We start from the raw sequence: 140473 nt of genomic DNA, 5'->3' as shown, positions 1-140473 counted from the left end.
CGTCATTTCTGAAACGACCGACCCTGTTCTCCAAATTGGCGGCGCATCTGACGGCTTCCGGAAGCTGGATGGATAAAGAGTCCATTCTGGCGGGCCGCCGGTGATACCGAGTTCACTGTCCGTTCCGGCCTGTGTCCGATTCCGGCCGCCATGACGGAGTCATAGGCTGCGGAACGGGGAGGGCACCGGGGCACCGTGCCCCCTTTGATTTTGGCATTTTAACATTAGCCGTATGGACGTTGCATGGAAAGAATGGGACCAAAAGTCGGCAGTGCCCCCCCCCCCCCCCCCACCTCCTTAATTGAAGGTGTTCCGCCGCTGCCCGCTACTGGACGGAGTCCACTGTTCATCCCGGGAGCGTCCGCATTAGGTACGGAGTTCACTGTCCACTCTGGTCCGTAGTAAGTAGCTCGCTGTCCGTCAAATGTGTGTAGTGAAAGTACTACGCATTACGGAGTCCGCTGTTCATTCTGGTCCGTATTACGGAGTCTGTTGTCTGTCCCATGTGCGTCCGCAGGCATCATCCGCTGTTAAAGGGACACTCCCACCTTAACATTAGTTTTGAGTTGAGATAGCCAAATTGGTGGCCATGGCCTGCAAATACCGGTTTGGGCACTCACAACATCGACAAATGCTTTAATTCGGAGATATGGAATTTCAAACTTGCAGTTTTCGGATTCTAAGGGGCTAGTGCATTGGTATGCCCCCTTAGAATTTGTGACGTCAGCGGAGATCTAACGATTTTAAATCTTTTACTAAAACGTTTGGTAGCACGCGGTGGTATATGCTGCTTTGCGCGCAACAAAGCGCCGCACTTTCAAATAAAGTCGCTAGGAACAGCGGAGATCCCAAAAAGTAAACAAAAGTAAAAGTCTAATATCTTGAAAACCGGTGAATATTTTTCGATGAAATTTGGTAGATATTCGTTTTACGCTCTTTCTAAACCGAGCGACATCACTTTCATGCCAATTCATTAACTTTTTGAAGGTGGGAGGGTCCCTTTAAGCCCGGCTGTGGTGTGGCCGCTGTCAGTGTTTAGCCCGGCTGTGGTGTGGCCGCTGTCAGTGTTCAGACCAGCTGTGGTGTGGCCGCTGTCAGTGTTCAGACCAGCTGTGGTGTGGCCGTTGTCAGTGTTAAGCCCGGCTGTGGTGTGGCCGCTGTCAGTGTTCAGACCAGCTGTGGTGTGGCCGCTGTCAGTGTTCAGACCAGCTGTGGTGTGGCCGCTGTCAGTGTTTAGCCCGGCTGTGGTGTGGCCGCTGTCAGTGTTCAGACCAGCTGTGGTGTGGCTGCCTGTCGATGTTTAGCCCGGCTGTGATGTTGCCGCTGTCAGTGAGTGCCCGATGGGATGTCCGACAGAGGCAACAATCGCCCCAGGGGTGGGAACGGCCGGTGGCAGAGAGGAAGGGAGGGAGAGGGGCGGTGGCAGGAGGCCGGTAGGGGAGAGGGAAGGTGGCAGGGAGGACGGGAGGGGAGCCGGCCGGTGGCAGGGAGGACGGGAGGGAGAGGGGCGGTGGAGGGGAGAACGGGAGGGAGAGGGGTGGTGGCAGGGAGGACTGGAGGGAGAGGGGCGGTGGCAGGGAGGCCGGGAGGGGGAGGGGGCGGGAAATCACCATGACACGCCGAGTAAGAATGTCCGTGAGCACAGGGCAGCCAAGCGAAAACACATCAAAATGCCAACAGAAGATGCATTCCGACATTGTTACGTTAACCCTCGCCCATGTAGGGGGGGGGGGGTTGGTGCAACCCCCCCCCCCCCCTGAGGCTTTTCGGAAATAGTGCAAAAACGGCGGCGCGCAGCGCCGCCAAATTTTGGGTACCTTATGGGGCAAACCTTGCGCATCTTTTGATAAAAAGATTTGACCGGGTCATGTCAGGTCACGGAGTTATGACGTCACAAAGGGAACAGCCTCCGGCCGGATTTTCACAAACTGAGTGCCAACGCCCGAGGTTTCCTGCCGGTGGTACGGACATCGGTTGATGGATCGTGATGAAACTTCCCAGGCATGTTGGGGCAAGTATTGGCTATCATATGGTATAAGAAACTTGACCGGGTCAGGTCAGGTCACGGAGCTATGACGTCACAAGAGGAACAGCGTCCGGTACTATTTTTGAAAAGCGCCCGAACCACTATTTTGCTAATTCTTGTCACCTCAATGGGAATATGCAGCAATATTAGCTTCTATAGGGAGCAAATGGACCTCCCAAATCCAAAAATACAATCAGATTTCAAAAATTTAAATTTTGATTTTTCGAATTTCTGCCGCCGACTGTGACCTTGCCGACTTCCGGCGCTCCCAACGCGCCATTTTTAGAGCTAGGGAAACGAAATACATACCAAACGATAGAGAATTGATCAAGGAACACGATAGTGAAGGTTTCAAGTCGATATCTCCCACCGTTTTGCCGCAATCGCCGCGGAAAGTTGAAAAAGTCTATTTTTTTCCGAAAATTTGACCTTTGACCGGTCAAAAGTAGGTCAAATGGTATCATCGGGTATCACCCACAGCGGTTAAGCCGCTTAAATACGTACGAAAAAGGGTCCCGAACGCCAAAAAAAAAAAATGCAGCATCAGCGCTGCAACATCTTTATCAGGATCACAGATCGTTCAGCGATTCTGACTTGCCCGTCCGTGGCCGGAACAAAGGAGGTCATCAAGACAGTCTTTGAGCTCGTGTCGCAGAAACATGTCACAGATGTCACGCAAGTGACGGCAGAGCTCACTGATTCAGACGTTGAAGACGGTAGAGTGGAGCTATCCCAGTCAGTGACTCTGCTCTCAAAGCGACTTTCGAGCAAATTCTGAGAGACATTAATGATGAAAGCGTAACCGGAAGGAGGTAAAGTGACCAAGCGACGTTTTGAAAACATTGTGAAATAGGGAGCTGCCAAAGTTGGCGTACACTGGTTGCGAGTTTTTAAGTAGACAGACCTACCAGCATGGCAATGGCTTAAAACTGTCGCGCTAACTACGAGTAGCGTAGAGGAAGAGTGAGTGAGGCGTGGATGTGCTGGAACCCGTCTAGTAAACGTACTGGTCGACGCACAGTTTTATGAAGACCAATTGGGAATAAATGGTAATGCTAATCAAATCGAAACGTTTTATTCGCAAATTCAATCGTTTTTAATGCAAATGACATAGTCTAAGGATGGCTTTTGGTTGCCTCTTTGTTTGTGGTAAGCTAAAAGACGCAAAATATGTCAGTAGGAAATCACTCTTACGACATTTAGTGACAAGACCGGGATCCCGGGATCCCGGGATCCCGAAATAAAAGCTTTCGGGATCCCGGGATTGGTAAAACGTTCCGGGATTGCAATCTCTAGTGGCAGATCGCCGTTTACGGGCGAGGGTTAATTAGATACGTTATTTTATTGGTCACCAATGCTGGCAAAAGCGTGCATGTAAGAGTTGGAGGACAGTATTACATGACCGTGTTTATTTATCCCAGTAATTACCTGTAGCTCAAAATATTGGAAAAATTGTTTTGTTGAAATTTCTAAACAATAATCTTAGAGGGGCGATCATTATACGTCACGGAAACCGTTATTTTATTGTGGTGTTTCGCGTATTTCCACGGACTTTGTGGCAAACAGCAGCTGAATCATTCCAAGGCAGCCAAAGATATTATGTTTACTTTTTTATTGTATGTCTTCTTTTATCCTAACATGTTTTTGTATCCATTATATGGTGCTAATGTCAGCCCTGGCTTTGTAGCCGTTGAGTGTGCAATTTGGGATACCTAAGGGCTTATTACTTCGGGATAATGCTGCTCATCATCGGTAGTCACTCCAGTCTTTCCCATCATGGTCCTACGTGACATAAAAATTTAGAAAGCAAACATGCGTAGGCTTACATATGTTACAGTGTGTCCGCGAAATCCGTGAGTTCGCAAATTCACTGGTCGATCCTAGGGACTCCGCGGAGTCACGTAAACTCTCGTGAATCCGCGGAATCACTGCCGTGGCTTCGCGGATTTACTAGAGTTTTCAGTGCATCCGTGAAGTCACTGAAGAGTCGCAGGGATCTGCGAACTTCCTAGTTAGTCCGCGGACTAGCGATTCTTTTTCAGTGAATCCGCGAAATACCGATTCTTTTCAGTCATATACGAATTAACATGATTGGAGCGGACTTTAGCCGTCTATAATACTATTCAAGAAGGCTGCGTCTGTCCGTTACCGAGGTCCCGATGCGGTGAATATACAGTATACACAAGGCATATACCTCATGTCGGATGGACTACCATGGGTTTTCGCTAATTTCTCGCGAAAAAAGCAGCTGATCACGACGAAACTTTCGATACCCTCGAGTTCATCAATTTTTCACCTAGCCTAAAATTTTCATGACCCTGACCCAACTGACCTTTTGTCCTGTGACCTATTTCTTGAGACAATGTTTGGGCAGAATCGCGAATCGGCGTACGTCAGCTTACATTATCCGCAGTTTTAAGTCTTTTTGTGGCTTTAAACGTTCAAACATGTGTAATGATGTCGATGCAATGCATTATGGTGGACGACAGGGTCACGTTGAGGTCAGTTCAAGGTAAATGACCATTGATGACCTTGGTTCACTTTTTGAGTTTTATTTGTTTCTAGAGTGGTTTTTGGAGCTGATTTCGAATTTAACAGCTATTTGAAAATTTACGAAGTAGTTTTGGTGCCTTCGTAACATTCTTCAAAGCTGTCAATGGTACTCGACACTTACTATGAATAGCAAGCAGAACGCCTATTGGTTGACATGACCTAACCTAACCCGTCCTGGCATATCTGCATGAAGCGATCGTCTGTGATAAAAACTAACATGAAATTCGTGATCAGCACCCCGAAATACCCTGTAACATCCTCACTTTACGAAATTGGAAGGAAATTGGAAAGCAACAAATTTCCACACATCATTTTAGCAAAATCAATATTTTCTTCAGCCACCAGGTTTTGCACAAAACTATAGTAAACTTTATGATCTAGTTTATACAAAACCAAAGCCCCGATTTTAACAAATGTAGAATAAATTTTAACAATTTTAAAAATGTATCGTGGAGAAAATGAAAAGTGTAGATTTGTAAAGCCGGGATATTTCACGGATTAGGCACTTAAAGAAATATCTTCACCTTTCTTTGAGCCACCAGCCTTCACCCAAGTTTTACACGAATGTAGTGAACCAGACAATGTGGCAACTCAAAATTGTGATGGATTGAGATAATTATAACGGTAAAAGAAAAAGCAACACAAGGTTCCTTACCCTCGCTTTTTTCACTAGTCCAGATGAGGCTTCAACTGTTGCCGACCTGAGGAGCTATAGGGACTTGAGCTTTCCAAAACTCAATTTCTAAGGGCACTGAGCAGTGTTTGGGTTTCACACGTATGCGATCGTAAGTTATATTAAGTTGACAAAGCAAGCAAAGCAAAGCATGATGCCCCGCGCGTCCACCCGCGACCACGTCCCGCGTCCGACTCCCGACCGCCGCGTGACCCGAGGCTCCCGGCGGTCACGTGACCTACCGGCCGGGACTGCAAACGGCCTTCAACACCATTCTTGTATGACGTCATATCCTACTGAGGTGCTGATTGGTTATTTCCGCCGTAGTTATTTTTGTTTCATTGTTTTGCGTGTTTTTCTTATATGAAATGTAATTAAAAAATTTGCCATATTTTAATCACCATTAAAACATAAATGAATAGGTATAAAAGAGAACTCGATAAATACTTTCATTGTTTTTAAGCATTCCGGAATTAGATACCCGAGGGAGCAAAGAGGGAGCAAGTTGCCACGCTGATTTGATACCTCATAGTCGAAAGGTGGACTACTAGAACCGAAAATTGCTGTGTTTGTAAATAAATAAGTGATTTGAGGGCAAAGAATGCCCGGATTTAAACTTCTAAAATTATTTTGAACATAAAATATTTCAGTTTGAGGGATGTTAAGGCCTCAAAGAGTAGGTACTTTTCAGGTATCAAATAGGTTCCTCTGCGAAAGTTCCGTTGTGAAAACGGCTAATGTAGCATAAAACGTACCTACCAAACGTCCCGACATTTTTATTCCGATAGACTGATTGTAAGTACCTAAATGACATGCCGGCCAAAGCACAACACGGCCACCATATCGGCAACATGATTCGGTTCCATATTCCAATTGTCTTTGAGCCTCTACGAATAATCGACATTAGCTCTAAATAACGTTTTTTGGACATTCTCTGAAAAAAAGAATCGGTATTCCGCGGATTCACTGAAAAAGAATCGCTATTCCGCGGATTACCTAGGAAGTTCGCAGATCCCCGCGACTCTTCAGTGACTTCACGAACGCACTGGAAACTCTAGTAAATCCGCGGAGCCACGGCAGTGATTCCGCGGATTCACGAGAGTTTATGTGAGTTCGCGGAGTCCCTAGGGATTTCGCGGATAAACTAGTTACTTCGCAAACTCACGAATTTCGCGGACGCACTGTAACACATATACTAAGTGTATCACCTGGTCCCAGTCCTATAGATATAAAATGTCGCACTAACCCATTCACGACATTTAACAGCGCCATCCTTCACTAAACAGCGCAGCACTGCCACTGGGTCCCTGTCACCCCTGTTGCGGCTGTGCTGGCGCTGTGGTCTTTCCAGTGCCGCGGCTGCTAACACGGCCGAGTGGACTCGGGCAGCTACAAGTGGGAATGGCACTAACTAACTAGGTAATCAGCCTGCATCCTGCGGTCCATTTCCATTGTAGGGAAGGTGGCGCCCATGAGGAGTGATTCGGTTGGCCGCCACGTTCAGGGTCCGCCTCGGGGTGCCGCGTCGGGTATTTACAATGACGAGTCAGATGTAAGAGCGGTGCAGTGGGCTCTCAGGGCCGCTCCCATCAGCTCAGCCCTGTCAGGCCGCAGACTGACCCCGCACGCTGGGTGGAGATCACGCGCCGGGCTCTGCCCAGAGAGATGCTGGTCGGGAATGGAACCAGTTCAGTGACCATCATTTACCAGCTGGCTGTGTCCCAGTTACATCCATATTAGATGCAACTGGGAGCAACAAATGCAGCTTAGATGCAACAAATGTGCAACTCCGTAGTACATTTGTGCAAAAGGTCTCTGACAACACCGCTAATTATGTATGCCGTCAGTATCAAATGATAATTTATGCATACGGATATGGGCCGCCAAGTGAACGAAATTTTCGACTTCGGACCAACAATCGATGTTGAACTGGCTCATGAGTGTGAATCGCTCTGGTGTGTGTTTGTGTTCCGCCATGTGTCACCGCCAGTGAATCGTTCTGCTGGTGTGTACGAGACACGAGTATATGGGTGTCTGTGTTCGGTCGTGTACCACTCTCGCAATAGAGTGTCGGCGCGCGGCGCAGCTGTGCCGACCACTGTCCGCCGGGACTGGTCGGTACTCGGTCGACCGGTCCCACTGTCCGCCGAGACTGGTCGGTCGGCCCATCCGCCCACCGGGGCTGGTCGGTCGGCCCATCCGCCCACCGGGGCTGGTCGGTCGGTTCTCTGGCCCGCCGGGGCTGGTCGGTCGACTCCTCCGTCCCGCCGAGGCTGGTCGGTCGGTTCTCCGTCCCGCCGGGGTTGGTCGGTCGACCAGCCACTCCGCGCCCATGGGAGGACAGTCGGCTGCTCCGCGCCCGTGGGAGAAAGAGCGGGTAATTGGGACGAGAGGAGTCGCCGGATGGAGCCTAATGGCGGCCGGGGTAGCGGCTGCAGCTGCAGACCAACTGACTGGGCCAACTGACCAACTGACCGGGCCCAGCGACTGCAGCTCACCAGCTGACTGGACCCCGACTTCACCAACGGACCGCCCCCAGCTCACCAAATGGCTGCGGGTATCAGCTCACCAACGGACCAGGCCCAGCTCACCAACTGCGCGCCCAGCTCACCAGCTGACCGCCCTCAGCTCACCAGCTGACTGGACCTTACTCGCAAACTGACCGGACCCAGCGCAGCGCCACGACTGGAGGAGAGAGAACTGGACAGACAAAAACGCACACTAATGCAGACATAGCTGGAATGAATCATGCGTATAGCTTTTCAAAGCTGGGACAGGCCGGCAAAGTAGACGAGGGATTGACTTCGTTGACCGGGACGGTTTTCCCAATTCCCATATCAGAGAATAGCTGTCCCCGCACACCATAACAGGTCAAAGATTCGAGATAAGAGTTCATGCGTATTTGCCCCCTCCCCCACCCCTCATATCACAATCAATCATTACGAAAGATGATCGGCTTTGAATGTAGGTAGGTATGCATTGTCCATGGGCTGCAAGTACTTCCATGAGCCATGCATACGAATGGGAAAACTGGAAAGGATGTTGGAGGTCGAAGAGCACAGCGGCTGGATTGATGAGCACCCGGTCTCTCCAACTGCGCTAGGCTAACTGGAGGAGAGCCCCCATGAGTCGTATGGGGCCCGGAGCGCTCACCGTGTGCGCGGGGTCCGTGTGTGCGTGTCTGTGTGTGTATGTGTGGAGGGTGGGGCAGCCTGGGATGGGGTAGGGGTGTGTGTGCGGTGGACCGACGGGCAGAAGGGCGTCCGCCGGAGCCGGTGGGAGGAGCGGGTGGAGTGGCTGGTAATATATCTGCTGCCGTGGCCGTGACGTGGAGAGGACGGCAGCTGTGTGAACGTGATGGAGGGCAGAGAGAGAGAGAGAGAGAGAGAGAGAGAGAGAGAGAGAGAGAGAGATATATATATATGGAGAGATAGAGGGGGAGGGAGAGAGAGAGGGAGAGAGAGATGGAGGGAATGAGAGCTACAGAGTGTATAGGAAGGGAGGAAGGGAGAGCGACAGACAACAGCTAGGGGCAGCGGTGGAGCTGAGTAATGAAGACGGTATAGCTGAGGTGACCATTATCTGCTAGGTCACCACCGCTGGTGATTATGCCGCGATCATACCGCCACCTTGATGAGTTGCCCGTACTGCGTGTTGCCCGTATCGGTGATCATATCGCCGGGGTCGGTGACGGTAGCACCACCGCTGGTGACAATACCTAACACCACCGCTGGTGATTACACAATCACCGCCGCCCCGCCGCGGCCACCGCCGCCGCCCCGATGAGCCACAGGTGGTGATGGCGTGCCGGGTCGCTGTTTATCCAGCTGGGCCCGCTCGTCAGTCGGTTAGAGCGGAACATCGGACACAGCCGCCGCGTCCTCCGACCCGGCAGGAGCTCCCCTGGCCCGTCCTGGAGCAGTTACAGACGGTCCACCAACTCCTCAGGAGCTCCCCTGGCCCGTCCTGGAGCAATTGCAGACAGTCCTCCGATCCTTCAGAAGCTCCCCCGCTCCGTGCTGGAGTCACCACAGCCCTGCATAAGACAGAAATCACTCGCGCCCTGACTTGGTACTGCATGTGCATCGCAAAGTAGGAAAATGGAAACAAGTCCTGTTTGTGGAATTAATGGCAGGTGCCCTAAAATGGTGTAAAAGGTAGTATGCAAAAGTGACGTTTAGTTACAGGCCTTGCTGAAAGATGCACATGCCTCTGTATGTCAATGCCAAGAAGGTACGGCCGAGGACCGCCTACACGCTTCTAAGTATGTTTGGTAACCACCAGTCGCCCGTTCTGCTGTAAACAGCCGTAAAAAGCACAGGCTGAGAGCGTTGACTGAGAGCTGAGGAGTAATTATGTATCGCATCAATCACCATATAGTGTGTCTGACGATGGCACTCCAGCTATTCTGTGAGTCCTGTGAGCCGCAGGCGGGCGGAGCGACTGGCCCGGACGCGACCTGTTGGTGGTGCAAACACTCGACACACACACACGGACATCAGATAGGGACGCGGTGTCGGCAGTGACACTGGGACGGCACCCACAGCCGTCAGAACAGTCAGCTGCCCAAACACAGTGGTGATAGGTCGTACCGCACAGTGCACATTCACGCGTAGCAATTCAGCATGATTTGAGCAGGCCTGCGTTCTTGAGTGCGCGTAATAGCAATTGCATGTGCCACAGACTTCTCTATAGATAGAAAAGTATCTATCCCTAATATCTCCATATATAGATAGGTACCTCTATTCTATATATAGAAAAGTCTGTGTATGTGCACATGCGGTTGTTTGCCAAAAACTGAAATATGTTGTACGGGTCAGGGTATGGATGCCATTTTTGTAGCCATAGCCGAAAAGTGAAGATTTCAAAATGTCGCATTTTATTTGTAGGAGACTGAACTCGGCGTACTGCGACGTCTAGTCGCGACGTCAAGTTTAACTGGCCATGACGTGCAGCCCAGTGAATTCTGAGACAGCACAGCTCCAAGAAATACAACATCCGAGCTCGTTGTCCAAACTCCGGAAACTGACCATGAAATGCACATTACCGCTTTGACAGGGACTTATTACCCTTCAAGATTCAATCCTGCTTGCGTCAGAAGTTTAGCATAGCGTAGATTTGGAAACTATCTATTTCAAAACGATGGTTTTGGGTTAATTTCATTGAATATACTTGTACATACTAAATCAGATTAATAAACCAGTAAACTGCAAAACACCTTTTGGGGTGACAAACGAGCGAGCGAGAGAGTGAGCCCTGAGCGCATGCGGAAGTGTGAGGGTCTTCCAACCAACTGACTTGTGCATAACACACTAATAACCGGTCTAAGGCGGTGTGCCAAATTTGAGCGCAATCGGCGCAGCCGTTCTTGAGATGTGGAAGAGGCACCCTACACGCCAGTCCCCAAACTCGCCAGTGTACCTATGTGTTGGGAGACTGACACCTCCTCATTTTGCACGTGACACGTGCACTAGAGGTCACTCTGACCAAAATGCATAGGAAATAGTAATAAACGGGTCAAGGGGTGAAGCTATCTCACAAAAAGACCGCAAGTGTATCGGTCCAGTGGTTTCTGAGACATAATTTATCATATCTCAGACTCGCAGAAACGTGACCAGTGACCACGCACTCACTCATACTCAGAAATGTTTGCTATTCTATGAGACTTTGCCTCGCTCTCTCACTCGGAACGAGACAAAATTACGAGGCAAAACTTTGACATTCTTCCGCATAGTGGCACTAGAAGTAACAAATGAATGCAGGGAGATTAAACTTATATTATTCACTTGCATCAATTATCGTACAGGAGAGGGTGGTGAATTTAACCCATTCTACTCTACATTGAGCAGCTCTACATAAAACACTTCCAATGATAAGAGGCCTTTGCTTATCGTCTGTAGTGTCTCCAGGGAAGTTCATCATTGACCAGTTCAAAAGCGTATATGATATCAAGGGCTGATTAAGCATTTAAAGTGATTAAGTAACCCAAATCGTGTTCGAGATTCTTAAATGAACTTCAGGAATACCATGACTCCTCTGGCAAAGTTAATTTCTTTATGACTGGACAGTGTGGTCTGGAAGGCAGCGGTAGCAGCTGGGGCATTCCACGTCAAATCAAACACCGAAATCCGTCATCCCCTTCGATTTTTCTGAAAATTTGTAGGCAGACTGGGCATGGTTCAAAACTGAGTTACGTATAATAGGTATTTTCGAAATTTGATAAAGTATTGCTGAGATATAGGTAATCGAATATAGCCAAAAATGCCACACATCAAGTTTTCTAAATGTCTATGACTCTGGTTCCTTTTCTGGTATCAAAATGATATTTACAGGGTCTTGTAGGCAATTGATAAGGCTTTGATTTTTAATTATAAAATTAAATTGAAGTGACCTTGAAATGCATTTGACCTCGAATTAAAACAGAAAAACTTAAATAGCAAAAAACACGTCACCTTCAATTCGGGTAATTTTTACATATTATGTCCGTCACAATGTTCCTAACCATCTGTGAAAAAAATCGGAGTGGGCCATTCATAACTCTCGCGGCAAACGCCGTTTTCATGCATCAACATCACGCAACCGCGCGTGACCTTGAAAGACAGAGTCAAGACATGCTTGTTTGTGTACACTTTCTGAAATGAATGATTGCTGATTAGTGATGTCCCAAACTCTGCGAGAATGGAAATACTATCGTAGTCAAGCATTCAAGTTCCATAGTAAAAGTGTCTCAGGCAAACGGTATTTTGCGGTGAATTTTGAGCCGTGTGGAAATGCATCATGAAGCCAAAAGTTCAACGAAAACATTATCACGCAACGATATCTTCACGTCTTTTTATCTTCACTATACGAAAGAATATACATTTTTGAGTATGTATGGGGAATTTCTAGTTAATCCAATAATAAATATGGCAGTTAGAGACCTGCTAAGAGTAACATGTCGCCGGCTGAGGCGGGATCGGCCGACGCGGGAAACGCAGCAATCACAATTTTGTGTTTACACGTTCATATTTCAATTGTTTACCAACCGATTTTCAAAATTTTTACACCATAAGATTGCCTGTACATTTCTTAGTCTTCTATCAAAATTTGACGCGAATCGAACGTAATCAGCGGTAAGGAGCGCGATGTAAAGACGGAACCGTTCCGTTCCGTCCCGGCACAGTCTACAATTCAGGCGGCGGCTAGCGGTCGGCGCCGGCTGCTCGCCGCGGCGACAGGATGTTCACTTTACACCGCTATCACTAGACCAGTTGTGAACCGATTTTCTTCTTGCTTGCACGATGAGATGTGCAATTCAATTTCATACAGGTTCCTTTAATTAATTTCGCTTTAATACTATGAGATATTGGCGAAAAACAGGAGGGGTGGGGCGAAATTCACTCTTCCCCCTCCACTGCGCGTGCTAACATACGTTTGCATATGTGCCATTTTCTTCAAAACTTATGAATGGCCCACTCTAATTTTTTCACAGGTTGTTAAGAATATGGTAGGCAATAAAATATATGAAAATTAGCCGAATCGAAGGTGACGTGTTTTTTGCTATTTCAATTTTTGTGCTTAAGAACAGAGTTAAGCAAATTTCAAGGTCATGTATTTAAGTAAGTGCAATTCTAAACAAATGCCTAATTACCTAAACAGTAAGGTTTATTTCATTCAAATCAAACAAGTACAACCAAAGTTATGGTCGTTCAAAAATATAAAGATGCAACATTTTGTAAAAATTCGATGCCCTATACATATTTAGAAGACCTGTGGTCAGAATGTGCAAAAAACATCAATGTAATGTTCGGGGCGACACAGGAACTCGCTCACATATTTATAATGAAATCGCTGATGGTAAGGTGCAAAACAGCCGATTTTTGTTCGATTTGACGTGGAATGCCCCAGCTAGGTGCACACTTTTAACCACTCACTCAGTTCCGATTATCGCTGTCATGTGACCCATTGAATGCGCGTCCGACCCACCTTGCGTGAGTTTCGTCATGTAGTCCGTGTGTAATGTGTTCTGTAATTCTTGTGCATCTGCAGTAGCTGTGCCCCGTTCCCCGGTTAGGCGAGCTGCAGCGGACGGTCGGCTGCGGTGGTAAGAGAGTGGCCCGTATCCGCCGCCCGGCCCGTATCCGGTTCATGGCGCCGCCCGGGGCGCCGGCGGGCCTTTGATCCGGGTACTGCCGCGGCGTAGTGGCTCGTGATAAGCCCCCGGAGCCGCCCGGAGCCGACGGGCCGTCCGCGCCGATATATTTCAGCAACTCGGCCGGTATTGGGGCGAGATGAACGGCCAACAGGTAACAGCACAGTGGACAGCAAACGAGCAGCGGATAGGTAACAACCAACAAAATGGAGGATAGAAAACGAGACAGTGAACAGGAAACGAGGCAGCGGATAGGTAACAAAATAAGGGGTAGGAAACCAGACAGCTGATTGGTAAGAAAATGAAGGACAGGAAACAAAATGGCCGACAAGAAACGACGCACCGAAAAGGCAAAAAAATTGAGAACAGGCAACCAGCACAGCGGACAAGAAACGACACGGCAGACGCGTAACGAAATAGAGACCACATATGAGTTTAGGGCAGCCTTCGGGTCCGGCGGCCGACACTTCGTCACCAGCAGTTGCCCAGATGCGGGGTCCGGACTCCGGAGCGGACCGAATGGCAGCTGGTCCCGGTGTGTCGCCCGGTTAGAGAATAGATATCGGCAGACGGCGGTGGTGCCTGCGTGGTTGCACCGTTCTATGCCGACACAGCTTCCACTGGTGGCTCCGACACAGCTTTCATCCACCGACACAGCTTTCATAGGTGGTGCCACCAATCTGCTGACGCAGCTTCCACTGCCTGGTGGTTCTACCAGTCTGACCTGACTTCCCCTGGTGGTTCCACCCATCCACTGACACAGTTTCCAGTGGTGATTCTTCTTATCCACTGACACAGATTCCCATGGTGGTTCTATCAATCTACTGACACAGATCCGGCTGGTGGTTCCATCAACCAACTGACAGTTTCCAGTGGCGATTCTACCAATCCACTGACACGGCTGGTACGGCCGCGACATTGATCTGTTGTGCGGCAGTCAGAGATCGGCGACGCTCCGTGAAGCGCGGACCGTACCCGTTCGTCCTCTCCGGCCCCGGCGGCCGGCCCGGCTCTCTCCCAGATCGATTGGCATGCGTGGCTGCCGGCGCGGCGCGCCGGCCGCTGCAGAAAGCCTGCAGGCAGACCGCCGCGCCGCGCCGGCAGACGGGCCAGCCGGCAGTCCGGGCGGCGGCGCCTCTGAGCCAGCAGCTCTGAGCCAGCAGCTCAGAAACAGCAGCTCTGAACCAGCAGCTCAGCTCTGAGCGCCAGCAGCACTGGCTAGACCAGCAGTTCTGAACCAGCAGCTCAGCTCTGACCAAGCAGCTCTAGACCAGCAGCTCTGAGCCAGCAGCTCAGAAACAGCAGCTCTGAACCAGCAGCTCAGCTCCGAGCGCCAGCAGTCCTAGACCAGCAGTTCTGAGCACCAGCAGAAGCTCTGAACAAGCAGCTCTAAATTAGCAGCTCTGAACTAGCAGCTCTGCATCAGTAGTTCTGCACCAACAGGTCATCTCTGAACAGCAGCTCTGAGCAGCAGCTCTGAAACAGCAATTCTGAAACAGCGGCTCTGCGACAGCAGTTCTGCAACATCAATTGAATATAAACTCTGAACAGGAGCTAGGAAACAGTATATCTGAAATAGCAGCTCTGATTTCTGAAACAGTAGCTCTGAACCAGCAGCTCCAGTCTGAGCCACCAGCTCTGCACCAGCTGCTCTAAACCATGTCCAGATCTGATCCAGCCGGCCCACGGCCGCGGGGCCCCGCGCCCCACAATCTCGCTAACGGCGAATTTATGCAGAGTTTATAGCAACCGGTGCGCTGAACGATAAGCAGCAGATAACCCGAAATTGAAGCGGCCCGGTAGACCAAAACCTGCCCGATCGATTCCGGGCAGCTATTTTAATGCAAGCTAAAAAAAAAATCCCAGCCTCAATGACCAAAGTAATATTGTTAGAAAATACTAATGCAATGCAACGTATTGGTAATAATTAGACTGAGCCAGAAAGAAGACGGTAAATTACATCTGGTAACTACCCTACTCGGCAATGTGTTATCGACAAAGCAAGCCTATCAAAATCAAATATCAAATAAAATATCAATAAAGACCACCAAACCAATATCAAATATCAAATTCATATTAAACGCTTGCTCGGCTATACACGTCTCGGTCAATTTAATTGAATGACGCCATCCATGTGGAATTGTAGGTTTTATAAAATAATTGAAACTGCTTTCATCCCCGCCGCGTTCCTAATACCTCTGCTGGCCGCCGGTGTTGAACAGTACCCTATTGGTACATTCTCTGCACTCCCACGCTGGTACCCTTTCACAAGGCCCTGCAACTCAATAAATCAGGGCTGGGATGGAGGTATCGGCAGGTGACGGCTGTGGACACATATGCACAGGGTCTGAGGCCTCGCTCCCGGCGCTCTGCATGATGTGGTCGAGGTAAGGGTCCCTCCCGGGAGAGATAAACTCGGTACTCATCCGGCGAACGGCGCACGGGACCGGCCGCAGCCGCCGCTCAGTTCAGCTTTATTACTTCGACTCGGAGGTTTGAAGCACCGAGACCGATGGTCCCCGGGAGCCTCTTTCGTTTATGTATGGAAAGAGGCTGATGTTATCGGCTTTTATCAAACAGTAATATTGGAATGTTGGCACAGAACGGCCGACAGGGGAGGCCGTGGGTAAGGCTAGGGGAGACCGAGGGAGGGGGGATGGCGTGGGCAGGGGAGGTTCGCCGTGTCCGCCCGTCGCCCGCCGGCCGGGCCGCGCGGCCAGCTGCCGGGATTTGTGGCAGTCAGAGGCCGGCCCGCTATCCGGAGCGACCTTGGCCCGAACTACCACTGCAGGAGGCCGCGGTGGAGGCGCCAATGCAGCCGGAGTTCGATGTGCCGACGAACTAGAGCGTCTCTCGCTATGAATAACGCCGTATGACGTGCGAAGCCTTTCGACTGAGACGTGCTTTTTGAAGCCTGAATATATTCTCATCTGAGGCTTCTCTCCCGTGACGGAGACATTCCTAAAAAGTCCTGAAGACACTACGTAGAGTGGACTTGAAGCGAGCTGAGAGCAAACTTGGGCGAATAATGTTCGCATGCACGACGCTCGTGTGTATAAAAGTCTAAACTTGTTATTGAACTTGCTGTTATGTCTGCTGGAGTCTCCAGCCTAGTTTCGCTCATGACTCGAGTTGGCGCAAACGGCCTGGAGACGAGCGGGTCCGGCAGACAGGGAAGTCCCAATGGAGAGCAGCTTTGAAGGCATATAGAGCAACCCTTTGGTAACATCCTCAGTGTCCGATAATTCAGGCTTGTCTTCAACAGGAAGAAAACACGATTCTATCGAACAACGTTTTTCAGCTATGGTACATATATCCTCGGTTGCAAATAAGTGGCTCATTCATTAAGAAAGTAGGCATGCAAGACAATACCTAAAATTGTGGATGAGACCTCCTTCTTTCGCGATAATAAACGCGATCACTAATGTCCCATGCATCAAACTTCTGAAGTGGGCATAACTTCATAGAAGCCCCGCCCCAGAAGTGAGTTTTACTTTGTCAGTAGACATTAGCCGTTTTCACGACGGTAAGCTGGTACACATTTGGCTCACTTCTGGAGCAGATTTGGTGCAGATTTGGTGAAATTAAACTCATTGTTTTTCTCATAGTTAAAACTTTGGGTTGCAGAGTCGCTTATATACTTGATTTTTGAAGTTATCAGACACTATTTTCGATTAAAATGCTGTAAAAAAATACGACACAAATTAAGATATTTGTTGAACAAAAGATTAGGTGCAGACTTGGTCAAGTTTGGTGCAATCGCCAGATAACCCGTCGTGAAAACGGCTATCATAGTTGTTAAGCCACCTCTGTGGCAGAGCTGTTTGCAGCTTTCATAGCAATTAAAACTCAACCATCGTTTAAGTTCATCAATTATCATTCCTTTTACATAGTGACTGCGCGTATGCTGTGAATATGAGTAGGTACACACTAGACAAAGACATTCCCTTCTAATGTTTTGATCCCGGTTTACCTTCAATGACTGAGGAGGCGTCGCACCTCTGCCTGTTTATGTGACCAATCCGTGCCGCGCGGTGGGTCGCCGGGTGCCGGTATCGACAACACCATCACTGAATCGGTGAACAATGCGACCGGGCGGGGGCGGGGGCGGGGGCGGGGGCGGCGCCGTGCCGGGCTCACATTGTCCCGCAGCGGCCCTCGGCCCGCCCCCCGCGGTGCGAGCCGGCGGCCCATCGGCCGTGGGCGCGACACCATCCATCGGCGGCGACCGGGCACCGACAGAGCGTCGCGACACAATTGGGCCGGCTAATCAGCGGCCCACTCCCGGTCCCGGCGGGCCGGCGCCAGGACGGCCGGGGGCGCCGGGACGAGCGGGGGCGCCGGGACGAGCGGGGGCGCCGGGACGGCCGGAGGCGCCGGGACACTCACCTTTTGGAAGACAGAGGAGCGTGAGGAGGAGGAGGGTGCCGATGTGCGCCGGCGGCAGGGCTGCGTCCATGGCGGCCACTAGCTCGACATGCCGACGCAGGAGCCGGGCGGCGACTGGGCCCGGCCGGCCGCGCCGCGATCAATGGCACCGCCGTGCCGCCGGCAGCGCAGGCGCCCGTGCCGTGACCGTGACCGTGCCGTGCCGTGCCGTGCCGTGCGCGCAGTGCGCTGGTCCGCCCCCGCCCGAATATGACTGCCATGCGCCGCTCCTTGGCGGGCCGGTCCGGTCCTCCCCTTCCCGGCCAGTGAGGTACCGGGCCGCTTCTACCCCTCCCGGCGAACAGAGAACCGGGCCGCAGCGCGCCGCCGGAGCTGGCAGCCACCCTCAGCTTCTCCCCTGAACAGAATTACAAGCAGCCGCTCCCCAGCGGCGGCTCTGAAAGCACCGTCAGTCGCCACACAACAGCAGCCGCAGCGCACCGAGGCGGTCCTCTGGGCCACACATATCTCGCGTCTCCTCTCGCGCTGAGCAAAGGATGGTGCGAGATTTCGGCTTAATAGCACATCTCTGCCGCAGAAAAATAGAAAACAAAGCGTCGTCGTGATGCACGGCAGTTGTTGAACTTCTTGGGATGTGAACAAAATACGCTCAAACCAACATGCTTTAATTTTGAGACACTTTAAGCTAGCTTATAGTTAGTTCCCCAGCCAGCCTTCCCAAATGGGGCCCATATGAGCCCCAAGTGGGCAGCAAACTGGGGCCCATCTGGGCTGCCCACTTGGGGCCCAGATGTGTTTGTCATGGGCGTCCAACTGGGTCCCATATGGGCAGCCCAGATGGCCCCATATGGGGCCCAGCCGGGGCACATATGGGTCCCACATGGGCTTTCCCAGCCGGGACCCACATGGGTATAATTGAAGAATCCCACATGGGGCCCATGTGGGTTCGAAATGAGACCCATATGGGGCCCAGCCGGGGCACATATGGGTCCCACATGGGCTTTCCCAGCCGGGACCCACATGGGTATAATTGAAAAATCCCACACGGGGCCCATGTGGGTTCGAAATGGGACCCATATGGGGCCCAGCCGGGGCACATATGGGTCCCACATGGGCTTTCCCAGCCGGGACCCACATGGGTATAAGCGAAAAATCCCACATGGGGCTCATGTGGGTTCGAAATGGGACCCATATGGGGCCCAGCCGGGGCACATATGGGTCCCACATGGGCTTTCCCAGCCGGGACCCACATGGATATAAGCGAAAAATCCCACATGGGGCCCATGTGGGTTCGAAATGGGACCCAAATGGGGCCCAGCCGGGGCACATATGGGTCCCACATGGGCTTTCCCAGCCGGGACCCACATGGGTATAAGCGAAAAATCCCACATGGGGCCATGTGCGTTCGACATGGGACCCATATGGGGCCCAGCCGGGTCCCATATGGGCTTTCCCAGCCGGGACCCAAATGGGTATAAGCGAAAAATCCCACCTGGAGCCCATGTGGGCTCGAAATGGGACCCAGCTGGGACCCATACCCAGCCAACATTATTACCTTGGCCCCACATGGGGCCCAGGTGGGCCACTTGGTGGGACCCATGTGGGCAGCCCATGTGGGGCCCACATAAATTTGTCCCTGGGTAAATGGTGGGGCCCACCTGGGCTGGCCCACGTGGGCTCAAGGTGGGTACCATATGGGGCCCACCTGGGCTGGCCCACATGGGCTCAAGATGGGCACCATATGTGGCCCACCTGGGCTGGCCCACATGGGCTCAAGGTGGGTACCATATGGGGTCCACGTGGGCCAGCAGATGTGGGCCCTAGGTGGGCCCCATGCTGGCTCACCTCCCTAGCATCGTTTGTATTAATCAATAAATATTCACCAAAGCCCATCTTAGTTCCCACCAGAACCTACAATTAATTTCAATATGATTATAATATAATCGATGTCTGCTATTTCAATCACTCCCCCTGATCATTGCTGAACGTTCGCCACCGCAACAAAACAAACTGTCAGTGATCAATATTTATATTATCGATAAACACAAAAATGCTGTTTAAACTCTCTCCTCTCTTCTGTTCATCTCTAGACTTCTTCTCTCATCTGCTCCTCCGCTTAAACTCCAGCTGGTGTCTTCTCCTGGCGGCCTCCGTCGCGGTTCCTGGCACCCGTAAACCATTTTCGTGGCGCCACCTCCAGCTGGCCGTTGTTGGTGTCCTGGGTAAGCCCGTTCCGCCGCACGGCTCCTGTAAAATAAGCACCAGCAATGTAAAAGGTGCAGACACATAAGCGAATTGTGTATTGCCCGTGCTGTGTTCTACCATGATTCTGTATTACCTGCATTAAAAGTAACATCATCTGATTTGACTTGAATTAATTGAGAAATGAACTTAACCCTATTCCTGGCGGGCTCCGCCGGGACAAGAAACTGGCGGGGGGGGGGGGCCGATTCGGCCCCCCCTGAGATCTCGAGAACGAAGCAAGATAGCGACAAGCGGTAAACGGCATCGGATACGCACGGCCAAGATCTACAATTTTTACTGAGGTCATTTTCAGGTCAGGTCAAAGATGACGTCACAGGGGTCGAAAAAGTCAAAATGGCGGCACTAGATATGGAGAGAGTTTTTCTCGAATAACTTTCGAATTAGTCGAGATAGGAACAAACTAAGGGCATCATCGTGATCCTCTCGTCAATCCGCATCGAATGATACAGGGTGACACAAAAAAAAACGGTCATCACCAAATTTCGAATAACTTCGGAAGTTTTATTCAGATCATCACCAAACTTCGGCCACTTAAGGTCACACCTATGTAGCATACATCCACCAAGTTTCAAGTCTTCACTACGAATACTTTTAGTACAGTGTCTGTTTTACTGACCCTCCACAATGTGCTCCAGGTGGGCGCCACGGCGCTGCAGGGCGTAGGCACACTTGCATCCGGCGGGCAAAGTTGTCGATAACCCGATGGCTGTGCACTTTACAGAGTGCAATGGCCTCTGGAGACAGTGCTCAGGGGGTGTGCTACCCCTGAAACGTTATTCTTATCGGGTTATCGGCAACTTTGCCCGCCGGATGCAGGTGTGCCTACGCCCTGCAGCGCCGGGGCGCTCACCTGGAGCACATTGTGGAGCGTCCGTAAAACACACACTGTACTAAAAGTATTCGTAATGAAGACTTGAAACTTGGTGGATTTCTGCTACATAGGTGTGACCTAAAGTGGCCGAAGTTTGGTGATGATCTGAATAAAACTTCTGAAGTTATTCGAATTTTGGTGATGACCGCTTTTTTTGTGTCACCCTGTATATATGTTGACCTCGAAAGGTCAAGGTCAAAGGTTGACCTCAGGTCACGTGACCTCGAGGTCATCATGTATATCATTCGATGCGTCTTGACGAGCTGAACACAATGAGACCATCCACGCGTCTGTATCTTGTTCCTGTACGGAGTTATTGGCCAAAAACCTTTGGTGACCTTTGATGACGTCACATGACCTCACAGCTGCCCAACAGCAAAACAGACCTCAAGGTAGTGAAGGTTGATCGTATATGAAGTCATGTATGGTATATGGGGCCATTCCGACCCGTTTTAGTGGTAAAAACAGGGAGTTGATTTTCCCCCCATTGACTTATAATGGGGAGGTCGCGAAATTGACCTGACCTTAGGTCACAGATATCAAAATTCCGAGATATACAAATTGCACATACTGGTACCCTAACTAAACCCTGAAGAGAAGAAATTGATCGGTCAAAAACTCTAGCTCTGGCGTGATTGCAAACTTTTCTGAGGTAGCGTCACCAAACCGCCTCTGGTGACCTGACCTGAGGTCAGATCAACTCAAAATTTTCAGACATGTTGCGTAGAAGCCTTTTAGGAAAAGTCAGAAAATTTGAGCTTCCTAGCTCAACGCGTTTGGGAGATATAACCAACAAACCTCAGGGGGGGGGCTCCTGAGGCCCCCCCCCCCGCCAGGAATAGGGTTAAGATATTTTTTTTTGCAGGAAATAATCTGATGCAGAATAAACATACAAGGTCCGATTATGATGGACACAAAGGACATTAGTGCTTTATAAGTCGGCTGCTTGGAATTCGCTAATCGGACAGTAATTGACGACACCTGAAATAACATATGAATGGGAGTGCTGCTGTTATTCTGACATCCGCTATCAGGTGTCCAAGGGAGTTGGGCAATTAAATAAAGAGATAAAACCATTACTTACTGAACACGACATCAAAAAGCCGGGTACCGCCGAAAGCCCTTTTCCCGTGCCGTCCATTTACGCTAAGTCGCGTAGCGAGTGCGCTCGTCATGACGCCTGCTATCGTCCTTCGGACCGGTGTAAGCGGGGGCGCTTACACCGAGGTCGGCGACAAACAGCCACCCGGAGTATCTGTCCACTGCCACGAGGTACTTCCTGCCGGCGTGATCGGCAAAGTCGATGTGTAGTTCGAACGGCCTTTCCGCTGGCGGTCTCCTCATCATGGTCTCTTGCTGCTGAGCGAGTAGATCTCTCTGGCAGCTGGTACAGCAGCGGGTGACATTTTCCACATCCCCGTAGATCCCGGGCCAGTAGACGATCTGTCTTGCGCGGGCCTTCGTTTTCTCCTTCCCCAGGTGGCTGGCGTGGAGGGCTTCTAGAACAGTCCTTCGTAATCGCTGTGGTATGACGAGCCTGCAGCCGATCCGGCCTGACCGACTGGACATCTCCACCGACCGCAGTGACGCCTTCTACCTCTGGAAGGAGAGATGGGACGACTACGTCCTGATGTCACAGCTGCGACTCGACCAACTAGCGATACAGCTGGCGTCGCTGCGGGCGCGCCTCTCCGAAGAGACTCGAACGCGGTCGTGGTTGCGGCGCGGCCGCCACGGCTACGCATTCCTGCTTCCTTTCACTTTCGTTAATCGCACTTTGTACTCACTATGGGCGGGTTCGAGCTAATACCGACCGCGCCATGTGTCGGTTCCGCCCGAATTAAGGCTTTATTGGACACGCACACCACTCAGAGTCTCAACGCCAACTGGTCCGCCCAGACGCCGCAGCCCCGCCAGCCGGTCGGCCGGTCACCGCCCCGGGCGGGGCAGAGGCGGCCCCAGGCCCCGTCCGGTGGGCCGAGCTCCGCCGGCGGGTCGCCCGCGCAGGGGCGGGCTCAGGCGACACAATCATACGACACAATCACAACATTGACTGTCCAATATCAGCCGTAGCTGGTCTCACAAACATCAACTATGCGACTTCCTCACGACGTCGAAGTGTATTTTGGAGGCATGAGACTAAACAGCGAGTTCTTTTTTCTTGTAATATCATACACATTGGACAGTGAAAAAATAAATAATGGACTGCCCACATCCAGCCCACCTACACCCCACTACATGGGCTGCCCACGCAGTGCCCATGTTAAGCCCACCATACAGGAACACCGCGTGAATGCCTGTGTTCACCAAAATTCCTGGATATGCCCTCGTACATGTGCAAGCAATCTCATTATCAAGCATTATGCCTGCCAAAAAATATGTGGGCAGCCCATGTGGGGCCCACATGCAGCCCACATATTTGCCCATCTCTAGCCCATGGCCCACCTAGCCCACCATGCCCATCAACTGCCCATGTGGGGCCCACATGGGCATGCTGGCTGGGGTTTGCCCATTTGGGCCCCACGTGGGCCCCGGATGGGTGTGCCCAGTTTTTTGGTGCCCAGTCTGCCCACATGCTGCCCGCATCCAGCCCAGATAGGTGTCGGGTCAGTTAACAAAGTTTTGTAGTAAGGTTTGCCCATTTGGGCCCATGTGGGCCCCGGATGGGTGTGCCCAGCTTGTTGGTGCCCAGTTTGCCCACATGCTGCCCGCATCCAGCCCAGATAGGTGCCGGGTCAGTTAACAAAATTTTGTAATAAAGGAAATGTTTATTGCAGATTGGTGTAGGTGTCGGGTCAGTTAACAATTAGTTTTGTAGTAACTTTTGCCCATGTGGGCCCCGGATGGGTGTGCCCAGCTTGTTGGTGCCCAGTCTGCCCACATGCTGCCCGCATCCAGCCCAGATAGGTGTCGGGTCAGTTAACAAAGTTTTGTAGTAAATTTTGCCCATGTGGGCGGCTGGGCCCCATGTGGGCCCCGGCTGGGTGTGCCCAGCGTGTTGGTGTCCAGTTTGCCCACATGCTGCCCGCATCCAGCCCAGATACCTAGGTGTCGGGTCAGTTAACAAAGTTTTGTAGTAAATTTTGTCCATGTGGGCGGCCGGGCCCCATGTGGGCCCCGGCTGGGTGTGCCCAGCTTGTTGATGTCCAGTTTGCCCACATGCTGCCCGCATCCAGCCCATATAGGTGTCGGGTCAGACACCAACATTTTGTAGTAAAGGAAATGTCCATATCCCAGCAAACATGCCCACATGGTTCCCATATGGGGCCCACATGGCCCCCCACCTCTTCCATATGGGCCCCCCATGGGAATAGCAGTGGGTGACACATGGGACCCATATGGGCAAGCCCACGTAGGCCCCATATGAGACCCACGCGGCCCCCACATCAGGGACCCATATGGGCCAGCCTACATTGACCCCATATGGCATCATGTATGAACTTGATGTAATTGGAGTCCAAAATTCACATGAACAACAGTCACCTTTTTTGCTTTTATGCTCTTGGAGTAACTTAAATGGGGCCTACATGGGTGATCCATATGGGACCCACATGGGATGCCCATCTCCAGCCCACATGCGTTTGGCCCACCTGGCCCATTTTTCCCATATGGGGCCCATATGGGTAGCCCATCTGTAGCCCATGTCCCACGTGGGCCCATCTGGCCCATGTTCACCCCATATGGGACCCACATGGGATGCCCATCTCCAGCCCACATGCGTTTGGCCCACCTGGCCCATTTTCCCATATGGGGCCCATATGGGTAGCCCATCTGTAGCTTATGTCCCACGTGGGCCCATCTGGCCCATGTTCACCCCATATGGGACCCACATGGGATGCCCATCTCCAGCCCACATGCGTTTGGCCCACCTGGCCCATTTTTATCCCATATCCCGCGCCCTGGTGGGGGGGCTATTTTTTGCCCCCCCCTCCAGACTTTTCGATATATCTCCAGAACCGCTGCGCCGATCGTCACCAAACTTTCAGTACCCTCCCGGACATCAATTTTACACATTGTGACCAAAAATTTTTCCAAAGGCTATGATAGGTTGGCCGGAAATGACGTCAGAGTGACGTCATGTTCTGCCGTTTTCGACCCAAAAAAGGGTTTCGCGGGAAGAGCTGTCAGGCCTATAGCTTTGCAAATACAGAAAAACGATAAAGACATAAAAGCTGTAGAATTGACAGGGCTACAAAACTGCTATCTCGGATTTTTAAAATTTTTGGATTTTGACCCCCAAAAATCAAAAAATAGATTTTTTGATTATAATAGCCGAAAAATCCAAAACGTTTTTTGAATTTCGAAAAAACCGGAATATATGTGATAGTCCTTACCGCCTTCTATCTACATACCAAATTTGAGATCGATACCTCTTTTTTTGGCCAAGTTACAGCGAAAAAACTGTTCAAAATTGATGACGTCAAATTTTCAAACTCAATTTTTAGCAATTCTAGACCTCGTAACGCAAAACAAAGACCACCATTAGACTCGAATCAATACCCATTTTATGCAAAAATATCAACTTTGAAATTTGACCTTTTTTGACCTGACCTTGTACTGACCTCCACCAGAAAGTGACCTAAGCCGTACCTGATAGTCTTATAACCAACACCATTGAGTTGGAAATGAAAAATTGGCCATAAAACATGCATCGCACAACCTTAGTAAGTTAGATTCATGTGACCTGACCTGTGACCCTTGGTGACCTGACCTGTGACCTGACCTGGTAATGTCAGTGACCTCTTATAGTAATATATGTACTAGGCAACTGACGCCCTATCGCTGATTCTCGACAAAATGCGTTTTCTTCGGTGTTATAGCGCATTCCCTAGATGACCCGTGAACGGTGAAACATTTCATCTTTGACCTGACCTGTGACGTCATCGGTGACCCCGAGGTCAATGAAATTTGGTTTCCCTCGACAAATTTGACAGGCCTTTCGAACGCCTTTTGAATTTTGCGGATCCGTCCAGTAGTTTCGGAGATACGAGGGGGGGCAAAAAATAGCCCCCCCCCCCACCAGGTCGCGTTATAAACAGACCCCACCAGGGCGCGGGATATATATGGGGCCCATATATATCCCGCATCTGTAGCCCATGTCCCACGTGAGCCCATTTGGCCCATGTTTACCCCATATGGGACCCACATGGGATATCCATCTCCAGCCCACATGCGATTGGCCCACCTGGCCCATTTTTATCCCGTATGGGGCCCATATGGGTAGCCCATCTGTAGCCCATGTCCCACTGGGCCCATCTGGCCCATGTTTACCCCATATGGGACCCACATAGGATGCCCATCTCCAGCCCACATGCGTTTGGCCCACCTGGCCCATTTTTATCCCATATGGGCCCATATGCCCATCTGTAGCCCATGTCCCACGTGAGCCCATCTGGCCCATGTTCACCCCATATGGGACTCACATGGGATGCCCATCTCCAGCCCACATGCGTTTGGCCCACCTGGCCCAGTTTTATCCCATATGGGGCCATATGGATAGCCCATCTGTAGCCCATGTCCCAACTCCCACGTGGGCCCATCTGGCCCATGTTCACCGCATATGGGACCCACATGGGATGCCCATCTCCAGCCCACATGCGTTTGGCCCACCTGGCTCATTTTTATCCCTTATGGGGCCCATATGGGTAGCCCATCTGTAGCCCATGTCCCACGTGGGCCCATCTGGGACCCACATGGGATGCCCATCTCCAGCCCACATGCGTTTGGCCCACCTGGCCCATTTTTATCTCATATGGGGCCCATATGGGTAGCCCATCTGTAGCCCATGTCCCACTGGGCCCATCTTGCCCATGTTTACCCCATATGGGACCCACATGGGATGCCCATCTCCAGCCCACATGCGTTTGGCCCACCTGGCCCATTTTTATCCCATATGGGGCCCATATGGGTTGCCCATCTGTAGCCCATGTCCCACGTGAGCCCATCTGGCCCATGTTCACCCCATATGGGACCCACATGGGATGCCCATCTCCAGCCCACATGCGTTTGGCCCACCTGGCCCATTTTTATCCCCTATGGGGCCCATATGGGTAGCCCACCTGTAGCCCATGTCCCACGTGGGCCCATCTGGCCCATGTTCACCCCATATGGGACCCACATGGGATGCCCATCTCCAGCCCACATGCGTTTTGCCCACCTGGCCCATTTTTATCCCATATGGGGCCCATGTGGGTAGCCCATCTGTAGCCCATGTCCCACGTGGGCCCATCTAGCCCATGTTCACCCCATATGGGACCCATGTGGGCATGTTTGCTGGGGCTCAGCCCATATGGGACCCAGATTTAGCCCAGATAATAGCCCACATGTAGCCCATGCCCACTTAAGCCCAGATGCCCCACTTTCGGCCCATATGGGCCCCATTTGGGAAGGCTGGCTGGGTCTGCTGCATAATAGCATCGATTCGCCGCAATCGTACCATACATAAACGCTGAGAGAAAATGTACATTTATTGTGTGGTGAGTGCTCGCACGTAGGAGTACACCCATCGTCTCACCGTGTGACGGTGTTATTATTTCGACAAAGCCCAGAGTAGCACGGAGGCTATGTAGTATGCTATCGATGTCATCACTCACTTCACTCGGAGATCGTAACATAAGGAGGTGCGATACTCCAATATTCCAAATCTCATATTGACCCACCCGTCATCTCCACCGTGCTGGCATTAAATGGTAAAAGTGCTAATTCGATGAAAACGATAAACTTTTACTTGTTGTTGTCAAGGTGAGCGAATTTTAAACTGACGATTAAGTAGAATAAACAATTTGATGGAATAGACTGAGTGCGACGATAGATATCGAAACGATTCTGGATGTGCAATGCATTATTACAATTGGCACATTGTGCAAGAAATATTGCTCATGCGAGGCCAAGACATTGGACGTAAAGTTTTACGGTGCCTTTTAAGAATTACAATGCCTAGTGTGCATTGTGCAAGGAATAGGGCTCTCGCCGGATTGCAGACCAGTTTTCAAGTGTTTTTCTCAGGCCATTCGGTTGTTCAGCTCAGTTGCGAGTCAGACACCAATCAGTGGTTGTCAGCGGTGGGGATGGTGGCAGAACACGAGGACAAGTGCCGCCGTGTCGGCGCGAGCCGGCAGAAATGCGCCGTGTGGCCCGATAAAAGGCCGGCCGAGACGCCGAGGGGTTCGGAGCTAAACGGACCGTGCTGTGGAGATGGCCCGGACGTAATTAACGAGACGAGAGTCCGGGACAAAGCACCGTCGGCTGTTGGAAGGTATATGGCTCGGACTACGGCCACTTCGAGGGAATAGAAGGAAAATTGCCTTGTGTCGGTTCTGGATCTGCATCAATTTTGTGTGACTGGGCTAGGGCATGAAATAACACCAGACTGATATACTTTTCTGTTTGATCACGACGTAAGGTATCATTCCTGCCAATAATAAAGCACGCAAGCTTGTGCGTCGGTGTGCCACCCTGGTCCGCGGTGGAGCTCGCGCAGACCCCCCCCCCCACACACACCTACCGAGCGCCGTGAGAGTCGCTCGGCTGTCGGTGTGCGGCGGGGCGCGACTGATGGATCCTCCGGCGGCGGCGGCACCCGTCACCGATCGACCAGCTCTGACCGATATACCGTAACCACTAACGACCGGCGGCAGTGTGACCGGCCGACTGTGCGCGGCCGCCACCGGTCCGGTCCGGGAGAGACTGACTGAGTGACTGACTGAGTGACTGACTGTGTGACTGACTGAGAGACTGATAGAGCGACTGACTTAGTGACTGACTAAGGAACCGACAGACCGACCGACCTATACTGACAGATCGATTGACACTAAGAGATAACGGACCAACAGACAGACTGACAGACGAGTCGACTGGCAGACAAGCCAAAAACAGAGCGACTGACCTACTGACATCGACTGACAGATCGACAGACAACGGCACTCACACCGCATAAATCTGATAAATTATTGATATTTCGGTCACAGGTCTGCACCAGAATAAATAGAATGAAGCAACTTTGTTCCTTTCTAAGCAAGATTGTGGCCGACATATTAATGTGTATATGTTTTAAGATATTACGTTTAAATAAATGATGAATTAGCTATTAACTAACTGGATTGTGGGTGATGTTTGCTTACCAGATAAGACACGGTTCAATCTGCCTCAGCCTATGTCTAAATCCGTTCTGAAATCAGACACAGCCGGCCCCGCTGGAGCAGCTCTCTGCGCGGCCATCCATTCTCGGCGCGGGGCGGTAGTGCCGAGTCCCGGCCCTGGCGCAGCTGAGCGGCGCTGTCCGCGGCGGGGCGGGTCGAGCTGATCGGCGCTGTCCGGGGCGGGGCGGGGCGAGCTGAGCGGCGCTGTCCGCGGGGCGGATCGGGTCGAGCTGAGCGGCGCTGTCCGCGGCGGGGCGGGTCGAGTTGAGCGGCGCTGTCCGCGGCGAGGCGGGCCGAGCTGAGCGGCGCCGTCGGCGGGTCAGGTCGGTCAGAAGTCACGTCCCTCAGCAGCACCGCTGTCGTCGGTGGCATAAAACTGTCACTGCACCACTGTCGTCGGTGGCATAAAACTGTCACTGCACCACTGTCGACGGTGGCATAAAACTGTCACTGCACCACTGTCGACGGTGGCATAAAACTGTCACTGCACCACTGTCGACGGTGGCATAAAACTGTCACTGCACCACTGTCGTCGGTGGCATAAAACTGTCACTGCACCACTGTCGACGGTGGGATAAAAGTGGTGCTGCACCACTACCTATAAAACTGCCGCGCTTTGGGTATAACAGTGTCGAGAGGCCTAGTTGTCACATGACATGAACTGCCATTAGATGATCAGCCACCACCTTTCTTGAAAATGTAAAAAGGGGCCGTTAGCATTTTTAGTTTTCTCTTTTGCACCTTAATTGGATCCATGACGTCGTTATGGTACTTACAAATTGTATACCTATTGTTTTGATTATTGCTGAAGCTTTGGATGACGTTGCTTTCATCGAATTTCAAAGTGTCGTTTTATCTACGGAAAGACTGGTTGCTTAGTTATCCCGGTAGCTGCTCCGTGTACCGTGTACATAGGTGGCGGTACGGGGAGGGCACCGGGGCACCGTGCCCCCCTTTGATTTTGGCTTTTTAACATTAGCCCTATGGGCGCTGCATGGAAAGAATGGGATCAAAAGTCGGCAGTGCCCCCCCCCCCTTATTTGAAGGTGTTCCGCCGCTACTGGCCGTGTAAGCGGCTGAACTCTGCTCCAGGCGCAGTATCTCCACCCGACGAGGCGGCATGGTGTAAAGTGACGGGGGTAGCGGTGTTAGTCCCCAGAGGCGCCAGTTTCAGAAAAGGCTTGTCTTATGTCCGTCCAATTTCCAAAATCATGGCTCCTTTTCTCCGAAATCTGTCCGAAGCACATGGATTTGTTCGAAAATGGTCCGAAAGCTGGAAATGGAAAATAGTGATGCTAGTTTCAGAAACTAGAGTTAAGCGTTGTAATTTTGTTTTAAATGCTCTTCTAGTGGTTCAAAATTGTTTCTTATCACCATAGATGACTTGTCTAATAACAAAAAAAGACCCAAATCACGATCGGCACCTACAATAGTAGGTATACACTATACAGGCACACCAGATACGGAGCTGCGATACGGCGGCCCGCGTCTGGGGATTTTGGCACTGTCCACTCAAACCTCAGCAGCAAACACCACCTTTTCTGAGGGGGGCGATCAGCGATGTAAAAGCCAGCAATTGTGTAACAGTAATCGGTTTACGCTGGAACAATCTCGGTAGCCCGCCCAATCAACGCATTCCGGTTCGGCGTCTGCTCACTGTAAGTTAGACTGACCCGCCGAGCTCCAGTGTGCTGCGGGTCAGTCTAACATTCAGGACACATGCTGCGCCGCTCGGCGGCCGGCGAAGTCTTGCCGCTGCTGTAAATTTCGGAGCTGTCTCCCTAACGCACTATCTGGGAGGCTGTAATTAAGGGGCTACAGATCCTAACGAAGTGAGGCTGATTATCCGTCTCAGCGAGTAGTACAAGCGTCGGCCGGCGGCCACTCACTGGCCCACTGCCGTAGAGTGCAGTGTGGCTACCGACTAATCCCGGGCTGTACCTATTACCTAACACCCCGGGGTAAAGAGCATTGACGAGAAAACCCTGCATAGCGAAGTACATGGGCCAGACAACAGCAGCAGCAGCAGCAGTAGCACCAGTAGGGAAACCTATGTTCATTCAACAGCATCACCAACATGCAATACCCATTGATAAACAAGGTAAAAAAGCAGGCCATTCACTACCTTCAAACATACACCGTTCACACGACATGCCAAGTAAACCGGCCAGGCCATTGGCTGAAGCATAGGTCTATTTGTGTGTAGAGACCGCGTTCTGACTTCTGTGCGTCATTTTTTATGCCAGCTGAATTTTTGATGCATTCGTTGCTGTATTTGATGTAGTTCGTAGCTTTGTTCAGTCTCGGTTCAGGCGTAGTCCGACGCTCGTTCACTGTAAGCTAGACTGACCCGCCGAGCGCGAGTGTGTTGCGGGCCAGTCTAACTTTCAGGACACGTCCTGCGCCGTTCGGCGTCCGGCGAAGGCCTTCTGCCGCCCGTCTCGATGTCAGAAGAGCTGAGCACAGGCCATATTAGTGTGCACTGTGCAGCTCAGCGACCGCAGTTTTTTTTTTTCATTCGCAATGCCAACCAGCAAAAGCTGGTTTCGTAAGGTCAGATCACTTTCAGTTCTCATAGAGGGTCTATTGAAAAGGAGAGTACAATTACAAGCGAGCGAAACCCCAACAAACCATACCTAAATCTACCACATCATTGAAAAGAACCTAACGACCTAAGAGCCTAACGACGATAATGAGATATTACGCTGTCATCCATAGGACCAGTGAATAGGTCATTAGCAGATCAACTGAACTGTTCACTGGCATTCCATTTTCCAATCACCTCTACCATCCCCATTTGTCCATCAGATCACAGTGCCTGTGCACTGTCAGTGTGCCGCTGACAGACTGAGACACCCTGTCTGGGCGTGATGACGTCATCCGGTGCGATGACGAGTCGGTCGCGCCGGCCGGGCGCCGCTGCCGCCTCTGACCAGGTCATCTCGCGCCGGCCGCTCCATTAATTATTTCCGGCCGTTCTGAGCTCCGGGCCCGAGTGCGCCGCCGTCTCGGCCGGCCGGGGGGCTGGCACACGGGCCGCTGCGGCGTGCCGCAGTCACGGCGAGGTGCATATTTCAGCCGGGCGCCGCCCCCACGGGCCGCAGACGGGCCGACCGGTCGGCGGTGGCGGACGCCGCGGATCAGCGCCGAGCCGCGCTGCACGTCTGGCCGCGATGAATTCGTCATGGAGCGGTTTCAGCACCGCTGTGACGGCGCGGCGGTGCGGGGATTTGTGTTCCGGACGTGTCACAGTCAGCCGGCCCGGTCCTGTCGCCGGGCACCACTGCGGGCTGGTCTCATGGGCCGGGGAGCGGCACCTCTACTGCGGTACTGCGGTCCGGACTGCCGCGTCCCTCAGTTCCGGTGGGGAGGGGGGCGGGGGGGACAGGACACGGCCTCCGCGCCGGGACGCCCATCTGACCCCTACACTGAGCGGGGGGGGGGGGGGTCTGGGCCGGCGGCCAAACGACGGCACCAGACAAATGGGGGATATATTTCGGAGAAACAGCGCCGCGGAGGAGATATCGCGCGCCTCTTGTCGGCAGCAGCGCTGATGGAGGCCGGGCGTGTCACCCCGCCCCTGTCGGGGGGAGGGGGGGGGATAAGCGGTGGTGTGGCGGTGTGGTGATGGCCGACAGGAACGGAGGTGCCTGGTGCCTTCCAGCGGCGTCAGCCGAACAGAATGACCGCACACACCACGGCACAGGACAGCGGGCCAGACTGCACAGCACGGCACAGGATAGCGGGCCAGTATAACCGCACACACCACGGCACAGGACAGCGGGTCAGACTGCACACCACGGCACAGCACGGCGGGCCAGTATAACCGCACACTACGGCACAGCACGGCGGGCCGATGTTATTCACGCTGTGAAAATATTTGATGGGGTAACAAATAGCACAAAAAGTCCAGGTTTATTGTATCCCGTCTTACTCGGCTCCTGGGTTACGCAGCAGCGAGGGGCGATAGACAACATCCAAAATTTTGCAGAAAGCATTCCAGCTTTTTTTTTTAGGTCAGGTGAAATATCACGTCACCGAAGCCCGAAGGTCACATTCCGTCCCTCCTCCCCCCTACCACGATACTGGCGCTCCCCGCGACACGGGCGTAGGAACGTCATGAAAAGTGGGTGGGCCACCCTGTCAAGGGGCCTCCTTTTCCAGGGGGCCTCCTATTTTCAGGGGCCTCCAACTTTTGCCTCGTCCTGCTGCAGTGGCGGATCCAAGGGGGGGGGGGGGGTCACATGGGTCATGGCCCCCCCCCCTTGAGGCCTGGGGGCCCAAAGACCTGCCAGGGGCACAACCGGCCTATCAGGGGTATCACAGCCCTGACAGGGGCACCACAGGACCGCCAGGGGCACCACAGGCCTAGCAGGGACACCACGGGCCTGGTGCCCCTGGGCCCTGACAGGACTGTAACGCCCCTGACAAGCCTGAAGTGTCCCCGGCAGGCACGTGGTGCCCCTGACAGGCCTGAGGCGCCCCTGCAAGGCCGGTGGTGCCCCTGGCAGGCCTGTGGTGTCCATGGCAGGCCTGTGGTGCCCTTGCTAGGCCTGTGGTGCCCCTGGCAGGCCTCTGGTGCCCCTGACAGGCTTGCGGTGCCCTTGGAAGGACTGTGGTGTCCCTGGGCCCTGACAAGCCTGAGGTGCCCCTGACAGACCCGTGGTGCCCTTGTTAGGCCTGTGGTGCCCCTGGCAGGCCTCTGGTGCCCTTGCTAGGCCGCTGGTGCCCCTGGCAGGCCTCTGGTGCCCTTGCTAGGCCGCTGGTACCCCTGCGCCCGGAGAGGACTGGTGCCCCTGAAAAGTCTGAAGTGCCCCTCGGCAGGCCCGTGGTGCCCCTGACAGGCCCAAGGTGCCCCTGCGAGGCCGGTGGTGCCCCTGGCAGACCTCTGGTGCCCCTGGCAGGTCTGTGGTGCCCCTGGCAGGTCTGTGGCGCCCCTGGGCCTTGACAAGCCTGAGATGCCTGGCTATGACAGGCTCGTGGTGCCCCTGATAGACCAGTGGTGCCCTTGCTAGGCCTGTAGTGCCCCTGGCAGGCCTCTGGTGCCCCTGCTACCCCTGCGCCCGGAGAGGACTATGGTGCCCCTGAAAAGCCTGAAGTGCCTCTCGACAGGCCCGTGGTGCCCCTGGGCCCTGACAGGCCAAAGTTACCCCTGCGAGGTCGGTGGTGCTCCTGGCAGGCCTCTGGTGCCCCTGGCAGGTCTGTGGTGCCCCTGGCAGGCCTGTGTTGACTGGTGCCCCTGCTAGGCCGCTGGTGCCCCTCACAGGCCTGCGGTGCCCCTGGAAGGGCTGTGGTGCCCCTGCCCCTAGGGGTGCTCATGGGCCCAACAGGCCCGTTGTGCCCCTGACAGGCCTGTCGTGTATACTTGCTAGACCTGTGGTGCCCCTGCTTCCTGGCAGGCCTGTGGTGCCCCTGGCGGGCCTGTGGCGCCCCTACAAGGCCGTAGGTGCCCCTGACAGGTTTGTGGTGTCCCTGGAAGGACTTTGGTGCCCCTGACAAGCCTGAAGTGTCAAGGACAGACCCTTTAGACGCCAGGGTCAAGTTCGTCGGACTGACAACGATTTGCTTACCTGATAACGTTCCTGGTAAGTACTCACTACTCAGCGTCCACAACATATATACACATAGCACATTCATATATACTTGCTTACAATTGGTATTTGTGGTTGTGGCTAAGAGTTAAGATACTGACTAAAAATAAAAAATAAAAAGAAGAAAAAACTGAAAATGGGGGCACCACCAAAATGAAGTGGACGAAATCCGTTGAGTTTTTAATTTTGGGTATAGGTAGGGGCACCACTTCGATTCATGACCCTCCCCTTGGAGTTTTCCTGGATCCGCCCCTGTCCTGCTGGCTGCTTTCAAGTATGACCTCCAAAGCTAGCTTCTGAGATCGGGCAGATGTACCCAGGGACGTAACCGCTTAAGCGAACAGTGCGGAAAGTCCGCACCATTTTAAAAACTTATTCCCCCTCCGATTTTTTTTTTAGAATCTATTTGCCGCAAACGGCGCACGACCCCTGAAAACCCTTACACAAATGTCTTACTCGTTTCCCAGGTGCCCCCATTAGCTTCATAGGCGCCCTCTTTGGCATATAAGCACCCTAGTATGTATGTATAGTCATCAGAGACATCCCTATATGTCTCACAGTCGCCCCGTTGTTGCATACAATGTGCGCTTATCATAGGCGTCTCTCTTTTATGGACACTTGAAAGCGCCTCTCTTTGCCATGCCGGCGCCCCTGTTTCTTATGAATGCACCCCATGGCATTGATCAATTGCAATTTGCAGACCTCTATGGCATGTGGACGCCCATGTATGTAGGCCTCAGAGGCGCCCCTCTTTCGCATTGAGGCGCCCCTATGGGCTTCATAGGCGTCCCTCTATTGTGCGTAGGTGCCCTGCTGTCTCAGAACCGCTCCCCTTTGGCATGCAGACGCCCATCTTTCGTACGGAGGAGTCGCTGTGGTTCTTAGAGACGGCATGGTGCTCCCAGACGCAGATGGGGCTCTCGGAGTCGACAGTGTGGGACCTTCAGTCGCTGATGGGTGCCCGCCAGATGTGGACCCTTGGAGACACCGGTATGGGGCCCTCAGAGATGCCGGTATGTGGCCTTAGAGACACCGATGTGGAACCCTCAGATACTTCAGTGTGAAGCCCTTACAATTGCTGGTGTGGAGCTATTAATGCGCTGGCTTAAATCCCTCAGAGGCCCGTACATGGACATGGTAGCTCAGTGAGAGCTTGTGTGATGCCTTCAGTGGCCTTGTGGAGCCGTTAGACATCAACATGGTGCTCTCAGGAGCCGGTGAGTCCTCAGAGTCACCGGTGTGGGGCATTCAGAGCTCCGAGATACTGGTGTGGGGCCCTCAGAGGTGTCGGTGTGGGTCCTTCAAATGTACCTATAGAGCCTTGAGATGCACAGGTGTGGTGGCCCACAGAGGCACCGGTGTGGGGCCCCCAGAGCCACCGATATAGGGCCCTAAGAGACACTAGTATGACCCTCAAAGGCGCCGCTGTGTGGCGCTCATAAACACTGGTGTGGAGCCATCACAGGCGGGTGGAGCCGTTAGAGGCCGGAAAGGGCCCTTAGATGCCTACAAGGAGCCTTCAGAAGCCGGCGTGGCACCCTTATGGGGATAAGCGTGTCTACTTAGGAGCCCTTGAGGTGCTCTCATGAGCTCTGTGGGGCCCTACCGAGCCGAAATATGGCCACGGCCAGTTGCCGCCGCATAGCTCTTCGGACTATCATTCTCAGGGGCCTCATGAGTCATGTGCCTAGTTTGAATAGAAGGGCCTCTCAGACCATCAGTCTCATGGGCCTCCTCTGGCTAGTATAAATAGAAGGGTCTGTTAGACCATCAATCCTAGGGGCCTCCTCTGGTTAGTATAAATAGAAGAGCCTCTCAGACTTTGTAATACGAGAAGTAGTAGCCTTTGCTCATATTAATGTTCAAATAATGCACAAAATTGGATATAGTGAAATGATACTGATATTTCGCCTTGCGGCATCATCAGAGTACTCTAGTGTGGATAGAGGGGCCATACTCCCTCTAGTGTGGATAGAGGGGCCTCCCAGACCGCCAGTGTCAGGGGCCTCCCCAGACTAATGTGGATATTGGGATCTCCTCAGATCCACTAGGGCCTCTCAGGCCATCAGTCTCAGGGGCTTCGATGCCGCAAGGCGAAATATCAGTATCATTTTAATATATCCAATTTTGTGCATTATTTGAACATTAATATGAGCAAAGGCTACTACTTCTCGTATTACAAAGTATTTATAACGGTGCTCATCACAGCCATCCATTTCATCAGCCTCTCAGACCATTAATCTCAGGGGGCTCCTGTGGACAGTATAAATAAAAGGGCCTCTCAGACCATCAGTCTCGGGGGCCTCCCTAGAAAAGTGTAAATGTGGATAGAGGGCCCCCTCAGATTCATTATGAGTGGACCTCTCTGACTATCAGTCTCAGGGGCCTCTTGTGGCCAGTATGAATATAAGAGCCTCTCAGACCATCGGTCTCAGGGGCCTCTTCTGACTAGTGTGGATAGAGGGCCCTCCCAGACCACCGGTTTCAGGGGCCTCCAGTGGCCAGTTATATGAACAGAAGGGCCTCACAGCCATCAGCCTCGGGGGCCTCTTCTGACTGGTGTGAATATGAGGGCCTCTCAGACCATCAGTCTCAGGGGCCTCCTCTGCCTAGTGTGAATATAAGGGCTTCCCAGGCCATCAGTCTCAGGGGACTCTTCTGAGTCTCTGACTGGTGCGGGATTGAGGGACCTCCCAGACCGAAAGTTTTGGGGCGGTCTCCTGTGGCCAGTATGAATAGAAGGGCCTCTCAGCCCATCAGTATCATGGGCCTCTTCTGCCTGGTGTGATTATAAGGGCCTCTCGGGTCATCAGTCTTAGGGGCCTCCTCTGACTACAGTGTAGATGGATAGGCCTCCCAGACCATCAGTCTCAGGGGCCTCTTCTGACTATTGAGGATAGAGGGGCCTCCTCTGACTAGTGAGGGTAGGGGCCTCGGCTAGACCGCCAGTGTCAGGGGCCTATTCTGACTAGTGTGGATGGAGGGGCCTCCCAGACCACCAGTCTCAAACCTCTGACTAGTGTGGATAGAGGGGCCTCCCAGACCGCCAGTGTCAGGGGCCTTCCCAGACCAATGTGGATATTGGGGCGTCCTCAGATCCACTAGGGCCTCTAAGGCCATCAGTCTCAGGGGCTTCGACTGACAAGTATGAACAGAGCGCCTCCTTGGATCCATGACGGCCCCTTGGAGTTCGTGCGTGGGGATTCGTGGAACTCATTTTTACCGAGTTTGTTTATTCTGGAAGGTGACGACGTCCTCTCAAATCGAGACGAGGGGCCTCGAGTAAAAAGTGGGTGGGCCAAAACACATGGTTGGCCCCCCCACCTCGAAAAGTGGGTGGGCACTTGCCTACCTGCCCCCCCCCCCTGTTCCTACGCCTATGCCCCGCGATACTCCCTCCCCCAGCGTTTTTGAATAGATTGGGATATAACTCCGGAACTGTTCACCCTGCAGCGGCGCAGAATGATGCATTCAATCGCCTTTTAAAGCTGTTTTGCCATGGCACCTTCGTTTTGACTTAAGTCAACGGTTAAGCCTCCCAAGCCTGAATAAGTTTTGCTGAAAACTACTTTAATAATAACTTCTAAAACAGAGCATTTCCAGCAAAGTTTTACCGGAACTGTGCTTCTCTCGTCATGACGGATCGGATGAGTTTTTATCTTTTAACCAGCGCAGGCCCGAGGGATGTAGTGTCGTATGAACTGACGCTGGAGAGGCCGGCGGCCGACCTGCACCGCGGCGGTCACGTGGGCAAGGTGACGCCGACTGGCCGTGGCCCGGCCGGGGGAGAGCTGGACGAGCGCCGGTCAGCGACGGACGCTCTCGCGTGGTCGAAAGTGTGCAACTGCATTATCATTAGTTTAAGTCTTTGTCCTGTGTTTATATGAACAATATATAGCAACACACCATTGCGGTTTTTGTCACACCTGTTCATTTATCTTTTCCGCAAATGTTGTAGAAATTTCAGACCCAGGTCGCTTAAGGTCAGGTCACCAGGTCAGGTCAAGTGACCTCACCTCAGACAGTTTAGAATCCTCGTCATTGCTACACCGAATGAACGATCGTCTTGAAACTTACAGCGATTGATGAGAGTAACAGTATATACAAAATGTTTATCTCGGAATTTCGATATCGCTGACCTAAGGTTAGGTCAATTTTGCGACCTCTCAATTACATAAGGGAAGGTGGGGTAATACGGACCAGCTAAGGCTTGAGGCCGCACATCTTGCTACACTGCTCTCGTAACTCATATTTTTTTTTATAGTATTTCTGAATGCCCAATCCTTCCTCTTTTGATATGTGCAAATAATAAATTTCAAAGTAAAGATATCTATGTGGTAGCTATACTGCTTCTCACATAGGGGAACATGTCAAAATCTCCGACAAGAAAAAACGCGGGGTAAGACGGACCACCCAGCAGTGGCTGCTATCCATTCATGTTTGGTACACTTATAATCTGTACTCTTGTAAGTAGTTAGTAGAAGTACCCAGAGTGGTAAAATAGCAAAATATTAATCTTATTCTATATAGGTACCAGGATAGGTACCGGGTGAGGTCACATGGAGGTCAGGTCACTGAGGGTCACAATATGAAAATATCATGTGATGCATGTTTTATGGCCCATTTTATATGTCAAATGCAATTATGTGGGTCACGCAGCCTTTGGGGCCAGTTTAGTTTGTTTTGGCGAAAGTCAGGTCAAGGTCAAATTAGGTCAAATTTCAAAGTTGAGATTTTTGCATAAAATGGGTGTCGATTCGATGCAGCTCGTCACGGGATGTTCAATGGTGGTCTTTTTTGCGCTACGTGGTCTAGAATTGCTAAAAAATTGAATTAAAAAATTTGACGTCATCAATTTTGAAGTTTTTTCGCTATAAGTTGACCAAAAAATGTGTCGATCTAAAATTTAATATGTAGATATAAGAGCACAGGGACTATCACATATATTCCGGTTCTTTCAAAATTCGAAAAAAACTTGATCGCAGTTTTGTAGCATCGTGTTTTCTCTACATAACCAAATAAAGAACTTTGAAACTGCTTGGTAGCTGTAGTGTTCGTGAGCGTTTCAAGATTTCATGTTTTTTGCTCATTTTTTGCTCGAACATGACTTCAGTTTGACCTCAATAACTCCCGATCTAAGGTGACCTAAGACTTGAAATTTTGTGTGAAGGTGTCAAATTGATGCCCGGGAAGGTACTGAAAGTTTGGCGGCGCTGTGCGCCGCCATTTTCTTGCTATTTAGGAAAAACCACAGGGGGGGGGGCAAATTGCTCCCCAAAGGGGTGAGGGTTATAGGAGAGAGAGCCTGCTACTCCCGCCGTTCTATTCACCCCCCACCAGGCTACGGCTGAAGTGGGAACCTACCCCACACCTGGTGACGCAGTCGGGGACGACGCCACTCAGGCCACCAGCAAGGCGCGGGTTAAATCTTGTCACCATCAAATACCCTACACGAATGTACATGAGGTAACTATTCTGTTTTCATATCGGGACTTCAGAAGTCGGCGGTGTTCGCCTTACCCCAGGCCATGGGGCAGTGGCCAAAATGCATAGGTTTGAAGTGTTGACAATATCTCCCTTATGTGAACGCCTTTGAAATGAAACGCAATTAAAAGGCAACTTAATAGGGAACACATTGGTATAGAAAGAATCCTTCCAAGTTTTTTTTCCAAGTTCAAAAAAACAAGCGTCGGCATCGTAAGAAGCGTTAGGTGGCCGCTCTGCCCCACTCTCCCATACAAACATTGTACAATCGTGAGATTACATGCACCGGAAAAAAATGAAATAATAATAGAAATGTATTTCTCTTCTCAACTGAACAAGATCCGCAGTTTGTCGCTGAAACATTAGGTCAAACTGTCACTGGGAAAACACTCTAAACACAGCCATAACGGACCAAACGTGCATAACTGGCGCAGAGGCGGGCCAACCGCGCACAGCTGGCGCAGAGGCGGGCCGACCGCGCACCGCTGGCGCAGAGGCGGGCCAACCACGCACAGCTGGCGCAGAGTAGCGTAGAGCCGCGCGCAGCTGGCGCAGAGGCGGGCCGACCGCGCACAGCTAGCGCAAAGGCGGGCCGACCGCGCACAGCTGGCGCAAAGGCACTACGACAGGCCGTTGTACCATTGCCCACCGGCCGGGCGTAACGACGACGGAACGACACTCCGGATTAAGCGACAACACGTCCGCGGCGTTCAGTTTGATCCTGTTGGTCCCGGCCCCGGCCACCGCTGTGGACTGTGTCTCTCAGTGGCAGCCGAGGGTCTGTTCACTCGCTCACCACCTCCTCACTGACGGCCAGGGTCAGCGAGATACCCCTCACTGACGGCCAGGGTCTGCGAGATACTCCTCACTGACGGCCAGGGTCGTCAGCGAGATACCCTCACTGACGGCCTGTGGGCTCCCTCCACTGACGGGCAGCCTCGGAACACTGCCGTCCCCTCCGGCAGCGGCTAGCGGTGGGTGGGGGTGGTCAGTTTCACCAGGCCGCAGCGCGGTGCTGCCCCCCTCCCCCGGCAGCGCGCTCCTAGCGGTGGGTGGGGGTGGCCAGTTTCACCAGGCCGCGGTCCACCACCGACTGGTAGGCGAGGCGGGTCTTCACCTCGGCGGCCGCCGGGTCGTCGAACACAACCAACTCGACAAGCGGCGGCTCCCGCAGACTCTGCTGCGGGCGGGCGGGCGAGCGGGCACACGGTCACAGGGAGGAGCACACGGTCACAGGGAGGGGCACACAGTCACAGGGAGGGGCACACAGTCACAGGGAGGGTCAGACGGCGGCACCCGCAGACTCTGCTGCGGGCGGGCGAGCGGGCACACGGTCACAGGGAGGAGCACACGGTCACAGGGAGGGGCACACGGTCAAAGGGCGGGTCACACGGTCACAGGGCGGGCACACGGTCACAGGGCGGGTCACAGAGGGAGGGTCAGACGGAGGCTCCCGCAGACTCTGCTGCGGGCGGGCACACGGTCACAGGGGGAGGGGTACACGGTCCCAGAGGAAGGGTCAGACGGTCACTTGACGGGATACACGGTCACGGGGTGTAACACAAGGACGAAGAGTCAAGGACACAAGGACACATGGACATTGGACATGGGCCGCACACCTCAGTGAAGGTCTGTCGCGAGTAAAAACCGTCACGTAAAAGGGCCAGGCGAAGAAGGCGGTCCAGCGAGCGGGGGCACTGCAGGGACCGGTGCCCCCTCCAGATCAATCCAAAGAGAATTCAGTGATAATCAAACTTACGGTCACGGCAACCAACAACACTTGTCAAAACTGAGCAATATTCATCGGCCCAAAACGGAACAAAATTCATCAGCCTAGGTTGAAGTGGCTGCATCTCGACATACATAATCCTATGTGCAGCCTATATTGAATAAGAACGTATTTATTTCTCCTCTCCCGGCGCGCTCTCGTCACCGCATTACCTTGACGCGCACCCAGAGCTGTACGTCTGGGTTGAAGAGGCACTCCTGCATGGCACTGAAGGCCTCCGGCGACCACCCGGAAGCGTCGGCGGGCGCCAGGCGGCACAGCTCCACCAGCAGCGTCCAGGCCGGCAGGGTGCGCAGCGCCGCCGGTATCTCCCGCAGACTGCACGGAGGGACGGTCAGATACGAGCCGTACAGACGGTAAGATACCGTCAGATACGGGCGACGCGGCACGGTCAAATAAAGACAGGCAGACACAGATAATGACTTAAGACCAGCGCCCTGCAGTCAACCAGCGTTACACCGCCCACAGTCGGCAGCATTCGGTGACAATCTACGACACATGCCGCGGCGAATTCCAGCAACAATACAGAGTCGGGCGGCGCGCGCTCCGTGGCCTGCAAAGCGGTAGGACAATAGGCGAAAGCAATTTCTTTATTGGCGCTCGATAAGTGTAACTGAAATTTTCCGACATACAGGCCACGGGGTATGTGCGTGCGACGCGTCTCCACTGACCTGGACACGCTGACGGTCTCGTTGTTGCCCCAGTCGACGTACTGTACTGTGGCCCGGTCCTTCTCCAGCGCGGTGATGACAGCCCGGTACCAGGCGTTATCGGCCGAGTACAGCGACAGACACGGAGAGCCTGACACACAGACAGACATATGGTAATGACGGCCCGGTACCAGGCGTTATCGGCAGAGTACAGCGACAAACACGGAGAGCCTGACAGACAGACAGACAGACAGTACCAGGCGTTATCGGCAGAGTACAGCGACAGACACGGAGAGCCTGACACACAGACAGACATATGGTAATGACAGCCCGGTACCAGGCGTTATCGGCAGAGTACAGCGACAGACACGGAGAGCCTGACATATTGAATGGGGTTAAGGGACGGTGCCGCGCATTTAAAGAGACCGACGGCTGGGACAGCCAGACGAATATCTCCGCCAGGTACAGACGGCCACTCCCTCACCAACGCAAGTCATGGCCAAGGACCGGCTGCGACTGGCACCAACCAGTCTTCCCCTATCCCCCGTCTCTCACCGACGCAAGGGTCGCCCAGGGCCGGGTGGGACTGGTACCCGGCTCCCCTTCTCCCGTCTCCCCGTGTTCCTGTCCCTCACCGACGCAGGGGTCGCCCAGCGGCGGCTGCGACTGGCACCCGTCTCCCTCAGTGTCCCCGCCCCTCACCGACGCAGGGGTCGCCGAGCGGCGGCTGCGCGCCGGCCTCGTCCGCCATCCGGTCGGCCAGCTGGTCGATCTCTGTCAGGTGCTGGGCCAGCAGTCGCAGCTGGGGGCTCGGCTCTCCGGCCACGCGCTGCGGCTGCACGAGCAGGCGCGCCGGGCTGAGCAGCGCCGCCACGGTGACGGGCACCAGCACGCCGGCCGGCAGCGCCAGCCGCGGGTAGGGCGAGCGGTGCAGCAGCACGTCCAACAGCGGGCCCGAGGCGCCGGCCGCCGCCGCCGACAGCTCGGCGTCTGTCATGTAGCGCGCGTCACCCATCTTGACCAGCAGCTCGCTGATGTCCAGGCCGCTCTGCGCTAAACGGATCGACACCTGCCAGAGCGGAGAGGTGGGTCGTCAGGCGCAGGACAGGAGGGGTCAGATGGCGGAGCGGAAGGGTCAGACGGTTGCCTAGGAAACGGCCACGACACAATACATCAACACCCTGAGTTACAACTTTACTGCCGAGCATATGCGGCGGGACTGAAATCGTGACGAAGAGACAGGAACGTTTAAACTCACCAGGAAGCGTCGCGAGTCGGCGCTGTGGTGGTATTGCCCCCTCCCCTCACCCCGGGGCGGCGGCCACCCACAAGGAGGCGGCGGGTGCCGGGTGCTGTCAGTGCTGTCGTCCGTATTCCCCCCTCCGCTCCCACGCGGCCCGGATACTAACCAAGAAGCGTCGTGAGTCGGCGTTGAAGTGGTGGATCTCCACGTGACACTCGCGCTCCACGATCTGGGAGTGGATGAAGTTGAGCGCCTTCACTGAGTAGTTGCCGTCCTCGGCCAGCTGCGACGGGGGGGGGGGGGGAGGACCGGTCAACAACACAACAGCTGCCGCGGGGGGGGGTCTGGTCAACAACAGTAGCAGTAACAGCAGCAACAGCTGCAGCGGGAGTCACTGGTCAACAACACAAACAATAACAGCGGCGGCTGTGATCTGTGATCAACAAGAACACAACAGCTGCGGTGGGTGGTCACTTGTCCGTCATATATCTGGTCAGTCAGAGGTCACACTAGGTCCTGGTGTGGCAGAGCAGAGCGAGGGACAGCAGGTCGACAGCGCAAGGAGGACAGGATTGCAGGGGAAGACTGGACAGCGCAGGACAGGCACGTCAGGGGAGCGCAGACGTAGGGGGAAATGGAGTGCAGGGCGGAGACCACAGGGACGGTAGAAAAGGGCTGAGGGCACAGGACAGGGCAAGGCAAGATGTGGAGGGACAGTACAGCCGGTCGCGGCCGGCGCACTCACCGGCACGATGTTGTGCAGCTCGCAGAGCAGCGCCTGGATCGGCACGTACTCCATGATGATGTTTTTGCGCAGCTCAGTCGGACTGACGCGGTCTGTGTTACCGTAGTCGACAAACTGCACCGTCACCTTCTCCTTGTGTACCTGGAGGTACAAACGGTACATGTACAGGTACGGTACAAACTGCACCGTCCCCTTCTCCTTGTGTACCTGATGGTACCGACGGTACATGATACACAGTACAGACGGTACACGGTAAAGTACACGGTACATAGTACAGGTACGGCACAAACTGTACCGCCACCTTTTCCTTGTGCACCTGGCGGTACGGGCGGTTCACGGTATAGGTACGGTACATGGTACAGGTAACGACAGTTCAGGTTACAGGTACAGTCCACAGCAGAAGTAATGTGGGGTTTCAGTCATTGGTATGTTCTGCTTCTGAAGCTTAGGAACGATTAGCCAGACTACCATGAAACTTTGAATGTAGCTTATATGTATCGTCACCCTTGCAGCTGCAACTTTAGCTATTGACATCTTCTTTTCGATCACTCCGCATTAAACAATCGCCAGTCAAAGCCAACCGTTGAGATTGGTAAAACCCTACATTACTTTAGCGGTGGGCTGTACAATACAAAAGGTACACGGTACAGACTGTACAAGGTACAGACGCTACAAGGTACAGATAGTACAGACAGTAAACGGTATAGGTACGGTACAAACGGCACACGGTGCTAGTGTAGAAGCTGTACCTCAGCCACTGTCCAGCCCTCGCCCAGGTGCCGTACCTCTGCACTGCACCCCTGGGGCCGTACCTGCAGTACCCGGGCGCGGTACCAGCCCTCGTCCAGGTAGTATTTGGCGATGCACGGCTGCCCGTCAAACCAGTAGCTGTCGCAGGGCCGCGGCTGGGAGCCCTCAAACTGCGTCTTCAGCGCCTGCTTTATCACATCCAACGTCTCCTTGCCTGAGGATACCCGGTGGCGTTGTGTAAGATAACACCAACCGGAGATAATAACACACTCGAAAACACTACCCGAACCATGATCGCCACTAACTTACATCCCTATTTCAGCGGCAACGCAACAAAACATCACTCAAAAAACGCTATCAGAATCGCTTAGCCCACGTGTCCAAAAACTCAGCCCAGCCCACCTCCTACACCTACCGCGGGTGTAGAAGTGTACGGACGGCGTACAGTGAGACCCACCGAGCGGGTAGGTGTGCAAGCACGGTGTACATTGCACTACGTGGGTGTGAGTACAGCGCACACCCGCCTCGTGGGTAAAAGTGAAAGTAGTAAGTACACCCACCGCGCGGGTGTGTCTTGTAAGAAGTACAATTACCCTGACCACGCGGGTAAGAGGTCAGCAGTAATACCCACCGCGCGGGTATGTGTTAAGTACAGTAATACACCCACCTCGCGGGTATGTGTGAAGTACAGTTACACCTGCACCTCGCAGGTATGTGTGAAGTAGAGTAATACACCCACCTCGCGGGTAGGTGTGCAGGTACAGTAATACACCCACCTCGCGGGTAGGTGTGCAGGTACAGTAATACACCCACCTCGCGGGTATGTGTGAAGTACAGTAATACACCCACCTAGCGGGTATGTGTGAACTGTGAGGTACAGTAATACACCCACCTCGCGGGTAAGTAGGTCAGCAGTTACACCCACCTCTCGGGTATGTGTGCAGGTAGATGGAGCCGGCCATGGTGACGTGTGTGGGGATGGCGCGCAGTCGCGTCTCGCTGGGCACCACGGCCGGCAGCCAGTCCTCCTCTGCCGAGCGCTGCTGCACAAGCTCGGCCGCCTCCTCGGCCGCCAGCATGCTCATCTCCAGTCGGCCCGGCTCGCCGGGCGGCGTCACGCACCCCTCGGCCGGCGCCGGGGCCGCCGACGCCTCCGCCGCCGCCACTGACGAGCCCGCCGCCGACGAGGCCGCAGCGGCGGCGGCGGCCGCGGCGGCGCGCAGCGTGGCCCAGTCGGCGCCCAGCGGAATCTCCTGTGGAGACAGGGGACGGTGTCAGCTCAGCGGGATCTCCTGGTGACGACAGGGGACGGTGTCAGCCCAGCGCGATCTGCTGTGGCACAGGCCGGGACGGTGTCGGTCCAGCGGTCCCCTCCGTCCCCTCTGGCCCCCGTCCTCCTCTCTCGCCCGTCCGTCCCCTCTGGTCCCCTGCCCCCTCTCCCGGCCACTCCGTCCTCACCTGATCCTCCTCACAGGGCGTGGCCGGCTCCTCGGCTCCCAGCGTGCCGTCCGAGGCGCGCGAGCCGGCTCCCGTCTCCGCCGCCGCTCCGTCCAGCTCGCTGGACAGCTCGCCGTCGGCAGACAGCTCGCCGTCGGCGCCCGGTGGACGGGTGCCGCGCACGGCCGGCTGCAGCGAGGCCGCCAGACCGCCCGCCTCCTCCGCGGCGGCGGCGCCGAGCGGGTCGCACAGATTGGCGGACCTGACCGGCGGGCGGGAGGGCACAGGTTAGAGGAGGGTCGTAATCGCCCCCAACTCAGAGGTCACAGGTCAGCGGACACAGCTCAGAAAGGTTACAAGTCAGAGGTCACAGATCACAGCAAACGGGCGGGTGTGTATAACTCGTATGACACGCAGCCATAATCTTAGTGCCGCCCTGTACGAGCGCCTAGATTCAGTTTGTTCACAGCGCGCCGCGCAGGTCCCCAACTGCGGTGTCCGTCCGACGCCCACCGTCCGTCTCTGACCGCGGCGCGACACCCACCGGCTTTTGCTGAAGGCCAGCCCCTGACCCCTGGGCCGGTCCCTGGGTTAGTCCCTGGTCCCCAGCTGTTAGCGCCACCCACCGGCTATTGCTGAAGGCCAGTCCCTGACCCCTAGACCGGTCCCTGCGCACCACTCCAGTCCCTGACTGCTGCACTCACCGGCTGTTACTGAAGGCCAGTCCCTGCTCCACCAGCTTCCCAGCCAGGCTGGTGCGGATGCGGCGCGTCGGCTCCAGCGCGCTGACCGTCTTGTGCTCCTCCGCCTCCAGGTCACACGGCAGCGAGGAGAGCTGAGAGGGACGCTGTCCGCCGGCAGGCTGAAAGACGGGGGTCAGGTCAGGTCAGGTTAGGTCATAGGGCAGCGGGGGACGCTCCCCGCCGGCTGACGGAAGGGAAAAGCCACGCCACAGGGCAGACAGGGCTATCCGCCACATCATGAATACGCTGTCATACTACCATCGTCAAGCTCATGCGACCAACCAGAACGAATTATATACTACAGGAAAAAGTGTAACATACAATAATGAATATTCACCCCGACACGTTCTACTCACCAGTTTGGAGACTAGGAAGAGCTTCTTGGACTTGTCGATCATGTCTTTGAAGAACTCGCTGGCCACGCCGGTCCACACGCCGCGGTCTCCTGAACAGGGGAGCGGGAGGGGGGGGGGGGGCGGTCAGTGCGGCCGGTCCACACGCCGCGGTCTCCTGAGCAGGGAGGCGGGGGGAGGGTAAGTGCGACCAGAGCACAAACCGACAGGACTGGCATCCCATCATAAAAGAGGGCAATCACATGGACCATAGTCAGTGTAACTGTCTCCAGCGTAGGACAGCACTTGACCCAACCAGCGCGACCCCCGGCCATCCGGCCACCCGTGTGGGCCTGACACTGACACGGCCTTCGATACTGCGTCTGATGGTGCACCTGACACTGTCTCTGACACTGACACCTATGACACCGCGTCTGACACTGACCGGCCGGCCGGATGCCGTGCAGGTGACATTGACACCGGTGACACTATGTCTGACACCGCCTCTGACACCTGTGACACTGTCTCTGACACTGACCGGCCGGCCGGATGCCGTGCAGGTGACACTCGAGGGCGAAGGCGCGGTGCTCCTCGAACTGAGCCGCCATCACGGAGATATCACTCTGCTGAACGGTGGCCGTCTGTCCGTAGTCGATCAGCAGAACCTGCGGGGAGACGGCACAGTGCGGTCAGAGATGGAACACACATCTGTACAGAGGCCGTCTGTCCATAGTCGATCAGTAAAACCTGGGGACGGACCATAGCGGTCACAGAAAGTACAAACCCCTGCACGGAGATAACGCGAGGCTCCAATGCCTCAGCTGAGAGGAGCATATCGCTAATAGAGACCGGGGACGTGTAGTCTGTAGATAGGCATGTACATTTTCACTGCACTTCACCGTCAGCACCCTGGGCGAGCACTGCCCGGTGCGGTCCGGTGAGACCCGGCCCGGCAGTGTACTCCACTGCCGGGGGTCAGCGCCGCGCCGCGCCCACCTTGGCCTGGTCGGCGGCCTCCTCCGGTACGGAAAGCACCCGGACGCGGTAGAAGCGCTGGTCGATGCCGCGGCACCGCGCCACCGCCACGTCCCCGGCGCGCCACGAGTAGCCGTGCCGGGAGGGCGCCCGCGGGCCGCCGTACAGCTCCTGCAGCTCGCGCATCATCCTGACGGCGGGAGACGCGCGAGACGGGTTAGCGGGCAGACGGGGACGACCGCCGCAGGAGACGGGTTGGCGGGGACACGGGGAGGGGGGGGGGGGGGGGACGGCAGGGAGCCGCACCGACAGGGGGAGGGAGACTCCTTCCTCAGCGACACAGTCAAAACATGCTTCCAAGGCTAATACAAATAATTCATCTATTTCACGTAATTAAACAAATATTCAGATAGCCTAGAGCGTATCAGTATACTATACCAAAATACCGGAAGCAAACATTTTATTTTTGAGAAATAAGTACTTCATTCTCCACATGCCCGGCACATCACAGCGCTCGCGCCCACATCTCACGGCAGTGAGCGCGGCCCCTGCCCCTCTGCCGCCTCCCCCGCCCCACCCACCCTTTCCCTCCGCCTCTGACCGACTCACCGCTCTAGGGTGGTGATCTCGCCGCGGATCTGGACGCTGAATTTGGCCGGCGACTCGCAGTGGCACACGGCCACGTCCAGCGAGCCGGTACTGGTGGCCACCGGCGCCGCGTCGCCGGCCGACGACTGCGGGACGGTCACAGGTCAGAGACAGAGGTTCGACCGCGCCAGGGCTCAGCCGCCGGGCAGAGGTCAGCGGCGCGCAAAATCAAGCGTAGGTAGGTGGACTCTGTTCGTGCCTAGGACGCAGTGCCGGTGCGTCTACATTGTACCTGTGACGGACGCAGTGCCTACGTTCTGTGATACGGTACCGGTGCGTGCAGTCCTTTCGTACCTGTGACGCGGTACCGATACGCGCAGTTCGTACCTGCGTCCCCGCCCGTACCTGTGAGGCGGTGCCGGTGACCCGTACCGTTCCTGTGAGGCGGCGCCTGTGACCCAGCTCGTACCTGTGACGCTGTACCTGTGACCCGTACCGTACCTGTGACGCTGTACCGGTGCGCTCCGACGACTGGCGGGCGGCCGACGGCGGCCAGGAGGCCACCGACGAGCCGGACGCGGCCGGCACCTCGCGTGTCGGCTCCCAGCCCACCTTGGTGTACTCGACCGTACGCGTGCTGGCGGTACAAACAGAGGGGTACCGGTGTTAGAGGGTACCGGTCCCGACTCCAACCGTACTCGACCGTGCGGGCGCTGGCGGTACGGGTAGACGGGGAGGTCAGCAGGGGCGCCTCCCGACTCCACCCGTACTCGACCGTACGCGTGCTAGGGGTACGGACAGACGTGGAGAATACTGGTGTCAGGACATTCCTCCTTACAGGCGGCAGTCAAGCTGAGCGACACCCAAAATATACAGAACGGCCATGCATCTCTCAGCAGCATATTCTTTACATTTTAATCAGTAACTGACGCCACATACAGGAAACTGCACTCGAATGACCGGGCACCTGGCATGGAAACAGTGTGAACAGGCGACAATTGTTGCCGCCTGTCAGCTATTATAGCGTACAGGCGTACGGGCGCTGGCGGTGTCAGCTATATTATAGCTGACCTCATGGCTGCCTGAACAAACTTGAGCTACTTAAGTGGCCTTCAGGTTGAAATAACTGACCTGGGAGCGGGACCACTGTCTCGCGGGCGGTAAGTGACTGACATACCGGTGTGGTATTACTGAACTGGGGATGTTTCTGGCACGCAGCTCAGCTGTGGGCGGCGCCAACTGGCCTGTCTGGAGCTGTACCAACTGACCTGGGGGCGGTCCCTCGCACGCAGCTCAGCTATTTGGGGCATCAGTTGACCCCTGGGCCGGACTAGTACTGACCTGGGCGCAGCTCAGCTGTGGTGGTGGTGGTGGCCGGTGGGGTGCGGTGCCAACTGACCTGGGGTGCAGTATTAGTACTGACCTGGGCGCCATATTAGTACTGACCTGGGAGCAGTCCCTCGCACGCAGCTCAGCTGAGGTCTGAGGGCGGTATTGACACTATAACTGACCTGGGCGCGGTGCCTCTCACGCAGCTGAGCTGAGGTCTGTGGGCGGTACTGGTTGACCCACAGTACTGACCTGGGCGCGGTGCCTCTCACGCAGCTGAGCTGGGCCAGCAGGGCGTTGATGCAGATGTCGGCATCCGAACGGCACTTGTACAGAGTCACCACGTGAGAGATCGAGTCCACGCTGTCCACGTACATCTGCAAAACAAACAAACACGTCAAATCTGACAAACAAACAGAGATGTCACCAGTCACCACTTCCATCTGACAAAAAGACACTTCACGATTTCATGCACATGGCTGGAGCAGCGAACCTCCATTGTTTTAAATTCTCATGCTAGCCTCCACTCTAGCACGGGACTCTCCCTCCATCAGCGTTGTGAGGTCCTCCCTCAACATCGCGACGTCCTCCCTCGGTCCGTATCCTCTCCTTCAGTCACGTCCCTTCCCCCAAACTGGAGCACGCAGTTGTCGCTGGACCTCACCTTGAGCACGCAGTTGTCGGTGGCCTCGATGAGCTGTTGTCGCACCGCGTCCTCCCAGCCGGACTGAGGGTTCATCGGCTGGATGTCCGCCAGACGACACTTTAACGCCTGCAAACAACGGACCAGCCGTTAGCGGTGACAAACGGTCATACCAAACCGGACTGAGGGTTCATCGGCTGGATGTCCGCCAGACGACACTTTAACGCCTGCAAACAACGGACCAGGTGTTAACGGTAACGGTAAACGGTCATACCACACCGGACTGTGTTAACGGTAACGGTACAAGGTCATACCACACCGGACCAGGTGTTAATGGTAACGGTACACGGTCATACCACACCGGACCAGGTGTTAACGGTAACGGTCATACCGTCATACCGCACCGGACCAGGTGTTAACGGTAACGGTCATACCGTCATACCGCACCGGACCAGGTGTTAGCGGTAACGGTAAACGCGGTCATACCACATCGGACCAGGTGTGAGCGGTAACGGTACACGGTCATACCACACCGGACCAGGTGTTAATGGTAACGGTACACGGTCATACCACACCGGACCAGGTGTTAACGGTAACGGTCATACCGTCATACCGCACCGGACCAGGTGTTAGCGGTAACGGTAAACGCGGTCATACCACACCGGACCAGGTGTTAACGGTAACGGTCATACCGTCATACCGCACCGGACCAGGTGTGAGCGGTAACGGTAAACGCGGTCATACCACACCGGACCAGGTGTGAGCGGTAACGGTACACTGTCATACCACACCGGACCAGGTGTTAATGGTAACGGTACACGGTCATACCACACCTGCGCGGACCAGCTGTGAACGTATTCTACACAATGGCACAGCCCAGCGTTCCAGTAAGCAATTAAAATTAGGTCAAGAGCACGGTGATAAGGAGTTACAGGGACGGTCGCCGACCCTCACTAGTCACTATCGCGTCCCTCTATTTGTCTGCTGCAGTAACCGACTGGACACAATGACGACCTGACCTCCCCTGGCTGGCCGGACCCGCTCATAGGTTCGTGCTGTGACCCACCTGTTTGGGGATGACCATGAACTTGTCCTCGATTTTGCGCACCGCCTGCAGCGAGATACGCTCGCGGTTACCGTAGTCGACGTAGTAGACGTCCACCATGCCGTGGGAGAGCAGGATCTCGATCTCGGCCCGGTAGAACTTGCCGTCGACCGAGAACTGGGCCACGCACACCTGACCTGCTCCACAGAGGAAACACACAGGACGACGAGCGGTCAGCACACACGACAACAGCGCGACTGGCTGGGCGGAGGGAGGCATGATTGGACAAACGACACATTCAAAATGGACTGGGATGTTGTCCCAAATTACAGGCGAACCCGCTGATCGGGACAACGGTGTCCACTTGGCTGGCTGGCCGTACCTTTCTGCGGGTTGAGCAGCGCGTGCTTGGTGCTCTTGGCATACACTCGCTGGATCTCGTCCATCATATTGGAGAGGTACTGCCAACACAACGGGGACGACTCCGTTAGGCGGGGAAGGGACGGGAAAACTGCCGTCAGAGCAGGCAGCACACAGGCATCGACAGTCAGCAGCACCGCTCGACAGGAGCCGTTCCCAGTGCCGTGCCACAGCTCAATTACATCCCCAAAGCCGTGTCACTGCTGAACATCCCCTACCACCGTGCCATAGCTCAGCTATCCCAGAGCCATCCGACAGCCGAGCTATCCCCACCTCGGCGTGGACGCCCAGCTGCTGTATGTAGAACGTCTCCGGCGAGTCCACGTGGCTGACGAGGACGTCCGTCTGCGACCCGCGCGCCAGGTGCTCGGGCGCGTAGAACTGGCGCCGGTCGGCCGTGGCACTCTCCATCCGCGCCACGGTGACGGCCGGGGTGGCGGGCGGCGGCCGGCGGCCGGCGCTGGCGGCCACTCCCGAGCCGGGCGCCGCCCGAGACCTGACGCACATGGCGGGCCGGTGAGCGGCCGGTCAGACACGGGCACGGGCCAGAGATGGAGGTACGACCTGCGGCCTAGACTGCACACGAGCCATGAGGATCAGGGGGTGGCGTCTCTATCGATGACGAGAAATCCTTACAGCCAGTAAGTAAGTCATTGTGGGTAGCTTTGATAAGCGCATATGGTCATGTCGACATTGTTGATGAGCAATCTCCTTCGCCGCCTCCCCTGACCTCCCCGCACCTTTTGGTGGTAAGTCAAGGGTATATGGTCACCCCTCCTTCCCGTTCTATTTGGACCCCCTCCCCATCCCTGGGTCACACACCCATCCCATTGTGTCGTTGGGAACGCGTCCAGTGCCGTTTGGACACCCCGTCCCTGGCTGTTACCGTCTGGCGGTGGCGCCACCCTGTACCCCGCCTCTCTGGAACTGTTTGGGCCCCTCCCTCAGTCCCAGGTGTACCGTTTGCCGGTGGGGCCTCCCGTCCCCGTCCCCCGTCCCTCTGGAACCGTTTGGGCCGCTCCCGTCCCTCAGTCCCTGGCTGTTACCGTTTGCCTCCGTCTCCCGTCCCTCTGGAACCGTTTGGGCCGCTCCCTCAGTCCCTGGCTGTTACCATTTGCCAGCGGCCCCCGTCCCCGTCCCCCGTCCCTCTGGAACCGTTTGGGCCGCTCCCGTCCCTCAGTCCCTGGCTGTTACCGTTTGCCTCCGTCTCCCGTCCCTCTGGAACCGTTTGGGCCGCTCCCTCAGTCCCTGGCTGTTACCGTTTGCCAGCGGCCCCCGGCCCCGTCCCCATCCCTCCGGAACCGTTTGGGCCACTCCCTCAGTCCCAGGTGTACCGTTTGCCGGTAGGACCTCCCGTCCCCGTCCCTGGCTGTTACCGTTTTGCGGCGGCGCCTCCCACGTAGCTGGCCACGCCGAGGAACACCAGGTGGTCGCGCACCGACTGCGGCGAGTCGGCCTCAATGTTCCGGTTGGGCATCTTGAGCATCTCGACCTCGCGCGGCCGGCCCGGCTTAGCGCTGATGGTGGTCATCGCCACTGACTCGCTGTGAGACAGCAGAGGGGGGGGGGGGTCAGAAATGGGAGGCGGGGAGGGGGCAGGGAGTGGGGCGGGGAGCGGGGCAGTTAGGGGAAGGGCCGCGAATAAGGCGGACAATGGGCGGATCGGGGTAGGGCGGACACTGGGCGGAGCGGAGTAGAACTGAGGACGGGAGAGGAAGGGAGAGTTAGAGCTAGCTAGAGGAAGGTAAGGAGCAGAAGGTTGCATCACATGCGGCATGGCTAGCGGAAACATGAAAGCCAGATGCAGCATCGTTTTAGGTACAGAAATCAGTAGCTGCCATGCCGACCAGATCACGCCACGTCACAGCCTGCGCCACCTTCGAATGCCCGACTCCAGAGTTCATGTGGGACTCACTCTACCCAAATCACCCTCCCCCTGTCCTGCGTTCCCGGCTCACCCTCGGACCAGCTCGGCGAAGGCGTGTGTGGCGCGCGGACTCCAGGCGGCCGCGCCGCCGGCCGGCACCAGGTCCCAGAGGGTGCAGAGCAGAGCCATGTCGTGGTCGCGGGCCAGCGGGCCGGACATGGGCAGCAGGCGGGACTCCAGCACACGCTCCTGGTTACCTGTGTAGGGAGGGGGCGTCAGTGACCCGGGGTGGAACACTGGGCCGGGAGGGGGCCTGGCTACCTGTGGGGGGGGGGGAGAGGGGTCAGTGACCTGGGGTGGAAGACTGAGCCGGGAGGGAGCCTGGCTACCTTGTGAAGAAGAGGGGAAGGCTCGACAGCACCGACCGACACCGACAGGAGGTGGAAGGCCAGGGGAAGCTACGGCAGCTGCATAAAATGGCACAGTCATAGTAGAAAATCAAATGTGAAAAAACGTGCTAGAAGCCAAATCCAGCTTGTGCGGCCAGATCGGCCTGTAATACGTACCGTAGTCGATATAGAACACCTCGTACTCGAAGGGCGCTCCCTCCTCGCCCGGCGGGTACACGTCTATGATGCGGGCCCGGTACCAGCGGCCATCGCTGCGGTACTGCGACAGACACAGCTCGTCTGTAAGAGGGAAACCCCGTCAGATAACTGCCGTACTGCGACAGACACAGCCGCGGTACTGGAACATACACAGCTCGTCTGAAGGACAGAGAGAAACATGGTCAGATAACTGCCGTACTGCGACAGACACAGCCGCGGTACTGGAACATACACAGCTCGTCTGAAGGACAGAGAGAAACATGGTCAGATAACTGCCGTACTGCGACAGACACAGCCGCGGTACTGGAACATACACAGCTCGTATGTCGGACACAGAGAAACCCCGTCAGATAACTGCCGTACTGCGACAGACACAGCTCGTCTGTAAGAGAGAAACCCCGTCAGATAACTGCCGTATTGCGACAGACACAGCCGCCGTACTGCGACAGACACAGCTCGTCTGTAAGAGAGAAACCCCGTCAGATAACTGCCGTATTGCGACAGACACAGCCGCCGTACTGGGACATACACAGCTCGTCTGTAAGAGAGAAACCTCGTCAGATGACGGCCGTACTGCGACAGACACAGCCGCGGTACTGGAACATACACAGCTCGTCTGAAGGACAGAGAGAAGAGTCACACACAGCCGCAGTACTGCGACAGGCAGAACTGAGTCACACACAGCCGCGGTACTGCGACAGACAGAGCTCGCCTGCAGGAGAGCGGCAGAGTCAGACAGCGCACCGTCGAGTGAAAACTATACAGGAAACGTTAGTGATATCTGCACACTGTGCAGGGGCAGCGGCACACTATATTGTCAAAGTAACTATTCAATCATGGCCGGATATGGGAAACAAGAAGCACATTCACGACTCTCCTATTCATGGTTAGAGAGTGCTGCAAATCTACTTATTCAAAATCGCATTCCGTACATTTCAAACAATCAAGAATAGCACGTGAAATACAGGTACACAAATCACTAACTGAATGCCCGTAGAGTCCAGATGACGCACACAGTGCGCGCCCAACACCGCCGGCCGGGCCACTCACTTTTGGCCAGCGTGAGCAGGTGTTTGTTGCGCTTGCTGTCGGGGTTTCGGCTCCACTGCGCCACGCGCCGCATCAGCTCCTGCAGCTGGCGGTTCTGGCAGCAGCGCTGCACGTAAAACTGAGACGGACTATTGATGTGGGTCACCAGCACACGCTCCTGGCCGACTGCCGTCAGACGGGGGGGGGGGGGTCAGAGACTACCGGCGGGGGGGTCAGACACAGACACAGAGACACCTCGGCTCTAGGACAGACACAGGGGGCAGACAGTCGCCGTCCTCCCTCAACTCGAGAACAGGGGTGGAACGGTCAGTACTGTCTCAGTTCGAAGATAGGGTGGGACAGCCCCCTCAGCTTAAGGACAGGGGGGGGGGGGAATCAGTATTTGATCAGTTGGAGGCCAGGGGTGGGACAATCAGTGCTCCCTCAATACGAGGACAGGGGCAGGACAGTCCCTCCCTCAGTTCGGGGACAGGGGCGGGACAGTCCTCCCCCTCAGTTCGGGGACAGGGGCGGGGCAGTCCCCCTCAGTTCGGGGACAGGAGCGGGACAGTCAGTTCTGCCTCAGTCAGAGGCAGCCGCCATCACGAGCGCATTTCAGCAACACACATCAATATCATGAATCTAAGCGTGTAAGCATCATTGACAATGGGGAAACTTTTCCGGTAGCCAAGTAAGCTATGCACCTGCTTCCAAAGGCAGGCATGTTTTGGTAAATAAATAAAACGAAGAAAAACGATCGTTGTCAAAACTAAAAGTGTAGTACAAGCGGCGGTGTCAGCTGCTGCGGCGGCGGGCAGGGGCGGCTCGGGTCAGGTCAGGTCAGGTGGAGGGCGGGCAGGGGGCGGATCGGGTCAGGTCAGGTGGAGGGCGGCAGGACGCGGCGCCGCCCGTCCGTACCGGTGAAACTCAGAGGCCGGACGGCGACGGCGGCGGCCCTGGCTTGCTGCCGGCGCCGCTGCTCGCGCCGGCGCCGCGACCGCTGCAGTCGCGACGCGTATACCCTCCGCGCGGGCGCGCCGGCTGGCAGAGGAGGCGGTCAGCTGGGCGCGGGACACCGTCACCAGAGAGGCAGCCTCAGCCGGCCCTGCTAGCAGCCGCAGCCCATCACCCAGCCCAGCAGCCGCAGCCCATCACCCAGCCCAGCAGCCGCAGCCCAGCACCCAGCTGAACAACCGCAGTCTAACCCAGCACAGCAGTCGCAGCCCAGCACCCAGCCCGACAGCCGCAGTCTAACCCAGCACAGCAAGAGCAGTCCATCAACCAGCTAAGCTAAAAAAACATATAAGATGAATGAGAGAAAAGAGCCCATTCCAAAAGAAAATAAATACGACAGCATGCATGGCAAGACGCATCGCAAGTGACAACCGTAAAATAGAGACAAAGCAGTGGCCTGCACGGCGGTTGGCCCGAGCAGTCGGCCCAGCGCCCCCAGAGGCCGACAGTCGGCTGTACTCACAGGGCGCCAGAGAGCCGTCCGCGGCCTCCGTGCGTCCGCTGTCCCTGGCGGCGGCGGCTGCGGCTGCAGGCGGCGCCGGGGCCGGGGCCGGGGCCGGGGCCGGGAACACCGCCGCCAGTCGGCGGTCGGACGGGGGGCGCGGCGAGCTGCCGGGGCGCGCCGGCGTCGGCGGCAGCGGACGGGACGCAGTGACGGCCAGCAGCTCCACAGTGCCGGCCGCCGCCGCCGGAGGGATGGCCGGCTCAGAGCAAACGGCCGGCGTGGTGTCGCGCACCGGCTCCTCCTCTGCGGGGAGGAGGGGAGAGCATGGTCAGAAGGCGTCCGCCGCAGCGGGAAACACAGAGCGTCAGAGTAACGCGGAGCACACGCGCAGCTAACACGAATCCACGGGAGGGCAGTCTGAGAACAGCTCTGAGCGTAGGGAGAGCCTGAGCACAAGACCACAGACCAAGGGCGGATTCGCGTAGACATGAACCGTCATTTTACCGCGGAATAAAAACATCTTGGAAATATCAATTGATCCATGGACGGGACCACAGTACACAAAACAACGTGAAAGACACAAAATATGCCCTTTTAAAGAATGAACGAATGTCAAACTAGGAACGATCTATTCGTTGCCCTTCTTGTTAGAGCCTGGCTAGAAATTTCGTAGCACTGTGCGATTTTACCTTGCTATAACCCGCGCCCCGCTGGGCTATTCAGCCATACGCGCCCTGCTGGGGGGGGGGGGGCAGATTCTGCCCCCCCCCTGTCTAACTTCCGAACCGATGGTCGTAGAAAGACGGGAAAAACGGCAATCGAAAGCTCTCAACAAGGCGGATCTTAAAAGCCCAAATTTTTTGCTTAAGTAGGTCAGAGGTCAGGTCAAGGTCAGGTCAAGGGTACAAAATGCAAGTTTCTACAGTATCGGCCTTGCACCGTAGTTGCCGAAGAATGGACTGATACTGATTGCCAAAAACGTGTTCTTAGACTACCAAGACCATATTCGTTGCACACAATGTCATTCAAAGGTCAAGGTCAAGGTCAAGGTCAGGTCAGGTCAGGTCACCAAAAACAAAATATAGAAAAGGGCATGTGCGACACATGTTTTATGGGTCATTTTACTCATGGAATTCAATAGGCACACTCAATAAGTGATATGGACCACCTCTGGATGAATTTCAGGTCGAGGTCAGGTCAAGGTCAGGTCAAGTGAGGTCAAATTTTGAAGTTGGTTGTTAAGGCCTAAAAAGGTGTCCATCCGATGCAGTTTTTCACGGCGAATCGAATGGTGCTATTTTTGTTTCCGTACGAGGTCTAGAACTTCCAAAAAAATCATTTTTCAAAAAAATTGTGTGTCGTGACGTCATAAAATTTTGAATAACTCCCACATTTTTGAACCGATTCTTCTAAAAATTGGTATGTAGGTGCACATAGACCACTTCTTTGACATATATTCCGGTTTTTTGATAAACTCAAAATTTTGGATTTTATAAATATTTTCCCAAAAAGTCAGTTTTTTGGAAAAATTTTGGCCAAAATCCAGAATTTTCAAAAAACCGAGATAGCCATTTGATAGACAAGGTAGAATCACGTACAATCTTTTTTGTTACGTCTTGATTCCTTTAAAAATGAAGATGTTAGCGGCGTTTGAAATTTTGCCATTTTTGAGGCGAAAATGGCGAACATGACGTCACTAAAACGTCAATTTCTCAAAAATTTTCCGACGGATTTCGCTCCAATTTTCAGGGAACGTGTCAAATTGATGTATGATAAGGTACTGAAAGTTTGACGTCGCTGGCGTAACGCGTTTAGAAGTTATTGGCGAAAAACGGGAGGGGGGCAGATTCTGCCCCCCCCCCCCAGCGGGGCGCGGGTTAATTAACAGACCTAGAAAACTGTTCAGATAAGCACAGTGCAGCCCGGACGGGCGGTCTGACCTTCGGCGAGCATATCGGGCGTGATCTCGGTGACGACATGGTCAGCAGGGAGCTCAGAGTCCGACAGCAGACGCACTGGCGGCGCGATGTCCACCTCCAGCTTCCCGTGGTCGCCGATAGAGGTCAGCAGCGTCTTGTCCGCCAGGAAGCTGGCGAACACAACGGGCAACGTAGGGTTTAAAAGGCAGCAGGTCCAGACAGGCTACGTTTCCACCAGCTATGTAGCGCTGATATAACACAACCGATATAATACCTAATCGACTATGAACATACCTCACTGCAGGCCCATGTCGTCCCCTATCTCTCTGCGTGTCCACTAACACGAATGACGTCACGCATGTGGGCGGAGCTATGGGCGGAGCCTAACGCACGCGGCAGTCCAAGCCGCCATATTTGAATTTTTATTTTAATAGAATCTTGCCGATATTTTGGGTGAAGTCAATTTATATGGATAGCTTGGTGACAGTTTAGCTATACGAATAATAATTTATTATGGATGTGCGTATATTCAGCTTGGAATTGCAATTAAAGTTCCGCACCGCATAGATTCGAACTCGGGACCTTTGGAATACTGCGCGGGCACGCTAACCACTACACTACCGCGACCGCGCGGCGGCCGGCGGCAGGGAGGCTGCGGAGACATGGGGGGACATTTTACGCTTTTGTGAAAAAAAGCAAAAGATTTAGCGAAAAACACGTAATAGATAACTTGCAGAAAATTGTCTGCTCTTTTAGGTAAGATACTTAAGTTTGATATATCTTGTGCAGACTTCATTCTACAGTGCTTCGAAAATCGCTCATTTACATGGGGATTGAACGGGGCTTCGAGACTTGACTCCAAATGACGTCACGAGCTGACGTCACGGAAAGGTAGAATCGCCGGACGACCCTACCTGGTATATAGGGCCTTGCCTCACTGGTTCAATGTGGCGACAAAACAACTTGTTGAACATTATTGAGTTTGATTTGAAGTCCGACCGACTACTAAGGGCGGGTGCTAAGTTGAGCATGGTTGAGCGAATCGTTCACGCTATTCAACTACTCGACCAAAACCTAACTGGCCACCACTGAAAATGTGTCAGAACCAGAACACAAGTCTGATATGCACACATTTTCTAGTCAGTTTGAACTTTGAAGGGCTATCCAGCTTCTAAATTAAAAACCAACCGAAACGACCAAATGGCCCCTCATTTTTTCTCGAGGGGGGACGTTACTCATTCCAATATAGGTATTACTGGGACACTGACGAGCAGGATATTACTGAGCTAAGCACTTAAGCAGTCATCCACAAGTCATGGACAAATATCGTAATGCATTTATCATATTGCCAACATCTTATTGAGTGTAAAAAGAAAAAAGAAAAACAGGACAGTGCAACACTCACGTTGATCATAAAAAAGAACAATAGAACATGGCACACGAGTTGAAATGATATCGTCAGTAGTCATCTCAGTAGATATGAGCCGGTATATCCGTTGAGTGACTTTCCACTGATAGCTCCACTGACGGGCGTTTGAAAAACTGGCCCCCGGAAGCGGCACATGCCTCGGAGCCGCGTCCCAAGTCGGACCGTCACTCACAGCCCGCGGCTCCGCGGGACCGGTGGATGTGACGGCACCGGAACCCGATACCGTCACGGGAGATCGTCTGACCTGGTCCCGCGGCGACCGGTGGATGTGACGGCACCGGAGCCCGCTACCGTCACGGAAGATCGCACCTGAGCCCGCTACCGTCACGGGAGATCCTCGACACGGAGGGTCAGCCCGGTGGGAGAGGACACCATACAGGACTGGTGGTGACACCATGGTGGCAGTGGCAGTGTAGGGAGAGCTCTACCCAAATGAACAAGTAGTAGTCTTGTGAGCATCCTACCGGACCCGGCCGCTGTCTGTCTATGGGGAGCTGTTATCTGACCCAGAGCAGGTGGCAGGGCCGACTGGACCTGTCTGTTTATCCTGCCTGACGCGGCCGCTGTCTATGGGGGCTGTTACCTGACCCAGCCGCTGTCTATGGGGGGGGGGGGGGGGGCTGTTACCTGACGCGGCCGCTGTCTATGGGGAGCTGCTACCTGACCCGGTCACTGTCTATGGGGGCTGTTACCTGACCCGGCCGCTGTCTGTCTATGGGGGCTGTTACCTGACCCGGCCGCTGTCTGTCTATGGGGGGCTGTTACCTGACGCGGCCGCTGTCTGCGTCTCCGTCGGCCCAGAGCAGGTGGCAGGGCCGACTGGGTCTGTCTGTTTATCCCACCTGACGCGGCCGCCGTCTGCGTCGCCGTCGGCCCAGAGCAGGTGGCAGGGCCGCTCGCAGGCGGCCGCCAGCTGCTGCAGCAGGGGCTCCAGGTCGGCGGTGACGGCCACACCATCGCCGCCGGCCAGCACCGGCTCGGCCTGCGAGAGCAGCTGCTGGAGCCGCGTGACGCCCTCCTCGGCAGCAGCCTCCTGGGTGGACAGAGAGAAACATCATCAGACAGAGACAATACACAGACACAGAGAGCAGCTGCTGGAGCCGCGTGACGCCCTCCTCGGCAGCAGCCTCCTGGGTGGACAGAGAGAAACATCATCAGACGGAGACAATACACAGACACAGAGAGCAGCTGCTGCAGCCGCGTGACGCCCTCCTCGGCAGCCGCCTCCTGGGTGGACAGAGAGAAACATCATCAGACGGAGACAATACACAGACACAGAGAGCAGCTGCTGCAGCCGCGTGACGCCCTCCTCGGCAGCCGCCTCCTGGGTGGACAGAGACAAACATCAGACAGAGACACGGAGACAGACACAGAGAGCAGCTGCTGGAGCCGCGTGACGCCCTCCTCGGCAGCAGCCTCCTGGGTGGACAGAGACAAACATCAGACAGAGACACGGAGACCAGTATTCGTCACGGGCCGTAAAATCCCAGTCCAGCCCAGCCCAGGCCCATGGGTTCACAGCCCGGCCCAGCCCGAGCCCATTCATGGTAAAAGCGTCAAAGCCCAGCCCGTCAAAAATGAATGGTTTAAAAATGATTGGACAGCACAATGGTACCCAAAGGTAGCAAAGAAACAATTTTTGCGAGTAGCATGCACAATGCACATTGCATGCGTGCTTTATTAACTCGTTTTTGAGTATTGCACAGTGCTATGAAGTTATAGTTTTTGTCTCAGTTGTGAACCCCTGACTCCACTTTACAGTTCTCGGCCCAGCCCATCCACAGCCCATCGATCCTTCATATTTGAGGGCCCAGCCCAGCCCGTAGCCCAGCCCAGCCCAGCCCATGGCCCATTGGGCTAGCCCGGCCCATGGCGAACACTGACGGAGACATAGTAAAACCTGCCGCCACCCCCTGAGTGGAGTGCATCATCAGACTGAGACACAACAGACACACACTCAGTTATACCGCCGCCTTCTGGGCGGGGAGACAGACATCAGACACTACAGAGATACAGAGACATATACGGACATCATAGACGCACATTCAATTCTACCGCCGCCTTCTGCGCGGGGAGACAAACATCATCAGACATAGACACTGAGACAAACGCAGGCAGCGGCGCATACAACACACAGAAACACTCAAATCTACAGCCGTCCCCGGTCATCTCTGGAATGTTTCCCTTCCGTGTCAACTTATCCCCGGCACATCTAGCCGCGGTCTCCACTGAGTATGAGCAGCACTGCGCCGAGCCACTTCCCATTCTGCACGGCACCAGAGGCCGCGCGACTCATACGATAATCCTCAGCTCTGCGCCGGCCGAGTGTTTCAATGGGTCCGATGGAGGACTGGACGGGGACCGGCTTGGACACTGAGACTGGCAGAGGATGGGACTGCGATGACGCGAGCCTTCCGGGTAGTAAGTAGTGGGGAGTGGGCGGTCGGCGTCGCGTGATCCGCTGAGCCCGTTACGTAACAGCGACTAAGCCCTAATGTTTGCGCATATCTGATGAATCAAATCGGCATTACGAATTACCGTGAACGAATATGATGGATGTTTTAACAGCGAAATGTGATCCATGGATATAAATGATGGATCGTTATACAGAGTGGCTTGCGTATCGCGAAAGGATTGTCAATTCACCGGAACGTCACTATCATTGAATATATGCGGGCAGAAAAGAAACGCCATGCGAATGTCGAGTTCGCGGCGGCTACAAACACAGTAACCGTCCGGGTAGACTCTAAAGACCGACTCACCCACAGGATCGTGAGTTCCGTGGGTGGGACAAGCCTCTATACATCATCAGCCGGTGACTCTGTGTACCGCGGTCCGGCCTCCATCGCTCCACTAACCCTGCCTCACGGCCCAACCGAACCATCTCTAATCATGCTTATGTAACGCTCTCACCATACTTCCACCTACCATTTGGCACGTCTTCCTGGTCAAAAACTGGCGTCGCGTGTTAGCTCGACCGCAGCTCGCCGCCGGTTAACAGCGCCGTCACGCCACAAATATTTCAGCGCTCCTTCCGAAACAAACTCCCACGGGCCCAGGCGCAGATACTCGGATAGAAACAAACTCCCATCAGTCCGAAGGCAGATGCTCGAATACAATCCCACTAAATGTTAGCTGCAGTTTAAAAACGCCAGCCAGCGGGCCGCCAGGAAGGCGGTTGTGGCGTCAGGCGCCGGTCCGCGCCTCTGGGAAATATGGCTGCGGTTAGCCGCCGATCTGATAGCGGTGTGAACACGGCGCCTGCCGACAGCATGGGGCCGTGTTCACTGCTCAGGACCTGTCCCTGCCCTTCCTCGGCTCAGAGGGACCGGACCGACACTCCAGGCCGGCGCTTCTTAGGGCCTGTCTCCTAACCCTCCCTCGGCTCAGAGGGACCGGACCGACACTCCGGGCCGGCGCTCGGACCTGTGGACGGCGTCGTCTCCCCTCGGCCGGCGCTGCGCGGAGCGCACCTACCGCACAGGGTGGGAGGGGTGACACGGTGCGCGCCAAGCACACCGCCTCGGCTCCATCGCTTAAATCTGAGGTTAGAGCTGCGGCTGGGTCCGCGGTCTGGCGGGTTCCGAGCCAGGTGCGGCCTCAGAGGAGCGTTTAGCCCCGGTCAGGTGACTGGTTTGAAAGGTGAGACCACAATGACGTCACCCGCCACCTCCTGACGTCACTGCCACCCTGTCGTTAGTCGCGGCGGGCCGTGGGCGGTCCTATTAGCAGCTCTGCCGTGAACCCCGCTGCCGGGGGACGGCGGGCCCACATCCTGTTCCCAGGGCGCCCCCGGACCCCGGCGCCCCTCTCACGGTCACGGTGTACTTCGTGTCCGTGATGTGGCCCACCCCCTGCCTACGGCGAGAGACGGGCACCCGGGCGTCCCTCACGACTAATTCATGGGCCGGTCGACTGTGAGGTGAGGAGAGAAAAGGAGAGAAGAGACAGATAGAGACAGAGAGAGGGGTAAGAGAGAAGAGAGAGAGAGAGAGAGAGAGAGAGAGAGAGAGAGAGAGAGAGAGAGAGAGAGAGAGAGAGAGAGAGAGAGAAACAGAGACAGAGATAGAGAAAGAGAGAGAGAGAGAGAGGGGGGGGGGGGGGGAGAAAAAATGTTAAGCATCACAGGCCCGAGACCCACGTCTAAGTGCCGGGGTGCCAGCTCGCGGCACAGTGCACACCATGGGGACTAAGCACCGAGGGTGTCAGCTCGCGGCACACCGGGGGACCGCGGCTTGCTGCCGCTCGAGCTGCGCCGACAGCGGAGCACGCTCCGCCCAGGCGTCATAATACAGCTGAGCTGTTCCTGCGGCCGGCCCTCGTGTCGCTGATACCTTTATAAGTCGTCTCATGGACACGGGAGGCGGCGGCGGCCCGGATGAACTGCTCTCACGGACACCCGTCCGGCTCCCGGGCTCCCCGGGCGCCTCCCTTCAGGGGGAGCCGGGGAGGGGACATCTCACGGGCTTCACGGATGTATCCCTTCAGGGGAGTCAGGGGAGGGGGGAGGGGACATCCCCCGGGCTCCCTGGACGTCTCCCTGCAGGGGCAGCCGGGGGAGGGGACATCTCCCGGGCTCCCCGGAACCCTCCCTTCAGGGGGAGCCGGGGGAGGGGATATCTCACGGTCTCTCAGACTGCCCAGGGTCAGGCAGGAATGCAGAGAGGCGGCGAAACACGGATGGATCAGAGCACACCCGGCTCAGCTCAGCACAGCTCGGCACCCCGACAGACGCGGACGGCCGACACCTGATGTCCCTCTCCCCCTGCCCAGTGAAGGCGACCCGCCACCTGCGGCTGACCCTGAGTTGACCTCCAATGCCAGACACGCCGACCACACGGCCACACCTTAGATGGCGACGTTATCTAGACAAAAGTGAAAATCTCAGCTCATTTCGGCAAGTAGACGCTCAAAGCTTCCGCTACAGCAGCATTTTTGTCGTGGCTGAATCATGTGATCATCCTCTTACTGTGTTTGTGGGACCCTGAATCGTGTCCCCAAAACTAATCTTAACGCGGAAAGAGACGCTACATGACACTGTCAGCCAACCGAGAGAAGCATGCACGCTACAAGGTCCTACCATGCGCACCAGGCGTACTAACCCGATCAGGCACTTGACATTCAAACAAATAGCTCCTAGCAACTGCGAGCTCTTCATTGAAATTGCAGATGCAGTCATTCACGAGCTGTCGTCATCGGTCCCGCAAATATTAATGGTGGAGCGCATTGGGAATACGGGAAAGGGGTTGAGCCGGAATTACTGGACCATGCGTGAAACCTCTACTCTCGTGACCTAGTGGAGCATATACAGGGTGTCCAGAAAAAAACGGATACTATTATTTTTTTGCTGTAATTCCGAAAATAAACACCTTACATTTTAAAATGGCACATGCTTGTATTCGCCAAAATACGGCAAAACAGACAGCAGGTGCCACATGGCATGTAAACTCTTTGGTTAGTTGCGGCAGCTCCTCAAAGCAGATACTCAATGTGAGCGGCCTTACGGCGGATCAGCTCCAGCACTAGCACAGTCTGCAGGTGACTGATGGTCATGTTGACCATCTCGGAGGGCAGGCAGACAACTTTCCAACGACGCATTACAGTGCTCATGAGTTTTGCCAAATCTTGCACTATAAGCACATGAATTTGGAACAAAATCGGCACGTGCGTTAATGAATGCGACTATTTCCGTAGTATCTCTTTTTTCTGGACACCCTGTATATCGACAGATCACTGGCACATTATCGTCGTTGATGGCTACAAATCGACCGTGCCCCTACAAGAAGAAGGGACGGGTACTCGTCAGCCGAACCGCCACGACTCAGTGCTGCTGCCACCGTCACTCAGCGCACCCTGACTGCGACAGGAGGTGCACAGTGATGCAAATGGGGTCCACGAGTGGCCATAAATACCCAAAAGTCAAGTTTACCAAATCGAGTTAATTGCGATATGGCCGAGTAGACAAATGTTTGGGGCATCTGAAATCACATGGTTTTCATGTTTTTGTCAAAACCGGCCTCGTGTATAATCGTCAGAAGTCGTGACATTTTCTAGGTCGTAAAATGACGGTCAGACGCTCGCAAGTTCAAACGCCGCTGGTTTGCGTTCATTTCGTACAAATTGAAAAAAAAATTATGCATGGGAATGATCCCCAAAGCCTTCTGCTTCTAATGCCGCGTCACAAAAAGCCGTATCTCATTCGCTTTGGCGGTAATCTGACTATTTATCATCATGTTGCAATCGCAGTTTTTTACTAAGAAAAAAAAAATGCTTTCGTTTCACCTACAGCACCTAACACAGTGCGTGCCCGTTAGTCCACCATACCATAGCCTTCCCTAATCATTTCTGAGTCGCATCGTGAAAGAGTTAAGGCACTAGCACAGGGCTGACCGGCGCTACAGAGGTTTTTGTCTAGGCGGTCGGGTGCCGCAGTGGGCGCGCAGTGGGCGGGTGAGTGCCGCCGCGCGGCGTCCGGGCGGCGCGGCGGCGCGGCCGCCCGGGCTGCCCGCTGCGCCGCGGCACCCGACCGTGCCGGACGAAAACTTCTGTAGGGCCGGTCAGCCCTGTGCTAGCGCCTTAATTCTTTCACGATGCGACTCAGAAATGATTAGGGAATGCTATGATATGGTGCACTAACGGGCACACACTGTGTCAAGTGCTGTAGATGAATTGAAAGCAAATATTTTTGGTAAAAAACTGCGGTTGCAACATGATTACAAATAGTTAGCTCACCGCCAAACCAAAATAGATACGGCTTTTTATGACGTGGCATTAGAAGTAGCAGGTTTCAGGGATCATTTTCATGTATAATTTTTGCAGTTTGTATGACATGAACGCACGCAAGTGGCACTTGAATTTCAAGCACCTGACAGTCTTTTTACGACATCGAAAATGTCTCGACTTCTGACAATCCTACACGAGGCCGGTTTTGACAAAAAACATTAAAATCACACTTTTTCAGACACCCCAAACATTTGCCTGACTGACCATATTACGATTTATTCGATTAAGTGAACTTGAATTTGGGGCCTTTTTCGTATTTATGGCCATTCGTGAACCCCATTTGCATCACTGCGAGGTGACTGATCCGTCCAGTCAGGGCAGTGCTCACTGCACAGATTCCCTCCCATTTCAGCCGCGGCTCTCAGACGGAGCCCATAGTTCAGCGGACAGGTCCGGTGAGGTGATGGATGGCGCTCGTATCCAGCTCGAGGTCGGCTCACACGCCCGGTAGTCGCCACCGGCCGCCGGCACTTCAACACGCGCGCATCGGACACCGCACGGCTGCCAGAGGCGGCGGCAGAGGTCAGCCGAGGCGCGGCGGGCGCTGCTGTAAGCGGTTCCGTGCCGTCAGAGTCGGAGAGCCTGACCGACCCCAGCGGTGGTTACCCGCGGGGAGCCCCTCCGGCGGTATGTAGTTACTCGCGTTTGGTCCACCCCCCGGCACGTGACCCAGTACATGGCACGTGGCTGTCCGGATGGCACACCTCTCCACATTGGAGAGGAATGCGAGACCCAGCGAGGGACACTCAGCCGAATGGTGCGACTGGACATGAGGTCTGGACGCGGTACATTTCAGAGCAGTTATAGAATCTCAAATAAGACGGGCGATGAGGTAAACGTGGCGCTACGGATTCCAGCGTCGGAACGAACATGAATGACCTGATTAGAAGGGAGCCTGAGGACTCAAGCTGGCCGTCACAGAATTTCAATAGCTGTGGTCAATTGTTTCGATTTTCATACGTACGAACAAAATCTGGCCCTTATATGTAATAGATCCCGCTCTTGGGTAAGTACTCATTGGTAATTTCCTTACAAAGCAGTAATGATGTAATTAATCACTTCATCACCCTACTTGGCTTTTGCAGCAGGTTTGACTTGAAAAACAGCAAAACGTTGGCAGAGATGCACTCTCCAAGCGGCGTGTCACCCTCAGACTGGCAGCGGTCTGCCCGTCAGTCAACCATTCATCACTCTGCACCCGGCGGACTCCTGTGATATAAGTCCGTACCGTGTCAGTCCCCGGTCCCGGCCGGGCGGCCCGCCGTCCTGAGGTCAGACCGCCGCCGTCCTGAGGTCACGCCGCGCGGGCCGGCTCAAGGCCCCCCTGTCAGCGCTGATCAATGCTCAGTGACCCGACCCGGAGTCGGATCGTGACTGCACGCCGCCCCCGACACGGCGCTGACCTAACCTCGCCGGGTCACGGCACCAAACGTGACCTGCACACGGCCGACACGGGAACCGTGCTCACCGGGCACCTCCAATCACCTTTTTCGTGTCGACGCTATTAGTCTACAGCAAATAGAGACATGTAAAACTGAAAACGCCAAATCGACGCTCCATCCAACACAAGAGCTGCCCTGGCGAAGCTTACTACAGCTCAGCATTGATAACTCGTCTGATTTTTTTTTTATCTCTCATCAGATAGAAGATTCGAACAAAGTTCAGGACTCTCCTGCAGACTAATCATTAATCAAGCTCACGGCCAAGCCGTTGTATAGTCCGGCAATCGGCACGTCCGCCGCTCGGAGCAGCACCCTGCCCGCCGGGGAAGGCCGAGGGGAGGAGAGGAGGAGCGGACGGGATACACAGCCGATCACGGGGGACCTGGCGGGGTGGGGCCGGGTCGTACGGTGGCCCGCGGGGGCACGGACAGCGGTCCAGTGACGCCGCCCGTTCCACTGCAGGAGCCTCGTCAGGAGAGGATGGCGAGCACCTCCCCACAGTCGCATACCAGCTGATTCCAGAATCCAATCACGGCCCTAAGCTGCGGATGAGCAGTCGCCCCGAGCCCGTGCTAGCACAGCCAAGGTCATCTCGTAATGGGTAGGAGTTCCGAGAGGGAGACAGTGGAGTGTGGAGGAGCGCGGCTAAGCTGGTTATGTGGCCCTCTTAGCGCAGTGTTAGCGGTGGCGCCCGCCGTCCAAGCGGCGTCGCGGCCGACCTGTCCGCAGAGCTATCAGTCCATCAGGTGACCAGTCTCCTAACGACCGAGAATCCGCTGACATATCATCCCCGGGATCAGATCGGAGGTCCGACCGACCGGTCCGGCGCATCCTCACACTTTCTCGGGGCCCTACTGCCGGTGACGAAACAGGCCGGGCCGGGACGGAGAGCAGATCGGACGGGTCGGTACCCGCCGGACGCCGGCCCGAGCACCTTCACCGGCGAACGGGAGACGCTGTGAACCGGGGGAGAGCGGATGGAGATATAGTGAACGGTTAGCAGCATCGAGCACGTTCGTCGCCGGCGAAAGCGCTGCCCGGCAGTCAGCCGGCGGCCAGCGACCTTCTCTTGGTCACTGACCAAGGAGCGATCACGTCACCAGACCACGCTGACCGCTTATCAGGGCCCCGTTCACGTGCAGGGCGAGCCTACCGGTCCGGGTAGGCCTCGAGTTTGCAGCATTTCTGTTGTCTCTAAACGGACATCGCATTGTCAGTAAACAATGAACATATACTGAGTGATATTGGATGATGACTAGAGGTGGCAAAATGTGGACCCGAGGACCCGGTCCAAAGAACCAGTCTGGACCCATATGGGTCCAGACCGTTTCCTGGAAAATTTCTGACGGGTCCAACCGGGTAGTACCATAAACTATACATCTTGCACACCACACATTTTTGCAAAATATGAAGTGAATGAAGCGAATGTTTCTTTGCACACAGTAGCTCATAAGCATTCCGTGGGAAATAGGCTGTTTTACATGATGCAACTAATGATACCTGCAAGCAGTTTGTAAAATTGACTTTTGGGGAACGGGTCCAACTGGTTCCGATTCCAACTAAGACCGGGTCCGACTGGTTCCAGAAATGTCCAGCCGGGTCTGGTTCGAGTCTGGTTCCCAAATTTTTTATCTTTTGCCACCTCTAATGATGACCACCCCAACCAGTAGTGAAGTGCAAGGGAACACATCTCTACCATTAGTGTGCATTTTCACGAATGTTGTGCTGAAACACACCGCATAAAATCCGAAAGCCATCCACCGCACTCCTCCCGCCTGAGCCCGAGCACACACACCCGGCGCGCACCGGGTCCGGTCGGTAGGACCGAGCTATCCGTGATTCACGGTGACGGCGGCTCTCACGGGCCGCTCGTGAGCCATCAGAGGCGGCCGGGTCACAGAGGGGACCGCACGGGAAGGGGAGCGGGCAGACGGCGCGGCGGCACGACCCCGGGGCAGCAGTTCCGGCGGCCGTGACTCCAGTGTGAATCACAGTCCGGTCGGAAACCAGGAGGTCACAGGTGTTGATACAGCGCTTTGGCGCCACTCCATGATAACCAGCAGGTTGGAGCAGCAACATCGACATCGAATGCCCGCTCACCCGTTATCACTCAAACTTATTTCCTGAGTTGCAGCCGCCGCGGCCGCTGTGTACCTCACGCCAGTCATCGGGTATTCGTCGACAGACCACAATGCCACCAGCAGCCAATTTCCGACAGTTGCCGTCCTCGGGCTCAGAAACCGGTGACGAGCCTCCCAGTGCTGAGCGAACTGACCACGAACTGCACCGGGGGAGTGTCCTCAGCGACAAACCACTACATGACGTAAGCTCCGTCAATCAGTCAGCGGCCGACGGGGGCCGAATACTGCAGACCATCCAGGTAATACCGCGCGGCAGCGTCTGTAGCTCCCATGCACCCAGCACTGCAGACGATCCAGGTAATACCGCGGGGGAGCGTCTGAAGATCCAGGGCGCCCAGCACTGCACACAACCCAGGGAATACCGCGCGGGAGCGTCTGTAGCTCTGACGAGCTGCTGTGAGATCCTCCCACCCCGGTAAGTACGTTACATGAACAAACCAGCCAGATGGAAAGCGCCGAACGCCTAAAAATGACGGCCCCACTGCGGATCGGCGCCGTATCCAGTCGATTTCAGCCCAACCTCCACCGGTTGCCGATAATACTGGGCCGACTGGGAGCAGCACTGCCTTTGTTTGGTCCGGTTCGACACAGCGGCGCTGCACCGGCCGGCTGCCGTGACCATTTCTGGAACTGGGAGGAAGCATGGCACAACCCATATCTCACAGCCAGAAATTCAGTAACCAGGAATAACCGTGTTGAGTAGATCCGGCCCGAAATAAACAAGCAAACTTCCTCAGCCTGGAACAGAAATGGAGCTGATGAGACCCAAGTGCACTTCTAATTCCACATGGACATTTTCTTACCATCTAGCTCCGGAGGCCGTCTGCTGTGCAGGGCCCAGTTGTGACCTCACCTCACCCCAGGGCCCAGCTGCGGCCTCACCCGCGAGAGTACGAGTCCGCGGCAGTTACACAAACATTGGGGATACGAAGCCAGCCGGTTTCCGTCCACGCACCGGCAATATCAGCTAACGGCACCTTCCGCGCTGCCGGCGGCACTTGACCGACCCGCCGGTAGCCGCAGGGGCGGAGAGCGAGCCCCTCCCCCAGAGCACACAGACAACACCCTAACTCGGCACATCATATCAAACACAATTCCTACAGTACCACCGTGACAGCGCAAAACCACCTCAAAATGGAAAGACAGGTCAGCAATAGAAGAATGGTGACAAGGCACGATAGGTCCAAGACACGAAAAGCTGTCTTGTGACGTAGTGACACTAATATTCTGAAGACAATGCCCGAGACTGACATCATCGTGTCACGTTAAGAATATAATCTTACGGTCTTAATATTTACGAAAAGGCTTAAATGAAGTGGGAAAACGTTAAATATTTTGACACCGGCTTTGACAGCGATTTATGTGCTAAGATGACAATGGATATCACTTAATAATGCTGATCCCAAGGGCATTTGAATTAGGAATAAAAGACCGTGAGCACAGATGAACGTCAACCAAAAAGTTGAGATAGGATGCCGATAGTAATAAGTGCATACCAAAACTGAGTTCAATCTGACGTATCTCCCATGGGAGTCACATCAATCCCGTGAGCGGCACTCATGAGAACAGGCTCAGGCAATTACTCGCCCTTCAACAGCTCGATACTCCTGCTGGGAGCTGACAGACAATCTGAGCGTGCGGATCGGAAAAATAGCACATCCTGTGAGAGAACTCAAATCATTCCGCTGCCCTTATACGCGTCCCCCGTCATCCACCCACGTCAGAGGCAGAAGCGGATCGCTATCAGCCTGATGGGGGAAGGGAGAGGTCCATTAGACGCGCCCCCACCGACTTCGTGGCACAGCATCCTTGATTCGCACAATGGGCTTAGCTTAACGCGCCTCAAGAGGACAATGTTGGGGAAACTGAAACAATCGCATGGTAAAAGCACTGCATCCCTAACAAATCCAAAAGGCATGTGCGGACTGCGTGTCACAGAAGCTGTGCCCACGTTATGATCGGCGCCTTCCATTATTTCCAGGGCGAGGAGTGCGCCGCAGACCTGCTGACCCCATTTCTGGGTGCCGCGGGGGAGGGGGAGGGGGCGGGGGCGGGGGCGGGGTCGAGGCCGCGGGCGCAGCAGCAGCAGCCGTCTGCGGACGCCAGGGGCGGCGGCACGCACCCACCGGCCAACAAAGGGGCATTGGGAGCCGGCGGGCGGTCCGGCGGGACGCGCTGTCGGCGGGGGCGGGGGCGGGGGCGGTACGGGGAGCTTCTCTGCACCTGTGGCGTCTGAGCGGTCAGCTGGGGTCTGCTGAGGGTGGGAGATCAATGACGCCCAGCGCTGCACAACACAGGGCAGCATACAAACCGTAAATGTGCTTCCAATCACGGATACTAATCATGGTCCACAACAGCGCCCACTGCACTAGTGGCTACCGGGTATATTTAACTCTGAAGGCCTTAATCGAATGGTTTATGGTCGGAAATATCGACAGGGAAGCGTGAGCATGCACCGTTCCCTCCTTTTACAGGTACCTGAGGCAGGACAGGGGCTATTGTCGGACACCTTTGTCGCTTAACAATGGACATTGAACAATGACCGACTGCGTACGTCTGACGTGCTTACTAGAGAACGATATTCGAATAAGCAAACAGTCCCACTCTTGCCCATAAGCACTAACACGTTCGCCATCCACCTCTGTCTGCTGGACCAGCGGCGGCACCTCTGGATCAGCGGCGTCACCTCTCTGGATCAGCGGCGTCACCTCTGGATCAGCGGCGTCACCTCTGGATCAGCAGCGGCACCTCTGGATCAGCGGCGGCACCTCTGATGGATCAGCGGCGTCACCTCTGAATCAGCCCTTCCCTCTCGATCAGCGGAGTCCCCTCTGATGGGATGCCCGACGGTAGTCACGGGCGGTAAATCATCTGTAAATCCGGCGTCCAGCAGATAGGGACCTATAAGCCGGTCTAGTCCATCACCGCATCACATCACCAGAAGACGGGGAGCTGCTGGCTACTAGATGGTGACTCATCACCTGTGCCCGCACCGCGAGTAGCTCTGTCGAACGGGCGGCGTTGACTGACCGACAAAAGCGCATGGCACGGAACACTTGGCTAAATGCCTTCACTGAAGCCATCTTAGTTTCCGTAAAACAAGTATGCACTTTGTGTCAATTAATTATCCGAGTCAAAGGCGTGCTTTGAACCAGTTACTATGTGGTTATCAAGCAATGGTGGTTCAAATGGAAGTGGCCGCATAGGTAAAAACGTTTAATTTTAAAACTTTAAGCGCGGCAGCAATCTACTGCAAAATATGTGAAGGAAGATAATGTTTACGCATACGAAACGCCAAAAAAGAAAAAAAAAAGAAATAACAAAAGAAAACAAAAACACAGAAAAACAAATAAGACTCGTATCAAAAGGTTTGCCTGAATAAAATATAAACTTTGAATATGCTTTTAGTTTTCGAAAGTGATATAAAAGCTTACACCTTAGAATTACGTTACAAAAGAAGCAAAACATCACTTATACCTCTAAAAATATCGAATATATGTATAGCGGAGCAAATAGTAACGCACCTGTTGGTACGCCCGTTGCGTGATAGTTCTGAGTAGTGTTTAAGCACTAAGACCACCGATTTTAGGAGTTTCAAATCTTGATGTAAAAAACAGCCTTATTGACTGTCGCAAGAAGTGATCCTTCGGAACTTTTATAGCTGATCAATCAGCAGCGCTGTCAAAGGGCGCCTCCGCGCTAAGTTTCCAGTTGGCGCGGTCCGGCCGGGCTGAGCTCTGCCGTGGTGTGGGGACGTCATGAGCAGTACGGACGGCGAGCGTAGCGACCTGGGTGTCTCCCACAGCCGGACGGTGGCAACATCAACACGTCAACGCAACTGTGTCGAGTCAACGCCAAACATGTGAAAAAAGCATTTCTAATGGCAATCGGCATCTGCTCAACCCAACGTGAAGAGATATGCTTCATCTCACAAAGGCAGTAAATCAAACATATTCGAAATTAAAAACTTCGATAATTTGTCCCGTTGCCCTTCACTATTCATTGCTGCTTAACGTGTCAACATCGAACCGGAGGGCCGCCACCTGCCAGGGGGACAGTCTAGCCGGCTGTTTGATAATCACTGATGTTAACGAGACAAATGCGTAGTCATACTTATACGGGCGATGGCAGCACCTTTTGTACCCACCGTCTCGATTTCAACTGAGCCGGCCTGTCCCTCCAGAAAACCGGACCCTGTCCCTCCCGACTACCCAGGACGCAGATCAGCCTGTCAGTCCCACCGAACTAACAGAGTCCTGTCCCTCCGGAATACCCAGAGCCTGTCATACCAGAGTCCAGTCCTACCCTACTGCACTACCCGGTGCGCAGCTATCAGCCTGTCAGTAAATACCAACGGTCAGTCAGCCGGCCCTGAACGACACGACACCTCAAAACACGGTCCCACCGACACCGACACCCACACACGGCAGCGCGCGCCGCTCGAGGAAAACACCTTCACGGCCAGCAGCGACGCGCCGCTCACTCACCAGTGACTACTACACTCACCAGTGACTACTCCACGCACCAGTGACAACTCAATCCCCCGCTGAGGCGCCGGAATGCGAGGGAAGGTGGGCGCAAGCGTGTCTCCGGCAAAACAAACATGTCAGATCCAAATTTGAAGTGTCATTCCGTGCCAGCGCCCCTCACCACCAGTTTGATACTGGCGTTTGCTTATCGCAATCCCATATTGCTGTTTTCACTTTCATATCTAGCATACGCCAAAAGCAATCAACCATGCACTGAAGCCTCACAAAACACTGAAATCGATGCGATTGGATAGTCAGACTGTTGGGTGGCGCATTGTGAAAACTTGCGTAGCCTTGAAGAGGTATGCGATGGAAAGAAATGCAAAATGCTGGCACTAATAATTTTAAAGCAATTGTTGCCAATATGGGCATTGTCTACCAATGAAGCAGGAATTAGCCTAACCAATAAAACCAAACGCTGCTACGGTGTCCACCGCTCACAGAAGACCCAGCCAACGCCATGTGCGTTGTCGATCCACACAGCTGACTCCCCTCCCCAGCCGGCCGGCCACTGAGCTAACTTTCCTCCCCAGCTGCTCACTCCAAGCTAACTCCACTCCCAGCCGGCCACTGAGAGCAAACTCTATTCTCCCGGCCGGCCAGCCGATGCGAGCTAACGGGTGGTCAGTATGAAACTGGACAAAGTTTGAATTATTACTGTGTCGAAAGTTTTCAAGCGAAAGCGACGAAAATCGCGTTACTGTGCCATTATTTTGTTGTAATCACGCTCGCCTTAATGGATCTGCGACACTGGACCTCTGTCAGCCGCCAAGCGCACGCGCGCTGGCAGCCCCGCCATTGTCTTTCGCGGCACCTCCGGGTCGATTTGACAGATGGCCTGCTAGATTCTCTGCTTCAATTGTGCGTCTCAGTTGACCTGCCACCTTCCCTTACACACTTTCTGTTTGATAAGCCCCCACAGATCCTCAATGGGCTAAATCTGAGGGGTAAGTGGCGGGTTCATGTCACGTGCTATTTCGGGCACCCCAGCCTCCTCAAGCAGGGGCGGATCCAGGAAAACTCCAAGGGGAGGGTCATGAATCGAAGTGGTGCCCCTACCTATACCCAAAATTAAAAACTCAACGGATTTCGTCCACTTCATTTTGGTGGTGCCCCCATTTTCAGTTTTTTTATTTTTATTTTTTATTTTTAGTCAGTATCTTAACTCTTAGCCACAACCACATTTACCAATTGTAAGCAAGTATATATGAATGTGCTATGTGCATAGGTGCTATGTGTATATATGTTGTGGACGCTGAGTAGTGAGTACTTACCAGGAACGTTATCAGGTAAGCAAATCGTTGTCAGTCCGACGAACTTGACCCTGGCGTCTAAAGGGTCTGTCCTTGACACTTCAGGCTTGTCAGGGGCACCAAAGTCCTTCCAGGGACACCACAAACCTTTCAGGGGCACCTACGGCCTTGTAGGGGCGCCACAGGCCCGCCAGGGGCACCACAGGCCTGCCAGGAAGTAGGGGCACCACAGGTCTAGCAAGTATACACGACAGGCCTGTTAGGGGCACAACGGACCTGTTGGGCCCATGAGCACCCCTAGGGGCAGGGGCACCACAGTCCTTCCAGGGGCACCGCAGGCCTGTGAGGGGCACCAGCGGCCTAGCAGGGGCACCAGTCAACACAGGCCTGCCAGGGGCACCACAGACCTGCAAGGGGCACCAGAGGTCTGCCAGGAGCACCACCGACCTCGCAGGGGTAACTTGGGCCTGTCAGGTGCCAGGGGCACCACGGGCCTGTCGAGAGGCACTTCAGGCTTTTCAGGGGCACCATAGTCCTCTCCGGGCGCAGGGGTAGCAGGGGCACCAGAGGCCTGCCAGGGGCACTACAGGCCTAGCAAGGGCACCACTGGTCTATCAGGGGCACCACGAGCCTGTCATAGCCAGGCATCTCAGGCTTGTCAAGGCCCAGGGGCACCACAGGTCTGTGAGGGGCACCAGCGACCTAGCAGGGGCACCAGTCAACACAGGTCTGCCAGGGGCGCCACAGACCTGCCAGGGGCACCACAGACCTGCCAGGGGCACCAGAGGTCTGCCAGGGGCACCACCGGCCTCGCAGGGGCACCTTGGGCCTGTCAGGGGCACCACGGGCCTGCCGAGGGGCACTTCAGACTTTTCAGGGGCACCAGTCCTCTCCGGGCGCAGGGGTACCAGCGGCCTAGCAAGGGCACCAGAGGCCTGCCAGGGGCACCAGCGGCCTAGCAAGGGCACCAGAGGCCTGCCAGGGGCACCACAGGCCTAACAAGGGCACCACGGGCCTGTCAGGGGCACCTCAGGCTTGTCAGGGCCCAGGGACACCACAGTCCTTCCAAGGGCACCGCAAGCCTGTCAGGGGCACCAGAGGCCTGCCAGGGGCACCACAGGCCTAGCAAGGGCACCACTGGCCTGTCAGGGGCACCTCAGGCTTGTCAGGGCCCAGGGGCACCACAGTCCTTCCAGGGGCATTACAAGCCTGTCAGGGGCACCAGAGGCCTAGCAAGGGCACCACAGGCCTGCCATGGACACCACAGGCCTGCCAGGGGCACCACCGCCCTTGCAGGGGCGCCTCAGGCCTGTCAGGGGCACCACGTGCCTACCGGGGACACTTCAGGCTTGTCAGGGGCGTTACAGTCCTGTCAGGGCCCAGGGGCACCAGGCCTGTGGTGTCCCTGCTAGGCCTGTGGTGCCCCTGGCGGTCCTGTGGTGCCCCTGTCAGGACTGTGATACCCCTGATAGGCCGGTGGTGCCCCTGGCAGGTCTTTGGGCCCCCGGGCCTCAAGGGGGGGGCCATGACCCATGTGACCCCCCCTTGGATCCGCCCCTGTCCTCAAGAAGATTCGTGTTCTAGCGCGCGTACTGTGACTGTTGCAAGGTCAGAACCTAACAGAGCATCATGCCCTGTGTTCTGAGACTCAATAAGTGGTAAAAACACGCCATTCAAACACTTTTCATAGTACACTTCGCCCGTTACATTGCCTGCGCTCGGCAAGTAACTGGACGCGTGATCCCCTCGGACTCATGGGAAGCCAGACGGGCATCTCGGGTGGGTACTTGCTCTCAAGTCGAAAGCGAAGGTGAGATCCACATGTGGAATAGTGTCTCCACCAGCTGAGGACGTGTAAAATTTGGCAATGAAAGGCATTTTGCTGCCACTGCAGGTGAACTCACATTTATCGTCCATATGCATCTCCATGTTTTTGCTACCCTGCATTGGACCCTGTGACAGACGGCGCAGGCGGGTTTTCTGTGTACGAAATTGTGCCTCTGTCACCTCCATCCTATTTCTGTACCTGATTCCTGCTTGTGGACATATTAATTGGTCATACGTTTTGAAAATTCCAAAATTTCTTCCCAGAAATCACTAAGAGAGCCCCAACTGTTCGGTGACGGCGCCGGTTTGTTTCTTCTTGGTGATCTTGCCGTGCCCACCATGCAAAACATCTGCATGTCATCAGAACTTATCGATAATCACATATCCTTAAGATCTGGTGACATCCTATGGCGTAATGTGACGCATAATGGTAGCATTTTTGTAATTTGTGTTATTTTCAAAAACTTGCGCGAACAGGTCCCGGAACGCTTGCTGACTTACCGGCGCACTGTTTTCTAGTAGTTAATAGCAGAAAGTTGAAATCTGAGCTGTTACTATAAAATAACTGGAAGTATTCACCTGCCAAAAATAATTAAAATCTGTTCATTATTGGAGATGCTATGCTTAATCAAATTTTGTCCAGTTTCATACTAACCACCCGTTAACTCATACTCCTAGGAGGGCGGCCACTAATTCAACTCCTTCCCCCAGCCTGCCACTAATCTAACTCCACTCCCCCAGCCTGCCAGCGGGGCGGCCCGGCCACTGATCTGCCGCCGCGTGTCACCCCAGCACCCGTCACCCGACCGCGAGGCCAACTGCCGTTAAATTCAGCACCCCCCCCCAACTCCCCAGCGGGAGCAGATGGGCCGCCGGGCCGGGCTGCCATCCGTGTCGCCGAGGTGGATTTATGGACAGAGCCAGTGGCAGCTAAGTCCTGGAAGACGAAATATTCCGCGTTTTAACCAGAATTAGTGAGACAGCGTACAGTGACAAGATATTTGAGGACGCACCAGCCTCCGTGTACCTTGATCTTAAGTCATTAAAAAATACACACATACGTTCAAGGGTCTTTTAATTCTCTAGGTACTTAAAATAGTTAAGAAGCTTGTCGGCATTTAAATTAAGTGCTTTCCCTTTGAAGGTCACCACAAATTGATGCATCTGAATCTACCCTTGCAGTCGGTCAAACACGTGCTAGGATACGACGGACTTGCAGATTGGCGTGTTGATGTTCTTGCTCCTCAGAGCCGACGGGAGCGCAGCGAGACTACTCTCACGCTCACATTTACAAACCGCTTGTCAGAGTATCAAAAGCCAATCAAAGGAGTCGCAAGAGAGATTATCGTCTCTGGGTATTCGCTATGACCTCTTCACATATACCAAAAGACCGCTCCAGCTACAGTGCAGCAGTGTATGCATATCTGAGTGAAGGTCCCTTCAAGGCAGGCTTAAAGACAGTGTGGAGGCAAACGACGTTAATTGCTGCAGCAGCAGCACTACCAAACACCAGTCAATTGTGTCCGGGGCCCCACCAGTGAGAACTGACCGGAGTAGAGCTCCGAAAGTCAAAGCTGATTCAACACAGATATGTGCCTCAAAAACTTCGGATACCTTTCCTCTTAGATAAGCATGGTGCCCTTCAGAATGGCCACCAATAAGCAGACAAAATACAAACGGCTAGCGATGAATTTCCGCATAACACAGGTAGTCCTAACAAAAACAAAACATATGACAACGTGGTCAATTTAACCCGGCACCGCCTGGGCTATTTCCGTACCCACGACAGCCTGGGGGGGGGTCGGATCCGACCCCCCCCCCTGTTATCTCGAGAACCAATGGTCGTATCGAGCCCCGCGAGGCGGCGTTCGAAAGGTCTCTACGAGACCTTCCCAAAGCACTCTTAAGATTTTAAGATTGAGGTCAACTTTCGGGTCAAGGTCAGGTCAAAGGTCAAATTCAGGGGTTTTGCATGAATCGGCTTACGGACAGCGGAATCGATAGCTGCTGCTCGAAACTCACCAAAAATGACCTCAAAGGCCTAGTGAAGGTACCATGTGCGTATAGGGGTCATACTAGGTACAGGTCAAGGGTTTTTTTGAATTTTTAGGGGTGAAAAACGCATTTTATGGAAAATCCGAGACAGCCATTTAAAAGAACTCGTTGAGCTGCGTCTTTTGATGTCCTTAATTTGCAATTTGCTTCAAACCCTGATTTTTGGCGATTTTTTAAACATTTACCACTTTTTGACTAAAAACGCCATGTAGTTACATCACTAAAATCGAAATATCTCAAAAATTTTTGGAAATTTTTTCTTAAAAATTGCACAGGAGACGTCAAATTGATGGGGGAGAAGGTATGCCAAGTTTCAAGCAGATAGCGAAAGTGGTTCATGAGTTATTCAAGAAAAACGGAGGGGGGGGGGGGTCGGATCCGACCCCCCCCCCAGGCGGTCGCGGGTTAAAGTCGTTCGGTTCCCCCCATTGCACTAGATATTTCCCGGGTAGTGCACAATCGATGACGACCTACCATTGCAGCGAGGACTTCAAAGACCCACCATGCAGTAGGAGCTGAACAAACCACCTTTGCACGGCGACTGTGAAGAGTGGAGTCGTCCTCTTTCAGTCCCCCGACTGACAACAGTGCTGGTTCGTGCCATCTTCGCCAGGTTCACCTGCACCATGCGGCCACCGCCCGCTCCCTGGGCGGCCACCGCCCTCCCCCGTGTCCCGTCCACTGACCGTGTCGCGGATGGCGGTGCGCTGCGACTGGGCGGCCTGCAGCAGCTGCTCGGTGAGCGCCAGCTGCCGCAGCTGCAGCTGCCCGTGCAGCTGGCTGAAGTGCAGCCGGATCGCCTCCTGCACCTCGCTCGGGTCCAGCACCTGAGACGGCGAGGCCGTCCGCAGACTCTGCGGAGGGGAGGGAAGGGGTCAGTCTCAGTCGGGACGGAAGGGGTCAGTATCAGTCAACAGACTCTATGGAGGGACGGAAGGAGTCAGTGTCAGTTAACAGACTCTGTGAGCGAGGGGAAGGTCAGTCTCAGTCACCAGAATCTGCGGAGCGAGGGAAGGGGCCAGTCTCAGTTACCATACTCTAGACTGTACATAATGTGGGGAGTATGCCAGCCCGAGCGATCTTTGGGGCCGTCCGCAGACTGTCGACGAAGGGAGGCGGGCACTGCTGTCAGAACAGAGACCGCCTGAGTCCTGCTAATGCGCTAGTGGAGAGCTTTGGATAACAAACCGGTGATATATCCTGTATGATATCATGAGAATTAATCATTATCGATGAACTTTCCAAAAATGACGTCACGAAGATGACACACGCCACGGAGGGAATTCCGATGACACCAGCTGAGCCTCAGCTCACGAGCACCATTAGATGATTGATCTGCGGGGGAGCTGTTACCGGCTCTGTACCATATAACACAACTCGGCAGCTGAGCTGACAGCGCGCCAACTCAGCGCTGACCGCGGCCGAGGTGTCCGCTGACAGCCACCCACCAGATCTTCTTGACAGCCCGGGACCACACCAAAGCTAAAGCTGATCACCTGATCATTTGATCAAATGCCAGTTAATGGTAACGCCGCATCCTTGCTCAAACGCGTATCCGCGGTTGGCCTCTAGAGCCGCGCCGGCCGGCACTGTCGAGCGGAGTTCCGACCTGACCTCGCCGGAGGGTTCGTGACGTCACCAGCGGGCCGCCGTGAGCGGGACGGCTGAGGTCCACTCAACGCGGCCCGGGCGAGTGAAGCGGACCAGCAGCGGTCGCTGCCGAGCACGTTTTCCTCCACCCACCCCTCCAACCATCTGCGTTGGTTTTACTTACCTTCATTTCCTTACCTCGTCGACCGTCTCCTCTCTCTTAACGATCGCCTGGAAGGTGAATAGGATATAAGGGAGAGAGAGAGACGGCCGGCCGATAAACAGCCAACACATGAGTATGCTATGGAGCATACGATGCCGAAGCGTTACGGGATTAACTTAAGATAACGCCAGTTATCTTACTCCTGAGGGGCCGGGACCACAGAACGACCAGACCGGGACCAAGGAGAGAGAGAGCGAGAGAGAGAGAGAGAGAGAGAGAGAGAGAGAGAGAGAGAGAGAGAGAGAGAGAGAGAGAGAGAGAGAGAGAGAGAGAGAGAGAGAGAGAGAAACAGTCAGCAGAAGGGCGTCTCCTTCCTGTGTGCGTCTCGTTCCAAGCCAAACGACCCAGCACACAGGGCTGTTCAGTGTTGGTGTGCTATGACGTAACGAAGTCTCCGGGGCTCCCGAGTGGCGAGCCGATAGTGAGTGATAGTGTTTTGTGAGTTGCTGCAGTCGCCAGTGCCCTCAATGCCGTGCTGCTGATATCGGCAGCCAGGTTTCCTAGTTATACGAACAGGTGCTCGAAATACCACCGTCCGCGGCTGATCCCGACTGCTATGTCAGTAGGCGGAACTATGGTCAAGCGTACCCATTTTCGGGAACGCATTTTCGTTCCCATGTTTGGGAACGATAAACCCAAATATGGGAACGCCATGTAGGCATTATTTAAAACAAGAAAAAGAACCGTTAAATGACGTCCAAAAAATATAAAACGATCGTGAACCGCCTGATATTTGCCTCAATATTGTTGGGAAAGAGTTTGATATTGTAAGGCCCATCGTAGTTTCAAATCCTTCCCCTATTTCTAAAGCAGTCCATCATCCGGGCCGCGAGCCCAAATTTGGGAACGCTCTCGTACACTGGCGCTGCAAGCGTTCCTTATTATGGGAACGGCGTACCCAAAATTGGGAACGATTTCACCGACGCCTTTCAGGGGCTCTTTTCATTAACAAGCATCACGTCCAACGCCGTAAGTTATTGTTACCGCAACAATCATCAGATGACCTTTCCGGCAAGACCGTCGCATGTTTCGCCGGGTCTTCTGCGTTCTTATTCCCGTCGATCCCGCAGGGGGCACGCCCCCCTCTGCAGGATTACGTAATTCACAGCGCTCGGCGATGCTCAACAAGGTCTTCCATACCTATATCCACCGTCCGCGCCGAGGGTGGAGACATGTCAAGCACCCGTCTGTTTATCACCGATAGTTGACGAGCACAAGGAAGTATCCAAAAATGGGAACGCTGAATATGTTACACCCTCAAAACACCTAGTCCCAATGAAAATCTAGTTTTTTCCTTTCTTAATGAGTGTAAGTGGCAAAAGGCCTGGTAGGATGGGCACGAGGAATGATCGAAATCAGCATAAAAATTATAAATAAGCCACACAGAGCGACCTATATAAGAGAAATTTCCCCAAAACGATCATGCTTTGAAACACGGAAGACAAAAACCACACTCATGACGCTCCTTATAAAACAACGCTAAATAGCTAGCATCCAAATAAAATATGCCTTTCTGGGATGATAAAATACAGCTGAATAATTTTAAACCACTGAAACTGAGTTTACAACAGTAGTTCGGTAAAATCACTGACGTTCCACGCGGTCGTGCGCCCCGACACCAAAAGTCAACAATATTACCTCGGGACTTTCCGCGTGTTCGCTTGCATATGTCAGCAGCTGGTGTCGCTAGTATGAAACTTCATAACCAGGCGAAAATTATTATACTTGACCTCAAAATGTAAAAAACGCTTCATTTTCCTTTAAATTGCATGTTAACTGTAGTATAAGCGATGTTTTCACCATTCCGTCATTTCAAAAAATCATTAAAAATATCATTCGACGGTCAATTTCCTTGTTCAACGGTCAGATTAAAGATAATTTTATAGAGACTTAGTAGATACTTAAATTAGCGTGCACTTTTTTGAGACGTGATGCACTAATGAGTTTTAGTGGGCGAACGGCCGAAAAATTACCTTCCGTTCTCATAAATGGGAACGCCCGTTCCCATATTTGGGAACTCCGTTCCCAAAAATGGGGACGTTCCTATATTTGGGTACTCATGACCATAGTTCCACCTACTGATGTGGGCCTTTCCGTCCGGGCCCCCGCAGCGCATTACACGGCCCATCTCTCTCCGTGATGACATCGTGCAGTGGTGACCAGTGACTCGTGCCGTGGCCGATCGGTCAGCACTGAGATGGCTGTCTCCGGTCCCCTGAGACGGTGTAGAGCAGCGGGCGGGGCAGCCAGGGGCGGCAGAGACCAGCGGAGACGGACGGACTAGCCGTGACGCGGAGCGGGGGTGGCGGCGGGCGGGCGCACAACATCCCCCTCCCCGGACTGCGGGACCAGAGCTGGTGTGGTCCGCCTCCCGGACCGCGGGGCTAAAGCCGAGAGACTCGTGAGCAGACACGCGATAATTATTGCTTATTCATGCGTGCACACTGCACAAGGTGGTTAAAGGAGAAGGGGCCGGCATTCCAATAAACATGCAGCACAATCAGTCAACAAACATAGGACGCCTATCGAAAGGGTCAATTTAACAAAGTTATGTGAAAATCCGAAGTCGGTGTTTGAAAAAAAACGCGAACAGGGATCCCGTCAAACCAGACGATTGCGATTGCAATTTCGAAATAACACAAAACCTTCAATGTTGCGACAAATATCTCACAAGCATGTTCAAGAAGATCTTAACGTGACTTTCACAAAAAGTTCCACCATCTTACACTCGTAGCGACACATCAATACAACTGAAAAATGCAAGCACCATATGACAAACTCGGCAAGAGCTTGCCGAACAGCTCTGTCACTCACGAAAACAAAATCAGATTTAATGATCGACCACGTTAGCTACCTACTTGTGTACAATCCCTGCAAATTCCTTCCTGACGCTGCATCCAATGATAATGATCAAATCACGCTCATTGGGTCGTCGGTTCCTTCGTTGAGGCAATTTCAGAAAACGACACAAAGTTCTCAGGACATCGGACCGGAACGGGAAGCGGTCAGCGTATCACGCGTCTCGTTCTAGTCGCTTAAAAACACAAACGGTGCCCATTTGTGCACTTTTCAACCAAAATATAGCCGATCTAAAACGGACAGCTCGTGATAAACTGTCCATTAAAGGCAATATCAACGGATTTCGACCACTGCACCAGGCCGTCGTCCACCGTTTAATTGGACGGGTGATTATTGTTGGATCAATGTAGCGATTCTGTGGCCAGCCGAACACGGTGTGTTCGCGGTGAAACGACGGCCCGTTAATCGCCTTAGCTGAAACGACAGCGGCCAGCGCCGGGTGCCGTCACCCGCACCGTGTCGGCCGTCCGTCATCCGGCGACGCCGCAGCCGGCAAGACACCGGGACGGCGACACCGCGCACACTGACACCGGAGCAGTGACGAGAGCAGTCAGACACCGGGGCAGTGGCAGCAGGGCGGTGACGAGCGCCGGCCCGGAGCAGTGCAGGTGGCGACCCACCGCCGCCGATAGCCCTCCGACCGTCAGCCGGTATCGGCAGACAGAGGTCTACGTTTGCCGCAGACGCGTTATGAGCGAAAATACTCCGTTCGGACGGCTGTTAAAAACTGCAGAGAAGCATTATAGCAAAGGAAATAAAGAGCTGAGGGATTCGGCGAGCGCCAGCTGTCCGTGAAGAGCATTTCATATCTCCTGAGACGTTGAAGCAGCACTTGATGTATTATAAGGCTCGTAACGGTTACTCTGACTAGGTGCCAAATCTTATTAAGGTCTAATAAATTCAGTTTTGAGCTTCGCCTTCAATTTGTCCTCCGGCATGCATTTGCTTTACTTAATTTCTCACCCAGTGCCTAAAAATTTTCATTGCCTTTAATTCACTGCCATCCTGTTCTTCAGATGTTGAGTTTCACATGACGGCGCAATTCCTAACGACTTCAGCGAAAAAACATCTGCGCGAACTTTCCAACTGAGCCAGATTTAATGACGGCATCACATAAGGTAAACACTAATTCGTTACCACATTAGATGTGGATGACCTCAGCAAGTTCCATTTATGCACAGTCATCGTCTCGAGTCATGTCCGTCGGCTCTCCACCTAACTGTCTCAATCGGTCCTTATCACCAGCCGGGCGACGGCAAATCGACCTGTCTCAGTCCCCAGCCCGGCGGACATACTCGTACAGCTGTCCGGGGCCCGGCGCAGTGGCGCTCCCGCAGCCCAATCGACGCCGCCTTGTGGCAGAGGAAAACAGTCGGAACCCGGCGCAGTTGCCCTGGAGGGGGGGGGGGGGGGAGAGAGACGAGGCGGACCGGAGTCGGGAGCACTGTGACTGCCTCCCCCCCCCGCAGCTCAATCGGCGCTGATCGGCAGGGAGTGGTGCACGCGCTCCCAGGGGATTTGAACAGAGGCGGCGGCGGCGGGGGCGCTGGGAGCTACCCCACTCCCAGACGGTATCGTACGGCGGCCGCGGTAAAACTGCGCCAGCAGTACCGGCACCGGCGTGTGAAAACACTGCGGTGCACCGCCAGAACGAAATACCTACTACAGATCGAGTGATGTGTGTATCGGTCAGAAGCACACAGACGGACCCAGACAGGCAAATCTGAATGTGCGGGTTTCGGAGATGTAGGAAGTTGGATACATATATGAACAACGATCATCTGAGCAGCAATCGAAGGCTTATGGGAAGCTTTAGTGTGGATAAAATTGGTGTAATTTAACATTAATGAACAGTGATTCTGTGAATGTTGTGACCTCCGCTGGAGTTTTATAAAACCTTACATGAACTTACGCGCGGTCGCCGGTGAAGATCAGTAGGATGTAGTGTAGTCATTACGCAACTGATAGCTGATTTCCCGCTAAAGCTGCCGCCGAGTGGGTCGGGGCCGGTACATCCGACAGCGGGCCGGGGGCCGGTATACACCGCAGACAGTGAGCCGCGGGACGATACACACTGCCACCGAGTGGTACAGACTAATCACAGCACCGGCACGACGGGACAGTGTACCGCAGACCCGCCAGCCACAGCATACAGGTGGAGCGGGTCACCATTGAGCAACTGAGCCAGCCACGGGGGGAGGGGGGTCATCACTCAGTGAGCCATGGCAAGCGGGATGAGGGGGGGGGGGGCAGCTCACCATGGCCACTGAGCCAGGCCGGCAGGGAGGGGAGGGGGTTCACCATGGCTACTGAGCCGGTCACTGAGGGGGGGGGGGAGGCAGCTCTCCATGGCCACTCAGGCTGCCCTATCGCGCCGCACGGGATAAGCCGACACCGCAGCGTATCAACAATAGCACAATGCCGCAGTGGACGGTACGGCCGGCCTCATTACCGGCGGCTCAGCGTCTCCGGCGGAGAGCGGATTGAGCGGAACGGGCACACGGCGGCCCACTATCGGGGACAAGCGGGTATCATGTGACTCAGGCCGACAGCGAGCCTCTGTGGACGCCACCACAGCATAATCGGCAAACAGTCGCGGCGGACCGCGAGGCCGAGAGATCAACTGACCGACCGCGAGGCTGAGGAATATACAGAGTTCGAGGCTGAAGAATAAACTAGCAGGGAGTCCAACAAATCAGCTCAGCTAAACTAGCTACGCCGCTCGTCTCCGGTCCCCCCCCCCCCCCCGCATTCACCACCTGCGTGCCCTGCCCCTCCACTCGTCGCCTCTCCGGCCGGCCGCGGTGCGCAGTCCACCCACACCGCCGCTGGCGGGGATGAGTCACACTGCGCTCCAGCCGACCGGGCCGGGTCAGACCGGATATTGCCGGTTTCCGGTATGGCGCGGTTACCACACGGCACGTGCGGCGGCGGCGCGCACTTCCCACCGACGTTACCTGGGCGGGAGACGCGGCGGGGAACGCATCGCGCCCAGAGCGTGGCGGGGAACGCATCGTGCCCAGAGTCGGGTCGGTTAATGCAGGGTCTGCAGGGGGACGGCCGGTTAATGTCGCTTTTAAGTGCCTGCCAATCGTGTGTTTTACATAAAAGACCAGTTTGCTGGGCACCTGTTTCCAACATGCACTGAACCATTTATTCCTATTTTTAAATGGAAGCTACCGAAACTAACGAAGGAATTCGAAGCTTTTCCAGCTGCGTCACGTTTGTGCTATGTCATGTGTGATTTCAGTGATTTTAGTGCGCTCGGAGTTCAAAAGTCATCGGCGCCCAATCCCATATGTCACGTTTCCAAGACCCACGTAGTGGCTTCAATCCAATCGTATCACAACTCTGTGCAATTTTGAGAAATGTCCCTAATCACTCAGTTTCACAAGCTATCCTTCGACTTCACGATAACGGCAGACACACAATAGTAGTCGTCTCTGCAACAGTAATGATTACCTACTTGCCAGACGGTATCAACCTATTATGATACTTGCAAACATCGTAATTCATAACGGCCATTGCAGATTGCGAAACAATTTGTGCTTGTGACTGCAACTGCTCCAGTAGGTGCTTATGTACTTACAGCACCCTCTCCGGTTATAACCGACCCATTATTGTATATTTGCGCTGAGAGAGTGAGTGAGGGAGGGAGGGAGGGAGGGAGGGGGAGAGAGAGAGAGAGAGAGAGAGAGAGAGAGAGAGAGAGAGAGAGAGAGAGAGAGAGAGAGAGAGGGAGGGAGAGAGAGAGAGAGGAGACAGCAGATGGGCAGAGGACAGGAGGAGAGAAGCGGTCGAGTCACTGTGCCACGCGACCGTCGCCGCAGGTTGCACACCGGGCCATAACGCAATGCCAGTGATGACGGTGGGAGTCTCGATACGGCTATTTATCAGCCGAGCACCGGCCACTTACCGCAGCGCGTGAGCCATGAAATCTAATGTGGCGCTGCACCCAAATGGTCCGACGTCCGTGGCTACCGTGCGACTGCAGACTGACAGCGGTTTATGTGCCATATAATATGTCAGCTTTTTACTTGGCACGAATGTTCACAATGAACAATTTCAGATATTAAAAGCTAAGTTAAGTAAACCTGGTTACCTGTTTCGCAGGACCTAACCTCTACCGACCTTAACGCGTGTATTGTGCCCACGAGCTGCCTTGTAAGTGCCTGTGACATTGTGTAAAATATAGCGGAAAAAACACCTCTACCGACCGATCGATAAATCCCCGGTAAATTCGGAGACCAGGCTCTCGCTACCTCCGCACGGGTCGACTCAAGACACGGACGCTCTCCCAATTGATATTTGAGCTGCTGAGACCGACTCCTGGACATCACGGACATCGTCCGCGCGGCGACCACGTTCAGTGTTTCACAGACTGTGTACCGATTCCTTCGTCCAGCTACATGTGCAGAGAGCACCATATGCGCCAGCCACATGGCTTCAGCTGTTATCCTACACGCCGAACGATTACCACACAGCACGTATTGGCACGACCGGCCGTCTCTGCATCCCCGTCATTATCTCCGCTGTACTAACACACGCTGACCGCGAAGTGCCACTTGTGCAACACGCTCGGTCCATCGGCCCACAATGCCGCTCATGGGGGTGGTCCGTGAACGTCAGAGCACCGTTACTGGCTGTGGTGGACTGCATGGGAATAGCGTCATTACAGCCGAATAAAACTCGTCCGACAGCGCATCGATCAGACCGCGGCCAGAGTGCACAGACAGGATCACCACTCTGCCATCAGGGCCGCCATGGATCCACCAGTCGATAGCTCGGCGCGCCGACTTCCACGGCCGGCTCAGAACTTTGGCCTTGTCCGCGGAGCAGCGGCACTCGCTAAGTCCATCAGACGCCAAAGCAGCCGGCACGATCCACAGTTATAGCCCCGTGAGTCAGCAGCCGCCAAGGCGCAGCGCAATACACCTCAGTCGATGTGGGGATGAAGCATGTCATTCAGACCAGATGAAAATGCATGCAACTTGTTACGTAAGTTAATTTACATATGCAAATAGATAACGGCAGCTTTGATGCTCGAGATGGCTGTATAGCCTTCATCACGCCACCCAGAACAACAGCCTCCAATTTGGAGAGGGCATCATCAACGGCAAACGGTAACCCAAGAGCGGCATTAGCCACCGGTCATCATGAGGGACCACCGCATGGTCCCGGTCCGCGGGACAGAAGACACCGCAGGGCAGGGGCCATGGGGGCACCCCAATCGGTTCCGGACAGGCGGGCTGGCTGGCCCGATCCGGTAAGCGAGTGCCCTCGCCGAGTGTGGACGCGTGCCCTCGCTAAGTGTAGTTGCGAACCCACGCTGAGTGTAGCTATGGACCCTCGTCCAGCGTAGGCACGATCCCTCGCCGAGTGTGGGCCCGGACCCCCGCCGGAGTATCGGCGGGATGACTGGACACACGGCGCCGTGACATGGGGAGATGGGGTCCAGACGGGATCCCGTGGAGGGCGGCGCGCGCCACTCGGTGGTGAAACGAGCCGAGCTGCCGGGGGTCGACCGTGGAAAGTGCCCGCTCTGGCCCGCCGCCAGACGACTCAGCGGTGCGCCGTGGTGCAACGGCAGCCCACACGGCCAGCCACCGGCCACAGCGGGGCGACAACGGTCGTGTCACAGCCACAGCAGCAGCGCAAGAATAATTGGCTACGTGGGGCTTCATTTGCATCATTCAACGGAATTCAGTACACAGCAAACTCCCATGAACTCGTGTTTTCGTTTCACAACGCGAACAAAATTCGTCGAGAATGGTTGAATTGCTTTCAGCCACGACACTCACCAAGCGGTTATAAGAACGTTTACAGCACGCTATAGCGAAACAGAGCGAATACGCACATTTGTTGCGTCAAGCCTTCCGTTCGAACCCACACATCATTCAGCTTACCACGACAATCAGCCATCGCCCGCAGTGGGTACTTACAGGCGCCTTCAGAGGAGCCATGAGTTATCCTCCCACACGGCAGTTGTCCCCCCTCCCACTCCCCAAAAATTAAGACGACTCAATACATATATTAATCCTTTTCCATCCAAACCAGTTTTATAGACCTTGGTCGCCAATCTGACGCACGGTGGGTCGTTAGTGACTTTATTCGCCGGCTGTAACTGTTTCAATACCCCGGCAGACAGGTGCACCACTGACTCGGACGTGTAACGGACCGGCGGCGGTACCCGCCCGACGGGGACGGACCGGCTATCGGCCCGGCCATCGACAGGGACAGAGGCGCGGGTCACGACGCGCCGCCGCCGGCAGCCCCCGGTCGGCAATACCACGGTCACGACCAGCGGGCTGCGTCTGACGGCGGCGGACGCTCGTGATCACCTGCCAAAGCGACGGTGCGCCGCGGTAACTGGGAGGGGGTCGTCCGGAGGCGGTGGAAGCCCGTTACCTATACGCACAAAAGGTTCGCCCGCTCCCGGAGTATAAAAAACTTGTTCAATACAGATTAAATTTTAAGTAGAGAGATCAGAGCCCAGCAATGACCCATAATCTCAGGACTCGCAGCCAAAGAAACGAGCCTAACGAAAAACGTACGCCTGATCGTTTGGATGCCACGTTCAGATTTTATGTACTTTGATTGCTACCCGCTTTCCGAATTATGAAAATGTCCTGACCCACAATAAAGTTGTCCGATGGACTCGCATAAAACCAGAACACTTAACACACACATTGAGGTAAAGAGTAACTCTCCAGTTCCGATAGCCGCTCTCTCTCCGCCCCCGCCACTCTCCCTGCCCCCGCTCTGATCAGCCGGTGTGCTGGCGGGGGACGCGAAAGTGATCCGACGACGCCTCCTACGGCCACTGCCCCGTGTCGTCACCGGCGCCCCTCCCGTGTCCGCCGGCCTTCCGGGAATGGTGACGTGACCCGGCCGGTCGGAGCGGCGCTGGCTCCTCTCAAGCACCGCCTCCGCCCCACTCCCGGAGGACACCCTCCCGCGTCCACCGGCCTTCCGGGGATGGTTTTGTGGCGCCTCAACCTCTATCCCAGCCCTGCAGGACCATCAACCCGTGATGGGGAGACAACCCGAGGAGTGGCGGTCCACGCACTTGTCAGTCGGATCCCGACACAACTGCTCCGTGGAAATGATTGCCAGACAATATTTCGAAGCAGCGCCTGCAATGGGACCACCCGGAGGACGTGGGTCGACTGGCACTGTCTGATGGAAGTGGGAGCGGTACGGGAGAGGTGGAGATGCAACAGCTGAAGGGCCGGAAATAAGTTTGGAACCACGTCCGGTCGGGCAGCCCCAGCTGTTCAGACCACGACAAGTCACAACTGAGGACTGATGGAGCGATCGGCATCACTCAGAAAGAGCAAAACTTCAACGTCGAGCATCAAAAGCTTACCAGAGGCGCTGCTGTTCTCATAAAGCTCTAATAGCAAAATAAAGACTATCGCACTCCAGAAACTTATCAAACAATAGCATCTCCGAGTGACCTGGATTTCCATCAGTTTATCAATGCCACAGCGTCATCACGGTGGACCGGGCCCCCGTGGTGCAGCGTTACTGGCCGAATGACGCGGCAATGAGCGACATTACACACCAGACCGGGTGGTGGGGTGACCCGACACGGCACAGAGCGGCTCACAGAGCCGTGACAGGTGTCTGGCCTCGGCCGGGTCACACCGCCCACACCGTCCACGGACCGGCCGCATCACAATACCGGACCGCTGCAACACGGTACACCCGGCGTCATCACTCACACCACACTACAACGGCGCCGCTGACACCCAAACAAACGACACCGCCCGCCGGTCCACTTCTGCCACACAAACAAACGATACCCCGGCGTGTGGCATTGGAGTCGTGAATGCCGTCTTTAGCGCGTCAGCCCCTTGAAGGCAGCGCCCCGGCGGATGGCCGCATCACGCCCAGGTCATGTTGCCCAACGCCGCTGCAGCGACGCACCGGCCCGGTCCACCGGGGTGACCTCGCGCTCTGATGGGACTCCTCACTACTTCACCCCACGCGCCGGATACGGCCGCAGCTGGGTCGGACGCTGCGAGCCAGTGATTGGCCCAGGAGGAACCAGTGATCGGCCCGGGCCCGCGGTCCAGCCGTCCCTGTCGAGACGCCGCGGGCCCCGCTCAGCCCAGCCGTCCCAGGCCAGACGCTCTGATAGGGCTGGGGTCCTCTTTGGTCCGCCGGTGGACTCGGCCATACCCGATAAATGAGCGTTGAAGCACTCACTATCTCAAACAGCAGCTGGCTTAAAGTGTTTTCTTTCTTGCATGAAGAATCAATGCCTCGCTTGACCCTTCAAAACATGCGGCAGGCGCTGACCTTCAGTTTTTCAGTATCCCAAGTAATGCAGCTCCGCCCACCACCATTGAATAACCCTGTCGACTAAGACAATGGGGCGCCGCGGGCGGCACAGCTCTGTGCCGGTCTATTGTGAGCGCTCAAAGCCGACAGCCGCCGCGCCGCAGACATGCGCGCGATGGACGGAGGGCTGCGGATGGACAGGAGGCTGCGGATGTTGTGTGACGGCCGCCACTCACGGGTGAAGGACGGCGCGCAGACTGACCGACGGCCAGCGGCGCTCAGAACACTCCAGAGGACGGAGCTGCCGCGGCGCTCAGAACACTCCAGAGGATGGAGCTGCCGCGGCGCTCAGAACACTCCAGAGGATGGAGCTGCCGCGGCGCTCAGAACACTCCAGAGGATGGAGCTGCCGCGGCGCTCAGAACACTCCAGAGGATGGAGCTGCCGCGGCGCTCATAGAACACTCTAGAGGATGGAGCTGCCGCGGCGCTCAGAACACTTCAGAGGACGGAGCTGCCGCGGCGCTCACAGAACACTCCAGAGGACGGAGCTGCCGCGGCGCTCAGAACACTCCAGAGGACGGAGCTGCCGCGGCGCTCAGAACACTCCAGAGGATGGAGCTGCCGCGGCGCTCATAGAACACTCCAGAGGATGGAGCTGCCGCGGCGCTCATAGAACACTCCAGAGGACGGAGCTGCCGCGGCGCTCAGAACACTCCAGAGGATGGAGCTGCCGCGGCGCTCACAGAACACTCCAGAGGACGGAGCTGCCGCGGCGCTCAGAACACTCCAGAGGATGGAGCTGCCGCGGCGCTCATAGAACACTCCAGAGGACGGAGCTGCCGCGGCGCTCACAGAACACTCCAGAGGATGGAGCTGCCGCGGCGCTCACAGAACACTCCAGAGGACGGAGCTGCCGCGGCGCTCACAGAACACTCCAGAGGACGGACCTGCCGCGGCGCTCACAGAACACTCCAGAGGACGGACCTGCCGCGGCACTCATAGAACACTCCAGAAGAGGATGGAGCTGCCGCGGCGCTCAGAACACTCCAGAGGACGGAGCTGCCGCGGCGCTCAGAACACTCCAGAGGATGGAGCTGCCGCGGCGCTCATAGAACACTCCAGAGGATGGAGCTGCCGCGGCGCTCACAGAACACTCCAGAGGACGGAGCTGCCGCGGCGCTCAGAACACTCCAGAGGATGGAGCTGCCGCGGCGCTCATAGAACACTCCAGAGGACGGAGCTGCCGCGGCGCTCAGAACACTCCAGAGGATGGAGCTGCCGCGGCGCTCATAGAACACTCCAGAGGATGGAGCTGCCGCGGCGCTCAGAACACTCCAGAGGATGGAGCTGCCGCGGCGCTCAGAACACTCCAGAGGATGGAGCTGCCGCGGCGCTCAGAACACTCCAGAGGATGGAGCTGCCGCGGCGCTCATAGAACACTCCAGAGGATGGAGCTGCCGCGGCGCTCACAGAAGACTCCAGAAACGACAGAGCTGACTCCAGAGGACGGAGCTGCCGCGGTGCCCGGCAGCCCGCCTCTGACCGGACAGACGGCACCACCCCAGCACCGCCCGGGATGTGGGGGCAGCCGTGCGGGGTGTGGGACAGCCGCCCGGGGTGTGGGACAGTCGCTCGGTGTGTGCGGCAGCCGTCCCGCTCCACCCGCTGCCCCTGAGGACGGGTCAGCGCCGGCGGCTCACACACACTGACCCTGACCGCCGCTGGACCGCGACATAAACAACCAGTCCCGCCGACAGACGGACGTCGCGCGCATACTGATCGCCGCCGGACGTCGGCCGCCCCTGGCTTAGCCCTCTGCCGACCGGGCCGGCAGGTGTCCTCTGCAGCGCGGCTGATGAGTCCTGCCATCAGGGGCAGATGAGTCCCGCAGTCCGGAGCTGATGAGTCATGCAGTCCATAACAGATGTCCTTCCGCAGTCCAGGCAGTTGACTCCTGCAGTACGGGGCAGACGGGACCCACAGTCCAGAGCAAATGTCCTCTGCAGTCCGGGGACAGAGAATTCATCCGCTGAGGGGAGCGTCGTGGGGCCGACGCCCCCGCAAGAGTCCCACGGCTCAGCGCTATTCAGAGATGGAAGCACGCACCGCTCAAGACACCAGACACCACCAGTTACCACCAGCACCAGACAGACAGCGAAGGAAGTTACAGCAGCCGCCGAAATTCAGACAGAACGAGCTCCGAGTAGCGCAACTTCCACACAGACCGGTGCCAATGGTGAGAACGACAACATCGAGGGGCTAGAATTGGAGTCAGTGACGCCGGATCACATGTGGTCCGGTGAGGCAGCTCAATGTGTAGAGTAGCGGACACAACAGGACACCAGTTCGCACAGTCCAGTTCACACAGGACGTCTGTGTGAACTGGCGGAAGTCCGATCCCAGGTTCTTCGTCTGCGAACAATACATACAACGCACAGACCGGGGGCTACCTGAGGTCACAGAGCCGCTCGGGTCGCACTGGCTCCACAGCGGCGGAGAGCCACACGGGTCCTGTCGGCTCCGCACCGGCCGGACACGCACGACGCTGACTCACTCTGGGAGCCGGTAAGTGTTGTAACAGGTGTGCGCATTGCGCAACGTGCGCCATTTCTGCGAGATACCGGAGTAGCGCCATCCATGGAGCCAGACTCACAACGCGGATAGTGACTCCGTTCCGGAACACCCGGGACACCGGAGCGGAGAAACGGAGCCATGGACCCAGTCCCACGACCCACATACGCGGATAATAATTTCAGAATTGATGCAAGGCAGGTAAGTAGTATCTAGTTTGGAAAAGTGCGACGAGTTAAAAAATATGGATGGAGACTTGGCATGTTCATTGTTACGAGCACCATAAAACTACTATCACTGTCAACACAAGATATACTGATATACGACATTCAAGGGCACAGCCGAACACGTGTCTGGCATCCAAATTAAGTTAAGTGGGAATCACGGACACAGCACCGAGATTGCATAAGATCTTAGACTCTTCATTCCTGAGCTGGTTCGAATTTCGGGGTACCCGCCCACGCCTTTCTAACTCGTCTCTTATCCACAAACCACATTGTTGGGAAGACCCGGCGGAACATGCACGCCCAAATCCGCGGCTTACCAGCTCATTGTCGACCCTTTATCACCACAGCTACGACCAAGGCCAAGGTCCCCGCCTGGGAAAGGCCCGTTAAGACAGAGATACGCATTAACGGGACGGCAATAATGGGATGCCTCACATTGGCCGTCGACAGTTCTGATCAAGTATGCAATTTGCCCCCAGAATGTTGCAGCAATCGATCCCGTAAACGTCTCTTGGTGATCTATTGATGGTCGGGTAGATAAGGCCAATATTCGCTGGGAAGGTGCAGCTACTGCCATCAAAGTTCCAAGCTAAAACGACTTTGGCAGTTTATATCTGAGGCATGGAATGAACTAAAGCAGGCTCTGATACGAGCTTTTTCTGTAAGCGTCGGATTTGTATCAAATATCAGGGTTGTAGTTCTAAGAAGTTACGGCTGCCGTGCTATTAGCGCAGAAGTGCCAATGGACCAATATCGGGTATCGCGCCGCATCTCTGCAGTTCTGTCATCACTAAACGGTCCTATCAGCCACAGTCCCGTCCGCTGCCTCCAGTCACACGCTCCCGCTGACAGAACACTGACAGCGGACAGGCCTATCACGGATATCCGACAGGGAGACGACTCGATCGGCGCACCGAGACAGCCGACTCGGCCGCCGACAAGGCCACTTCATGTTCTGTCACTCGGCGCCGGGAGGCTGCCGCCGCGCCGGTACGCGCTCCGTCCGTACGGCTGTTGTACGGGTCTGGCTATGTCCCGGTGACCCTGACCGGCGCCTGCCGAGCCCCTCTGATAGGCAGTGCGCCACGACCGGCCTCACCGACAACAATGCACACCGCCGGAAGTTATGTGACGGGGAGCAGCCAGAGTCGGGGCCGGCACGTGCGAAGATCGACGGGGACGGGGACGGGTGGATGAAGGGGTTGAGAGTGAGATCTTCCAGAGGCCCACACCAGCGACAGCTCGGGAAATCAGCGCTGTCAGGGCACCGCACTACAGTTTGTACGAGGAAAAGGGAGTGAATATGAGCGACGGACGTCACTCACCGCAACCAGATAGATAACGAGATTCGATCATCACGAGATCAGCGTGCACGACCAGCGATGTAAGACCGGCAGCCTGTCCACCGCCGAATATGGATATTACTGTACGTAATCGTATGAACATTGAACAGCCGGGGTCCTTACAGACATGGCGGGACCGGTCTGGCGGTAAGGTCACGGCTGGTCGGCTGGACCCGCGCCCCACGGCTGGGGCACTGGACCGTCAGACGCACAGGCTCCATAGCTCGAACCTCGGATCGTGCTGGGATGGAGAGGCGTCAACACGAGATCAGCACCGATCATATATCTGAAACATCTCCCGCAGTGTCCTATCGACCTACATTTCAGCGTCACTGATCGCACGGCTCTCCCGTCGCGGCCCGAGCAGACACATCGACGTGCCGGGGTCGGAGCCGGTCGCGGTCAGGTCGGCGCCGGCCCCTATCTCCGTCCCATGCGGAGGGCGCCATCCAAACACCCTCGGGCCACACCCTGACCCCGGGTGCCTCCGTGCCGGTTTCGTGCGGCGGGGAGCCGGCCAGTGCCCCGGGCGCCCCTGTGACCGGCCGGCCCCGACCCAGCCCGCGCGGGGCGCCTGCGGGCGCCGCTGACCAGTATCTACCTCTGCAGACCACTGACCTAGCAGGCTGCTGGAACGATTCTGACACGGTGCTGCCCCTCGGGTTGACCTGCCAGCTCACCACCATCCCGTCGCACGGCCACAAAGAGGCTGCACAGACCGAGGTGCTCGCGACACGCTTAACCCGCGCCCTGATGGGGGGGGGCCATTTTGGCCCCCCCCCCTGTGGTTTTTCTTAAATAGCGAGAAAACGGCGGCGCGCAGCGCCGCCAAATTTTGGGTACCTTACCGGACATCAATTTGACACCCTCACACAAAATTTCAAGTCACAGGTCACCTCAGGTCAGGAGTTATTGAGGTCAAACTGAGGTCATGTTCGAGTAAAAATGAGCAAAAAACATGACATCTTGAAACGCTCACCAATTCTACAGTTCACAAGCAATTTTAAAGTTCTTTATGTGGTTGTGTAGAGAAAAGACGGCGCTACAAAACTGCTATCTCGGATTTTTGAAATTTTTGGATTTTGACCCCCAAAAATTAAAAAAATTGATTTTTTTAGAAAAACTCAAAAAAATTCCAAAAATTTTTCGAATTTCGAAAAAAACGGAATATATGTGATAGTCCCTGCACTCTTCGATATACATACCAAATTTTAGATCGATACCTCTTTTTTTGGCCAAGTTATAGCGAAAAAACTGTTAAAAATTGATGACGTCAAATTTTTGAACTCAATTTTTAGCAATTCTAGACCTCGTAGCGCAAAACGGAGACCACCATTGAACTCCCCGTGACGAGCTGCATCGAATCGATACCCATTTTATGCAACAATATCAACTTTGAAATTTGACCTAATTTGACCTGACCTTAACCTGACCTTGACCAAAACGTGACCTAAGCTGGCCCTAAAGTCTGTCTGACCCACATAATCGCATTTGTCATGTAAAATGGACCATAAAACATGTATCACACGACACTTTCATATTGTGACCCCCCAGTGACCTGACCTCTGTGACCTGACCTGGTATCAGTGACCTCAAATAGCAAAATATGTGTTTGAAGAACATTTCCCCATCGATGATTTTCAATGAAATGCATTTTACACGATTTTACAACGCATTTCTTGAAATGCCTGTAAACGGTGAAAATTCGACCTTTGACCTGACCTGTGACGTCATCGGTTTGACCGGGGTCAATGAAATTGGGTCACAAGGTAGTTCCCTGTTGGGGCTATCCAACACCGTTTACCGCTTGTCGCTATGTTGCGTGGTTCTCGAGATCTGAGGGGGGGGCCAAAATGGCCCCCCCCCCATCAGACCGCGTTGCTCGGCAGACCCCATCTGGGCGCGGGTTAATAATTCTCCAGTGGCAGTTACATGGAAAAGGCTGTAGGTGGACATATGTAATAGCCAATGCCCATTAAACACCAGCTAACAGTAGCATGTGCGGAGGTCAGTCCAGTGAAAGACGCTACGGTGCGGACGGGCGCGCGGTGCCCACTCAGGCACCCAGAGAGCTGTCCCGCGGGTGGCCGCCGGGAGCACCCGCGGGCCGGCCGGGAGCCCCGCGGGCCGGCCGGGAGCGCCGCGGGCCGGCCACCTGTCCCGGTCAGCCACCTGTGCCGTCCATCGAACCACCTGGCCGGGCCGCGTCACCGGACTGGGTTATCACAAAGACAGGGGCGGAGCAGGGCCCTCAGAGCTGCACCGGCTCACACAGCGCACACCAGCCGGGGCCACTCTGAGCGGTCAGCTCGGCGGTCGCTCCGGACATACCACCAGATGTTGGCGGTGGCGTAACGTGACCTGGCACAGCGGCCCTGGACACCGCGGCCCCGCGCCGCAGCCCCAGGGTGCAGCACTGGGTGGGGGACAGAGGTGCGGGCGAGAACAGCAGAGCAGTCAGCCTCTCTGACCGAGCCGGAGGCAGAGACGGACACTTTCACAGACGTCCAATGGGACGGGTCAGCGGCTCCGGCAGCAGCCATGCACAACAGTAATTACTGGCTACTGGCGAGGAAAGTGGCGATGAGCAGAGCAGCAGCAAAATGATGTGACTATCAGAAGCACCGCAGCAGGAGCCTAAACGCTGTCAACAGCGGCCACCTGCAGTTTAATTGAGGTTGAAAACAATAACAGCGAGCATGGACAGCAACATGGGGCACCCCTGGCCAGCGATGGACGGAGTGTGTGATGGGTCAGAGTTATTGATGAACGGTGTGTGAGGGGCGGGCACTCACCGGTCAGCAAAGGTCAGTGATGTACAGAATGGGTGACGGGGTGTGACGTAGGAAATATATTGGGGTCAGTGATAAAGCGGAGATGATGATACTGTATTTCTGTCCGTCGATTCCCCCGCCTCTGACCTCATCACCCCCTGACCCGCGCAGCACGCCCAGTCCACTGCAGCCACTCCGTGCCGCCGCGGCCGGCGCCCGCCGAGATGGCACACTTTTACTTTCTGCAGCGGCTGTCGGCTGCGGCTGCCGATGCGCCCCGGCGCGGGCGGTCAGCCGGCGGGAGCGGGCCGCTCTCAGAGCCGCGGAGGAGGAGGAGCTGCGCCGGTCAGTGGCGCCCGGACCGCCGAGCCAGCCGGCAGCGTCCCAGCGAGCCGACCGCAGCGTCAGATCGGCAGCGTCCGACACAGGCCGCGCGCTACACCCAGTGGAGAGACAGCAGGACACAGACAGACTCGGCTGTTCCGGCGCGATGCGCTCCCTCATCACCGCCGCCGGTGAGTGACGGGGCGGGACCAGGGTCTGGTTTGGCTATGACTGACCTCACGGAGGGTACGGGTCTGGGATCTGACGAACCAGACCCAACAGGAGGTGGGTCTGGGTCTGACAGACCCAGACCCAGCAGAAGGGCGGGTCTGGGTCTGGTCCCAATTGCCCGACGGAGGGCGAGGGTCCCGCCGACCCTCCGAGAGCGGGTGCGGGTTCGACCAGCCAGCCCTCACCGCCCTCTGCATGACGACCACACGGTGGAGGGAAGGTGCTGTATGTCCTCATCCTGGCCTCTTCATACCAGAGTGACGTTTGTCTGACCATGCAAAACCGAAGACATGCAGATACAAAATTAATCATTATCACACAGCTATCAATCGGAAGTTCCAGGCTTCCTGACTACGTTCCCAGAGACAGCGTCTTCGCCAAATATCAGATAATTTTTCATTAGATTTAATTTAAAATTATATAGCAATTTTCGAAATGTGAAATCAAGCTGACTATCCCAGCATTGTAAAAACCCATATTTTATCATTAAAAAGCTTGTCACTCGACAATATCGCAGGTCACGTTTGTCCATGCTGAATTGATGTCTGAATCAGACAGTGGCGGATCCAGAAAGACGGTCGTAGATGCTGCCGGGCAAACCCCCAAACAAGTTTCTCCACTTTCCAAAACCTCCCAGGATTTCGATTCCTTACGCACTGATGTGCCGTTGAAAACAAACCTTTCCTTATAAAAGCTTTTTGTTTTGTTTTCTTTTTATCCTCGAAAAACCACTAAATTTTGAATTCGGGCCCCGCGGGAGAGGGCATTTGCCCCATATGCCCCCTCCCTGGATCTTCCAGTGGAATCGGACACCAGCAGCGGACGCTTATCATACGGACTAGGGAAGACCACGAGACGGCCCTCATTAGCATACGATGATGAATCATACATCGCAAACCAGCCTGACACCGTTTACGTTTCGTGTAAGTTCAAAGTCTGTAGGTCACGGCTCTTGGAACAAGTCTGAGACTGATGTGTGCAAATGGATTCCGTCCTGGGCCGTAGGTGCCTCTCCTCCCCCCCCCCCCACCGCTCGTTTCCCGGCGTCCCCAAGGGTAGCAGAGACTGCCACATGTCAGGGTTTCGCCACGTGTGGCATTGTGAAACACACAGCTCTGGGTAGCCTGCCCGAGTCTGCAAACAGGCAAGCATTAGTGTCTCCGTCAAGGTCCGATGGAGAAAAGGAGTCATGGCCCGAGACCTCGGCAATATTTTTCAGCATTAGCCTGTTTTGAAACCGAAGCTGATTTGAAGCTGACCTTGTGCGCTGGCAGAATTACTACCTACTAGCTGTAATACAGAATGTTTTTTACGTTATTCGGCGTGCCGATTATTTAAAAAAAAAAACTTTATATAAAAGCATACCTAAAAAGACGACCCACAGGAGAAAACTGATTAACAGACACTCACTAACATCAAATTGCAAATAAAACATGCTAAATTTGTGATCTTGAGTACAAAAGAACACGTTTCAATCATATAAATCTCTTAATCTTTGTAAGGGTGAGTGCCGAGTAGCATTACCTTGTAACCGCTGAAAAAATGTTTAAATCTGACAAGTAGGCCCTAATGATGCTGTCATGGTCACATTCACTGCCTCTGAATATTAACGTGACTTATCAGGCGTCGCGCACAGCCCAATGCCGGATACAACGCAGCGGTATGGCGGCGGCAGACGGTACAATGAATTGTCAGCTCATCCCGCCCGTCGGTCCATGTTAATCGCGCTGCGGCCCGGGAATGTCAGGGCCATCGGAACCCGACAGATCACCGCAACGGCAGCCGGGGAGCGGGCGACCGGCTGCCTGCGTGACATAACAAACTGCGATCCGCCTAAACGGCCAAAACATTGTGCTTATCTGAAATGGACAGTGATCTGCTGATTTTCCCATGCGGCAGAAGAAACAATGTTCGACTTTTTGACCGATAAACACGCTAACTTTTGTTACGCATCTTTAGCAAAATGTAAAAATTACGCAAAAGCGTGCGAGTTATAAAAATGTAATAATCGAAAGTTGAAGCGTTGTGCCAAGCTCTGAAACCACATCTTTCTGCAGTAGGTACTTTATTTATCTTCATTAGCCGTGCTATGGCGTCGACCGTCAGGATTGACTGGCCCGTGCGGATGGCACCACGCCTATCAGGCCACCATACCGACCGGCGCACCTAAGTAACACTACCTGGCCCGTGCGGATGGCACCAGACCAGACATACAGGGGCCACCATACTGACCGGTAAGGGGGGGGGGGAGTGCACAGTGAATAACACTACTAACAGCATGGCTGGGAAAAACAATTTAACACCGCGACACACTGGGAAACAAATAAAAGACAGCCTGGAAAGTGTAACCACTGGCGAGGGAATCCTACCAGGTACCCATGGTAGAGAAACGCATCGTCATCCGCAGTTCGCAAATGCATACAGAACACTCATTAAAACCAACAACTTCCGTCCATGTTCCCATCCGCTGCCGGATTCAAAATAACTAAATGAAGCTCGTGTCTGCGTCACGGGAGTGCGGCGCGTGGGAGCCGTGGCCGTACCGTGGGTTTCACGGGGCCCCTGGGAACGTCGGCCACAGAGCTCCCCGGGGCTGGTCTGTGTGCGGAGGTAGAGGAGGCCCTTCACGGGCAGAGGTGACCCCGCCGCTGCCAATAGCACAGAGGTGAAACCGGTGATCCCACCGCTGACGGGTGACACCACCAACAGCACAGAGGTGACATCGGTGGCACGTCCCGCACAGAAATCCAAGCGGAGATAATCGCAGAACATTACCGAACATATAATAATTCCTTCTGCATAAAATCGCCTCATTGGCGCTTACTGAACCGGAAGCGATACGTCAAATACGCCTGAGTCTGGAATGTATGTCACGTAGCTCAGCCCCTACAAGGACATAATGTCCGACGATATGACGAATAACGCCTAGTCATTTCAACCGCCGTGCAAACTGCCAATTGGTGAAGGATGGGGCACCGGTCTCCTAGATGAGCAGCCTCGCAGATACAATCGGTGGTGCGGCGGACCTCATCTAATCTGACCGGGTGAGCCGCCCGACGGTGCCGTATGCGCACGGAGCGCGTGTGAGCGGCGGTGGGCGGTGATAAGCCCCGGGCTCGTGTGTGCACGCGTGCACGGCGGTGATGAGCTTCGGGCGCGCGTGCACCAAGACACGCACACCTCCCACGAGTACGGCCACAGTCCGCCGTCTGCCCGCTCAGCCCGCTACCGGGACTGGTCGGCCGGTCAGCTCAGATCAGTGACCAGTGCAGTGATCCTTATCCCACACATACCGGATGGGTGATCCACAGCTCACACTGGCAGGAGAAATGCTCGACCGACGCCGGCCCGAGGGAGGAGATCCACGGCCGAAACCGGCCAGAGGGAGATCAACGTCCAACACCAGCCGGAGGGGTCGGCCACCGCCGGAGGGCAGAGATCCAGATGTGCGCGTAAAAACGGCGTGTTGCGTAACAGCCCGTTGGCGTGCTGTACCGAGTCCAGAAGCGCCGCCGGCGCGTCATCGGTCAATGTGGAGCCGCGAAGAAGCCTCCAATCGCTCACGGACTGTGTCTGGCAGCTGTCCTTCCGCCGATCCCCGGCCAGCGCCGGACTGCGGAGCTGATAGACAAGAAAAACAGCGAGGCTCCGGGTCTCCGTGCGGCTGTCCCGTCAGCTCCGTGTGTACGGACAGACCGTGTGACGGCCGGCTCCGTCCCCGTACGGCTGTCCCGTCAGCTCCGTGTGTACGGACGGACAGGGTGACGGCCGGCTCCCCGGGTCAGTGTGACGGCCGGCTCCGGGTCAAGGTTACGGCGCGGCGGGCGGGGAGCGGCGCCCGGGGCACCTGAGAGCCAGCCAGCCACCTCCTGAGTTTGCCGCGGGCGGCGGACCATCCCGTGCCGCCGCCTGACCGGCGACCGGCCAGCCACGGGGGACAGGCCGCTCGTGACGACCGGTCTGACCCGACCCACATCCAGCAGAGCCTGCAGGAGAGAGAGAGAGAGAGAGAGAGAGAGAGAGAGAGAGAGAGAGAGAGAGAGAGAGAGAGAGAGAGAGAGAGAGAGAGAGAGAGAGAGAGAGAGAGAGAGAGAGAGAGAGAGAGAGAGAGAGAGAGAGAGAGAGAGAGAGAGAGAGAGAGAGAGAGAGAGAGAGAGAGAGAGAGAGAGAGAGAGAGAGAGAGAGAGAGAGAGAGAGAGAGAGAGAGAGAGAGAGAGAGAGAGAGAGAGAGAGAGAGAGAGAGAGAGAGAGAGAGAGAGAGAGAGAGAGAGAGAGAGAGAGAGAGAGAGAGAGAGAGAGAGAGAGAGAGAGAGAGAGAGAGAGAGAGAGAGAGAGAGAGAGAGAGAGAGAGAGAGAGAGAGAGAGAGAGAGAGAGAGAGAGAGAGAGAGGAGAGAGAGAGAGAGAGAGAGAGAGAGAGAGAGAGAGAGAGAGAGAGAGAGAGAGAGAGAGAGAGAGAGAGAGAGAGAGAGAGAGAGAGAGAGAGAGAGAGAGAGAGAGAGAGAGAGAGAGAGAGAGAGAGAGAGAGAGAGAGAGAGAGAGAGAGAGAGAGAGAGAGAGAGAGAGAGAGAGAGAGAGAGAGAGAGAGAGAGAGAGAGAGAGAGAGAGAGAGAGAGAGAGAGAGAGAGAGAGAGAGAGAGAGAGAGAGAGAGAGAGAGAGAGAGAGAGAGAGAGAGAGAGAGAGAGAGAGAGAGAGGCATCCACTCGGTCATTTCCCGCGCCCGCCAGCCGGTGACCCGCCGGACTGTTCCCACAGCCCCCTCAGTCACGTCCCCGTCGTCCGCAGTTGTCCCTATCGATCCTTACCACCTGTGACTGTCACCGCGCGTCGAGTGGTAAAAACACCGCCCCTCTCGGCCCGCCGGGCGTCCCGTCACCAGCGCGGTCCGTGACCGATGACCGATGACCAGCGCGGCCCATGACCGATGACCAGTGATCGGTGACCGATGACCGGCACAACTACTCGCCGCGGGCCGCCGCGCTGACCGGTGAAAGCACACACCACTCGGCGGCTCCCAGCGGGAAGAGAATGTCAGTGCAGCGATCGGGTCGCTCGGAACACTCGATGTCCAAAAACACACCGGACTAGCCGCCGGCTTCGTGAGCGCATCATTCTGCGAGCAGCAGCATAAATACGACCGATCATATGGTAACGAGATACGAATAGTGATACGGCTGCTACTGACATGGTCCCAAGAAGCGCCATTCTTCGCGAGCCCGAGATCTAGGCACCCCCACATGCATACGAGCGAAAGCTAATTTCGCCACTGACCAGACCACTTGGCGGTGGACAGGTCGGCTGGGAGTGTAACAAATAGCCCAGTCGATAAACCGACAACCATTCAGCCAGTGTACTAATCCGAATTCAGCGCGCCTGTTTTCTCCAAACTGGGCATAACGTGAGTGCATGCCGGCCATCCACCCACACAAGCGTGTTTACACGGGCCGGTCTGTCCTGATGACCTCTAGAGGGAATACCGGGAGGTTTTCGGCTTCTGTTCAGGGAAGCCGACCGATCGGCGATCTGCGCGGCCGCCCCCGCCGCGCCGGTCAAACCAGTGCGCTCATCCGACCCGGTAGCCTATCCATTTTACCAGTCGGCTTAATTCGCTCTGCCCTATCAGTCTAGACGAGAAAACGACGTGAAGTTCAACCAGGCAGCTGCATCGTGAAAATACAATTTATCCAGTCAGTACAGCCCATCCTGTCAGTTAAATTAGAAACTAAAGTTCATCCCTCAGTCGTCCAATTCACCTCCCCAGTACCGTCCAGTACCGTCCAGTCCACCTCCCTAGTAACGTCCAGTACCGTCCAGTTCACCTCCCCAGTAAGTTATAGGCAAATACCACACGGCGCCGTACCGACAGTCTCAGGGTCATGTGGCGCCCGGTCAGGTGTTGAAATGGCCGCGCCACCACGGTCTGAGACACTCAGACACTCTTCGCTGACCGGGCCGCGCGCGGTGACGGCCTCTGCAGACCGTCCGACCCGTCCCCGGTCAGCTTGCGCAACAGCGGCCGCCGTGAGTGGCTGCATGACCCCCGTGCAGGCGACACCGTTCATTACCGAAAAAGTCGCCGCGCTCATCAAATTAGGGCCGCACAAACAGCTCTCGCAGTGCCGCCGCGCCGCCGGCGCCGGACGGCGCTGAAAGAAACGCCGCTCGGCTGACGCGTTGTCCGCGCGAGGGGCGACGCACGGCCGCGCTGCCGTCTCCAAATTGCACGTTTAAGTGTGCTCCGGCATTGACCCGCTTAGCGAATGGGTCTCTTTCTTTGGTACGACGTTTAAGGCACGGCTGAGAATCTTAGGTGCTGACCTCCGCTTTGTAAAAAAGACGACCAGATGAGCCATTATCTAGCAACAAGTCTTCTAATTTCAATGTTGTTACCTTTTGTTGAGCGGGCGTCACGTATCACGTACACATAACTGCAATTAGCATTACCCTTTGCGGCCCCCTTGGCCGCAATCAACATATGTCCTTATTTTCGCATGCAAAAGACCCTTTGTTGTTTTCTGTATTCTAGCACCAATAAATCTTCCATATGTGAGGTTTAAGACCTGTTTATATGTACTCGGTTAAGGAGTTTTTGGTTGCACCGGCGCAGCCTTGGGCGCCATGCCATTTTCTTTTTTTAACCAGACCCGGTCCCTGACAACAATGACACCACGACGATCTACAGCTACCGGAACTGCGCCTGCTCCCGGCTGACGACCCGTGTGGCCCGCGCTGACCGTCCGTTCGTCTGTCCGTCTGTTTCAGTGGCGGTGGCGGCGCTGGCCGCCGTCTCGGCCGACGACCACGGCACCTCGATCCTGGCCGCCCTGCTGCGGCTCGACGGCAGCGTGCTCAACCACCTGGACGGACCACTGTCGGCGCGCAGCCGCACGGCCCGCCAGCGGACGGTGGTCGCGGCGCCGCGCCGGCCCGCCGTGCCGCCCGTGCCCGCCCGACACCAGCTCGTCGTGCTCGACGGAGAGCTGCTGCTCGTCGACGCCGAGGGCTTCGTCGTCTCCGGCTGGCCGCCCGAGGACGCCGCCAACGCCGTCGACGACCTCAGCGCGCGCGCGTCGCGGCGCTCGTCGCGGCCGGCGCGCGGCTCCGACTCGTACTTTGTCTCGGACAGGCCCGACAGCGACTTCTTCATGTACTGGCGGCCGGTGCCGGCGAGCGCCTCTCGCAGCCTGCAGCGGGTGGCCGAGCCGGACCCGCTCAGTCACCAGCCGTCCATCGTCACCTACGCCTTCGACCGGCCGCAGCGCAACCAGCTCGACGAGGTCTCGGACCCGCTGGAGGCGCACGGGCCGACCGACTTCGTGGACAGTCCGGGTGACCCGGAGCTGTCCAACTGCGGCTCCCCGCCCATCCAGGTGCTGCCGCCGCCCGACGGCTTCCTGCCCTGGGGTCCGGCGCCCGGCCCGCTCGCCGCTCAGAACAGGGCGCTCCTCGTCGAGCCAGAGCCCTCTGCAGAGCCGGAGCCCAGCGCGGAACCGGAGCCTGAGCCTAGCGCAGAGCCGGAACCTGAGCCCAGCGCCGAGCCTGAGCCAGAACCCAGTGCCGAGCCTGAACCCAGCGCGGAACCGGAGCCGGAACCCAGCGCCGAGCCGGAGCCGGAGCCGGAGCCCAGCGCCGAGCCGGAGCCCTCTGCAGAGCCAGAACCCAGCGCGGAACCGGAGCCGGAGCCCTCTAGCGGCGACAGTGGCGCCAGCTACATCTCGGCGCCGTCGGACGGCAGCCGCAGCCTGCGTCCGGTGGCGTCCATCCGGACGGCTGAGCGGCGCCCGGCGCGGCCCAGTTACCTGCCCACGCGCGGCAGCAGTCTGAGCGCCCGCCGGCAGCAGACCTACCTGCCGCAGAGGGTCGACAGCCCGGCCGAGACGGAGAAGGCCCGCGGCGCCTACCTGCCCACCGATAAGAAGGGCAGCGGCTCATACCTGCCGACCGACAAGAAGGCGGGCGGCGGTGGCGGGTCGTACCTGCCCGGCGCCGGCCAGCGGCTGGGCGCCCAGCGCGCCGCGCTCGGCCTCGAGCTGCCGGGCGCGGACGCCGGGGCGGCGGCGGCCGCTGCCGGCGCGTTGCCGGAGCGGACCGGCGCGCGCACGCTGACGCCGCTGCGGGCGGCCGGCGCCGACGGCAGCCGGCGGTTTTTCGAGCAGCTGGGCGCTCAGGTGGCCGCCGAGCTGGGGGTGGTGACAGAGGGCCGCGTGAGCCCGCAGACACAGATCGTGGCCGAAGTGCCCGACGAGGTGCTCTCCGACCTGGAGGAGGCCGTGCACACGGACGACGAGCCGCAGCTCGGTGACGGCCGGCCCTTCACCGTGGTCCTCTGAGCGGCGCCCCGTCACCGTGATCGTTTCAGCAGCGACCGGGTCAAAGCGTCGCCAGACGCGCACACTGCGCATGGCACGGTACGCAGCCCCGAACAGTGAGGACGGAAGACGCGAGTCGACTCGGGATCCGACTCCGATTCTACCGTCGTTAAGAGTTCAGCACGCGGTCGGAAGGGCGCGGGGTTCTAAGAACGACTGAGCGCCTCCTGAGACAGCTCATACCACAGCTGCGGACAGTCGGGAGCGGTATTTTATTTTGCACCAGTGTTTGCTCACGTGTACAGGAGTCGTGAATTGTGAGTGCGGTCGTGTAGGTGCCCTAAGCAGTGACTAGTCCTTAACGATCCACCTGGCTAACAAAAGATTACAGAAAAAGGCAAGCACAGCACAGGATGCCATGGTCAAGTCTCAGAGAAGTTAAACCCAGGGATGCGGAGCCGTGGAAATTTCAGACGGCTCCGGCTCCGGCTCCGGCTCCGGAGAAAAAAATCGGCTCCGGCTCCGGCTCCGGCTCCGGGTGAAATGTCAAGGCGGCTCCGGCTCCGGCTCCGGCTCCGAGTAAAATGATCCGGCTCCGGCGGCTCCGGCTCCGGTGGCTCCGGCTCCGGCTTCTACTCAGTACACCCCTACGCGATCCATAAAATACGGGTGGAAGAAAAAAGGCGATGGGATTGGTACACGGTACACGCTGCTTCTGTATTCGTATAACAAGGCTATTTTGAACACCACATTGTTTTACGCCTTGTACTGTCAAACCGAATTAGGTAAATAATTGTTTCCTGTTCTACTGTTATATATGTTTCCTCTTAAGAAAAGGAGCCGGAGTCGCCCCCTTTTTTGACGGCTCCGGCTCCGGCTCCGGCTCCGGGCTATATTGTTTCACGGCTCCGGCTCCGGCTCCGGCTCCGGGCAAAATATGCCGGCTCCGGCGGCTCCGGCTCCGGCTCCGGCTCCGGCTCCGCATCCCTGGTTAAACCTGTAGACCATATTTTTTGTCACAACGGGGACAGCAAACACTGTCACCTGCGCCTTCCTAATGTGCCTTCAATTTGTCTATGAAGTATGGAGTATTTGAGCTGTTTGTATACCGATTTTGTGTGACATCAGTGACTTTATGAGCGGTGTCTGAGCACCAGGGTGCCGCGGCCTGTCCCGGCGAGGGCCGACCGGGAACGCGCCGTCTCCATTACGGTGACGAGCTCATGAATGTATGTGAGAGTAGGAGGTGCAACGCGGTACGCAATAAATGACATCGGGTGTAATCAGAACTGCGGACTGACAGACTGACCAGCCCGCATTATGGCAAGACCGCTCACAATGCTGATCTGAGAACTCAAATATCTGTAGCTAAACACATACGAGTAGATATTATCATGCACTTCATTTGTACAACACCTGGCTACAGGCTTCTTACGTAGAACACCTGTCCGAGCCCCAGCAGCCGAAGCCTTGACCCGCGTCACTGCGCGGCGAGTGCCAAGACACTCACGGCCGGACTGCACTGACAGACTGACCAGCCCGTCGCCGGACGGAGGGATGACCACTCCAGCCAACGGTAGCGGCGGCGGGCTCCCGGCACCCCTCCCGGAGGACTGGAGTCCTCTGATCACGTGTCCATGCCCTACCGACGGGCTGGGACACCATCATCCCGCCACCGTGGCACGGAACGACCCACAGATGGGCACAAGCCGATGCGGTACGGGTCAGCCACCAGAGGGCACGCAGGTGACAGTACGGCTGAGCCACCAGAGGGGACAAAGGTGACACGGGCCGCCGCGGTACGGCTCAGCCACCAGAGGGGACGCAGGTGACACGGCACGGCTCAGCCACCAGAGGGGACACAGGTGACACGGTACGGCCACGAGAGGGGACGCAGGTGACACGGCACGGCTCAGCCACCAGAGGGGACGCAGGTGACACAGTACGGCTCAGCCACCAGAGGGGACGCAGGTGACACGGGACGCAGGCGACACGGCTCAGCCACCAGAGGGGACGCAGGTGACACGGGCCGCCGTGGCACGGCTCAGCTATCAGTGGGGACACAGGTGACACGGGCCGCCGCGGTCATGGCCGACAACAGGCTTTGTTTGCACGGCGCGGGACGAACTGACGGACCGTGACTTACGAGTAGGCGCTGCATCAGACCAACCGGTGTAACAAGGTGTAATGTAGCTGCGACTTCAATGAGCTGCAAAGATTGGTCAATAAGTAGACTGACTACGTTCCAAAGAGCCGAAACGACTGGATTTGGATAACTTTGACATAAATAGTATCAAAGTAACAAATGTTACATCCACCAAAATGATGTCATTTGTGACGCTATGTGGCTATCCGGCTACCACGGACAGGTATATGTCTTATTTCTTAAAGATGTGCTCGAAAGGTTACCCGGCGCAGATATGATGGTGGATTGTACGGAGCGACTCACAAACCTTTTTAATGTGCCAATGTTTGTTTTGTGGTAATGTCTCGATGGGACTAAATACCCGTCCCGCACAAACCGTTACGGCCAGCGATGTTGGCCTTTGCTGACCTGACCACGGCCGTGTTTACACGACACACAAAATCAAAAGAAAACACTGGACAGGAGCGCCGGGCCCTCAAGGACCCGTCGAAGTCCAGCTACCTGACGTCATCCCCTCCCCCTCCTCCCCCCCCCAGCCTCTCCGCCCACCGGGGGATGAGATTTCCCGCAACATGGCCATAAAAGCCGACAAAGCTGCCGCGGATTTACATCCCGGCACCGGGCGCCGAAGGCCGGCGACTAGCTTAGGAAGCTTAGGGAGACTACAGTTAGGCACTGCACGGGCTCGGAGCCTGGGAGGGAGACGGGTTCAGAGAGGGGGTGGGATAGCTCTGAAAAAAAAAACTAAGGGAAACTGGGAGGGAGTTCGGCTCGGAGATAGCGGGAAACTTAAGGTCGGAGGTGGATACTGAGAAGACTAATGTCCTTTGGACACCGATATTGGGGAGAGAACCCCACCCGGCCCACCCCGTGGTGACCGCGCTCCACCGAGCCCCCCCCCCCCCCGCCCGCGGCGGACCCGGCGATCCTCTGCGGTCCCACCTGCGGCCGAGGCATTAGCGCCGCATCACATCAGCTGACGTACCAATGCCAGCAGAAATCACCAGAATCCGTCCATCCCTCCAGGCCGGGAGAGGAGTCGCGGTGACTGAGTCATCGGAAAACGTCACTGCTCCTTCATAGCCGTCCCCGCATCCGCCAACGTATCAAATAGCAAATTTGGCAGTTGACGTAGAGAAACAAATCGGCAAAAACGTTCGATATGTAAAATGTCACCAAATGTTGTATAATATAGGAACTTATAATGCAACGGCTATGATATAAGAGTGAGAACATGAGCCGACACAACATACTAGCTACACCGTGCAGCATGGATGTCATATACATGGATGATATAGATATTATTTATCAGGATCACGTTCATGAGCGTAATCACTGGTAACATTTAAGTGTTTGGCAAAATACTTGTTTTGTGTTGTTTGTTTTGTGGGTTATGCCCTGTCAGTTTATTTGGATCATTTCAGGATAGTGGGATGCGAGGCTTTAGTAGGCTGATGCTACCTCTGGCTGCTTGCGAAGTCACATTGCATTAAGGATGGAGACAAGCCATCCAGGCGCTCAGTCACCCCAATGCAATAAGGTGTCCATACGCTAACTACTGGAGCTATTGTAGCTGTCTTCATCAATGGTCTGTTGGAGTGACCGCCAGTCAGGGAAGTGACATGATGTGTGACAGTGTGACACGTTCGTAGATGGCCGGCCGCCGAACCGCCCGCAATGAATTCCAGCAGTCCAAGGCACTGATCACGATCCGAGCGCCCGTCGCTGGCCGGATGACGGATAAAATACAGCCATGAGCTTACAACAGAGACACTGTTTACAAGGCAAAGTACCGTCGAGGACAAGCTTGCCTACAACTGAGGGCAGCCTGCCGAGCTGATCCGACCTCGATAGACACAGCCAGGGCTAGGTGCGGTGTTTCCCCAGAGCTGCTGCGGTGCCGGGCCTGGGGTTGAGCTGTGATTTTCATGTTTTATCTCTGGCTAACACCGCACACCTGCGTGGAAAGCCACCCGGATAACTCAGGGGGAGCTGACGGACCTCGGAGGACTGGCGATCCCGCGCCACACCACAGGTTCGACAAATGTCCACCAGGTGGTGCGGCAGTAGCGCTAGGGCCTAGCGCCGGCACACTAGGCCGACACTTGTGTGATGTCAACATGTGGATCTACTCCCGATCGACAGCACGAATCCCCTGAGCGAACTGTTATCAGTCAGCTTACCTTACAGGCGCCAAACAAATGGACCTGACCAGCCGCGCACGGCACGTACCTGAAACAAACCAGAGAAGGAAACGTTAGAAAACAGAGTAAGGCAATGGGCAGACAAGTCATGCTGGTTGAATGGTAGACCATCCCCAGTTATTCAATAACACTGACAGAACAAGCAGTCTCAGCAGGCTAACTAATGCAGTGCTCATTGAGCAACGGACAATGATCAGCAAGCGCCGCCCACTGTACAAGTGCGTCCCCTGCCGTCCGTAGCGCAGATCTAAGTTCCCTCATCCCGTCAGCAGGTGGCAGCAGCACCTGTCCGTCCCCTAGTGCGCCGTGCTTTCCACGGCGGGCCGTCCCGGGATGCCACCGTTCGGTCGGGGCTCGGCGGGCCGCCCGGGGGTGATTAACTGACCCGTAATGACCGGGACCGGGCCCCGGTGACCGGGAGGCAGCCCCAGCGGCCACCGAGCGGCAGATGGGTGGTCCTCAGAGGGCGGCCGCCGCCCCCGGCAGACGACCCGCCCAATCACACGCGCAGAAAAAGCGGCCATTTATCGCTATCAAAGCCATTACCATCCCAGCTCTCAGATACCTTCAGACTTCTGTATTGCATCACAAGTGACTAAAAACTCGCAGCCTTCCACGTAATGACGCATGATAACTCATATTAACCATCATATAGAAAAAAATACGCCGTCGACATCCCCCTCCCGGCGCCCAGTGTTACCGTTAGTCCGAGTAGAGTATCTCAGATATCTAAATCCGACATATAAATGTCAAATGCAGAAGCACCGCTAATGAGCAGGCGGACTGCGGATGCTCTCATAGCGCGGCGTCTTCCCCCAGGAATATTCTCATGTCTGTCTGCCTACCGATCAGTACCTAATCGCCGTGTGAGTCGATCACTCCCCCATGTCCGTGCCTATCGGCCCATCTCGGCGAGAGAGCGGGGCTGACCCTGAGCTGGCTGGACAGAATGCCACTACCATGGGAGTTTCTCAGACCAATAGATTGGGGTGCAGGAAAGACTACGGTGCTGAACAGGGCACATTCACCTTAGCCCTGAAATGTGAGACCATCATGAAGAAATAATATAAAATACGTATAAGAACAACGGCAAAAATATTACCGATATTACCGATTCCTTGCAAGGTGTCGCAAATATTGGTCAGGGAAGTAACTTAGAAAAATGACTCGGGAAGTACCTAGTGAATGGGATTAGGCGAGCCGGGCCCGCCTAATGTTATACGCAGAACACAAAGCTACTTAACCTTCCAGGCGGTGGGGGGGGGCAATTTTTTGCCCCCCCCCCCTTTAGTTTTTTCGATATATCTCGAGAACCGCTGCGCCGATCGTCACCAAACTTTCAGTACCCTCCCGGGAGCAGCTAGCGCACATGGCGACCAAAAATTTTTCCAAAGGCTATGATAGGTTGGCCGCTAATGACGTCAGAGTGACGTCATTTTTGCCATTTTCGACCCAAAAAAAGGTTTCGCGGGAAGAGCTGTCAGGCCTACAGCTTTAGAGATACAGAAAAATGTTTCAGACATAAAAGGTGTAAAATTAAAAGGGCTACAAAACTGCTATTTCGGTTTTTCGAATTTTTTGGATTTTGACCCCCAAAAATCAAAAAATAGATTTTTTGAATATAATAGCCAAAAAATCCAAAAAGTTTTTTGAATTTCGAAAAAACCGGAATATATGTGATAGCCCTTACCGCATTCTATCTACATACCAAATTTGAGATCGATACCTCTTTTTTGGCGAAGTTATAGCGAAAAAACTGTTCAAAATTGATGACGTCAAATTTTCAAACTCAATTTTTAGCAATTCTAGACCTCGTAGCGCAAAACAAAGACCACCATTAGACTCCCCGTGACGAGCTGCATCGAATCGATACCCATTTTATGCATAAATATCAACTTTGAAATTTGACCTTTTTTGACCTGACCTTGACCTGACCTCCACCAGAAAGTGACCCAAACCGTACCTGATGGTCTTATAACCAACACCATTGAGTTGGAAATGAAAAACTGGCCATAAAACATGCATCGCATAACCTTAGTAAAGTTGGGCTCATGTGGTGACCCTTGGTGACCTTTGGTGACCTGACCTGTGACCTGACCTGGTATGACCAGTGACCTCTAATAGCAACATATGTACTAGACAACTGACGCCGTATCGCTGATTTTCGACAAAATGCGTTTTACTCGGTGTTATAGCGCTTTCCCTAGAAGCCCCGTGAACGGTGAAACATTTTATCTTTGACCTGACCTGTGACGTCATCGGTGACCCCAAGGTCAATGAAATTTGGTTTCCCTCGACAAATTTGACAGGGCTATCGAACGCCGTTTGAATTTTCCGGATCCGTCCAGTAGTTTCGGAGATACGGGGGGGGGCAAAAAAGTGCCCCCCCCCCACCGCGCGGAAGGTGGCTGGTAGGCCCACCGCCTGCCGGGTTAAAACTACTGCAGCATCAGAGTAAAGCCTGAAACAGACTCTTTCCGCAGTCAGGAAATCGCATGCGAGAGCCTATTCAAATCACATTCAAATACATGGAAGCACGCTCGCATCAATCGCACGCACCTCCCGCAAGCGATTGATGCGAGAAGAATTACAATGTATTTGAATAGGCTCTCGCATGCGATTTCCTGAACGCAGAAAGAGTCTGTTCCAGCCTTAAAGTGTAGATTCCGTGATAAAAACAGCCCGTGTGCGCGGAATGTTACACCATTGCGCGCCACAGCGGAGACCCCAGGCGGAGACCCCTGGCGCACCCACTCCACAGTTTTTCCAGGGTCACGGTCACAGGTCACAGGTCACGGGTCACGGGTCACAGGTCACGGGTCACGAGTTGGGGCAGCGGCACGGAGGCACCAGGCCCGGCCGATCCGTGTCTGACATGACCTGACCCCGCCTCACCCTTCACGTCAGCGGGGTCTGCCTGCGACCGATGGTATCCGGCTGACCGGTTGAAACGAAGATGCATCTCCAGGCATGGGTGCCATCACGAACAGCCGCGAGACGGCCCAGAACGTCGGCAGAGATCCAAAGTAACGAACGTTAGGCAGGGCATACAGAAGTTGATAAGTCCGTGAGAAAGCCCATTATTTGGATCGACAGTAAACTCAGGCGGTTCTCGTGCGGTTGCTGCATAGTTTGACACATTTGGCTGCTAGTTTGACTGATGACAGGCGAAAGACGCGGGTCCCGTTCGGTGTCCCCATTCCTCGATGACGCAACAGCGGCACACTCCGCCGCGGGATCATACATCACCCGGTACACGTGTTTTACCTCACAATGTGATGGCCAGCTGCCAGCCACGTGAGAAGATAAGAGAACTGGAAGACATGCAGCACAAAGGACTCATTTAAGTGAACTCTAGGAAAACGTGTTGCTTCATTTCCTGCGACTGCAATCTGAGATTTGTCCAGCCTGCTAGGTAGAAAATTCGTTCAACCCTATTCCAGTCACTTCAGCATTTTCGTTCAAGTATGATTATACAGCTCGCTTCTTAGAAATGCTGACTTATAGAGGAGTAGGATCAAGGAGCGCTCGAAGAGGTATTATAAATCACAGCAGACCACAGAGCCTGCCGGAGGGCGGAGAGGACAGCGGTCACTGGCTGTGACGGATGGATACTGCTGGGACCTGTGGCATTATCCGCCGTCCGTTCCCAGTAGGATTACAGGTGTACCGCGGAACGGCGAGGGCACTGTGGACGGCGCACGTCCCAGCAGCAAACAGACAGACCTTGGAACACGGTGTGGCACCGCGCCAACACGCCGTGGCACTAGCCTATCCGTCTATCCACACATACAAAATATTAGCGGCACGACAACCGACGGGATTTCAATCTGAAAAATCGGGGTGTATTGAAAGGTGAGCGAATGGCAAGTCGTGCCCTTCGGATGCATGCCCTAGGAGATAAGCATAACATTCGTCTCTTGGAACGACGACTAACGGTACCGCGGCGTATCTCGGCGATGCCTCTCTCAGTCCAAAGACCAGGACCGCGCGGTGTGCAATGTCTGCCATTGGACAAAGAGCTGTCGGTATTGGATTATCCCCGTGACCGTGACCGGTGCCGACCCCCAACTAAGCCGACAGGCCACTCGGAGGGGCCGATTAATCCGCCATGGCCGGCCGGCCGGTCCACTGAGGCTCAGCCGGTCCACAAATCAGCCGCTTATTGGCGCTGACAGTGAGCCGGGCTGCCCGGCCCGGCGTCACCGCAGTACCGACAGCCGGACGGGCCCGTAATGATGACGTACGGGACGTATTTCATCCGTCACCCACCGCCGCGACGCCGGCCGACAGCCCCGCTGAGGGCTTCCCTGAGGATTCCACTGAGAAACTGGACTCTGACTGATAGTTCCACGGATAACTCCGTAGAACTAGAGCCGTTACTGAGTAAGGATCTGGCTGAGCTCCATCGATTCCTGATGAAACCGCCAAATAAGGGCCCGACTGGGATTCTGTTTATAGTTCGATTAGGGATCCGGCTGCGGATTCCATCGACAAGGGTCGGCTATCTGAGGCCGGGGAGCGGGGGCGGGGAGGAGGCGGCGGCTCCCACCCGGATACGGCCGTCCGGTCCGGTCCGGTCTGCCCGGACAGTCAGTCCCGGGTCGGGGTCGGGGTCGGGGTCGGAAGGTCGGTACGGCCCGCCGCCCACCTCCCCAGCCGGCCGCTGGCGAAACGGCCGCCCCCGGACGGATGTCCCGGCGCCGGGCCGTGCACGCCGGCAGAAAACAAACAGCCATATGCGTCGGCCGGCGCGGCCGCCCATTGTTCGCTGCATTGTCTCAGGCGGGGAGCGGCGGCCGGCGTAGAGAGCTCTGTTTGTGCATCTCCCACGCGCGCGGCGTGCGTACACAACAGGCGCGCCGCCGCCGGCCGCGGACGGAGCGCGGGTTGGACCGCCGGTTTGATGACGGCAGAACAGCAGACCGGGGTTCAGACCGGCCGGACCCCGGTCTGAACCAGCACCTTAGCACTTAGCAGACCACGGCAGACCACGGCTGGCGCTGACAGCTCAGTCGGCGCCGGCTCGACCACCTCCACCTGCCGCCCCGACCACCTCCGCCTGCCACCCCGACCACATTCACCTGCCACCCCGACCACCTGCAATGGCCGACCCGACCACCTGCAATGGTCGACCCGACCACCTCCACTGGCCACCCCGACCACCTACCTTTACCTGCCACCCCGACCACCTGCAATGGCCCGACCAACTTCAATGGCGGCCCCGACCTCCTCCGACTGGGAGGATCACCCAGAAGGCGGCCCGCTTTGTAAACGCCGCCTACGACCGTAAACCGGCCATCCCCGTTCACGATCTCGCTTTGAATCGCGCTAGTTTAGCCATCCGATTTTAACGATGACCACCACCAGCGCCGCTTGCGATGCAGGGGAAAACGACGCGCTCCGTGGCAGTGACTAATTCAATCGACAGTCAACGGAAACCGAGCAGCGATGAGAAATAAGGCGGCTCCAGGAGCGCAGGCCGCAGTGTGCTGGAGGTGTCGCGCAGGGCGTTAGCAGACAGCGTGGCGGAGTGTCACACTCCTTACCGGACGGGGTGCTCAGACACGGCTCATTGGCTCGCCGGTTGGCCCTGGGTGTCATCACCACTAGCGTTTCGGACGGCGGACCACCAGACCGTGTGTGAGTGTATAGGGGCGGGAGCACTGAGCAGCCGCCGGTCCTGTCGTCCGGAACCGCGACAGCCGCCAGCCTCCGATGGCGGAAGCGCGCCGCCACAATCAGCCGGCCGGCGGTCCGCCATCGCCGAGCTGGGGGAGGCGGTGCGCGTCCCGCCTACACCTCTCTCCCCCTGATTAGTCATGGCGCGTGGTCCAGCTGAGGTCACAGTCATGGACTGCGGCGGACCCCGGCCCGGCGACCTCGCCGTGACTTATTGTTAGAGGCGCAAAGCCGAGACTCGGAAAATACGCACCGATGACTGCATTCAAGGTAAAATTAGCGGAAGGACATGGACACTTAGCATGACATTAACATAATCCTAAACGTCTTCCGATTACAAGATGAACTTCATTCTCGTTTGAAGGGCTATTTAAGGGTGCATAAACATGACTCTTGAATCCGCCGGAGAACATCTATTCAGAGGAATTTACAACACGGATGAGCGGCCACAAAGAATACAAAGACGGGGGGAGTGTTTCAAGGTTCCGGATTCGCACTATTTCCGGGGTCGAGGTGTCATGACAAAGAGGCATAAAGTCGTGGTCTGTATGCCTACAAACACCGCAAAATTAGCAGTAACGTCCAACGAAACGGCTAAAAATGGACGAGCTGAGCATACTGGTGCTCCGGTGCTGCCGAGAATCTTAATCAGGATCCGCGCTGTTGCAAGACCACCAAGTTGGGAGCATCACCGGCACATTACGAATGCACATCCACCACGCTCCATTTCACCTAGACTGAAATCGAAAGCAGGCTTTGTAAAACAGCGGATGAACTGCTTCATGTATATATATATCATTTGCATTGTCGCAACAAGCTGCGAAACTCTGCATCCCATGCCTCGCCTATCGATGGATCGCCCGGTCACATGCAGATCTGAGTGCAGATAGACCTCGGTATAGTGCATATCGGAGCAGGTGCACCTGTAACGGGTAAAAGCCCATTACTGACTCGGCAATCGCCAGCACCCGTGTCATCAGTGGGGCGAGTCGGACTTACCCAACCGACCGGTGCGTTACCCAGCGCGGCTGCGGCCGCATCCTCCGCCCCCGGCCCCATCCTCCGCCCCCGGCCCCATCCTCCGCCCCGGGCCCATCCTCCGCCCCCGGCCCCATCCCCAGCCCCCGGCCCCATCCTCCGCCGCCAGCCGCGCCTCTCACACTTTCTCACGTCGGCGCGTCAACAAAGGGGCGGCACCGGCGCCGCAGCCAACGCTGCACGCCACGCCAAACACATTACCGTGGCGACCCACGCGCGGCGGCCGCGGCGACCTCCCGACACCGGGCGGCGGAGGATGGCGACCTTCCCACACCGGGCGGCGCAGCGCAGGCCGCCGGGTCACACGGCAACCTGCGCGGCGCCGCGAGCCACGCGTCTCTCGCTGCGCGATCCGCCGCTCCGTCTCCGTCCGTGTGCCACTGCCACCGACCCGGGGTCGCGGCGGGCCGCTCCGTCTCCGTCGGCAGTCGGTAACAAGGGGGCGGTCCGCGCGGGCGGCGTACCCCTCCAACGCGCCGGGAACGAGCCGCCCTCAGTCCCTCCGCCGCCAGCAGCCTAAAGCCGCCCGCCCGGGAGCCGCGCGACGACAGCCCGGCCGGACCGCCGGAACTGATGCTCGGAACGGCGCCGATTGTTCCGCCCCTGATACAAATGATGCGCGCAAACGACCGTGGCGGCGCGCCGGCTCCGAGGGCGCTCGGCCACTGCCGCTCCTGTACGCCCGCCCCAGGGCGCGCTGGCCTCTGCTGCCAGTGGGGATGTATGCGCTGATCGGCGCCTGGAGCGGCGGCCGTCAGTTTTTGTCGGCGGCAATCAGCAGCTGCCATCGGCTGCCACACCCGATCCGTCAGCTTCATCAGCGGCCAGCGGCGCGGCCGTCAGACACCGTTAGCGTCAGCGACAGGACGGCAGCTGATACCACAGCCACAGCACGGCAGCTGACACCACAGGGCATCAGCCACAGTACGGCAGCCCGACACCGCACAGTCAGGCGCCGTCCGCTCGTCAGCCTCTCACGCCATCCAGCTCAGACACAGCCCAGCCCAGTGGCGGGCGACTCTGTCACTGGTCCGCGGCCCGGGAGGGATCCCACCGTGACCATGGGTCAGAGCCGACACGGCCTCCCCCTCTGCCAGTCATTTAGTTCGTCATTCAACAGACAGCCGGCCGCCCGCCCACTCACCGTCCGCCACCCCAGAAGCGATCTCCGCGCGGGTTCCCAGCAGGAGCTAACGTGTTAACAGGCCAACTGCCGTGTTAACTAGTTTCCGGGGGTATAGCAGGCAGTCTCTCACGGAGGCGCCGGGATGTTCCCGTCAGAAAACTCTGCAGAGCTGGTTTTGCGGACGGGAGACGGCCCGCGCGGGCCCTTTGGAGCCGCGGGTGACACAAGGAGCTGTTAGCCAGGGTGCGACGAGTAGCGACAAATCAGATGGGACTGGGGACTCGTCAGATGCCCGTATAACGGTCGGCCATGGCCCATGACAGTGCATTGTATGTAGCATTTGCAGACGTGTTAGCGACATTGGTTACAGGCTCTATTACTGCATGCTCACGATGAGCTCATCGTTTGACAATAGGCGGAGCCTACACTATGCAGCAGATATGACAATCGGGCAATTTGACTCACCTGTCACGGCTAATGCCTATGTAACCGAACCGTGTAACTTAACTCAGACTGGGTGTCGGGTCACATCCAGCGTAATGAATAGAGGACCCAATTGCCTAATTGCCACAGCGTGAGTACCTGGTTCTCTCTGTGTGAGATGTTCATTACGCCGGTGGACAGCCGGACAAATGTGCGCTACAAACCATCGCCGGGCCCGCCCGCCGCCGATACCGACCCGGTGACGCCTCGTGACCACATCCACCCCGACCAATAACACGATCAATCAGCCGGCGGAGAGTATTCACGCGGCCATTTGCCCTGCGCTAACTGCGCGGCGGCAAAAACCCGGCACCGTAATGGCGCAACGGGGTTTCGGCACATCAGCCGGCGCGAGGGGCCGCTTCTTCAGCGCCATCGCCGGCCCCGTGTCGCGACCCGTCGCCGTTTTTACGGCCGACGGTGGACCGGCCGGCCGGCGCCGCTCCCGAGTGCGTGGCAACGCATCACTGGCACCCCCGCCGACACAGACAGGCGTCACTGGCACTCCCGGCTGGCAGAGGCGGGCTGCAGGCGTCCCGCTCGGGACGACTCGGGACAGCGCCAGGCTCGGAGGCTGAGTGGATAGTGACCGAGTAGCCAGCAAGCATAGCTAACCATAGCCACCCGTGACATGATTACAAGGGGTCATCAGCATCCAGCACAGACAACTGATCGAAAACGTAACGGGCCAGATAAGTGAGTAGCTTCCAGCCGGCAGCACACGCGGCTCCGACCGTCCGGCGGTTGCGACAGGTAGGTAACTACCGAGGCAGCCGCCGACCGGCAGCCAGCAGCGTCCGGTCAGTGCGCTCTGACCGCGGTCCAGGGCGTGTCACACAGCCCCGAGACCGTCTCAGCAGTGCCTGCGGCGTCCCCACCTGGGTCAGACCGTCACAGGTGCAGGAACACGCGCAGTAACGGCGGCCATCCACCACCGCACCAGCCCGGGGCCACGGGAAAAACACGCCCACGGCCGGCGGCGGTGATGAGCGGCCCGCCCCCGCCTCCCGCCCCCGCCCCGCTGACCCGCTGACCGGAGGTGCCGCTGCAGCCGCGCGGGTCGACCGGGCGTGAATGGATTGCCCCGCCGCCGGCGCCCCAGTAATGGCCACATCAGTCATCGCCGGCGCAGAGGACGCCCCGACGCCTAACGACGCCGTCCCGTGACCCGCTCACAGCGCGTGCCGTCTCCGTAACGAGGCGGCTGGGCGGGCCGCGGCTCTGTGTGCCGCCTCTCCAGTGACGGAGAGGTACTGGAGGTGCTGGCACTGAAGACGGGTCGCGCCGGGGAGTGGGCCGGCGCCACCGTACTAATCACACCGGGCGGCGGAGGGCAGCGGCTAATGAAGCGATCCTCCCCGTCCACCGCGCGGGGAGACGGCAGCGGCGCCGGGCGGTAATGGTCCACCACAGGCTCCTAACTCACCGCCGAGTGGGCGGCGGCTGTGTGGTCCCATTAGCGGGCCGCTACCGGGCAGGGCGGTCCCGCGGGGTGGGCAGTGTGACCGGACAGGGCGGGTCGCGGACTCACGGGGCGAGCAGTGTGCCCGGGTCACGTTACATCGTCCTTGTTCAGGACACAGCGGGGCGACAGGCAGCTGTCATCTCAATCACGGGGCACTGACAGCGCTGATTGAAGCCGTCACATTTACAACCTGCATTGATATGACGGACATTGATGACCGTGCACTAAAATGACAGAACAAAGGAAGCAAGTACGGGCGATTTAACGCTAATCCTGCCATCATCCTGAGGCCCGACACCAAATGACGTATACACTACATTACCTGGTTGACCATGAGAGCGGATAACCATCAGTTGTTCAGGGGGGTTCGTGTCCACTATACCCCATCACGCTGCAATGCGTCGTTCCGCATTGCCATAAAGCACGATTAATGGACGACGAAGGATTTGGAAGTCTGAGGAATTGCTCAAATGCCGAATAAAACTGATATAAAAACGAACAAGATTCTGAGTACCTAAAAGCATTAAGGTAGAATAATTTATCAAATTATCATGATAGTTTCAGCTTTGTCAAAGATTTAATCTCTGGATGACTTTTGCCAAAGATAGAATGAATGTTTAATGAAGCATAAAAATAATGCAGGTAGCACCGATCATGTTCAAGATTCATTAGGATAAAACAAAGACTAATAAGAAAGCTTCAATGTAAAGGTAAGTACTGAGGAGGTACCCACCAAATCTGGAAAAGTAAAATCCGTAATCAGGGACAAAGAAGAACGACCAATAGCTAGACAACAATTGCTCCTCGAGTACCTTTATGTTCTAATTAGAACTTTTTAAATAACCCATCCCGCCTCGCTCGGTTCCCAGGTTGTCATTAACAGCTGAACGGCCAGTCGGCTGGGCCGGGCCGAGTCACGGCTGCTGCGGCCAGTGTCAGAGGTCAGAGGTCAGAGGTCAGAGGTCAGAGGTCGGGGGTGAGCCGGGCCACGGCCGGCTGACCAGTCAGTCCCGCCGGGCTGCTCGGGGCGCCGGGGGCCTGCGGTCGGCCGCCCCAACTACGTGTACCGCCGCCGGCAGCGTCTGTCCGCTGTCCGATTCACAACGCGCCGTGAACGATGGCCCGCGTTAGGCATGAATATAAATTGGCCGCGAGATGGATCGGGATTTCATTAGATTGTATGACTGGAAATTTGAATGCTGAGTTGGACGATTTAATCAGCTCGGCTGGAACCCGCTCTCGTCACAGGCGATTCGAGCCGATACGAGGACAACTATCTCTGTGTGATCTGCCGAGACCACCTGCCATTTAAGAAACAATGATGGTGATACAATGGAGCGACTTTCCGTGATGTATGCAACGCCGAGGCAGTTGCGTCACCGCCGGGGCCGCGGCCGGCCGCCGCATGCAGAGGCAGTCTGTGCAGGAGCTCACAGAGGGGTACTGTGCACAGCACGGGTCAGCGACAGTGTCAGCATCACCGTGTCATCGGTGATACCGGTAAGGCTGAAATAACACGTTGGCAGGCAAACCGCCACCACGCTACTCCACTGCCGCCAGTGGGGTACTTCACAGCCGCCGGTCACGCCGAAGACCGAGTCCCCATCCGGTGCGGTTTCCAGCCAGCTAGTCCTCACACGCAGCTGATCAAAAATCACACCCCGGCTCCGCTGTTCGGCGCCTCCTCTGGGGCCGGTCGTGGCTGATCTCTCGGTGTGTGATCTGAAGGGGATCCACCTCCCTCCGCCGCCTCCCGGCACTGGCAGCGGCCGCGGCGCGCGGTGTGTGCGCGTGTCCCGAGGTCGCGTCCCTGTCGACATGACCCGACGGCCGCCCCGCGCCGCTCAGCCACGGCCGTTTGTCACCAGAGCTCTCCAGTTACGGAGGGGGCGGCAGCTGGGACACAGGAGGAAAGCCGGCGCCGGGGGGCGCGCGGAGCCTGCGCCGAGCCGGGTCACACGGGGTCGGGCCAGTGTCACACCGGGTCACCGAGACAGCGGGTCGGGGGTCACACAGACACAGCAACAGCGGGATCCCGGGGTGCCACCGGGCACACAGCACAATGGCGCCCACAAACATAGGCACAGCGTCCCCACACGGAAACCGATTCTGTCAGTTACTAATTGTAGCGACAGCCTCGCATCGCAGATGCACATAAAACCACAAAATTGATGAATGGTAATTGCCTAATGGAACTTCCTGAATGCTGAACCTTCGAAAAACGTCTGGTGCCGAAACACAATTCATCTCTGGCGCGCTTCAGGGGTGGGTGTTTTATTGATCGTTAGTAATTGATAGTAAGTTCCATTTTAAACAACCATTTAGAACAGGATACATAATCACATCGTGATTAATACCAAACAAACATCATATTGGCATTCGGGTGAAGTCAACCTTGGGTGTGCCTGGAGATGGAACGCCCAGAACGGTAGATCATTTATAACAGAAATACTTCCCGATTCCCTTCATCATTTGTTTATTTACTAATTACTGACTGGTCTGAACGGGAGCTGGCCTGAAAACCAGCCACATAATTCCGACTTCAGTCGTCAGGCGGCTGATTGGCTAAGGATTTGTTTGAAAGTTAAGCACCGCACCACAATTTACGCAGACTCAGAATGTCCCGAAAATGGCGCACGAAATACGTGAATAAGGTAGGTGCGTGACTGCGTAGCACCATGATGAGCATAAGGCATAAAATAATAACTGTCAGATCTATGAGAAAAAAAAAAAACGAGAAAAGCGAAAAGGCTATTGTGAAAAAAGGGAAAAGTCAAAGACAGACATACCACGGAGACCAAGACGGAGCGGGGCGGACAGGACTGTCTTCACCGGCGCGCCGGTGAAGACACCGCTCGGTCGCCGCCGGGAAGGGGGGGGGGGGTCGCCGTTCAGTATTCGTCCGACAGTGAGTCGTCCCCGCGGCTCCCGTGGCGGCCCGGTGAGCGTAATTTGCATGAGGTGCGCCGGCCCGCAGTGCCGACCGCTCAGAGGGGTGAGCCGGAGTGATGTCACCCGCCGGCCCCGAGCCCCCGCGGAGGATGACACAAGTGCCCCCGGAGAGGCTGACACACGCTGCCTGCCGCTCCTCTCAGCGACGCCAGACGCGAGGATAAGTACACGGCGAAGCGCGCAGCATAGCGATGATAGACTGCCACAGTCTCGGCTGCCCGCCACGCGGTGAAATCAAAGGCTGCCACTTTATTGCCAGGCCAAGGGCGGGCGCCGGCGGCGGCTCGGAATACCACATCCAGCTCAGAACATCGGACGACGACCGGCTGAGGGCATCCGCTGGCAGTACGGCAGCGATCAGTGGCAGCGGGGCACCAGCGGTCTCCGTTCACCAGCAGCCGGCGCGCGGCCCACGCCGGCGGACTCGATCCTGTGACCGCCCGAGTGGTCCAGAGAAACGGTCCGAGTGGTCACGGTAGACGGTCCACCGGTCACGGGAGACCATCCCATCGGTAATGGCCACGGCCCCACTGGTCACGGGAGACTATCCCATCGGTAAGGGCCGCGGCCCCACTGGTCACACACCACGGCCGGGTCAGCGTGGGGTCACCACTGGAATGGCACTCAGTGGTGAAACGCGCATCTGCCGCGGCGCGCGCAGCCACTCACTCATTATACCATGCAAATGAGACGCGAAATGCATTACCCTACGCGGCGCCGGTGACCGTGGGGAGATGAGTCGGCGCGCGAGACACCAGCCGATGGTATTCCGTCAACGCGCCGCCCTTGGTGTGCCGGCGCCGGCGCCGCGCATACCAAACACCCGGCGCGCAGCCAGCAGCGCCCACTCGGCAAAAGTGTTTCAAGGCCGACAAAAGATTACCCGTGCCGTTACTCCTCCGCCGCTTCTCGCGGAATGTCTCACGATATTTTCATTACGGCTCGTTCAAGGCCCGGCGCGAAAATGACAGGATTTAGACGAGCGGCGCGCGGAGAGCTCGGTGGGGAGGGGAGGGGAGCGGCGGGTGGAGGCACACCCGCCCGGCAGACAGCGCCGCCGCCGTGTGCGTGGAGCCCGCTCTGCCGCCAGCTCTGCAGACAGGGCACAGCGGAGACTCGGGATAGCCACAGTTGACGGAACCGAGTCCGCCAAAGGAGTGAGCCGACGTCCTCTGCCGGCTGTCCGCGATCCCAGACCGGGTCAGGACCGTGCGGGGGCCAAATTGTCGTCTGCTGGCTATTCGCGGTGCCGTACCGGGCCCAGCCGACGACCATTGGAGCCCGTTGGTCCGGATCCATCCGTGCGACGGCGGCCGCCCGATCAGCTATCTACACAGAGCATCAATCTAAATAAAACACACGTCTTCTCGCCCGTGCAGCCGCCGACACTGGCGCCTCTGAGAAGCCGCCTCGGGTGGTTTGGTTCACAGAGCCATTCAGACGCGGCCACTAACGGCAGTCGGGTGGTGAGCGGTGTGAGTTTAGTCGGCCCCGGTTCGTGGCCTACCGCTCCGTGAGCAGTTTGCACGGTACTGCTGTGTAAGCCGTTTGCACGGTACCGCTCTGAGTGAGCAGTTTGCACGTCACGTTCGCACACAAATGGAGTGACGCTAATGGGACGCGCTGATGCTCACACAGATAAATAACCCGATCAGTGTTACCACCTCCCATTGTCGGCCCGCTCCCGGCGAGTGAATGCAACAAAGCGGGCACCGCGGGCGGCCGGTCCCGCCGTGTGGCTGCACGGGGCGCTGGCTGCCGCTCCCGGCGCGTCTCCGCGCGGCCGCTGAGTGACTCGGGTCTGTCACAGCAGTCACTCCGGTTGTGACCGTGATAACTCCGGCCCGTCACCGCAGTGACTGCAGTCTGTCACTGCAGTGCCTCCGGCCTGTCAACGCAGTGAGTGTAGCCCGACACTGCAGTAATGTCAAATCCTAAGCGATAGTAATTTCCAACACAAATTAAACACGTAAATTAGTGTTTGGGCTGCTGGGTTCAGCCTGTCAGAAATATCTGCGGAGAGGACAGGAGATCGACTGGGTGGCACAGGAGACCGACTGGGACACAACTGTCTCGCCGGCCCGGCAGAGCCCAGAGCCCTCTGAACCAGGGATGCGGAGCCGTGGAAATTTCGGACGGCTCCGGCTCCAGCTCCGGCTCCGGAGAAAAAATCGGCTCCGGCTCCGGCTCCGGCTCCGGGTGAAATGTCATGGCGGCTCCGGCTCCGGCTCCGGCTCCGAGTAAAATGATTCGGCTCCGGCGGCTCCGGCTCCGGCGGCTCCGGCTCCGGCTTCTACTCAGTACATCCCCTATGCGATCAATTAAATACGGGTGGAAGAAAAAAGGCGATGGGATTGGTACACGTTGCTTCTGTATTTGTATAACAAGGCTATTTTGAATACCACATTGTTTTACGCATTGTACTGTCAAACCGAACTAGGTAAATAATTGTTTCCTCTTAAGAAAAGGAGCCGGAGTCGCCCCCTTTTTTGACGGCTCCGGCTCCGGCTCCGGCTCCGGGCTATATTGTTTCACGGCTCCGGCTCCGGCTCCGGCTCCGGGCAAAATATGCCGGCTCCGGCGGCTCCGGCTCCGGCTCCGGCTCCGGCTCCGCATCCCTGCTCTGAACAATACGTCCCGCCGACCGACGGGCCGGGGTCAGGGCGGCCGTCAGCGGCGAATTACCGCCGGCTCACGGTCGGCCGGGCAGATGGAACCTGACCCCGGGTCACGGCACCGTGACCTTATTACCGCCGGCACGGACGGCAGTCGGCCGTGAGCGGCGCCCGGCGCCGTACCGCGATGGGGCCGTCATCACGACTGTGGCCCCGGCTACAGCCCGGCATCGACCGTGGCCCCGGCTACAGCCCGACACCGACCGCGGGCGACTACAGCCAGACACTCGACAGAGACCGTGGGTCCCGGCTACAGCCCGGCACCGACCGTGGCCGGCTACAGCCCGGCACCGACCGTGGCCCCGGCTACAGCCCGACACCGACCGCGGGCGACTACAGCCAGACACTCGACAGAGACCGTGGGTCCCGGCTACAGCCCGAAACCGATCGTGGCCCCGGCTACAGCCCAGGGGTCGGACCGGCCCCGACGGTACCGCGGCCCGGCTACAGCCCGACATCCGGAGAGTCGCCGCAGAGCAGCCTAATGCCGCACGGCCGACAGGAACTTCGTGGGCCTGCCTGCGGATCACCGCAGATACGATCGATATTATCACCAGTCATCACATGATGACAACTTAAGTCCCCGTAATGTCGGGCTAACCTTGACCAAAATCGTTCTGAGAAGATGGACAAAGACTAGGTACACCAAAAATGATGCGTCTGTTATGGATCAGAGGCACCACGACGGTAATTAATTCGCCGACTTTCACTCCTTCCGGCAAACGAGACAAGTCGATCTTGCAAGACAGAATCCATCTGTTCTGTTCTCTCAAAATAAGCTCTCTGTCACGCTATCCGGACATGAAGATTATCAAACGGGCCACCAGTTTTTTTTTTTTTTTTTTTTAGCGCGTACACACCTCTGGCCATCTGTCCCCCTGACGTCGGTTTGCTCAGTCCAGCTGCCAGAAGTAACAACTCAACTCGCGTCCATTGCGACTATCGCGCACAACCCAGACAATCACTGAACTGACCACTGCGCCTATCGCGCACAACTCAATCACTGAACTAACCATAGTCTGCGTCAGTTCGTCAGTTCGGCGCGATGTTCCGCCAGTTCACTAGTACTTGGTGGTCCGTTGGCCCGTCAGTCCGTCAGGTCTTGGTGGTCCGTCAGTCCGTCAGTCCTGCGCGGTGGTCCGTCAGTTCACCAGTTCTTGGTGGTCCGTTGCCCCTTCAGTCCGTCAGTTCTTGTTGGCCCGTCAGTCCGTCAGTCCCGCGCCGTGGTCCGTCAGTTCACCAGTTCTCGGTGGTCCTGTGTCCGCCGGTCCCGCTACCCCACAGTGCAGTGCGGTGTCATTAGTCTCTGCAGCGGCGGTGGACGGCTGGACCGAGGCCAGCGGCCGGCCGGTACCGCCGCGTGCTCGCGGCGCGCGCCGGCTGATGTATGAACCCTGTCCGCGCGCCGCCGCCGATCACTATCTGGCCACCGTGCGCCGCTCCAGACACTGACAAAGGCCAGTCAGTGTGGGCGGCAGAGATGAGCGCTTCAGAGGAGATCCCAACATTGATCCGGTGTCCAATAACAGCCGATTTCCTCCTGGCCCGACTGGGACTGGGATAAAACCAGGCATTACTAACGCCCGAGCAGCGACCAACAATGGCGCACGACGGGCGGCGCCAAGGACAACTCGCTCCGCCAAAACCCGGAACACGCCGGATAAAATTATTCACGATTCAGCTATAAATTAGCAAAACATCACGGACGCGAAATCACCGCCATGACCCCAGCTATGACACTTTGATATTGGGCGCAATGACTCACTATTATATGACGGCACAAAACAGTTCCCATTGTTAGTTCAGCTCGATCCAATCTTTTTTATCTCCCTGGTCATGGCGTCAAGGACCCACAGAGAAATGAAGAGCTCTTGTTGGCGGAGCATCACTCTTCGGAGGTAACTGTTTTAGTGGATCCGGTCAGTGTTCAGGGGCCGTCCCACCGATCTTATCTGCCGCTGCGTTCATTCCACACCCGCCAAAGGCTACGAGCAGCGGCGCAACAAGAGCTGATCGCCTTCCTGACCTTATCCATTCAGTTATAAGTTCAGAAACGGCCACTGCTCTGAACAGCGTAAGTGGCTGGTTGCTTTGCAGTAAAAGTAGCGGCGATATTTTATCAGCATACCCACATTACGGAGTGAGTGATTCAGCTAAATTTAGCCATTATGCCATTATGTTTTATAGAAGACAGGACTGTCAGAGTGGATGAACGAGTTACCCGACAAGGTTCCGGGGCTACAGCAGACGGTAACCACCGCGCTGGGCCGTCTTCCATAGCCCACCGAGCCGCCGCCGTACCTCTGGTGGCCCAGCGGCGCCGACGATCGCTGCATGGGCCACCTATCCACGCCTAACAGCGCCGCGAAGGACGAGGTCACCCTCCCCCCCCCCCCTGTGGCGTGTCACGTGACCAACCACCGCTGCACACGGGTGCCCCCGCACAGTCATTGACGGCAGTCATCACGCTCATAAAGGTGACAGAAATGGCCGCATAATGACGAACGTATACCACCAGCACCGCACCAGGAACACTGGCAAAACATATACAGCTATTGAATAAGAACATAGTCATTTTACATGAAGGATAACGTGGGCCGACTGACGTCGTATCGTATGTTTAACTGTAGATGCGTGATATTATCACGCTTCGTAACCGGGTATGCTGTGTGTGGGAACAAAATCCAAAAGAAATGTCACGAATACAACAATCACGTTAAAAGCATGCATCATACCCGATGAAGAACGCCGTGACATCACCCGCGGTAGCTCGTTAGGGAGCTGGGGCCGTATTCACGTCGATCATTTTCGTAAGAATTTTCTTAAGTTTGACCTACTTCTTAAGCAATTTTTTTATTCACGTGAACTCCGTCGATAAAAACTTAAGAAGTGTCGACGTGAATACCAAATTATACTTACGAAAGAAAATCGACTTACGAAGTCGACGTGAATACGGCCCCTGGGCTCTCACGCTGACCGTTACTGCCGCCGATGTTCGATGAGAGCAGGTACAGTAAGCCACTCGATATCTGATCATCTACCTTCTGCACGGCGGCGGGACACCCTAACGGTACGGCTATCGAAGACGGGACACTGAAAAAGGCGTGTATCCCGTCGGCAGAGCCACCCCCACATGCAACTGCAGATCGGGCGATAACCAGAGGCATACGAAATATCTAGCGGTTAAGCCGGCCATCGGGTAAAAAAAATTAACTGTTGGTAGTCATTTTCTTATAATACATCGAAATCGGCGAAATCAGCTTAATAAATAAAGCATTACAATGAACTGCTAATTAACTAACGAATGAGCTGCATGCGCATGCATAATGGAAGTAATGGAAAGCGTGAACAGAACATCGCAATATCAAGGAAAGATAATTTTGAACTTGGCTCTAAAAGTAATGAGCTGTTTCAAATCAAAGCATGACTACAGCATATAATCCCGTACCTATCTCCCCGTGTGACCAGGTAGCTCGTCCGTCTGAAGCCACTGACTCCCACCCATTCCCACCCAGCCCGCTCCCCGATCGATTGCAGTCGGTCGCCGCGGCTCCCGGTCGCGCTCGGCCATCCGTGTCAGAGCGTCTGACATCAGCGCGCGTCTGACACCACGCTCCCTTCACCGGCGTCTCCGTGTCCCAACCCAGCCCTCCCGGCCGGTCCGGTCCGTCAGACGGCCGGCTCGTTATCAGGCCGTCACGTGCCCGTAACGCCGCCGTAACGCCGGCCGTGACACCGTCTGGCTGCCATTTCGCCACGGTACGCCGGCCACCGGGGCCCGGCGGCTCCAAAACCAACAGCAGCTGCTAGGTGTCTGTCAGTTACCGCGTCTCTCAGATAGTTACCTGTCCCACCGCGCATATCAGACAGTTACGGCTGTCGGTGGGCACATCTAGGGCCAGTATCGCACTCCGATGTGTCTGGCATGACAAGATATCGTCCGGCGGGGTACGACAAACTACTCATACGACACGGTACGGCACGGTACGGCAGCGGGATCCGGCGCGGCCGAAGCATTTCATGTCTCCCGATGAGATAAAAAGATGGGTAAGTGGGCATTACCTCCGCACCGCACGCCGCTGCCAGCTCAGCACGGGCCTAACGTCGCGTAACGCCGGTCACCAGCCAGCGGGGGGCCGGCAGCAGCGGTGTGGAAACCGGTGTCATCCACATGACAGGCGGACGGCGGCGCCATGCATGGATGAGCGGCGCTCAGAACCAGGTGCAGCTGCAAAACACCATCACCACAGGAGAAGGGTAAAAGGGATGGCATGGACCGATGGACGGGGTCGGGACTGGACGGGATGGGATGTGATGGGACAAGACATGATGGGACGGGTGGGACGGAACGGGAAGGGCTGGAACGGGATGAGATGGGATGTGATGGGACAGGTTATGATGGGACGAAAAGGGACGGAACGGGATGGGATAATATCAATGAGACAGGACCAGGCCCGGGACGGGATATCAGGTCAGACGAGACGGAATAGGTTGGAAAGGAACGGGACAGGATGAGGCGGACTGATACCAGATGGAACTGGATAAGACGGGACGGCATGAGAGCGCCACGTCATCCCACGTCACACCACGTCAGGATTGATGTAATATCGCGTCGTGACGCGCACGGGAACAAGAAAGGAACCTACACACGTGTTTGTACAACAGCCATTAGGCCGATGGCGGTTTTTATTTCATTTCAGCTTCGGTTCCGAGGTTTCTGGCTTGCGCCATACGGACTGCACAGCGTCTCCGGCGGTGGAAGTTGAACATTCTCTTTGTCCTGCTCCATGGCGATTATTTTCCGCTCGGCGTCTGCCGTCTGCAGGATGGTGCAACTCTCTGACGGCCCGCGTAAGAGGGAGAGCGGTAACTCGCTGCCAGCGGCTACTGCAGTAGGTCGGAGGAGACTCGGCTGGGACAGAGTTCGCTGCCGCCGGCGGGCGCACAGGCGATATGAGGGCACTGAGAGGTGAGGTGTGGGCGATGTAGCTACTGAGAGGTGATGTCGGCAGACGGGGCCGCCAGTGAGAGCGCCGCTGTTGGCGCGGCACATTCCGGGCGGGTCCACCGGGACCGGATCGGGCACGGATTACGGCCACGGCGGACATGTGACAGCCGCGCGCCTTTGTGGCGAGAAAGCCGAGTGGGCTGCAGGGGTGTGTAGCGGAAATGTCATACCGGGAGTCATCCCCGTGAGATAACCAGCAAAACAGGCCCGTGGTTTCCTCATCATATTCATAGACATGAGCCCAAATCGTGTTCCACACAACGGTAAGCCTTTATTTATGCAGCCGGTGATGCCGCGTTGCATGTCTTCCCCGGCCAATGCCTATAACAGTCAATCACATCCCGGTTACGGCCTCGGGTGCCGTGTGAGGGGGCTCGCCGCTCCTTTCCCAGGGTCGTTAGCGATCGTTCACTGGCGGACCACGGCGACCTCTTGTTAGCGGCAGTTCGGCGGCCATTTACACACAGGCGTACATTTACACACCCCCGGAGTATTGACACGGGCCGAGTATTTGTCCGGACGGCGGCGGCGGCTCGGATCGTTTCCCAACCGGCGCCGCGCGATGCGCCGACGCGTGTCATTAGTGTGCGGGGCGGGTTACGACAGCATACAGACGGCGGCGGGCCGTCCCGAGCCACCCGGCGCCGGCAGCGCGGCCTCCCAGCGGGGACCGCGGGGCCGCCGAGCGGGGCACACACCCGCTCTCAGCGGGTCTCGTCCGCCGCACAGCGCTGTGACATCTCCGACCGACCACCACAGGGCGCCGGACTGCTACCGGCGCCGGCCCGGCCGCAGGTGCCCGGTAGGTGACGAGGTCAGCAGATGGGACCGCTCCACTGCCGTCCGCCGGATCACGCGACCTCGGCCTCTATAAACGAGATTAAGTTACAGCAGTGCAGTCAGCCGGTAAGGTATTACGGGCCGACGGATCGGGACCGGGCGACCTCCCGTCGAACGCCTCTCCTGTCACCGGGCGCACGGCCCTCGGAGAAATATCGCACAGTCGTGACCCGTGAAACAGCCGCCCGCGGCCGGTCCTGGCCGCCGCGCCGCTCCTCGGACCACTACTGGGACAGGGACGCCCGCATGCCCTCGGCCGGGCGCCGACGGACGAGCATGGGACGGGGACGTCTCCCAGCCCAGCGGCGGGCGTCCGTGCCTGCTCCGCCGCCGCCGGGTCAGCGCGGGTCGGGTGGCTCCGCACGACAGCCGCCGCGGCGCCGCGCCGTGCTCGGTCAAGGCCGCGCGCCGTCCGACCCCGACCCGGCGGCGGCGGCGGCGGCGGCAGATGAGCGCTGCACGCGCCGCCGCCGCAGCCGCCGCCAGAGCGCAGGGAGCCGAACGGCTGAGGTGTCCGCCGTACTGGGAGCCGGCCGGGTAAGGTGTCCGCAGCGGCTGGAGCCGGCTGGGCTGAGGTGTCCGCCGCTCAGGCCCGCCGCCATCCGTCACTCGCCGCAGACACGCCGTGGGAAGATGGGATTTTTTGTCAGATGATACGTGAGGAATGTAACCGACCGCAGACCGCCTGAAGTTCGGTTGGATGCTGACGCCTCACCATCCCCCTTCAGAGCAGCCGGTGTGAGAGCAACAGCGCGACTGTCCCATGGCGCCGGCCGGTCATACCGTCTGCCGTGACGTCTGCCGTGACGTCTGCCGTGCCGTCTGCCGTGACGTCTGCCGCAGCCGTCACGGCCGTCCGTGACCGGGTGTGACGTCAGGCGGCGGGTGTCACGGAGCGCCGCCCCGTCCGGAGAGGTTCCCACGGCTCCCTCTCACGGAGAAGGCTGTACCACCCCCGTCCCGTCCGCCCCCACGGCGGCGCGGCCCGCAGGCAGGGAAAGCAGACAGCGGACACATGGAAATGTAGCGGGCCGGCGTGTGGTGGCCGGGGTCACTATCGGTGCCCGCGTTAATTGTTAACTAGTCAGGGGCGAGCCCCACCGAATAACCGACCGACCACTCACGGCCTGGGTGGAAAAGGGCCCGCGGTCAGTCGCAAAACCGCGGAGATGACCTAACTCTAAAACTGTATAGAGTCACGTTTCAAATGGGCTCATCTTTCCACGACAGAATGCACGCATCTATGTAGAGCCAAATTGTATACCAACTATACATTCTTAGAAGTCAAACAGAGATGAAAAACCGTGATACTTCATATTTGAATTAGATAGCTCATACCAGCCAGCCCAACAGTGTGAAGCATGATCATATCCAATGCCCATGCTTGTTATGACAAGTTCCACAGAGATAAGGGCATAAGCCAGTCGTGGCACGGGCGAAGTGACGAGAGCAGAATATGCCAAGGCCAGTGCTGAGCAGAGCCTAACCCGCCAATGCCGCCCGGCGAGGCGTGCTGGGAGCGGGGCCCGTGAGTCACCGCGGCCGCTCCTCCGCCGCCAATCCGTTCGGTAAGCTCTCTCAACTCTGCCCATCCTCCTCCAAACGCTCAGCGGTGCTGACTGAGAATGACTGGCTCATAGAGAGACCGTCTGCAAATCGGTGGGGGCCCGTCGAGGGTGAGAGTGGCTAGGTCCACATATTTAATCGTCAAACGACGAGGAGTCAACAGTACTCGACGGGCCTTCTCACAAACACTCGACGGATGCAAAAGCAAAAGGAGCCCATCTTTTAACGACTATAGATTTGATTTAAATGCCCTGTAAATGAGCGAGCGAAAAGCACAAACTTATGAGACATGCTGCATAACGTGCTCTCCGATTAACAGTAGAATCCTAGCAACATCAGAACAGCATTGACACAATACAATGCAAAATATTGTCCGTGCTGACACTTGACAGATTGACGGCAGCTGCCTCATATTCTTCATTCGGCCCTGGTCTGATACGCGTGATGGGACGTGTGAATGACACGTCCCATCACGGCCCGACATCCGTCCCAGACCAGAGCGGCTGACTCTTCTCAATCGGTGGACATCGCCGCTCCCCACTCCGGGCGTCAGCTCAGCTCCCCCGGCGATGGTATCGCCGGCCCAGTTCGATAGAATCGGCGGCACGCGCCACGGCGCCGCCGAGCCACCCGGACGGAGAGCGGCGTTCTGTCAGCGGGGAGGCACCGCCGGGACCGGCAGCGCCCGCCCGTCTGTCCCCGCCGAAACACACGGCCCAGCCATCCAGAGGCGCTACTGGCCTGTTTGCTTTGGTCAAGGTAAGCTTGGCCGCTTCTCATTGTGAAATATATGTCTTCGTCGTCCCCGAAAACAAGGCGCAATAGTAAACAAGGAAATGGTAAATCAAAACCGAGCAAACTCACCGGTAATAATCAGGACAAGGATATCAAACCACTAAATTCGATCAACAACAGCCCTCTTATCTCGGTTATCAATGAGTTCATTGAGATCAATTGGCTTCACCGTTTCCTTGCTAGTTACACAAACACCGCAGGTATATAGGGCAGCGGCGGAGATGCCCTTCAAATATCTGTGTTATCTCACATCAGCCCTGCAGTGAAGGACCCAGAAACTACGCTGGAATTATCCAGCGTTCCACTTGTCTCAGTCATCGCGGCACCTGGCCGCCAGCGCGGTCCTCCCCGTCCATCGCTGGCCGGCGGCGGTGCGGTCCTCCCCGTCCATCGCTGGCCGGCGGCGGCGCGGTCCTCCCCGTCCTCCCGTCCATCGCTGGCCGCCGGCGGCGCGGTCCTCCCCGTCCTCCCGTCCATCGCTGGCCGCCGGCGGTGCGGTCCTCCCCGTCCATCGCTGGCCGCCGGCGGCGCGGTCCTCCCCGTCCATCGCTGGCCGGCGGCGGCGCGGTCCTCCCCATCCATCGCTGGCCGGCGGCGGCGCGGTCCTCCCCGTCCTCCCGTCCATCGCTGGCCGCCGGCGGCGCGGTCCTCCCCGTCCTCCCGTCCATCGCTGGCCGCCGGCGGTGCGGTCCTCCCGTCCATCGCTGGCCGCCGGCGGCGCGGTCCTCCCCGTCCATCGCTGGCCGGCGGCGGCGCGGTCCTCCCCATCCATCGCTGGCCGGCGGCGGCGCGGTCCTCCCCGTCCTCCCCATCCATCGCTGGCCGGCGGCGGCGCGCAGAAGTCCCGGCGCGACACGTGGCGCAACCGGCGCCGGCCCCTCTAATCAATTACACGGCGCGCGCCGCGGCCGCCGCTAATTGCGCCACGGGGTCGCCACGCGTGACCCGCTGACCGTCCTCCCGTCCTCGCCGCCGAGCAGAGAGGGGAGGACGGCACGCGGTGAAGGACGCGGCGGGGAAGAGTGGAGAGTTAGCGAGTGTTCGTATCGGTCCCACCAGGCAAAACGTTTCTGACAGCGGGATCGGAACAAAACCCACACATCCGGCGGCGCTGTAAAACAAGCCGACCACCGAGTGCCTGGTGAGCGGATCTAACCACGTCCGTCCGTCCCACGGCAGGCTGCTGGCGGCGTGTCCGTCCGTCCCGCGGCCGTGCTGTCATCGCGGTGATGGAGCCGCGCTGCCCTCCTCCGGCCGACCGCCATCGCTCACCGCCCGAGCGGAACAAAACGGCCAGGCCCATCAGCACGGCCGTCAGCGGACCGCGGGTCGCCAGCCTATGTGCAGCCGGGACGCGTCAGAGCCATTTTACCAGCGAGTGGCGAGGCTATAACAACATCAAAAGCGACGACGCCATTTTAAAACCAATCAAAGCCGATTGTAGCGTAAATAAATACCTATATAGAACCAAAGCAAATCAACTAAACCTCCACAAAATTCCAAGAACAGACGCACTACGCCTTGATGTCTAAATTATCAATTTTCAGACACCCCGAATCCGGTCGGCACAGCAAGCACCCCACCCCGCGGGCCCGTGGGTCGGAGACGCGAGCAGTGGAGCGCAGGCCGAGTCCCCATTCCGTTCGTGTCTGGGGCGACTGGCGGCATCCCGGCGCGGTAGGAACGGAAGGGTTCTGTCGCAGTAACGGTACCCACGCCGGCCGGAATGGCGACCCTGACATACCGCCGGTGCGGTACGGTACAGCCCCTCGGACGTCACTACCTCCTCCTCGGTACCCAGACCGGCCGGAGTGGCGCTCCTGGCGTACCGCCGTACCGGTACGGTACATCTCGGCGGCCCGGTACCACTGGCGCCGTCCGCTCTCGGTACCGCGCGGCTCCTGGACGAGGGAGCGAACTGGGGCAGCATCCCGGACCACTTTTCCACGAGATGTCCGCGAGAGGTCTGTCCGTCGCCGAGCGCGTGGTTCAGTTTGGTGCTTCTCCACAAGTAGATTAATTACTTGTGAAGGAGGTTGAACTTACAGTGGTTTAGTGTACCCCTCCCTTCCATGCCTTCACAACCCAGCTATGTTCCCAGGTTTCGGTTGGACAGCCGTCTCCACCCCGCCCGCCGTCAGCACACGCACGCCCGCGTCACCCGTCCAGCAGCCTGTCGTGCCGTGACACGGCGTCACGTCACGCCTCTGTGACGCTAGCCCAGCTCCGCCGGCTCCCCGGGCCAGGCCGCCGCGGCACCATCCAGCAGCCAACCGGTGCACAATGGCCGTTTAACGTTGACTGGCTCTGAATGGGCTTTACACAACCGCCACTGGGGTTTGAGCAAGCGACTCGGGGTTGGCTGAGACGGTGAAATGCTTCTTTTAATTCGCTCTGCAGGCCGGCGCCGCGCCGCCATTCAGCCTTTCACACAGTGGTGAGCTATGAAGCCAAACGAATAAATAAATCAATGGCGCCGTCATTGATGAACGCTTGCATGCCGCCCTCGCTATTATGCTGGGATACATGATAAAATGTACACCTCAGCGGACCTCTCGTTCTGAACAAATGTGAATGTCACCTACGGGTACTGTTACTTAA

The 140473-nt window shown here is 56.1% G+C and overlaps 2 protein-coding genes across 2 annotated transcripts; one reads left to right on the top strand and one right to left on the bottom strand.

Annotated features, from left to right (window-relative positions):
* Positions 1-40422: 40422 nt before the first annotated feature.
* On the bottom strand, positions 40423-82931 carry LOC122371227 (RING finger protein 17-like). Its single transcript, XM_043347380.1, has 31 exons — positions 82926-82931; positions 81905-82005; positions 70161-70302; positions 62466-62540; positions 61964-62154; positions 59714-59862; positions 57792-58076; positions 56336-56500; positions 55244-55366; positions 54769-54934; positions 54187-54354; positions 53084-53306; positions 52773-52851; positions 52412-52587; positions 51367-51474; positions 50955-51079; positions 49875-50010; positions 49395-49519; positions 48807-48975; positions 48349-48475; positions 47835-47923; positions 47440-47597; positions 46757-46997; positions 46224-46551; positions 45361-45512; positions 44549-44689; positions 43970-44086; positions 43263-43629; positions 42582-42711; positions 42063-42228; positions 40423-41301 (listed from the first exon to the last, which is right to left on the bottom strand). Exons 1-31 carry the CDS (start codon positions 82929-82931, stop codon positions 41164-41166), a joined length of 4866 nt encoding a protein of 1621 aa, XP_043203315.1. The 3' UTR covers positions 40423-41163.
* Positions 82932-101302: 18371 nt separating this feature from the next.
* Positions 101303-111181, top strand: LOC122371225 (cell surface glycoprotein 1-like). The gene is made up of 3 exons (XM_043347378.1): positions 101303-101544; positions 108346-110329; positions 110883-111181. Exons 1-2 carry the CDS (start codon positions 101520-101522, stop codon positions 109911-109913), a joined length of 1593 nt encoding a protein of 530 aa, XP_043203313.1. The 5' UTR covers positions 101303-101519; the 3' UTR covers positions 109914-110329; positions 110883-111181.
* Positions 111182-140473: the final 29292 nt, after the last annotated feature.

This window comes from Amphibalanus amphitrite, unplaced genomic scaffold (genome assembly GCF_019059575.1).
Source record: "Amphibalanus amphitrite isolate SeventyFive unplaced genomic scaffold, NRLGWU_Aamphi_draft 001217F_arrow, whole genome shotgun sequence".
Lineage (NCBI taxonomy): Eukaryota > Metazoa > Arthropoda > Thecostraca > Balanomorpha > Balanidae > Amphibalanus > Amphibalanus amphitrite.
Note: the sequence above shows the minus strand (reverse complement) of the source record. Positions and strands in the feature narration are given on the sequence as shown.

Excerpts from the sequence above, each read along its gene's own strand:
- LOC122371227 (XM_043347380.1), bottom strand. Across the intron at positions 70,303-81,904 it reads CACGGGCAGCTGCAGCTGCG|CGTCTCCCGTTCGCCGGTGA; the intron begins GCAGCTGGCGCT and ends CCCGGTTCACAG. Across the intron at positions 43,630-43,969 it reads CCGACTCACGACGCTTCTTG|GTGTCGATCCGTTTAGCGCA; the intron begins GTTAGTATCCGG and ends CCGCTCTGGCAG.
- LOC122371225 (XM_043347378.1), top strand. The coding sequence starts at position 101,520 with ATGCGCTCCCTCATCACCGCCGCCG. Across the intron at positions 101,545-108,345 it reads CTCCCTCATCACCGCCGCCG|TGGCGGTGGCGGCGCTGGCC; the intron begins GTGAGTGACGGG and ends CGTCTGTTTCAG.